Genomic DNA, 144179 nt, shown 5'->3' with positions numbered 1-144179 from the left:
GTGATTGCTGCCAGGTACCCACAGGAATCAAACTGGAGAACCCTTACACTGCATGCACCAATCCTACTTCGAAAGAAATTACCCTCCGCTGCCTAAGGGAGCCTGCTGCCCTTTTGGCAACTTCTTCAGGCTCTAGTGCGATTTCACTCCCCTGAGAGCGGCTGTGGGAACAGACAACTTAGGGCTGAGTTACACTGCTGTGGCTGGTCAGTAAAAAGGACAATCAGTAGCGCCATTCTCCAGGTCCATCAGTAAGGTATAGTTGTGAAACTTCATTTTTCTCATTTTAAAGTGTCACATAAAATGCTTCTTGCTTGCATGTAGCATTTAAACTATAACTTACTGTTGTCTGTTATATATGTTAGCACCCCTTAGGTTCTTGAAATTGAAATATATTTTTCTTTTGAGAATGCACACACTGAGTGTGTGCATTTACACAGAGCCAAGGAAACAAAAAGGGTAGGAACTATTAGCTCATATTTTGGGTCTTCTAGAGCAGTCTACCCATAGTTTTCTCCTCTTTTCTTGGGTACCTGATTCATCTGTAAGTATAAAGCTAATTGTTGTCTTTATATGGACAAATCCCAGATCCATCTCTCTGTTCCAGACTCATCTGCTTGTGTTCAAATGAAATCTCAGTCTGTCTAGCATTTCCTCTTAATGTGTCATCATCAGCTCTAGTTCAAGAAAGCTAAAACTCAGCTGTTCATCTTTCATCACAACTCTTAGCTGTTAATCAGCGTTCTCGCTCTCTTTTGGGGCAGCTCTGCTAGGTTGCCCATTTCTTATATTTTTCCAAACATTATGGGGCTTCTGCTTGTCCTTTGCTTATGCTCTCCACATTTAGAAGATGCTCCTTAAGCATCCAAAAAAGTGACCTCTCATCTTTTATTGAACCCCCCCCCCCCCATTAAAACTCTCATTTGCTGTGAGGCCATCAAAAAACAGTAAAAAATAGCAAACACCTTCTGAATACCTAAAGCATCAAGACTTTTGTATATGTTTTCTTTCCTGAGATGAGGCTTAGATTATTCAGAATTTTTATGAAATTTGCTTGTATTATTATTTGAGCAAGAAGCTGGCAGTTGTAGAAGTGTGTTTTCGAATGGAGAATAGTCTAGTGATTTTTTCTACAAATTCGCTTACTGACAGAATAACAATAGATTAAATTCTTCCACCATCTTATATTTGCTCAAAGGACTCCCATGGCAAGAGTCTACTGGCCACAAAAGTAAAATTTAGAGTGGGCAAAATATGATCTGAAATCAGTCCTTCAGATCCCTGAATACGGCTGTGATTTGGCACCCTTCTCTGGCTGGGCAAGGAAGCTGTGCGGTTGTATTAGATCTCTATCTCATGCCTCTGAATTTGTATGGTTTTCCCTTGTATGGGGCTTTGTGGCTGCAGCTACAATTTGCAAAGATCAGTGTTTTCTAATTCATTAATTTGCTTGTTGCTGTTACCATGGTGCCTTTACTTGGCAGGCACAGAGCTGTCTTAACAAGTGCACTGAAGTCAAGCTGGAATTAATTTCTGCTTTTTCTTTGCTTCTTTTCCTTGCTTCTTGAACAGGGAGGTGTGAAAGGAACCGGTGAGGAGCCTTTCTTGCAGCGTATTCCTTGCTGTCGTCTCTTGCAATCCTGAGTTTCAGCTTAACCCCTTCTGCCTCACGGGACATGAGAGCACAAAAATTGCTCTTTCCAGCCAGGAAGGGCTACTAAGAGCCACAGTGGTAATCAAAGTTGTTAATTAAGAGGGGGGAGGGGTTGATCCCAGGGACATGCCATTCTCTCTACCAGTGTGTATGTGGAGAAAGTTGGGAGGAAATCACTGCTGTGCTGCCCTGGTGGGTTATGAACGTAGCGCTGAGTGTCTGAAGGTGCCAGAAGATGACATTGTTGGTGCCATGCTGTGAGGACAAACCCCACCTTGTTCTGGAAACTAAAAGCTTACACTAGACTTTCTGAGCGCTGGTGAGAGCAGAACCGGTCACATCTCGCTCTCCAGCTCTGTCTCCCTGTCTCTTGCTTCAGGTGAAAGGAATCACCATGAGGGTTTCCCCAGATGTGCAACAGTTGCTGTAAATCAGGAATCACTGCGTCCTCTCTGTCCAAGCGACTTTTCTTCCAGCATGACTGAAAGTCACTGATAGTGGAGAAGGGATGTGCCCGCAGCCCTGCTTTTGTCAGGATAGAGCAGCCACCAGTCCCCAGCCAGCAACTCCTGGGACGAGGAGGAAGACGAACCCCTCGTGCTGGCCTAATCCTGATTATCTGTGATAACGGGAATGGAAAGAGGGAAGCCACAGCAGAGATGACAAGAAACATGCCAATGAAGCAGGGAGGAGAGGGAGGTGTGAGGCTGCTCCTGGAAAGTGGAAGGGTGTCCCAGTGAGTACTGAGGTGGGGTGGGAGGTGTACATGGGCCAGTGCCGCTGGAGTGTGGCTGTGCTGCTGTTTCCTTGCCACTCCTGACACCAGTATATTTAACCTTCTAGGAAGGTCAGTTTTACTAAGTCTGCTATTTTTTTATACTAAGATAATTTATTGCACGTGAATCTGATTTTTTCCAGCCAATTACGAAACTGAGTAAGATGTAATGCTGTCACATTAGAAAAGCTAAAGTAACCACAGGTAAGCATACTGCAATGGGTCTAAATCCTGGACCAGATGCTTGAGTGATGCATACTCTGCCTAGGAGCTGTGACTTTCACGCATTACAACTGCTGCTATTTCTTGGATTTCAGCCTAATTAGAGCTACCAAACAGAAAATATGCATGGATCAGAACTTCAGAGCTGAATCTGCTTGTATGACTAGTGTGTGCAGTTCTAATGCCTAGTCATGGTGGGTCTGTGGTTGCTCTGACTCCCACCAGGAGATGGGAACTTGGGCTGATTTCAACCATGTCAGATTTAAACAGCTTGTATTACCAACAGCGGGGCCTAGGTCCCCAGAAGCCCCACAGCAGCCAGTAGGGCAAGCCTAGAGCCCTTTCCAAATTGCTGAATCAGGCATGGGACAAATTCAGGAGAATTGGAGAATATTTTTACTCTCCGGAGCTGCGTTTATTTCGAGCAGCCCTGCAGAAACTGGAGACCAGGATATTACCAGAGAAGCTTGCCTTTCATCCCGCAAACTGTTACTTAACCTCTTCTCTACAGAATGGGGTAGAAATACACGGTAAATCTTTTCTCGGCGATAGCATCAGAGGCAACGGACACAAACTGAAACACAGGCAGCTCCATCTGAACATGAGGAAAAACTTCTTTACTGTGAGGCTGGCTGAGCACTGAAACAAATTGCCCAGAGAGGCTTTGGAGTCTCCTTCCCTGGAGATATTCAAAACCTGACTGGATACAGTCCTGGACAATGTGCTGTAGGTGACCCTGTTTGAGTGGGAAGGGTGGACTAGATGATCTCCAGAGATCCCTTCCAGCCTCAATCATTCTGTGATTCTGTGGTTCCTCCCTGGGAATGTGTAAGTCAGATGGCTCTGCCCAAAGGTCACTTAGAGATGTGGTTCAGTGCACCAAAAACAGGGCAAGGACCACTTTCTGCTCGCCTTGAGCTTACTGCCTCCCACGAGCACCAATCACCAACTTCTGCTCTCATAGGTTCTCACTGGGGCTGGAGAGGAGTAATTGGGCTAAACAGCTTGTCAGGGCCAAAGCTGTCCCCATGTGGCATCTGCTGTAACTGTGCATTGTGAAAGGTGCTTGGTGTGATGTTTTATTCTGACCAGAGTTTATAACTCCCATGAAGTAACGTTTGCTTTGTTTCCTGACACACCTTTTTTCCCTTCATACACCTTTTGTCCCTCCTTCTAAATCAGTAATTACCATCTAGTTTATTCAGTTAGCCTTTTCAGTTTGCTGCTGTGGCACAATTTCCGTAGACTCCAAGCTTGCAAGACCTCAGATCCTGGCAGATCTGAGACCATACACTTCATCTCTTGGCTTCGTTTTGCTGCCTTCTGTCATTACCCTTTATTCATAGTTGGCTGACCAAGTTTCTATCCAGGTGACCGTGTTCACATCCAAAGCAATTTGAATTAATGTTGACTGTAAGATTTTGTGACATGGTATTAACTGCTTTACAAAATCGTAGCATATCATAGTTGTTCCTTTGCCATAATCCATTCACTTTTTTCTCTGCTTTTGTGTTCCCTTGCCTCCACGCTTCTCAGTGTCTATTTATTTCACTTGATGACTTCCTTCCTTTCTTGCTTCTTCCTTCTTTCCTTCCTTTCATTTTTGAGACCTGCCTTGTGTTTATTGTATGTATGTAGTTCTCTCCCCCATTTCCGCCAAACTTGTTTATTGCAGGACAATGAAATAATAAAAAGTGCTATACACCCAGTCATACTGATTTGGTTAATAGACGTGCTAATAGAAATAAATAAATACACAGATCATGCTAATAAGTCAGCTCCACAGCTTGTAGCACCAACCTTAACTATATGCACAATCAGCACACAAATACTCTTAGTGGATAATAAGCCCAGCGCTACATGGATGAAAGAGGACTTCTTATTAGGCATTCAAAATTGGGCTCAATGTAATGAACGTACATTATGATAATAGCAGCTAGTGAGATAAAAATGGTAGAAGTAGATGGTAGAGAGAAGAAAAAAATACTGAATGTTTATCCAGTCAACTGTTTGAGCCATTTGGAGTCTTAAAAAGGAGCCAGAGACAGATTACATTTTGTGGTAGTCTTAAGAAACGCTTTGCATCCTTCTCTTTGGGTGTCTACTTCAAGTTTTGTTGGCCATTAATCTAAACAGTGGAAATATATCTTCTTTTATTATGGACAATGCCGTATGAATAATTACATATGAAAAGGAGTATGGGCTCCTATTTTTAGTTGGTTATAATCAGCTTTCTATTTCAATTCCACATATTTACTGCAATTACAAAATATCCAAATATACAGGTAACTGAAGTCTTCCACTGAGAAGCTAGCAGTATAACACTTTCTATTGCAGATTTGATTTTACTAATAGGAATCTCAGGTCGGTAGTTCCTTTTCTGGGGGCAGAATTCTCTTGGAAAGTGGAGACGAGCTAGAGAGTGACAACTCTGAAAAGAGTTTTCACTTTAATGTCTCATTGAAAGGCAGATTGTGAAGTTATGTGATCGCCATTTAATTTGCTGAGTTCGCTAGTGTTACTCTGGGAGTAATGTGGCCTGTCATCTAGCCAAGGTAATTAGCTCTGTATGCATGCTGTGAATAAGAAACCTTGAAATGCAAGCTCCTAAGCAGACTGCAGGATCGGTGTGAAAAGGAGCAATGGCGGTATGTTCTTTTGCTTGATTGTGTTACTTCAAACAGCATTGAATAAACTGACTGATGGTGAGAAATTTGAACCTTGAAATGGAGCAGCCTCCCAGTACTCAGAACTCAGACATGGTAGAGCAAGTGTCTCACCTGGTCTTCTTCCACATCTTTATGACCACTCAAATGCTGGATTCTTCAAATCAGATGAAATTCCAGTACACCTTTTAAAATAATTTTTCTCCAGCTCTGTTGCTGGAGGTTTTAAACACCGCATTGCATTGTACTGCAAAGCATAGAAGGTCTACTCTCTTCTGGCTTCTGCCTACCATTTTTGCAGATTAGCTCTTCCCTTTCAGCAATCCAAGTGACTGTACTGTGGTGGAAGACAACTCATAGCCTGAAGAAGAAGCAGCAGCTTCCTTTTCCTATTGGCCTTGCTTTGCCTGAGTCCCTGTAGAGCTTGTTCAAGGCCCAGCAGGTGCCAGACCTACTAAACCAAGGAAATACAAGGCAGTGCCATGCTTTAAGTCTAATAACCACAGGACTTGAGAAGAATCAGTCTGAAAGTTTTACTGGAATTTTTTCTGAGCTGAAGAATATGGAATTGAAATAAGGGCAGTTAATAATTAAAATTATTATAATAACAATTAGAATTACTAGAAACCCCATGCAAAAAAAAAAAAAAAAAGAATTCGTATTAGGCCAGTGATGGCTTTTTAAATCAAACTGGTTTGAACAGCAGGGGCAAAATCTATCATAAAACAAAAGGTGTGAATCATGATCATCGTATAAGTACCATAAATAACTTTCGGTTGCTGGAAGTTGCCGAGATTCTTTAAAATTCAAGAGTTCACAGCTTATTACAGGGAAATAAGGGTTTCTATTTATTTTTCTATCCCTTGCTCTGTAAGGCACATTTCCTTCTTAGTTTTGCAGGTGCAGGTCAGCTGCAGTCAACAGCATTTCATTTAGAAGTGTGTAATATAATATTCATATTAAATACTCTTGATATTAAATGAAATCTTCTGCCATGATCAGTTTATCCCCATTAGCTCACATTCTCTTCTCTCTGGTGAAATCATTTATTGCCTGCACATAGATGTACTGTAAGTATATAATATATTCTGTACTAATTTATAATTTCAATCATCTCCTTTGTTTCCAAGAACACTTTAAGGGAAGAAGGACACAGTTGGACCTACAATTTGATCGTGACTGAATGACTTAAAAAGAACAAGTTTAAAATGACCAAATGTTTGTGCAAGGGGCAAGCAGCCAATCAGCCATAAATTCATCCTTCACTGGGATCGTCCATGTCAAGATTAGTCTTAGAACAAATATTTATATATCCTTCATCATTTTCAACCACTGAGAATGTGCTTTCTCTGAAAGAGAAGAAAACGACAGTGTTGTGCCCCACAATAGGGGACAGAGTTTAGCTCTCTGAAAAGGTCCCAAAACCAGATACTTGAAACATCCAAGGTGAGTTACTGGTTCTGAATTTTTTGAATGCTTTAGTCATTTGAGACATCATTTTAACTTCTTTTCTTTTCTAATTTCCTCAGGTTTCCCTTCCTTGCTCTTATACAAAACAAAGTAAAAGGGTCACAAAGGGCCACAGCTCAGGTTTTCCATGAGGTAGGCCGGATTAATGGGAGAAATGAAGGACCTCTGTGACTTGTTCACCCTCTTCATAAACAGCTGAAAATTAAATCACATATATTCTTTTTTTTTTTTTTCAATAGCCAAACCAGAAAGAATAGATTTCTATCACGCCTAGTTTGTTCATTGATGCGGGGATCACAATGTATGGAGGTCATATTGCAAACAGACTTTTCCTCAGAAGTGATGCATATCAGACACTCACCACCTCTTTACTGCTGAGAGATGGAAAATCAGCCTTTGAAATGAAGAATGTCTTGTATTTCACGTAACCTTACCCCGCAGAGAGAGTCTCTTCTGTGTTTCAACAGGCTAATGGTCTGATTATTATTACTGGAGGCTGCCAAGACACTTAAGTGTTTATGGATGCGCGCCTGCTTGTCAGAATGAAAGAAGAGGGCCATGTTCAGCTTCCAATTTTTTTAGCCCTGTGCTATGGCTTACAGTGACAGGTACGTGAGCATGATACTCGGGAGAACAAAGGACGAGATCATTAGCAACAGGTCACCAGGGACAGGAGACAATGCTGCTGAGAGGAGCCATGCTGCTGAGAGAGCCTAACACCAAATTCAGGAAAATGTTAAGGTTCAATCAATCAGACATGCAAATATTTTCTAAAGCTCCATGTATGACCAGCAGCCTTAACTGAGCACATGAAGAAAAATCATTTTTTATATTTACGATCCTAAATTCAGTGTTTACCTACTACTTGCCAGTATGCAAATTTTTATATGTCGTTTGTATGCAAAGATATGATGGCATACCTGTGAAAACCCATCTGCTCATAGTTTGATTAATGATAGTTCAAGCTCTGTCCTGTGAGTAAAACCAGCTGCGTATAATTTCCGCTTATTTTTTTGTTGTTGCCATATAAAATAGCCTCTAATAGCCTATGGGCTAATTTGTACCAGATCCTACAATGGGCAATGAAATGAGCTTACGGTTAGAAAAGCAGTCGTATCTGATTTCCCTTCCCTGGGATCAGCACAACTTAATAGTTGACAACTGTTAATTCTTTCTTCCCTAGTAGGAATGAAGAATAAAGCACTGTATAATGTATTCTTGATGCTCAAGTCATAGTTTATAATTGCTGTGTTAGCAGACCAGTGGGGCAATATTTTTGCCCTGTTTGAACAAAGCAAGATAAATCTCAACTGCTAAAGAATAGCAAGTTAGTGCTGTATTTTTTGATAACCATAAATATCTTCATGAATATAAGCATCAGTGTGTGTATTACAAACTGAGTTAGCATAATAAGGCAGATGCAAGAAATGATAAGCATGGTATCGCACAAAGATCCTTCTGAGTAGTCTTGCAAAGATTTCTGTCACTGTGAACCTGAAAGGAAACAGCTACCGTTTCAAAGGCTTTGGATGGAGGTCTGGTCATGATGTCAGAAATGTGTGGGTGTTTCAGGGAACCAACACAATTCAAAGGACAGACTTTAAAATATAGCGCTTTTAAGTATGTGGGACCTGCTTCCCCACTCCCATATGTTTCGTAGATCAATATTAGCTCCTCTACAGTCAATAGAGCTCACTGATGTAAAACTGCTGTGTGCCTGTTCTTAATGATTCATAGTTTTGAAGCCTGGCCAGTTCTATAATTCAACCCTCGCAAAGGCAAACAACCTCCTGCCAATCTGCCCTTTATTCTCCCATCCTGTTATTTGTTAGGCGTCTGCAGCCCATTAGCTGGCTTACTATGGTATTAATATGTGGTATAATTATTCATAGCCAGATCTGCTGATAAGGAATCGAATGCTCTGGTAAACAACTGACTGCTTTTTTTCCATGACATCAACAACAAAGTCAAATGGGGTACTGGAAAAAGGATAATTCCCAGGATCATGTTAAAAGATTACAGAGTTATGTAGAGGAGGGGAAAATCTGTTTTCAAAGCAGTGATCGGGAATGTTCTGTGTCATTTCCAGCAGACACACACCAGCATGTCTTCTGCTCTGCTCAGATCAGGATCATATAAACTCATTTAGCTGATAAATACATGCCGGGTCAGGTCTATTAGACCTTAAGAAACTAGTAGGACTTCATAGTGCAAGTCTTTAAAATGATTTTTTTCTATTCCCACCCCGCTACCCCTTCCCCCCTCCCCCTCCCCCCGATGGCAAATTTGCCTCTGGAAGAATTAAGGCCTTAATTCTCCATGCGCGCGTCCTTAAGGTAAAAGATTAAGTCAGTGGTTGCTCCGTTAGCTTAGCTCAGCTTTTTTGTGTGGTCATGTGTAGCTGGGATTGCAAAATATAACTCCGAAGTTAATAAACTGATACTATCCAAATGCTACTCTCTCTCTTGCTTAGATTATTCAGGGACACATAGGAGGAGTGACAGAAACACAGGCATGTATCAGACCCACGATGGCTGTTAGCTCCCTTCTGCCCCGCTGCTGCAGGCCTGCAACTGCCTTGGTCCATGTCTTGGTCTCTAAAACAGCAGCTATGACTCAAGGTGTGGTTGTGGGGCTGGCCACCAAGGGAACCTGCCTAGGTCCGACATCTTTTCCTCCATAAAACCAGTTGCTCAGGGCACATGAGGGCACAAGTAGCTGTTGGAGCAGTTCCTGGTGTTTCACATCCTCACTACTTTTGCAAATGCTTGCTACTGCTCGCCATTTAGCAGCATGGGAGTCCTTTGCATATTGCAGACCTGGCTGAGCAAGTGCTATCTACATGAACTGGGCTGTTTCTCAGTGCTCTTCCCCCATGTCCCAGTCACAATGGCATGTCTACCATCCCTGGAGTCACTCTCTGCCCTCCCATGTGCTTTACATTACTTTGCATGGACACCTAAGGGACATTAAAATCTTCCCTTCCTTCTTCTCTCCCCTTCCCAGTGGCTGGCTGACTAAGAACAGGTTTCAAGGTTGATATTAACTGCAAATAGACAATTGAAATCTCTGACTAATGCTGTAAACATATGGGTAACACTTTTTGAAAAAGTAAATGCTGTTTTTAATGCTTAAAAGCATTTCCACTCCTTGTTCCTAGATAGCACAATTGCTCCTTTTCGTTTCTCTGAAGTACACTCAATAACTTAGTGCAAGGATACTTACAATGAAAGGTCTTTCAAAGACTTTCAGTGGTTCATTCCCACTTATTTTTCAGGTTAATAATGATTTTCAATAATGGTTCAGACAGTTTAAGTTCAGCAGTGACCATTACATCATCTCCCACACTTCCTGGGGTCTTCCTGATTTTGTTGCTTCTGTGTTGAGGTCAGTAGCTTCAGTGTCGGATGAAGATTATTTTGTAAGCCATCTCTTTTTGAGACTGAAACTCTGCCGTTTTTCTTGTTTAACTGGTCGGTTCCCCTTATGCTTCAAAACACGAGCTTTATTTCCAGTTTGAAGTTGTCCTGTTCCTCTCTGAGTCCTTGGTGCTTTTAAAGTCTTTATTGGACTAAAGAACCTGCCACTGGCATTGGCCTTACTCTCTAAAAGTAATAACACTACATGATCAAATTACTCAGCGTGTTTTTGACAATCTTCTGAATCTGGCTGAAAGTAATTTCTGACACATATGTTTTTGATTCCTTTTCCAGTATGATTTCAGATTTTTCAGTACCTAAATTGTAACTAGTTCTGTAGCTGGTGTTCATCTTATCCGTGTTGCCTTCAAGGAAATAGTCTCCCTTACGTTAGGCCACATACTCCTTTTTTAAATTTATCCTAGGATTTTTTTTTTCATCCCTATAGCATCATGCTGAAGCTTCTTCTGTGCTCTTTGAGGAGCCTGTATGGCCTAAATCCTTTTCAGTTAGTTTCAGGGTGCAGCTTTCCTGATCTGAAGGTTTATGGTTTCTTTATCTTATAGATATGTTCATTCTTCTAAGAAAGATCTGGCTTTTGTGGGTGCTAATACACAGCGTATTTGAATGGGTCAGTTTACAAATGACTCATTCTCGCGTGTGACTGCTCTGCCCCCACCGCCAGCCAGCTGCTGCCAAATTCTGTGTCATCCTCCAATATGTGACATGGCAGGTGTCACTTCCCAATAACTGCTGAAAATATTGAATAGTGCTGTGCCAGCCTCACCAGAAACATTTATCAGAGGAAGGATTCTCCCTGATTGTTGATTTTCTTTGATCACCAGTTTACTGTATGTTTTGTCGGAAAAGGACACTGCTGTTTCGTGTTGGGTAGTACCAAGGTAAATACTTGATCGAGCCTACCTGCAACATCTGCACAATTAAGACTTTGAACCAAACTTGCATGCCTTTCAGGAAGTGAAATCGGATTTGCTGTTTGACATCTCTTTTGTTATTGGTGTTTGGAAAGGACTTCATCAGCCTCATGTGAGAAAAGTACATTTTCCTATTTCCTTCCAAAAAGATGAGAGATGTATTTTTCCAGTACTGGACTGAAGCTTCAGCATCATCATTAGCCGTTCTTAATACAATTTCTTTTGTATTGAATACATTCTGAAAACTCCTCACTCCTCCTGGTCCTGACAATCCTGATCCAATTTTCCTAATCTCTTCAGCATAAACTCCAAGTTTTAATAGATAGAATATTAATAAGTGAAACTAAAGACGCTAAGCAAGATTCTGGAGTAATTTTTAAGCATTGTAACTTGGTGTCTATATCAATTTCTGTTGGTTTCCACTGTTGCTTTTAGTAACAGCAGTTACTGCCTTCATTGCTGAAACAGGGCGAGTATTTAGCCAAGGCCTTTGGTTTCACATCATTGCACTAGAGTCCCTTCATAGATAGTGATAGTGATTTTACAAAGCCTTTGGGCTGGAATCTTTTTGCCCATGACTTATTACCTTACACAGAAGTGACCTGCAAACTCATACTCCTTTCCTGGTGTTCTGTACAGCATCACCCTCGTCCTGGCTTAAGATCTGCTGAGATGAGAATATATGCTCTTTGTTGGATCCAGTATGGTTTTTAAGGGATAAGTGTGTAGGCATTCAACTTAAGAAATTATCCTAATTACTACTGATAATGTTTCATTCATGTATCTCTCATTGACTTGAAATGTTAGGTTTTCTCCCAAATACATCAATCTCTCTCCCTTCCTTCTCTCTCTCCTCCACAACATTTTTTATATTGTCTTAATCCATCTTGTTTAAACTGCTCCTTAATTCTTTTCAGCTCTAAAATACAGACAGTGGAAGGTAGGATCCCACTGCCTCCCTCTCAATGGGAGTTTTTCAGCTGACTTCAGTGAAAGCAGGATTAGGACCTACTGAGTGTGACTTCCACCCTGCTGTGAGCTCTTGACAGTTAGACCTTTTTGCTCGTACAAAACCCCACTGGCTCTGCTGGGGTTCTGCTCACTGTGGGATGAAGGTTATCATTTAAAAATGGAGATGGAGTCCAGATAGTTCATTTACTCCTCTGCAAGTAAATTCCACCATATTCTCCAGGAAAACATTACCTATTGTTTTGCTCTCGGTTGTTTCATGGGTATTGCTGGTGATCACAGCTTAAGTGTTATATACAGACTTGTACAAAGAAAGACATGATCTTTGCTGTTGGCTTTTCTGTGGTATTGATTTAACAAAAGATGTCTGTCAAGTGGGAGGGTGTGTGGGTGGGCCGATACGAGATGACTTTCCTGTGCACATATATCCCAGCCTTTCTGAGAAGTATTTCGGTAACTTATCTCTGACTGTGGAAAGCAAGACAGAACAAAAGGGCAGATGGCATGCCCTGCACAAGGATAGTAAACATAAGAATGACAAAGAATGCAGTTGCATGAATTTTTACTTGCAATGTTGTGGCAATTTGGGTGTGAAAGCTTAATGGCACTTATAACAAGATGAGATTATTTTCTACTAGAAGTATGCTTATGTTCTGGAAAGGCCATTATGAAGTTATTGTCTTCTTTTCATTTAATTTGAAACCACTCACCCTTTTATAATATCAGCCTCTGCATCTTACTACTGAGAGATAGTCAATTAGGAAAAAAAAGCCCAGTAATTAAGTTATGTATGTGTGTTTATGTACAGAGCCAGAACAAGAGCAAGAGATTTGGGAGACCTGTTTCTTCTCTTTGCTCTGTGACATCTCTCTCTTTCCTCTTTGGTTTGCTTCCAGCTGCCAGCCTTGCCATCTCTTTTGTTCCCAAGAGAAAGCAGCAGAGGTAGTAAAACATGCTCTGCTCTGCTCAGGCACTGTGTTCTGCACATGCATTTACAGATAGAGAGATGTATGAAATACTGGAAGGAACACATAGTCTTTTCCTTAAGCCAAACTAAAGTTTGCAAAGAGATTGCAAACATACAGAGTTGCAAACATCACTTGAAATTAGCTACCACTATAAAAGACACCACTTGCCAAATATAAAATTCAAAGCAAAAACTTCAAGACAGATTTTCAAAAGTCAGACTAAGTTAAAAAAAAAAAAAGAATTGCTAGGAGGGCAGTACTTACACTTGCACACTTTTCTACTGAAAGATTACAGGGGCAAAGCCAGACTCCAGCTCCTCCCTGCCCATCACCCCACTTTCCCTTCTCTGAGCTTAGCCAAGGAGTAGGATGAGGAGGGCTGCAGGGAGTTTCAGCAAACTGGTTAGTGTGTGCGAGCTGTTGGTTTGGGCTGTGATGGCCAGGGCTGTATGGGAGGAGAGGTGACAGCCCATGGGAAGAAGGGTGGAAAAGGCACTGGGGGCATCTGTGAGGGAAAAGTTTTGGGAAGGCCTAACTGAGCGTTCAGAGGATGATACGGGCTGTGAGGGAGAGGGGGAAGCTCCTCCTAGAAGCAGGGTTCAGTATTTCAAGGGTGAGACAAGCTGGACCCACTCAGGACCTACTTGAATGTGGCTTGGACTGGAGGAGCTTTTTAGGGAGAGAATAAGAGTGTGGAGTATTGCAGTGGAGAGGCACAGGCCGGCGTGCTGGGGGGATGTGCAGGGACTCTAGGTGGGCCAGACTGCCCGGGCATTGAGTGTGAATTTAGGAAAAGTGGGAACTGCATTTTTCTGTCTAACTATCTGTCTAGTTTAGTCTGCATGGACAATGCTTTTATAGTGGTGCTCCTGTAAGAAAGCAGGTGTGAAGAAGTGGGTGTTGCTTTTCGCCTTGATGGCACCAAGAACGCATACACCAGGCCATCATAGCGTAGCTGCTATCTCCTGAAAACAGCGTTGTAATTTTTTTTCTGATTGACCCCTTTGTTCGACCAGGTGAAAGATGCTAAAGTGCAAATGCAACTGAACATGAGGAATAAGCACATCAGGCTGAGTCCTGCACTTGATGGCTGGCAGGTGAGATGGCTGGAGCAAGCCCCAGGCACTCGCAAGGTCTGTGGAACAGGGAGGTGTGGATCTGTGCTCAGACCCACCACATCCTCCGTAGGGCAGAGCTGCAGTAACAAGTAGGGGGTTTGCTGGGTAGGAACGGGGTCGCTGTGTCTAGATCCGATGCTAGTAGGAGTTACCGCAGGCCTTCTTGTAGACTACAGGCGAAAAGAGCCAGCTGGTTGTCCATGGCTGCTCTTCTATGAAGGGGCAAGAGTGAGCTCAGGCAGACGCAGAGGCTACAAATTCTCTCAGCTCATCTGTGGGTAGATACAACTGGAGCATATTTTTCCATACGTTTCTCTTTCTCCTAGGGCATTGCCTTGGTCTACCCAGGAGTTAGCTGTAGCTCATTGTTCAGCTGATGTATAAACACTCTGGGGCTAGGTGGTATATTTCTAACATTTCATCCCAGACTTTTTCTTTGGCAGTCTCCCACAAGAACTCCATACTGAAGTTATGCTACTGAGGTACTTTTGCCTTTCATTATTACTGTAATTATTACTCTCATTATTACTATAGTACCATAGAGAACTAAAAATGATGATGTATTTGAAAACACATGTGCGTCTCTGACCATCAAGTACCGTCAAACCTGGAATTGGTAGTAGAAGACCTAATACTTCACTATTTAAAATTATCTTACACTAGTCTAAGGTTGCTATACAGACAAAGCATGTCCACAGATCATTACAAAGGGCTAGATGACAGTCTAAAATGTATTCTGAGACAGCTCAATGTATGCCCAAGCCCTACCTGTCTATTGTATCATTTATTCCTGTGGCTTTCCCTCTTTAATCTCATTTTGCAGAAGTTCAGTTTTCCTTAGCTATCACTTTTTGTTGAGATGTACCATGAATCCTGCCCCACGTATTGTGCAATAATAGCATATGCAAGGAGTATTATGAGTCAGCATACTTGAAGAAGACATCATCTTTTTGAAGTTGAATCTGCCCTGCTGCAGCACAGCTAGTTTCAAGTTTCCAGTCTTGGGATGCAGTTGCTACCTGCACCTTTATTTTAAAGATTTATTTTGAATACTGTACAATAGACTTGGTAGCTTAAATAACAGCAGAATCATTTTTCTCTGAAGCCAGCAGGACTGTAATTAGTTTAATGTCCACTAAATGACAGCCCAGTGTGTGAACTTTAATCACAGCTGCTCTGGGTGTTATTGGTCTTTCAGGACTTACACTGAGCCAAGTCATGCAGAAATGGTGTTAATCTTGCATTGCAAATATGACTGAGCTTATTATGAACTCCTCCAGTTTCCTCAAGATTGATGCTTTAGATCAACCTGGCTCTGTGTGCTCCATATAGCAGCTGAACAGGATATTTATGCAAAAAATATTATTGCATCAAATATTGAGCTTTGATTAGAAGGCATCAAAGATTTATTAAAAATGGTCTTTTATTCAGTAGGAATGGAGAAAGTCATAACTGAATGCTTCACACATATGGCACAGGGATTAGTTGTCAGTTCCAGGAGGTGAATGTTATTTTATTTTGTAAACTATTACAGTGCAAAGGGTACTCTTTCAAAGCATTTTGTTTTAGATGAAGGTGAAAGGGAGAATGATGACTGAGAAACTGGGAATTTATCTGGAAGCCACTGCCTTAGGAGAAAAGTCTGTTCCCAGGTACAGCTTCTAGAAGGCCCTGATCTGTGACTGTTTGATATCAGAATTCACTGGGAAAATGGACGTTCTGGATATAGAGAAGCTGAACACTTAGTCCTGGTCTCCTCCGCCCTGATTTAAAGACTGTTGTTCAGTAGCAGTCAGGAGAGAAATTTTGACTTCTGAATAGATCTCCATGTCTGAGATGCAATTCCACTCCAGTTTCCTTTTTTCTTCCAGCGAGTAACAATTGGTAGCCAGTTGATATTATCAGTATATTTAATTAGTTATTCCTTCTGGAAATCTTTCCTTCCTCAGATTTTCTCTGAGATCAAAGATTTTTTGGACAGCTGCTGAGGTGATGACCTGGGATTCTGGCTGCTCTCTACTCTTGTGTGATCTTATTGGGTTGCACCAAACCTCGGTCAAAAATCTAAATTGGCTCAACAGTGAAACAGGGCAAACTCAACCAATAGACACCACAATGCCCTGTAGCCCTTCTGCACTGTTACAAGGCTCAACTGTATAAGAAACAGCACTCATTGCCATGTCTGTTGAGCTAAAATTTTTCTACTGCCATTTTTCCTTTAGAAATTGCAATTTGTAGAAACAGAAGCGTCCCATTTGAGATTTTACTGATCTTGATGAAATTCCAGTTCTGAATATGCCATTGTGAAATTTTTGCATGCATATGAGATGCACCCTTTTATAGTAGAGAATGTAGTGAGTTTAATAAAGAGGTAAAAGTAACCGACACGGAAATAGATTATCGTCAAATGATCATTTGATATGTTGGCCAAATCATGTCTCAAAGAGACTTTTATGAATGCAAGGTTTTTACTGCAGAATGTCAGTGGTTCACCCCCCGTTGTTTTGATGGCAGCAATTTTCAAAGGAAAGCCTTCATGAACCTTTTAGGTTTTTTTAGGTTGTGGACACACCGTGTTGTGTTGACTCCTCAGACAGGCATCAGCTTTTGGCACCTCCTTCAGAAACTTCTGCTGAGCTAAAAACAGATGGTGTTTTGGGGATGTTGGCTTCTGCACAGCAACACTGAGAGTCTGCACCAAATTTGAGAGAGATGAGCAGTTGGCAAAGGCTTCATGGGGAATCCTTCACACAAAGGCTCGTGTGAGGAGGAGGAGGATGATGATGGAAATTATGGTGACTATGCCACAAGTCCAGAGTAAATTGCATATGAGTAGTACACTGCCAGAAAAGGAAAGCCTTAACAATAGGACTGTGGAGTCTCTGTTATTCTCAGTTTTGCTAGTCTAAGACAGTACAGCATACCCATAACTCAAGCATGCTTCATAAAAAGGGTCTCCCTAGAAAGATCCAGAATGGGTAACAGCATGTTTATTTATGCCAACAGGGAATTTTCATATCAAGGTCGGGGGGAGGATGAGCAGAAAAAGGAAATACCTGTGTGGGATGCAACAGATTATTTTGGTGTTTGATCGGGAAACAGGGGTGCATAAAAACGGCAAAAGATAGAGTGAGATCTTGTTCAATTCTGTGGCGGTAGCATTCCAGGATATACATTTGTGGTGTCTCCAGAGTTTATCTGGGGTAGAAAACATCACCACAAAGATGCATAATGCAATCACTGTCTGCAGCATTCTTTGTCTGGAGCCTTAAAGGTGGCTGATATTTGGCTCCTACTGCTTTGTCTGTGCGGTACTGACACAGCTAATGCAATTAGGAAGAGACAAAGATTAAGAGGTTTCCAGCTAAGTAATTTAAAAGAATAAGAAAACTGAGATTATCACTATAAACATTTTTTCCCTGTTCATGTATTCTTTTCTTCATTTTATCTTAGAACTCACTGGCTCCTTTTCCTCTTTGTCAACAAAGATTCCTCACTTAATTTTTCTTAATATCAACCCAAATCTGTTACCTATCACCTGCTACTTGGTTTTGAATAAAGAGTCTGCCCCCGTCTTACTCATTTAAATTAATTGCCATGCTTTGATGATCTTCCATAATCCTTGCTAACCCCAAGGCAGCTCTCATCTGCTATCTTGATAGGTGATTAATGACTTTCTGTTCCTGGAGCTAATGTGAAAGACAAAAGAGAAATAAGACAACCCAGAAAAGACTTTCCTTCTAACCTTCCTTTCACCTGGATGATTTCAAGAAGAAATCAGAGACAGGTAATAAGTGTTTCACTCTTCTTTAAGGAACACCAGCTATGTTGGTGCCCAATGTTAATTACCTGGAAAATATTTAAATGAATGAACACAGCTGAAAAAGAAAAGTTCTTTTTGCTTGTCAACCTGGGGGTGTGTGTGGCAAGAATAGATTTCTATTGTGCCTGTTGAGACTGTTGAACATCCTTTTCTTTTACATAATGTCCCACATTGCTCATAACAAGTCAGCCAAGGATAAGAGCAAGACTGACTCATTTCTTAGGGTTGACCTTAGTCGCTTATCTACATATAGCCTTGGAGTTAATCTAACCTGGTCTATAGAGATTTACAGAGCATCATTTAGTGTGAGATGTCCATGTTGATGATAACACTTTGAGCTCCTGTGGTATGCTTGGTACAAGATTCTCAAAACACTTTACAGAGTTCACCGAGCTTGCACCAACTTCAGAGAATTTTATCACTGTTTTCCTTTTGTGCTCCACGCTCTGTAGCATGAATGAACATGGATTCGAGCATCAAATAACATATAACTTTTATTATGACGTTCCACTTGAGCCATATGAGTTTTGATTGATCCACATGGTCTTCCTGCTTCTCTTCATCCTCCGTAGGGCAAAATTAGGTTCCCAAATTCCTCTTATTGCCTACTTGAGTAACGACCTGTCATGCTGGGATTTACTGCTGATGCTTGACTGAGATTTGGCACATCACTGGGCTTTTTACATATCCCAAGTGTCCCTGTACAATTCCCACCATAATGAAAGCTGCCTCTACTCATTAGCACTGCTTAAATCTGATCGAATAAATGTCAGCTAGGACCGCCTTCTACAGTAACCCAAACCCCATGGTTAATTAGGTCATTCCTTAGCCCACAGATCAGTAGGAAATCACCAGTCTTCATCATCTCTGCATAAAGCTGAGTTTCTGCTGATGGTATTCACCACCAGCTGTAGAAGTTTCCCCCCAGTGTCCTGACTTGTGAGTGCTGTGCTCATTTACCCATGTGTGCTGATGAGCTTCTGCTGTAATTGTGCCCAAGACCTGCAATACAGAAAGTGTGAAATCCAACATCTGATCAGGTGAGTATCAGCTCGGCATGGGTGGGGATGTGGCAGGACTACAGGAAAGGTGGGAGGCATAGCCCTGGGGAGGAGGATGATCCTGATTTGGGAGGAGGGGAATAGTAGTAGAAGGATAGGGAGCTGGTGAACTACAGGCCCAGAAACAGACTCTCAGAAAGCAGGAGTGGCATATTTACTTTATTGAAAAGTAATTTATGGTCTCATTTCCAAATCCTGCTGGGACTTCCACTGTTTAAAGGCAGCCTTGAATATGACTTTGGTACTGCTTAGAGCGGTTTGGTTTTAAACATGCCAGTTCTTTTTATATTAGGTTGTACCTGGCATGGCTGGGGGTATCGTCTAAACTGGTTAGCAGGTGTCTCTAATAAGGCAATGAACCTTGAAAGCAACATCTGTCTCATCCTACTCAGGCTCTCAAATGATAATTGTGTCACCTGCTCTGTATCTTATTAGCATTGACAGCTCTTTCTCCCTTTCTTCCCAAGAAGCCAGGGGGTGGGGGGAGGGAAGGGAGAAGAGGAGGCACTTACTTCATCTTTGTTTAAATTTCCAGTAAGCAGATGGTGATTCTTCATCTTTTGTGGAGAGACTCAAAGGCTACAACACTACACTAGATTCTGCTCCATCTATGTGTCAAGTCTTTCCCTAACTGCTCTTAGACCAGAATCACAGTGATGCTGCTTAGAAGAGGGTGACATCTTTGAAAGCTGATTGTGAGAAAGGTAATTCTCCCAGGGGGGCTTGACCCCTTGGACCCTCAGAGTGAGATCTAGCTGGTGTTGGCAGACCTGTTTTTTAGGTGAAAGCACACATAGAGCACTACTTAGTGATGCCTGCTTGGAAAAATGACTTTTTGGGGGCTGAGGCTGACCTGGCTTAGTCTGGAGGCAGAACCACTCTGCAGAAACGAGAGCAAACATTACCTTTCCTATTACCTCCACCACTGATGGCTGTACTGACCTGGCAGGTGGAGGAGCTCACTCATGGAGACTGTATTGCAGACAAGAGGCTTCTGTGATGCCTTTGGTCTGCTGCAGGCTGCTTCATTAATTACTAGCATTAAATGTGATAAGCATGCTAAATCTATGAGAGGGTTAATTGGGGCACTGCAACAAGGGAGCAGAATGTCTTCCTAAAAAATCTCTTAAAACTCAAAATGCTGCAGAGCTCCCTTCTCAATTAGTGAGTATTGTGTAACTGAAGTCTAAGGAGTCAATAAGTACAGCGCTATCTGATGAAGGACCATGTGTCTGCTCCAGCATTTAATCTCATACCTGATGTGTTATGTTATTGTGTATGTGTGTTTGTGTATGGGCATTGTACAGAGAGGCAGGCTGGGTTTTTTGCAACCCTTACATATGTCAGCAGAGCCAAAATAAAGACCACTGGAAATCTGGAGAAACTAAGCTAGAGAATAGCGACTTGGGAGAAAAATGTGCCACACTGCTGTGTGTGTTGCCTCTGCCTAAGTGCTGACCAGAAAACAATGCTTTTCTCAAAGCAAACGTTCCCTCTGTGCACCAGAGGTGCTGCAGAGAAGCTGAGAGCCAGTTTACAACAAAGACTTTATTATATCTGCAGGGAATACCTCGTAGATACCTGGTACACTTCAGGCTTTTTTTAGACAAAATGCATATGAGTGTGCAAGATGCAAAGATTGTCAACACTAAGTTGACAGTGTGCAGGCTTGCACATCCCGTCTCATGCCAGGCCAGGACAGTGTCTTTGCAGTGTCTCTGAGGCATTTAAAGAGCAGAGCCCTGTAAGGATGCAAGCAATATGGATGATGATGGTCTTGGTGTAGCAGCTCTCAAGAAAAAATGTTTCTTCCTATATGGACACGTGGGACCTTTTGCCCTTGTAAGGAAGATTGTAGCAAATGTCTTTTGCTGCCCATCTGCCCAGTAAAGAATTGTGTACAGGGATTAAATTGGTTGTGGGCATGCCATTCGCTCTTCCTTTCATCAAGCACCTGGGAGTTTTGTCAGTAAAGCAGGTATGCCTGCTATTTGTACTAATAATTTATATTACAGTAGCCCCTAGAGGCTACAGGACTGTACACAGCTCTACAGAAAGTCAGTCTACCACAGACAATGTTAAAACTGTATTTATAAGATGATGGATAGCAATAAGGGAATAATTCTGTCTTGGGCTATTTTTGTGTAGGATAACAAGGTGAAGAGCTGCAAACTGGGTATGTACTGCAAGCAACACATTAGTATGCTTTTCTAGACTGTCCTGCCACAGAGTTAACTCTCATTTTAGCCCCATTTTGTGGATGAAATACCGTTAGATGAGAAGTTTGTCCATAGCTGAGCAAGAAACTGAACCCGGGTGGTCTTGGTATTACTTTTATGGGGCACACTTCTCTTTACAGTATAATAATCTGAGCTTGCTTCTTCCCAGTGCTGCTGGTATCTCGCCTGGGCGGGACTGAACCCTAAATGGCTGAATAACCAGTACTTCAGTTTTGTGGACAACTATGCTTAGAAACTACATACTATATGTACTTTCAGGCTAGTCTCCCTTGTGCTGACTAATGTAAGATGACTTACTTTATACCTGTCTGTAACAACAAAGGAGCAGCAAGCAAGTGCACTGCATGGGATTAGGAGCCTGAAGACATTTGTACAATTCAGTCCCACTAGTGAAATAATTCTCCTTCCCGGTACCCATCTGGGGCCCAGTGATTTCTGGTTAATGGTTCTCCTGTGGTTTAAAAAAAAAAAAAATCCTAGATTTAACCCCACACTCCCCTTCAACAGGATTGAATTGCAAACCTCACTGTGCCTTTGCTCATCTTCAGAGCTGACTGTTAGTATAAGTGCTCCTGTGGTGCTGGAGACCAGTCATTTCACTTTCAAATCGCTCCAGGCGCTGCCCAGAAAAAAAAAGTACTGATGAAGGATGGACGTTTTCTCCCTTCCTTCTGCTTGGGCAATGGTGTCCGCTGCATGAACAAGGGCATTTGCAGGGAATTGCTATTTAGCAGGGGATACTATTAACATAGAAAGCTCTAGTCGTGCTATCCTGCAAAGAGGAATTTTTCTTTGTAGCTTAGATAACATCCACAAGAAGCATCGCCTTTGGTGGAAGGAGAAAAGCCAGGGAGGGGAGATCTTTGCAGGGCTAAGCAGAAGGACACAACAAATCAGGATGTGGAGAGAGAGAGACAGGTTCACATTCACTCTATGTTTCCTGAGCCAAAATGTGGAATCAGAGTAGTAAACAATGTTGAATGGGCTGATCACAGAAGATTTTCTCCCATGATCAGTACAACTCTCTTCATACTTGGACCTTAGAGACCTAGATTTTTGCAAAGGGTGAAAATAATGTAACTTCTGCTTTTCCTCTTTCACCCTTGATCAGATAGGAACGGACCCACTCCCCACTCTGGAGAGGTTGCATCTCTCACAGCAGCCCCATGTCCCTGCTAGTCTGAGTTTCCAAGCAGTGTGCAGAAGACGCCCATGTGGGAAGCCTGCTGAGCCGTGGGTCAACATGCAGCTAGCTTTTTTTGGTGGAGCCTACATGGTTTGAGAAAGATAGCATGCATTTGACAGAGCAGATGCCCTGGATAGGCCTGATGGAGTTTTCTTAGCAGGATGGGGTGCGAGATTCAGTGAGTGTGAAACGAGGCCGGCTGGTACATTGGAAAGTGAAGGCACTGCAGCCTGCCTCGCTGGTGAAGGACCCTGAGTGGCAGGGAGGACCTAAGGCAGGGAGCATAAAGACCGACCATTTTCTGTGGTGCAGTTTGCAACACGGGTGTGCAGCAAGGCTGGACTCTAAAGTTTTTGGGGACTGCTGCCATATTTGCTGCTTTATTTGGCTTCTGTATGCTTGGGGATAATTTGGGTCCTTTCTCTTAGCAGACGCAAGGGCGAGCAGTGGTCAGCCAACAACAAAAATTAGCAAGTTCCCTGGAAGGAAAAGAGGCTGGAAAAAGGCATTGCTGGCATGTACTGTACTCATCAGGAAGAGCACCGAGGCCCACTCTGCCATTGCTCTGGCGTACCCAAAGCACAGGCGTTAGGTGAGAGCATAGGGTGGGTGCCACTGCAACCGCTTCCTGGACCAGCATCCCTGTGGAGAAGGGGTCTATGTGGAAAAGCCAAGGCATGTTAAAGGGGTTGTTTCAGAAACAGTATTGGACTTTTATTTTTAGTGGTTTTCTTTTTTAACCTGTGACTACCTCTTATTTTTCCTGTTAATACTGAATGGTAGCAAAGCTGAAATAACTCTTACAGTCTTTCAGTTTTGTGTTGTCAGCCTTTTGACCCTATCTGCCAGAAAAACGTTGGTCATATAGTAATTATACAGACAATGATTTGCTTCATTCTATCAAAGGTAAAGTTTTGGTAATGCCCTTTTCATAGTGTGCATATATGACTGTCTAGCACTTTTTTTAAAATTTTAAATGTATAGGAATGCCCCTGTCTCTTTCTTATGACTTCCTCTCCTCCACACCTCTAATGAGAAATTGTTACTCTCTATTTTCAGTATCTTATTATTGTCAGGCAGCTAGGTCAAAGAGATATGATTTACATGTTGTTCTGACAATGTTTTCGGGCTGCCAATTCGTACGCTGCACGCAATCCTAACTTTGTTTAATGAACAACACGCATTTCAGAGTGGTAAGTATCTCGACTGTGCTCAAGGTACTGCATATTCGCAGTTCAGCTGCCTATAACCCTGTGTTTATGTTATATGCTTTGTCTAATGCAGATAAAGCTTGTTGTCAGGGCTACACTTCCCTGTCTATATATATCTGTCTATCTTGGTGCTTGCAGGGTACCAATTACCATTATATCTCGATGTCAAGCACATTATGATAAGGGAAAAAAAAATCAATCAGGACTAACACTTAAGAGATTGTGCTCTTGCTGTTGGGTTAATATTACTGAGTATGAGAGATGTATATATACACATATATATCTACATATATACATACATACACACACAGACATATAGTGTGTGTATGTACATATAAAAATATGAAATTAATTTAAGCTTATTTGATGGAACAAATCACATCATTAATTTAGGTAGGTGTTGAATGGACTTCCTTAAGCCACTCAGGAAATGTATTTACAACTTGACCTGAAGCAGCCCCACTATAGCTTTTCTGGGCCTCTTTTGTGGAGACCCTGCCAAGTATTCATTCCCCAGGCATATGACAATTTTCTATATAAAGAATGGCTTTAAAAATAACATTTGTGTACCTCTTAGATTCAGCTGCTCTTTTTTGCTGTGGAAAACTTAACGTTGTGATGACATATATCCCCACTGAGGAAAATATTTATTCTCCATGCTTTACAAAATGCAGTGCATACAGTCTGGATGATGATTTGGGACTACATCTATCTGAAATGTCTGAAACATGAAATGAAACACTTCTGTTGGTCTGACCCTGTTTGTGATAGAGCAAAGTACGGAAGGAGTATGTATGGGAATATGATTCACATCCTCCTTCTTTATATTTCAAACAGAACCTGACATGCTTTGTATTCGTTCACTTTCTTTTGTGCGTATTTTCAGGGCTGTACAAACTATTTGATAAGCATATCACCAGTGAATAGAAAACTGTATAGCTGTATTTTGCTTTTTTTTTAATCTATGAAGGAGCACAGGAACACCCACCCTGGTTTGATTGTCCAGGTTGATGCTATTCAGTCTGGTGGTTCACAACATCTCAGAATGTTTCCCAGCAAAAACACTGAAATATTGAAAGAAAATGAACTGCACAAAAATCTACCTCTCAAGACATGTGGTAAGTACGTGCTTTCATTGCTATCAGAACTTATGGACAGTCAGTATTACTGCAAGCAGGGACAGAGCCATGCTAGTACTCTTCATGATCAGTATTTTAAATTAAAATGTCCTTAATAGGATTGATTTGATTTTGTATTACAGTTATATTTGTATTTAATTGCAAAATATTTTATTTAGGGAGCCACCCTTGTCCACCAGACAGTAAAGAAAATTCTATAAAATGAAAACAGGAAAGAAAAATACACCTCTCTCCTTGTCTCTAAGAGTAAACACCATCAGAAAATTCAGAGACACAAACAGACACATGGTAGTCAAATGTACGTGTTACACATTTATCCAGAAAATAAGGCTGGGAATTCCTCTGCCCTGATATAGCAGAGACCTCTGCTGAGGTCTAAATCTGATCCAGTTGTCCAAGGCTCCTGTGATTGGTGATGGATGGAAAAGGCACTAATCGGGCATGATGTAGCTTGTGCTTAAGCAGAAGTCTTTAATAAGTCGGATGAACCACTGCAATGAAGTGCACATTTCTCTCTATTTGCTGGGAAAGGGCAGGGAGGGAAATAAGGTTACTGGCTTCATTCTACACATTTACAGTTAGCTCAGATAAATTACATCATGGATTTTTGGAAGAACATAACATTGAATAGCCTTTTCCAATATTATAGATGAACTCGGTCCCTGTTTCATTCCAGGATTCTTTCTGTGGAGATCACATGAGTCAGGATTGATAATGGTTAGCTGCAATTATCCAGTGGCCTTTAGGGAAAGAAAGATGTAATATGAGTGCTCAATAAATGAGACATCTGCATATATTTAAAGAAAATGAGCTGGGTTCATTTTCTGAAGATACCTGTCTAGCGTCATTTTAGACAATCTACAAGGTCTCCAGCGGCTTCTTCAGAAGGTCACAGGTCTTCCATACCTCCAGCATCATTGCCTGCCAGCCCTGTACTGTGATGCCTCCAGTGTCCTAGGCTGTTTAAAATGGCACTAGGTGTTCTGTTTAGTCATTGAATCTCAACCAATAATTACCAAGAAAAAGGCCTGTAAGTAATGCTGAAGATACATAATGTTTGTAGGAAGAAGTGTCTTCGCTCCGCTGTGGCAATGAGTCCACAGGCTAACTGTGCACTGCAGCATCAGTCCCTGAAGGGAGACACAGAGGCAAAATGACTGGGTGTAGGAAAAGATGTTATGCTTATACACTGAGATACTGTGTTATTTATGGATGGGAATAAATCAGGATTCAGGCAGCTCATCCTCAACTCATGTTGATCAACTCTACTTAACACTTATGAATGTGTTCTATAGCCAGTCTTTTGCTGCAAGGAGATGTTGAAACAACAAATAGAAAGGCTTAGAATACATTCTGATTTGCTGGAAACAAATGTTTAGGATGGCTTCACCACGAAACTCGGCTCCAATTTCACACATGCTACATAACGCTGCAGAAGAACTATTTTAGAAATGTTTCGCTACGGACAGAAAAAGCAAGTGCTGTAGGTTTTAAATGGATGTGTTCAATAACATCTACTGCTGATGGTTCTAGCAAATGCTTTGAAGGTGGCTAACTGAAAATGATACGATGTCCAATGCAAAGAAGTCAAGAAACATACACTTCTATTCTCCTTCCAACCTTTGCTTACTCTTTATTAAGCAGAATATTAAATTAAATGTGAACATCATTTATCTCCTGAAATTCAATTTTTCTGAGCAAACGTCAGACAGAATCCAGTCCGTCTTCTCTCTGGTTTTTATCTGCTTGTTAATGCAATCTCTCTTGTGAATGGCATATGGTAGGAAAAAATGATGGGATATTCATCTGGTTTCAGAGTAAGGCATCCAAAATTGATTGGCAGAAAATGACCATAAGCAAAGTACTTCATCTTTAAGTATACAAATAGCCAATCTATCATATGCTTAAAGTTAATGTCATGTATGTGATTCTTGTTACATTAGGTATAAATTATGTTCCCATATCAAACAACTGCAAAAACCCAGGAAAAAAGACTAAACCAAAAACAGTAGGGAAAAAGTACCACGAAAGCTTTGATTCAGAAGCAATGCTTTCTCAGATGTAACACAATCCACTAGGGTTTGTTTTGTTTTTTCTCAATCACTTTATTATTTATTGCTCAGTATCAAAAGGAATCAAACAGACATTGATTAAAGGCCATTGTGAGTTGTAGGTAATATTCATATCATTCTTTGAATAGTATGATGCACATTGCAGGGATAAATTGAAATCATGAAGACTGAAATAGGAGGGAATCACAGTATGATGCAATCATGTAAACAGTAGCACATATGTATAGAGTAATATAGATTTCCTTTGCCCACAGGAAAGGCCTGACAGGCCTGATCAAAAATAGCAAACGTTTTAGTTCTAACACACACTTGAATTTTTTCTGTGAACTGGTGAATATATATATAAAAAATCTTATAAAGCAGGGTGGGTTAACATGTCTTTGCTGCTTTTCCTCTTGATGATTAAGGCCTATCAGAATCCTCTGTCCTCCCACTGAGTTTACTGACTACTCAGGAAAATGAGCTGAACAAAAGTTTATTGTTTGCATTGGAAAAGAAAAGCCATTTTTAAATTGCTGATATTCCCATAGATGAAGATATGAAATCAGATGCTTTTGATCAGCCAGGAGGACGTTAATGATTGGTACAGATCACATTCGTTATTGAGAACCAACTTTCACCAAGTTTCAGTAGCTGACACCCCTTCAACTTCCTCTTCTGCAATTAAGTGATATATAAGAGCCACAAAGTGTGTCTCTGAGAGCTTGCAAATTGATCTGCTATGTCAGCCTCTGACTGTGTACAGAACTGCACTGGCTTTCTTAAGGCTTTGCACAAGATCAGCTATTCAAATATGGCAACCCATCTATGGGACCTGGGCTGTGCAACACAGATTCAAACTGCCTCAAAATATGATATAAAAATGAAAGCATTTTTTTAGAAATAGTGTATATCTTGCAAAGGCCTCTACTAACTTGGCAGCATCTGAATTTCTTCTTGTAGCATGGGGATTTAGGACATCAATTTGAGGCCATCTCCAGTAGTGTTAAAGACTGGGATTTGGTCTTGAGCTGGTCAAATAAGGCATGAATTCATCAGGGAGTTCTGGGATAGGACTTAAACTCCATGTCATAATACACGATAAGCTGCTTAAGTGTATTTGGTCCAATTACATCCAATCAAATACTTGGCAATTAGGTTCCTTGTCATTAAACACCATAAGGCCCCTGCCCTACAATGGGATTGGCGCTGGTTGACCTTTGTACATTGGTCAAGCTCCACAGATCCCATGGGCTGCTCTCCAGGTACCACAAGGTTTGTGTGCCCAAAATACACTTGAAGGTGGAGGACTGCATAGGACAAACCATCGACAAGACAAACCTCCCTGTGCAGTCTCAATGGGACTGAGGGGAGGCTCGTGGGGATATAAGCCAACGAGGACTGACTCAAATCAGCATATTTACTACTAAAACTGCAAAACTTCTGTTTAGCAAATGAAGAAAAAGACTTTGGTGTGTCAACACAATGCTAAGACACCCAGTGCCTTTCAGTCACAAATTCTGGATTTCGGTAATTACAGACTTCGCTTCTATATATAGTCTGTCCTTTCCTAGCGCTTTTGGTCTTCGGGGTGGGGGTTAGTTAACCATCTGTTTTTTCTATAAATAGGATCAATATATAAAATCTTTTAAGTGCAATAAACACAGAAAAATAGAAAACATTTCAAGCCTGTGGCTCTCACAAGCCATTTCTCCCATTTCCTCTGTCACCAGATAAAGGAACAGGGAACACAACAGGACGCGTCCAGGCAAGGCTTCTGAGTAGGAAGACGGCTGTTTCTGTGAGCAGCCATCACGCCCAACATATGCGGAGACCTTTTGTTCGTATACAGAGAAAACAGAGGACACAGACGGTTGCTGCTCTTCTGTGTGGTAGGATGACACAGAAAGAGAAAGCTGCCGACTGCCAGGGCACAGCGTGCTCCACAGACTGACAGGAACACGGCATCTTCAAACTGCTGTGTGATGAGACTAAACACCAGGATTAAACGCTTCGGCTGATCGACTGATACCGGGGACAAAACTGTAGGACCACAGCAACACTTTACTACAAGCATTGGACTGTAGTACAAAGACAGTTTGAACAGTATTCCCCCCCCCCCCACACACACACACTTCAAACAGGAAAGCAGTCCAACAGTTTTCTAAGACACGAGAACAGGACATGAGTTTAGTCCTTCAGAACAGCTGTCTGTCTCCATCAGGGTCATAATAGTCATCTTGCACCAGAAACCAGACCAGACTTTTTTCCCCCTTACCTTATTCTTATTAGTTTTCAAGGGCCTCTCATTTCCCCAGTGGTTTCTGACTATGTTTTCTTTCAATCAATCCACTTTTCGTATACCTTAGTGTTGCTGTGACAGTCTAAATGTCTTTTTCTTCTTGTAGTTGCAGTTTTCTCGCTCTTCCCTGAACATCTGCAAGACAGCCCATCTGGGTTGACACAGTGTGAGATGAGGCAGACAGGCATTGCCAACAAAGGGCTCCTACTGCAGCGAGCGGGCTGTTGAAATCAGATGTTTTCTAAGACATCTATGGGGACAAAGCCTTTCTTCTTCCCGCTGTACACTTTGATGAAGCCATCGTGTTCCTTTTCAGAAGTCACGCAGATCTGAATGCAAAGAAGGTATGACAATAATAAACTCTCTGTCATGATTGACACATTATTCCAGGCTATTTAGCATGCGGGCCAGTCTTCCTGCTAGTTACTCTCGTAGGCAGACTAATCCTTTTTAGGGTCTCCCCGCTTTGATAAGAAACTCTAGCTCATGTATTTACCGACAAACCTTCCGTCTGCCTCCCTGTAGCGCCACATATACATGGGACGCATTAAAACCAGTAAGAACTTTGTTGTGGATCAAAGATTTTGAAGCTTGAATTATGACTTCGGCCTACTGTACCATGGTTTAAGGTGGACATCATTGTCTTTATGAGAGGGAGAAGTGGGTAATTCAGACCATGAGCTATTAGCACTAACTGAATTGGATCCCTGGGGTAGAATGACTGAGCACTCCAATCAAAAACATAATCTATTGTTTGGGCTAAAGCACATGGAAACAGTGGGAGAGGCATGTAATTTATACCACTTAGTCAAGGCGCTGTTGCAAAAAAGCCAAGCTATTTGTGGAACGAATCCCTAGCGTAACAGCTGCTCCCTCTGCGTCCATGTCACCATTCAAAACAGAGAGATGTGTAAAGCACACGTACACAGAAAGGTGTTACCTGTTGCTAATGCTGTTAGCTAGATGTTGGTCTGTGGCTCTGAGAAAGAGCACAAAACCTTCAGTGATGTGAGAACAAGCCTGCAAAGAAGCACCAGACTAAGCACGATCAAGCACGTCAGAGTGTCCAAGAGTAGGAAAGAGCATCGTGGGTGAAAGACCTTCCTTCTTGGTTCAGCTGTGTGTGGGAAAGGAAGCCTTTGCCACTTCTCTGTAAATGGACTTAGCTTTTCTAAAGGCACACCTGACTCCCTCTCTGTGCTCTCTTCCTAACTAAAGTCTGCAAGACGTCTAATTTTTCGCATGAGCAGGGAAAAAAACCCCAGCATCTCCCGATGGGCTCCTCAGTAGGTCTGCAGCTCTCACTAGCAATGCTGCCTCTTGCGCTTAACCGATTTTCCCCAATGTCTCGTACAGTCAGCAGCATGGTTTGTTGGCAAAATAAAAAGCTGAGCTTCCTGAACACTGCTTTCTTCCTCCTTGGAGTGACAAAATGATGGCGGATTTGGCCTTTTAGAAGTCTTTTTTGGTTCTGCTGCTGGTCTGCTCTTTGAGGTCTCCTTGATATCAGTGGGAATGCTCTGCTACGGTAACAGCCTTAGATCTTCACTGGGTATAAGGGGTACGTATCCTTTCCATAAAAACTTTTCTCATATTACATACCAATATATAAATTGGAATTCTCCCAAATTCCAACTGAAATGCTCTAACACTAATACACTAACTCTTGCATGCACTGACTCCCAGCTGGCAGAGTTTTTCCCACTCCTTCCCAAGGAAGGGGATGTGTCGGAAGGGAATAGAGAGCATGGCCACATATGCCACACTTGCTAATCCTGTGCCAGTCAGAGGTCCTCTGGGGCTGTGGCAGCCGCTGGAGCTTTGCACAGCCCTGGAGATGCTCCAAATTCTGCAGTTTCAGAAATGAGAGAACACAACACAGTCTTTAGCCACTTTTATCCTCATCACCTTTCGTGAGCACTGCCCTGGAGCTCAGTTTAATCCAAGGATTTCCCCTACAAGTTGTAGCCTTGGGATCTGGCTTTTGGCTTACTTAGGTGGGTGTAAAGCAAGGGTAACCCCTGGAGTGTAAATAGTTATATCCAGAGTTTTGGGCTTGGCCTGATGAAGCAGCTGCCACTGTGGTCTAACCCTGATGACAGATGGCAAGCGTGATGGCTGTGAAGGTACAAGGATACTGTAGCTGCCAGCAGGCACTAACAGCTTGCTGCAGCAAATTAGAAGCTGCTTAAAATGGCAGCTACTCAGGCTGGCATGTTTTGGGGGAAGGCTGCCAGCCCGCCAAGGTAAATGAGCAGCAACTCCCCAGTGAATTTGGTAGCAACATAAATGGAGGTAGAATTTTTTTTCTTGGAAAAAAAAAGAAAAAAAAAGGACCCTGTCATAGGAGATTATTAATGGGGTAAGCCATGGATTAAGCAGCTCAATATCAGGCTGTTTCTGAGTCATCAAGTGGCCCTCAGAAATAACTGAAAATGGCATGCAATATTAGAAAGTCACTTCCATACTCTTCCATCTCATTTTGATAGAAATGCCCCCAAACAAAAAACCAACTGTTTGAATCCTGACTGTTTTCTGAACTTATTAAGATCTTCTCTTCTCAGGAGTTCATACCTATCACTCAGCAATGCGGTAGATGGAGGAGATGAGCAATTAGGAAATGATCCTTTAAGCTGCATGCTCATTAATATGCCTGTGTTTCTCTAAGCTCTATGCTTTGAATTTGGGCTCTAATGGAAAATTCTCTTTGTCCAGGAGTAACTTTGAATTCCCACTAGTTTTTTTGCTACTATCTTTTACTAACTCTTCTCTCCCTCATATCTTTTAACCTTCTGTCAGCCGCAGAGTGGTTCTGACCAAACAGGATTTGGGTTATGAGGACAATGCAGTTTCAAGGGGTGTTCTGGAGCCTGCAGACACTGCCAGGCCAAGGGGTCTGTCAGCTCAAGTCTTCTATTTATCTGTAAGAATGACATAGCACAATGGCACTGTGAGTTTCTGTAGCTACTCCTGCCATGGCGTTAAAGTCCTTGCCACAGTGAGCTTTGTGGAGGGAAATGGTAAGCAGTTCTGTTTTCATGTCCATTCAGTCATAGTGCCTGTGATCATGACAGGTTTTATATCAGCTGTTCCATTAGCTTTTGGACTGAGAACACGAGCTTATTTTACATAGGCCCTTAGGGTTTTAAAGATGACCTGCACTAGACTGGGTCAATAATGGGTTGCTCTCAGGTTCTGGGTTCTTCCAAAATTTGTGCGCCAGAGCATCTCTCAATGAATGGGGACAGATATCCCTGTCCACCAAACTGATATCAGTGGAAATCGGAGTCAGCTGGAAAAAAGCCCTTTTCCCCTTAAGCATAGATGTGAGGTGCAGCATTTATTGCAGGGGAGCACACGAGGAACTGCAATATCACTTTCTGAGCTGGATTTGTGGTGTAAGTGATTCAGTTTCGATGTGTAAGGCACTGCGGTGCAGCTGGTTTTCAAAGGCAACTGAGCTGTGCTCTTAGAAGTCCAGCTCCTTTTGGACTATCTCAGGGTGAAAAATGTGGGGGCCTAAAGCCACAAAGCATCCAGACTACTCTGAAGAAGACTCTACCAAGCCTGGTGGAGCCCCTGGGGCTGGTGACCCAGCTGCAACCCTGCCTTGTTGAGCTCAGTGTCCGGAAAGGCTGGGCTTATGTTTAAGCCCATTCCTAGGCTCTCCCAAGGTGGCTGTTTTTTGTAGGTGCGTTTGTGAGTTTCGGCATCAGTGGCGTTCAAGTCCGGCTTTGGGGGAGGATCAGAGCTGTACCTAGCTGCTAACGTACACGTGCTGAAAAGTCTCTCATTTTCAAATTCAGGTGACAGGGTGTTGGGGTAGGAGGGAAATATGTCCTCTAAGCTCCAGCGCTACGGGACAGCAAGGCTTACAACTCTGCTTCGGAGGTTGCGACTATTGCAATAAGAGCGGCCCATTTGCAGTTACTTCAAAAGCCAGTTGGGAGACCCCTTCTGTAGCAGAGCTAGTTTAGAAAATACATCCATTGCAAATTGAATCTGTTGCACAGACCTTTGTGCAAAACTACAGCCCACTTTTGGAAAGAGCAGAGAGCTTCTGATTGCCAGCCTTGTTACAAATGCTGTGGTTTGGGACCGTTTCTATTGCACAAGATCACTTGTGCAATTTAAAATCAGTTTTACACAAAGGGCCCAACCACAAAATGGTTTATATTAAAGTAACTGTAGATGTCAGTGAGGCTGACAGTGAAGGGTGAAGGCTTTTCTTTTCTTTTAAGAGGTTATTTCCTTTAGTTTAACTTTCAAACAATAGATTATTATGACTTGCTTAAAAATGAGCAGCATCAAAAATGTTAAAGGCATTTAAAAAGAGATGCTTTTCCAAGTCCTGATAATGCTTAGATACACCTTTTCAAAATGGTGCCTTTGGTCAAAGGAGTCTGTAGTCATGCAAAGAAGCATTTGTATAATGGATGGTAATGAATTCAAGTAGGCTGGAACAGAAGTTACAGGCTGCAGAAAACTTTATATATCCAAGTGAGGGTACAGTCACAGCTGGAAATTATGCAGCCAGTATTGTCTGTGAGATGGCTTTAAAAAAGTGGAGAACCATCATAAATTGTCTGATTTTGGTTTTCCTCCTAAGACTCTTGCTCTACAGATACCAGGAGCTAAGTTTACCTTCTCTCTCACAGATTCCTGATTAAGCTCTGTAGTAACCAGTTGCCTTCTGAATTAGCTTTGGGACCCACAAATCTGTCAGTGAACCCTAAACTGCAAAATGATGCTGATACCTCTGAAGCAGAACACTTTTCCTGCTCCGGGCTGGGTTTTATATTTAATAAAGAAATTTTCAAGGCGTCTTTTGTGAAGCCTAGCCTGTGCATATTGCATGAGATGCGTGAGTCAATTGCATTATTTTCCTCTCAGTCCTGCTCTCTCTCTGAGTATCAGCTTTGAATGAAGCAGAAACTCAAAATGTTATTCATAGGGCTTGAAACTGCAAAGCAAACCCAGAGAAAGACTCACCCACTGTGCTTCGAACTTTGAAAACGTCTCCGCTTGCCTAAAACAGCTTCTCTTAAGGTGCCTCTGTTGATGTTCATATATTGCTTTGCGTAAAAAATACCCATCCTTTTTTTGCCTTTTGCCTTCAAGTGCAGCCTCCAAACCTGAGAACATTCGTACAAGGCACAAACAGGAGAGAGTCCTGCAGTATAAACCACGGATGGCGTCTAGCAGGGTACTCAAAATTCGCACCACAGTCACTGGTTAAGTTTTCCTGCTGGCATATCTTCCTCCCCTTCCGTTTCAAAAAAGGCTCTGGACTCGTGTTAGACCCTGCAGATTGCAGCCCAGCGAATTAACAATGTAAAATGGGGAGAATCTGCCCCATGACAGTAACAGGAATTTATTAGATCATTTAATGAGTTGATATCTTCCTATTAAACTTTTTTTGCTGAAGTGATGCAGAACTGGTAGCAATGAATAATCTCCCTTTCTTGCTAACCTGGAGGAAGTCAGTGCCTTGCATGTAGTACGTACATTGCACTCACATTACTCTGCACACTGTGCCCAGACACAGCTAAAATGGCTTGTTACATCCCACAGAAATCCCCAAATGGAATGAAAAACAAAAAAACCTACCAAACTTTTCCCAGGAGCCCTATTCAAATGATTGTTTTTTCTTTTTCTGCCCGCCCTGTTTCTCAGGGAAAACGGTGGGGAAATTAAGAATGGAAAATAAGAGGAACGCCCAAAAGAAAGAAGAAAGGAAATTTGATTCTGGAAATGTAAAATAATTTTTTAAAAATCAAAAAGTCCTAGTAACAGTTAAAAAGTCTCTCACAACAAGAGCTGTTGTACCATGGTGAAAGCAAAGGTATTTGGCTAAAAAAACAAAATGGAAGAGCGGTCCGCCTTTCGTGCCGTTCAGGTGGCGAGTGCCATGGTGGGCACGTGGCTAGCAGGCTGGGCTGGCTGTCCTTGTGCTCCTGTCCTTGTGCTGCTGCTGCTGCCTTTCGGTCCCTTGTTGGCTGCCAGCTCCCACCGTGGGCTATCACTGGTGGCTCAAACCCTGCCTGGGGGCATGGGGGAAGCCGATGAGTGGCCACAGCTTCCCTGCAACTGTCCCGCCTAGAAATTACTCCGAGTAGTCTGGAAGTGCCTTGACTGTCGCCTCTTTGCAAAATTTGTGGGAGGGTGGAGCAAGACCTGTTGGCTCCACTCCTTTCCTCTCACCTCTCTGCACTCCTGGGTCTGATCTCAGCACCCTGGTTCATACCAAACATTAATTTCCTTTTCTTCTTCTGCAGTATCTCCCAAGTGGTGCGAGAACCTGGTAGCAGCTGCAGCCTCACACACAGCCTCAGCATTTGCATGAGTCTGAGATCAAGAGGAATAAGTTGGCTTAAAAGTGAGGAACGGGTAAACCGAAGAATGGTTTTGTCCCTTTGTTTACCTCCTGCCCTGAACAGAGTGGGTGAAACGCTCCTGACTGCCAGCTCCGCTGCGAGCCTGCTATGAAAGAAGGACCATAGGACATCCTCGTGTTTCGATATGGCTGCCAGACCTGCCCACTTGGAAACTGTGGTCTTGCAAGAAATGATATGGGAAAATTGGCCCGCACTGCTTGCAGCAGGACCTGACACGCCCGCTGTTACGATGGGACTCGAACTGAGACCGTTCCCTCGTGCTGGCTCGCTGAATTCCCACGCTCCAACTTCCCCAAGCTCTGTCCTTGTGCATAGCTTATACCAGAACACAAAGTGTGCACAACCTCTTGTTCTGCTTTGCTAATGTTTTTCCCTCTGTATGCACATATACAAACAATGAAAAGAGGCACTGGTTAATGGCATAATAGGGCTGTGGTGAAGAGTGTGTCTTGATTTGCTCCAGCAGGTAAAATTTTGAGTGTCTTATCTCATTCGAGCAACTTCAGGGCTGTCCAATGTACTATGGGCACAGTTAAGATATATTCTGGATGCTGTATTGTTATGGCTCCTTTAAAGAGCTGGGTATTCCCAATGACTGTCAGCATGCATACATTTTTCTCTGGCACAAGACAGCGGTAACAGGATGAATTAACAATACCCACTGCCAGAGTGAAGTGCTACACAGGTTCTCTCTTAAAAAAAACTATGGCACTGAATTCAACGCCAATGCAGCCTTCTACCTTATTAAAATCAATGGCCTTCCAAGCACTGCAAGGCAAACACACCCTGGTAATGTGAAAGCAAAGGGAATGCCTTATGGGTAGAAGAAAATTAGACTTCATAAGATTCAGTGGGAAAAAGATGACTTTCTATTTCATCTAAGTGTTAGAGAACTCAGGCTATGCTCAACCCTTAGACAGCCATCATCTGGTTTGTATGAGCATGTGCCACAAGCCAGTCTTTTAATGTAGGTTTTGAGCCACATTCTGCTCTCATTTTATTCCAGTGCAAGGACCATAGAAATCCTTTGACAACACTACCAGACTTGACACTTGAAAGTATTAAAAGTCTGCAACTAGAATTCCTCATAATGGCTTTTCTACGGGGTGTTTCCCTGATTCTGCCTTCACTTTTCCTCTGTTACAGGTTATGCACAATTACGCAAGTTATGCACATTTACGCAATTTATGCACAATTGCTGGAGCTTCCTCTTGGGTTTGACCTGCAAAAAGCTTATAATGGTGTTCAGATCTTTAGGTGAAGCAAGGTCTGGAGAGACAACTACAGTCTTTTATTAGATGAGCTCTAACAGAGAGAAGCAAAACAGGCTATTTTTGTCACATGAGGTCTATCTTTAAAACTATATGTCCTTCAAGCTGTCCCTCTGAAGTCAATAAGAGAATGCATAACACGTCAAGTTACGCATCTTTAGGTATGTCTGTGAGACTAAAAATTTAGGCTACTTGAGGTAGAGAGCATGTGTTTGCACAAGGCCACCGCTGCTCCTAACTGGCTACTAGACACTATCGCCACACAGTTAATAAATCTTGAAGAGGATATAAAATTGCAGTGAATAGGGTCTGCCTGTGCTCATCTTGCACAGCTTTCTTTCCGGTTACATCAGAACGACTCCTGGATGCTTAAGTCCTATGGGGATCCGGCGTAGGAGAGGCGTGCTCACTTACTTGGTTCTCTTTCAGCGTTATCTGTCCTTGCTCCCTGCATCCAATGAATGTCCTGATACACCTGTAAATCTTTTCATCATGTTGCACTCTTTGAACAAAGTTAGCAGGAAAAAATCCAGTTCTGTCTTCAATTTTCCCCTGTGGAGAAAATGCATGGGCAAAAGAATGGTGTTAACATTAGTAGCTTAAACATCAGCACAGTATTGAAAAATAACATTCCTTTTCCTTTGAAAATAAGACAAATATAAAATAAGGAGCACATACCTTCCACCAGTCTTCATTGGAGTCTTCCAGAAGAGTGATCATATCCCCTGGCCTGTAATTAATTGAAGAAAAATGGATTAAGATGACTCTTAATGGTTATGCTACATCACCATCTGCGCTTACATTCTAATAGGAAGGTCATTTTATCTGAGCATTTACTGCAGGTAGACTCAATGAGGCAGCAAGGACTTAAAACATACACAGCAATGTAGAAAGAGACTCTGTGTATATTGGCTGAAAATTAGCCAAGTTTTACTCTCGGTTCTCAGTTACATAGATACAAAAGTTACTGAAGCCAACGTGTTTAACTGCAAGCTTTCTTCCTTTGGCATTAATCAGGTATTGATACTAAGGCCTCTGCTGCTATTCCCCAAAACTTGAATTCTTTTCTTTATCCTGGTGCATTTTTTTTACTAGTTCAACCTAAAATTCAAATTAGGAATAAAATCTGTGATGCTGAACTGATAAACAGTACTTGTGAATTTGTCCGTGGGTGTTTTTGCTGTTGTATCCTATTTTGAGCAGGATGGAAGGCAGTGTACCAACATGTGGCTAGCTCAGAGTACGCACACTCTATGCAGTCGTGCTCTCTAATATTCTGCTATTTATTCCCACTTCATCAAAGCTCTGTCAGTGAAACCTGTTTTCTGATCTTAGATTATAAGCCCAATCTTCCGCTTTCATTTAGGGCTAGATCCTCATTGTAGGTCAACATCTCCTGTGAACTGGATTTTTTGCTTCCTGTTTAATAAGAAACAGTTAAAAATACAATCCCTATTTGTTACAGGCATTATTCTGTTACGTGGAGACACTTCATATTGTTGGGACACATCACTCTATCATCTCTGTTTTCAAGCTGTGATTGCAGAAGGAAGGCAGCAGGAAAATAGTTTTATTTAGCTGACAAAGGCAATTAGTCAGCAGGGACATAACTCTGCCCAGGAATGTCTTTTTGATTTGAATGGGACATATTTACCTTTAAAATGCGTGGTGCAGGGTTGTAATTGCTAAGTATCAGCATCCAGCTGACTAGCTCCAAAGTAGAGGTAGGAGAATAATTTGGCTGGGAATGCTAATAGCTAAATGTGCTGAACTGATTTTGTACGGAGAGGTGAGCAGTTGTGTGACCTCCTTCCCCTCAGTGGTGGCAGTTCATCAAGATTACTATGCAACTGTAATAACCCTGTGCTGCAGAAAGTACGTGACAGTCCATTTTCAAATGGATTCATCTAAGAAAGTTCTCTATACCTGATTCAACATATTTTTGTGGATAAGGGGCATCTCTTTGATTTTATTAAAAATAATGGTTGATATTTATTCTCTTTTTCTTGCATATGATGTGGGACTCAGTTTATAGTTGTGGTGGCAGCACAAGAGCTCTCAAATATAGCTGCACTGTATGACGGACTGCAAAGACCGACCTAGCAGGCCCTGGCAGAGCACGCATAGAAGATATGAACCTGTCCAGGAAGCCGCTGGAGGTGGCAGCAGTGGGGGCCTCTTTGGTTCAATTGCCCAGATGTTGTCATTGCTGCTGAAGAGCGGAGAAATAAGCACTCAGTCTTTCCTCTGGTACTGTGGGATCTGAACCTGACTTTTCCAACTTGTGATGTGTTTTTTAAACATTTTACCTATTGTGCCCTTGTCAAAAAGTTGGTCTTTTTGACCAACTGAGGTCAAAAAGCTTTATATCTATGTGTCTATGAGAAGTTCTTTGCATCTATGATTAGATCCCTCTGTAAAACTGTCTAGAAAAATGACAGAAGGAAAAAAAGCCTATCCACCACAAAACACTCATATACAGCCATATAATTCTTGGTTTGCATAGGTCAAATAATCTAATAAAAATGTTGGCGTTTTACCTCATCTCCAAGTCTTCATTTTCTTGTGGTACAAATTTGTACAAGGCAACATAGGTGTTCATTTGTAACGTGTTTTTATAAAATGTTCCCTTTAAGAAAAAAGATAAAGAGAAAATGTAAATATCTGTCCTGAGCAGTGTTAGGAATGAGATGTAACATATGGTACCATATCTGGAGCTTAGTGGAATGTGGGAAATCCAGGAATTTGGTTCATTTTGTTACAGGCATAGGGACCAGGGCCCGATCTTCCAAGAAACGAGTGAATCTCATTGCTTTCACACCTTGCAAGACTGCAGTCCAGATACACTATGAGTCACTAAGGTAGTAAATGTCTTCATTTAAAAGTATGATTCTCTGAACCTCAAGATCAAACTTCAGTCTTTCAAAGACATACAGAAATCTGCACAAGCTTGGCCTTTTTGGGCGAGATCTTAAAAACGAATCTGCCTTTTGCTCTCTGTTAATGTCTGGATGGGATGAGCCCTATAACATATTCCTGGCATTATATAATATGTCTATTACACAGTCATCATTATGGATGAGATATAGCTATACAGCTGTTTTTGTTCCAAAGAACAGAGAGGGAAAAATGCACTTTCTTAAACTCAAGGCTGTTTGCACTGTCCCTTCTACAGAGAGCCTGGTTACTCTCTCTCCACCCCTTCTCCCTAATAGTCACTCACACAGGGACCACTGGAAAACTGGAGCAGAAAAAGTATCTAAACCAAAACATAGATGATTTTTCAAATTATGTTGGATCTGTTATATTTCTGTTACTGCAGTTCTATTGTAAGGACATGGCTTCCCCGCTGGATCTTTTCAGTTTACAGTATCAGTTTGTAATAAACAGATGAAAGAAAATAAAAGTGATGATAATGGGTCTGGATCAACCAGAGAGCCATCGAATCCTGAATACTGTTTCCAACCACTGCCAGTGGCCCAGAAATTGTATAAGAACATGGTAGTCAGCTATTGATGCTTCCCTGGAAGAGTTTCCCAGGAATCCTACAACAATTTCACAGTTCAACGACCTTCGCTGTGTATAAAAACAAGCCTTTTATATGCCTCCCCATTCCCATTGCATTCTCACTAAGATTTTGCCCATACCGGGGAATGTATACTTTTTGGTTCTTCTCCAAAGTGTTCTGTGCCGTTTTCGGAGTATGTAAACACTGAAATAAAGCAGACACACAACATTTTAGGAGTAGTTTCACCTCAGCAGGATCATCTGCGTTTTGTTAATCTCTTCTTTTTCCCCCCTTACTTTCCATCCCTTGTTGTGCTCTCCTCTGAATCCTATTACACCCAAACAAAAGCAGATATCCCACTAAACTTGGCACATGGCACTAGACAATCCCTGTCCTGAAGAATAAAATACATCATTTTGATCAGATGAAAGTCCATAGGTGAACAGACCAAGGTTGCACAGCACTGGGAGTAGAACCCAGGTCCCCCAGTTGCATTGCTGTTGAAAGCCTAGCAGCCTTTCTTCATACTGCATGCCGTACTTTAATGGTTTAGGATCTGCAGGATTTCTGTTAAAGGCAACTGCAAAACTTGGTGAGCATGTATGAGCAGCACGCATGGAAGTATGTTCCCAAAACCTCTTCTTCCCCTGCCTTGACTCTCTTTCTCTAATTGTTTGATAGCCGCCTTTGCTCTCTCCAGTAACCCCTGCCTTGGATCATCCCAAACTTGCTCCAGCTACCTCACTGGATGCTCTACTGCTACTTCTGATTTTATAGGGGTTACCTGAAGTGTGGCTCACTGAGGACTTCTTTTCAACATGTAGTGCTTTTAAATGGGGATGGGTTATCTGAGATAGAGGCCTGTATGTGTGAAAACCTGGTACTAATTTACTAAATCAGAAGCTCCACTGACTACTAAGTGAATAAGACAACAGCCACAGTGGAGCAGGTTATCAGCATCTAACAGTATCTGCTACCTAACCAGTTACACTCTTGTAATCACTTCATGAGCTGGCTGATGCCTGTCTTCAGTTTCCTCCCAGAAACCCACAGTGGCTTTACTACATTGACTGAATTCCTCTTTCACTTTCTAAGAATTGCCTGGTGTTTCCTGCTTCTGGATAAAGTCTGAGTACAATTTTAATAGCTGGAGTGCTCGAGCAGCTAAAGCTCGATCAGTGTCTTCTCTTACCATTTACCTCTGCAGTTGTTTTGAACAGAAGCTGGATTTTATGGTCTCCAGTAACAATTTGGAAACCTCCAAAGCACTAATAAGAAGCAGATTGATTGTTTGAGTGTATTTTCCTCTTGTTTTTCTATGATATAGTCTCATATACTCAGGGGGAAAAAAAAGGTCAGGGAACCACCAAACTACTGGATTTCCCTCCACCTCTGCTATTTCATTTTCACTTGCTCACCTGTCTTCCACGAACACATATTACTGTGGCTATTTTATATTGTAAACGACAGCCAGGCAAACAGTCTGTGAAGTTTTCCTAGTTAGATAGTAAGGCTCTTTGACAATAGAGAGAATGGTACTTAGACGTTGAAAAATGTGTTGCTCTTGCTGTAAAAGAGGAGAGATTTTGCCTTTTTAGGCAGCCAGAGCATGCACAGGGAAGAGAAAGGTACAGTACGAAGTAACACACATCCATCAGCACATACAAGCACATAGGCTCCGATACAAATGTAAGGGAATTTTGTAGTCATAAAGTTCAAAGACCTCTGAACACAAAGACATCATGTGATCTGATACCTGCAGAATTAAATCAGAAAATGCCCCAGGTTGTGTCTAGGTGATTTGCCTGTGGCTGACCTGGGGCCTCACTGTGTTCTTCACCAGGTCCCATTGTGGGGTGACTTTGGCCCTGCAAACAGCGGTGAGCACTGGAGGCGGAAATCTTAAGAAAAAAGCTGTTTCCAGGACAGGGGTGTATATGTGTCTAGCATCCATATAAAGCGAAGTAAAATGCTGCTGGCCCAATGTGGCAGTGCTCAAGTTTAGCTCAAAGCACCATGCACAGCTTCTTGGGCGTAGGAGAAAAGAAGATAGAGAGGCAAATCCAAAAAGTCCTGGTAAATGATTCGTTGGGTAACCAGGAGCATTTTGGACGCGCAGAAAGTCATTCACCATAAGCAAAAGCAAATGTTTCGCTAGAGCAGCACATATGGGGTAATTTCTGCTTGGTGACAGAAATACAAACCTGTATGCGGAGAACTGCTCACTAAACTGGGCTTTGCCAGGAGGGTTTTTCACATTTGAGTCAGGGTGGCAAATGCTCAAATCCCTGCTGAAAACAGGCTCATGCATGTCATTTAGAGTACATTTTGGCCTGCAGGACTTCTGTTACTGATAGCAATTTGCAGCAGTGAAGAAGTATAACTGGCTTAGAGGAGGCTGAAGGGCTGGAAACTGGGCAAGCCATCTTAGAGTTGTAAACTAAGCAGCTTCGCTACAGTATGTGTGCCAGTGCCTGAATGAGAGCACTTTCCCTTGAGATTGCTGTTATGTATCTATAGGTGTGATTACACTACCACACATGTGCTGAGTCCTTCCACCCTTCTGTATGCCGTATCTTTTTTGCCGTTTCCCTTTAAACAAAGAGATTCAAGTGTGCATATTCCTAAAATCTTATTTGAAGGAGTCAGTTTTATTATGGAAAAGAAAAAGAACTAGAATGGACCTGATTCATCAAGGTATTAGTGATGGCACTGCCTACCAAAACAGCAGTGGAAAACTGAAGAAAAAGGAGTGATGTATCACCCTGTAACAACATTTTGAGTTTGTTAAATTTTTAATCTCTGTTTAGCTCGTGGTCTCTGGATATTATTAGGAGATGCACGAATCTGAAGACCATAGAACTATGTAGTTCATGTCTCCACACAACAGAAAACCAACTGTTTTCAAATTTGTTTGCCCTAGCAGCAGCAGAAAAAAAAAAAGTCGAAATTCTGACAGCCTGAAAGGGGTTTTACCATTTCCATGGCTTGTGCAAATAGTGCGGGCAGTTTATTAAAAATCTACCAAGGGGAAATTTTTGGAGCGACTGATGCATAATTTATACCCTGAGCCTCCGAAGGATGGATTGTAAAAAAGCCAATGCTGATCAAAGGAATTGTTAATGTGCCGCAGAAGTTATTTGGAGATTTGACACATGCTGAGTTTTTAAACTAATCTCTTTGAGTAAGTTCCTTGAATGCCTTTCAGGGCATTCAGTGAATGCAGATCTCATAGAAAAAAAGTTTCTTTGGGGTTCAGAAATGAAATTACTGAACGACAATGAGAAAAAGTTATCTGAAAACTCAGACACGGCCAAATTAATCTCAGGTGGGCAGGATTATACAATGTGAAGCAGACTGAAGTCTATGCCTTTTAACCAGGTCAGGTCAACTCACACTTTCAAAAAGGAAAAGCTAAATACATCATCAGGAGAAGGCAGATAACACAGATGAGATGTTCACAAGATGAAAAGGAGAAAATGACTGAATGCAGTGAGAAGAAGTGATAGGGCCAGGTGAAAAGGGAGGCTATAAGAAGGAGGTGGCATAAAAGGGGAATAGACAACTGCAGTGCACATCCCTCTGAGATCTAGCAAATCAGCTTCCACGTGCTGTTGGAGAAGGCACTGAGATGGTTTGAGCCTGAAGCTCTGCTGAGTGCTCCAGACCTCTTTTGTGCTTATTGCTTCCCTCACCATGACTGAATTTGAGACCAGGGTCATCAGTACCATCCCTCAGTGGTTAAGATTTCATCACTTAGCTCTGGTCTTGAAAGCCCATCAGAACAATGCCATAAAAACATTACTGCAAAGCAGAAAAAGGAATTGGGCTATTAATATTCCTGTGGCACATACTATAGCTGTACTGAGAGGCTGCAATTATGACCAAGATTCATTGTGCTAGATATTTTACAGCCAAATGGTTGTTATATGAATCAGTCCCTGTCCCAAAGGAATTATCGCATATAGAGACGAGCAGACAAGTCAGACATATGGCAAGAGAAAGGAAGTATTATTTTTGTTCCACTTCACCAATATGGAACTGAAGCATGTTAAGTGTTTAGTCTGAAGTCATGCTTGTGAAGCAGAAGAGCTAGAGAGCAGAGCTGAACCCTTGTCCAGTGACAGGCCCGGACACTACAAATTAAGAAAACCAGTGGCTTGGATCTCATCTGAATGGCAAAGTGCATTCCCCAGATCCTTACACCAACTGCTTGCCCCAAACCTCCCTGCCGTCCAAAATAAAAACACTGCTAAAACATGATCATGCCATTAAAAAGTCTAAAAAGATTGTACTCATGCCTAGCATGCAGCCAATACATCTGACTATGCTAGCCTGGCCTGGAGGTGCTCACCACTGTTGCTCCGTTTCCTGCTGATGTCAAGGGTGCCTCCAGAGCTATCAGCTTCTTCAGGAACTTCTGCCAGGTCGGAAGTCTGTAGGGGAAGAAAGCAAAAATAACATGGGATAAGACAGAAAGTGATGAGATGAAATAAAACTACATAAGAACCTTTAGGAGAGTGCAGCAGCTGGGTGCTTTCAGAGCAGAGCAGCGAGCAGTGAAAACCCAGAAATACCTCCAGACCAAGTTCCCAGTCTGGAGTGCAAAAGATTTCAGCAGAGTTAAGCAAAAGTTAAGGAAAAAAGGATTACACTAAGCAACGTGGTCATCTGTACAAAATAGAAGGGGGTTGGGGGAATTTATAGGTGCTGCAGGTGTACTAAATAGCCCTCTAATGAGTTCACTGACCATTAGTTGAAACCATTGACTATTAATTTATTAACCCTGACTAAATTATTCAGTAAAATAACTCTAATATAAGTGTGATTTTAATTCCTTTAACGTGCTGTGAAAAAAGGAGCTAGAGCGTGAAGGAGCTGGTGACTGGGTCTTCAATTTCTTTTTGAATAGTCATCTGTCTGGTATAGTTAAGACAAATGAAACTCAAATAATTCTGTTATGATTACTATTATTTCTTATTTGTATCATATTAATGCCAATCACTACTAGGGACCATTATTCTAGGATTCCTCTGTTGGGTAGTCGGCTTCTCCATGTATAGCCCAACGGGAACCAGGAGCTACTCCAAACAAGTTTGTTTGAATCTGACCTTAATGAGCTTCAGGTTCTGAACTCTTCACCCGTTAATTTTTTTGGTGAAATATCTTTTAGAACCATAAAAAAACTTTTTAAACTTAAGAGCCAGATGATCTTCACAGTCTGAAAAACTCTAAGTCCTTGTGTGCGTCTAAGCTTTATTTATTTCTTGTTAACAAGATTTTAAGACACACTAAAATAACTAAAATAGTTATTCTGTGATGCGCTAGAATTATATTGTACACACAGCTCTACCGATTGCTTTGCAGCTCTTTGCCTGCATTATGGGAAGAAAAGCCAAATCAGGAACATTCACCATCTTTGTTCAGGGAGCACAAAATCTGGATTGCTTCACAATTTGCTATACATTTTTTTCCTTTTAAAAACATTGATTTTTTTTTTTAGAAAGCACTTTGAAAATTACATGTCTTTTCTGACAAACTTAGTTCCCCCATCTAGTACTTTTCTACAATACTGGTGGACTATGACATTGGCAATAGATTTATGTCACAGAAATCTTGTGATTATTGTTTCCCTTGCTATTACCAGAACCTTCTACTTTACTGCTCTGCTATACCTTGTTTTTAGATTAAGGTCACATATTTAAGTGTGACCTTTGGACCAGGTCACAATTCTCTTGCATCTTGCATAGATGGGTCATGCCTGTATAAGGTGGCACTGGAACAGAAATGCTAACAAAGAGGCAGGGTATAGCAGACCTTGGGACTCCTAGCTGGCGGGTGGTGGAAAAAGAAAAGACTAGCTTTGCTGAAATAGTAGGCTACAGCTATTTTTCAGCTATTTGCTGTGGCATTATCCTCAGTCTCCATAAAATAGCTTCATAATTGCTGATTAGCCTTGTACTTTGTTGTGTATTATTGCATATGGAAGTGCAGTGACCATCTCTTCAGCACATGCATGATCCAAAATCACCTGAAGTAACCTCAGTTACCTTTAAGAACTTTTCTATCAGGAGCTATATGACAAATAGTCTAACAGAAATGACAGACTTACAAAACTATCCATTAAACACTAACAAGAACTGGTATCCCATTTACCTCACCTCAAGTGACTTTCTGTATAAATGTGTGCTGCAGAAGCACATTTCAAGGGAAGCGGTAGGTAGTAAATCTGGAGCATATGGCCACATACTTGTATAGCAGATACAGCATCCAGGCTGAAAATCACAGCGGGTGCATCCACATTGCTCAGCCATGTTAAAAATACCTTGCCTGGTTCAGAGCAAGGTGGTATCTCCACACAGTGCACAGACATGAGCTGCAATCCTGTAAGCTGCATGGCTGTAGGCGCAGAGCATGGCTCCTGGGCGATTTGCCTTTGCTTTTAACTAGCCTGGCACCACATGCAGCTACACTGCTCCCACCCAGAGCTAGTTCTTTGATAGCTCATGCACCGCCTGAGAGACGTGGTGGGATCCTAGATGTCACCATGTCACAGGTGTCCCTGGTTCAGTCCCAATGGCAGATCCCAGAAGCACTCTCTAGCTCCCCGGGCTGGGACACCAGCCAAAGAGATGTGGTGCCGCTCTGTGTCAGGTCCCTGCTCCAGCCACAAGTCAATGCCTGCTCCTGTGTCACACATCATGGTTGTGAAGCTCCATGACCTCATCATTTGGATCAGGGCTGTAACTTCCCTTGGTTTTAAATCCTTGTCGCAGCGTACAGGCTTGCACTGGCAGAAGTTATAGTTTCATATAACTGTTTATTCAGTCCTCTAATGTTTTCTATTTTCTACACACTGACAAGTGTTACACTCTCCCTCAGATTGAGTACCCTGGAGAAATTCCCATAATGAAACGGCATTCCTTACTCTATACTCACACCCCACCTAGTTATGATCAGCTCTCTAGGGCAAGCTGACACAGCATTCGTAATTTCTATGCCTAAGTTATCATTCATAATTCAACATAATGCTTTATTGATTTAGAAAGCAATAATTACATTTGTAGAACTTCTGTTTCAAAGTAAATTAAATAATTGAAAGAACGAATTGTAGTCACTATGTGACAGGTGCAAGAGTCACTTAGCATTTTAAAAAAAGAATGAAAATTACCAAGTTCCTTTTAAAGCAAAAAATAAGGTTGGATGAAGGACATGTCCTGTAATAACTCCCTGGCAGATTTCACTTGGTCCTTGTTTGAATTTGTGTCTTCTTTTCCATCTGAGACAAATTAACATCTGTTTAGAAACCACCTGTACCATCTGAGGCTGTAGTTCAGTGACGGGAGAGAACACAGGTGCCAGTGAAACATTGTAGTGAACATAAATAGATTTTAGCCCCAGTTTAAATTAAACATATACGTATTGGCTCCTGGACACGAAGCCTCACAGCATCTCTGTGCCTGGGGTGAATTTCGTTCTGAGATGAGTAGTGGAGCAGGAACTGCCACTGAAAGAGACTGTGAGATAACATGGGTCTGATTTTCAGAAGTGAGAACCAGCCTTAATCTCCAGTGGATTCACTTGTGATTTTATTTGTCTGAAGGTTCTCTTGGAAAAACAAAGAGCCTCAAGCATAGGCTTAGGTGCCTGTTTATGAGAGTGAGAGGGTATGAGATGTTCTTTCAGTCCTGTGAACGAGCTGTTGACAGCATGGCTCCCAATAGGATTGTAATACTGGTTTCCTTCTTACACAAATGGTTAAGCAGCATTGTTGAACTAGGTATGGATTTAGCACAGGCAGGTATAAAGGACACTATCTCTTCCTTTATGCTCCTCCTTCATCTCCTGCCATGGTCCTGAAGAGAGTGACTTTCATGACACGAGACAGTGAATGACAGGGACGGATGAGAAGGTGAGGATGCATCAAGCTGAGCACACAGACCCCCGTGGTGGGGGGTTTCAGATGAGCAGCCCAAATCTACAGTGGGTCCCTCATGAGCCTACGCTGGGCAGGGATGGAGGAACTAGTCCATTGCCCTATTGTGGCAGCAACAGCTTCGTCTTGGCTGGGCGTGTATTGTGGAGCTTGTACTTGTAGATCTAGGCTCTGAGGACTCTAACCCATCCTTAATGCTAGTGTGTAGGGTAAAATGCCCACTGTTAACAGCAGGACGTGTCCACTCCAGCTACACGGCTTTTTATTCAGAATAAAAGGTATAAATGTTGCTTTAGAATTAGATGCTTTACAGCTAAGTATCTGTGTTCCACTTTTGCACAGACACTTAATATCAAGAATATCATTTAATTGTAAAATCCAATAAAAGAAGATTATTCAACTACTTACTGTGAATTTTTCTCTTTTTCTCGACAGATACTTAAAACGTGAGCTTGCAAAAATAAAGTGTTTGCTGGTCCCATTTTGGGAGCTAGGAATGAGGGTTTTTTTTGGTTTAATAGCTTGAAATATAAATTTTGTGAACTTTGATATGAACTCTGGTACATGGAGATGTGTTGCTCCTCCACAGAAAAAAAGGAAGGAAGATATGGCATACTTACAGAGTTTCTGTTGGGAGAATCAGACCCACTTCCAGAGCTGCCCTTCTTGGTTTTCTGAGCTAAGGAAGTCCCAAAGCGGAGAGTTTCATAGACAGGGTCAACCTTATTTCCACAGGCTGCAACAAAAGGAGCAGAACATACATCAATACATCAAAAACGTTCCCTACGCTCCCGTTCCACTTGGAGGAACATGCTTTTAACAACACGTTCGGATGTATGTTGAGAAATATAAGTTGAGAGGTTATCCTGAGAAAAAGTGCTTGATCAACTTAGAGGACATGGCTTTTGCTACTGACTTTTTGCTGCCTCTCTGCTCCCATAAAAGTCATCCTTCCTTCATACCAGCTCTTCAGGTCTCTGCCTTCACCTCATCTCTCCTTACTTGCAATCCTCCTTCTTTAAGTGCTGCTGATGCTGCCTACACTGACTTTAATTCGTATTTACTGCCTGTTCCTGCCACTTATCTCTTGGTTCACTCTCAACACTGGATGCTTGGAGGGAAAAGCCTGCATCGTGCCTGGGCTTTGCTGTAGTGTGGGTGGGCCATCACCTTTATGCCATGTACCCTCTCAGTGCTGTTACGTGGCTAATGCTAGGTAAATGGGATGGCCTGGATCTTCTGAGAAAGGCATCAACATCACTGCTGTTGGGCTATGTGGGATCTGGAGGCAGGTGTGAGAAGATATGTGGGAATGAGCTTCAGATAGCTCAATTGAACCTAAGTTTAGCCAGAATGGCCTCTACCCCCACTGACGTATGACCCTTCATTTCTCCCTCCCAGTCTCCTTCTTAGCTGGCCCTAAAGTCATCTCTCATTGCAGCTAAATGGGCATCTTCGATTGGCATGAGTGGATCTGGTTCAAACCCTCTTATACCTACTGCATTATTAGACCTCAGCTTCCTCTGGGGTACAAGTTAGCAGCCACTTAGAACACAGTAGGTTTGTAGTGTTGTACAAAAAGAGAGAAGTTTTGGCCAAAGTACTGAGGAAATACATTCTGAATCTTGAGCAGAGCAAAACACACTTCATTTTCAGCCAGAGTCTGCTCAAAACATTTTGATTTCTTATGATGAAAAGGACAGATGTTTTTCAGACATAGAATCTTAGATGAATCCCATATAATTGACTTTTTTTTTTTTTCCAATTTAAGAAAATAACTGAGTAAATGATCTCAGACATGTCATTTTAAACTGATTGTTCAGTTTTGGCTTTCATTTTTTGCACTGCCAGGCATGCCGGGTCAGATTGCTCACAGGGAAGGATATTTTCCAAAAGCAACTCAACTTTTCTGTTTCAAAATTTTTCTTTTCAGGGATTTGGTAATCAGTGAGCAAAATCTGGTCTTTTAAATACTTGAACAATGTATAGAAATGCTCAATAAGCAAATAAAAAATGAAATTGAGATGTTTGGGTGGAAAAGTATAGGAAGTCCCTCAAGTGGTCTGGGTAGTCTCCTACTGTTTTAGTATCCCTTTCTCTCATCTGGTTCTTCCAGCTCAGACCTTTACCTCCATATGTCACTGTTTACTCCATTTTTAACTCCTACCTTGAGCTCAGGTCGTTATTATTATAAGCACGGGGATTGCTAACAGGTTATTTGCACGGCACTTTGAATGAGACGCACGATAAACACACCGTCTCCTCTTCCAGCTTTGTATCTTTGAAGTGGTCCTTTTCTGGGCTGGCAGAAGGACATCCAGTCACTGAAAGGAGCTGGAAGGCTGCTGCGGGCAAATGCCACGGCGGGGAGTCTGCCGCTGCTGTAGCATAGCACTGCCAAAGGGAGACTGAACGGAAAAGCAACCAAAACCTACCAATAGGCATCACTTCTTTGATGCAGCCAAACTGTTCATGAATGAGTAGTGGCGAGCTGTAGTACCGTCGAAATCCCTTTGGCTGGAGGGAAAGAAAGCGGAAACATGTGAAGCGCGGTGCTGCCATCACTGAGCCACACAAATAGCCTCAGCTCTTCAGCTCGTGGCAGAAGAGAAGCTATTTCTCACGGTAAGGTGTGGTGAGGCTGGTAATTTATCTCCTGTTGTTGAATCACTGCGGGGTGTGGAGACAGGGATTTACCTGATTTTTCTGCTAGAAGAAAATTTCCTATACTTATCTGGAAGGAGGAGGGGGTGGTTTTCAGGCCCTCTGCTACTTTTGCCTGGCACAAGGGCAGTGAGAAGTGCTGAGTCACTAGAGTTTCTAGAAAGCTCCACGTAATGTAAGAATTCTGTATTATTCTAATGTAAGGATATCTGAAGAGTGAAGGTGCTCTGGCCTGTATTCGTGGAGCACGCACCTATCATTTCCTCGCCCTAACTGCAAATCCCCTTGTTCTCGCAGGTGCATTTGTGAAACCCAAGAAATGAAGAATCTTTCCACAGATTTTTCTAAAGTTTGCTGCCTACCCACTGCAGCTTCCGCTGCTTTTTGGTCTTACAAGGTCAAAAGACTCCCTAGATCATCATCAGATGTACCTTAAATGGCCATTTACAGAGAAATGCGGTGGAACAGCTTAAGCTGCACCGTTAAAGAATAACACAATGTGGCTAATCGAGATGCCTTACACCACTCTAAAAACTGTTCTTAAAGGTTAACTATTTTCTGTAACCTCTTGATTTATTACCTCAGCTAGCAAATGCCTCAGTCAAAGGCTGAGCACCCAAAATGATGATCCTAACACGTAAATCTTCAGAAAGGCCCTTTAAGCTATTAGAGATTCACGAATGGCCCGTCCAATTGCTAATAGTCACCTGCTGCACAGGCTTTGAGAACCACTAGCCACTGGAAAAGCCTCACGAGGATGCGCTTATTTGCAATATGCTACATCCAGTATACATTATAAAATTATATGGAACTAGTTCTATTGCGAGTGATCAGCAGTACGGATTGAGAAGGAATGAGAGGTCTGATAAATTTGATTTTTGGAGGAATAAATCCTAGATTCCCCAGTAACAGCTGATCCCAAAACAAACTGAATTCAGACACAACACGAGCCCATAAAATTCCCCTGACATCGCTTGATCTCTTCCTGCTGTAAATTTAGCCTTTTCTGCTTTTGTAAATTAGTGATCACAGGAGCTGAGGCTAGAATTAAGCAATGTGTGAAACAATTCATGTGTTTTAGTATTTGGCTTGTCCCAGACCTGCAGTGAGGTCATTCAGCTCTTTATAGACCACTTTCCCGTATCAGAATGCCTCACACTAGGACTATGATGAAGGTTTAAATGCATAAAATTTTGCCTCAGGTGTATAACCAACAGTAGCAGTTACTGAATACACTTGGAGAAAAAAGATCTTTCCGGAGGACAGATGGGTTGTCTAGCCCTTTTGAAGTGAATGTCTACTTTTTTCATCATTGAACACAATATGACTATTTCTTTTTAGCTCAGATTTGTCTTCAGTGCCTTTAGTTGGCATGTGCTTGTAACAAAACTGAGAACATCTGAAAAATGAATATATGCATCCAGTTTTCATGTTCCATATGGTCATTTTCCCAAATTTTTCTCCAGAAGGAAACAAAAGAACCATATTCCTATAAAAACAGTCACCAAATTGAGTTAGACCAGTCTCAGATGTAGTGTTCTGCCTTTGCCAACGCGACAATTTGATGCTCAGAAGGCGACACAGGCGCTAAGGGGCTGTCTGTACATACGGGGGCAGGTTTCCTGCTGACCTCTCCTACTGAGAGACTGCTTGAAAACCTGCACTATGACTCTGTGAAATATGCTTTGTTTTCTCTTTAAGCTGAATTATTTAATTCCACTTTAACAGTAGAATAAACACTAAAACATAATTTGAAGGCTTTTTCATTTGTTAAACTCCACTGAAATACGTTGACTAATTTATAGCATTCTCTGTAGGCATTTGCACTACAGAGACTACAACAAGCACAGTTTAAATCACAGGAATTAATTCTGATATTTAGCTAAATTTAGATTATGCAACCATATATTCACATCCATAAAGCAGAACAGATTTACGTTATAGCATGGTGCTCAGGTTCCTAAGTTGTAGCAATCGCCCAAATTTATAATAAGCCACTACCTGGCATTGTTTTTCCAATGCAAGTGACATGACCTGGGTTCATTTTTGTTAATGCACTAGCTAAATATGGGCCAGAAGGTCATGCATAGGAAGCGAGTGGCTCTGGTGCAGGCTAATGCCCCCAGCCACGCTGGCTGCCCTGAGCTGCTCACTTACCAGCTTGCCCATGCAGCGCTGCTGCCCAATACTGTCGGCGCACTTGTGGTGGATGCTCATCTTGCAAGCCTTGCAGCGCAGCCCATGCTTTGCGTTTGTCCCTGCGAAATGCACAGAGATCATTTAATTAGGCAAAATCAATAGTTTCCATGCATTTAACGAATGACCTGAAAGAACCAATTGGGAGGTCAGTTGCAGCAGTGTGAATATTGACAATAGCTTTTATCTTGCCTACTGTTTTTAAATACATGTACATACATGCATACATTTTCTTTTCAGCCTTTCTATTTCAGGCATTTTTTCCCTGGGGCTCTTTCCCAGCCTAATGCCACCTTTGGATTTATGTTGGATTATTCCCTGTTGGGTCACACTCCCACCAGTCATGCCTCTGCCTTTTGAGCATCAGTTCACTGGGCCAAAGCCAGCTACCCATTTCAAGGGGGTTTGAGCTGACCGTGGCACAGGGCCCGCAGGAGGAGCCCCCAGCAATGCAGCTGCTCTGGGCAGGTGGCCCATCCGTGCACCACCAGTTTTGGTGGCGCCAGTGGTGCGTGAGCAAGCTGGCTGGTGGGGCCTGGCTCAGCTCAGATGCTCCCTCGCTTTCTGATGGTGGGGTCCCCCACGGCACGGGGGCAGCAGGAAGGACTGCGTGCCTGGTGAGCACGCAGCATCTCCCGGAGCAGGGCAGCAAGGATGTCCTTGGTTGGCCTAGAGCAAACCTCTCCCACTCAGACAGCAGTAGCTCTGCCGTTACCTTCAGCATAGACCTCCTCTTAAATGACTGAGCGAGCCTCTCCTCCCAGGCAGGAACAGTCACTCCTGTTCATACAGCATGTAAGACTTCCTAAACTACGCAGCAGCATTTAGGCTGCAGTAACTTTTTTTCTCCCCCCACAGTACTGTAAAAGTGGCATGAGTAAACAACACGCCAGTTCATTATCATCTACTGTGAGAATGAGTAAGGAACAAGGTAGGGGAAAAAAAATCTCTTGACATTTTAAACCGGCCCTCATTAGTCAGACATGATAGGAATATTAGTCAGAAGAATCCCGCATCTGAAAATGTTCATGTAGCTGTTGGTTATTTGAGTAGTCAACGCCATGTACACACTGCTGATTTAATTCAATGAACTGCTACTTTTGAAAGAAGCACTTCAGGGAAGGGGGCATCAAGTTGCTGACAAAATATGAGCATTGACAGTGCTGCTTTCGGGGGAAGAGGACCCTGAAGCGGCAACTTCCATGGCGGGCAGAGGCAGGCTGGAGGATCCTGAGGTGGGCCCCATGAGCTGGGGGACAGACGTTTCACTTCTGCACCCCTTGTAAGGTGAGAAATCAGTTTCTTCCACTGCAGCTGATGGGGAGTAAAGGGGCTGGACCAGACGTAAGCCAAGGGAAAGTTCCATTCAACACAAGCAGTCAGTGCCTGGCAAAGAGGCCACGCTCTGCTATTTGACGACTGACTGGAGAAGCTGAAGAGGCAGCTAATCCAGACACATTATGTCTCCTGTGCTGAAGAGCCTCTGTCTTTCAAAGCGCTCCTTTCCCATCTCCCCGCTCTGCGGGATGCTGGACCTCGTTGTGCGCCTTGCTCTTGCAGCTGGTGGTTTGCTCACAAAGCGAGGCCCAGGGCTGCGAGGGCGCCTTGACCAACGCTGCACCCCGCTGCCTTGTCATGGGACCCCCCCACGTCGTGGGGAGCATCCCGGGGACACCCCTGTGGTGGGTCACCTGCCTGCCCCAACCACTGCCTGCGCAGCCTTTGGTGGCTGAGCTGGCGCCCCAAGGCTCGCACATCACCACTCAGGTGCTCACAGGCATCCAGCCCCATACCGGGCATCATTCCGCCTAGTAAACAGGGGATTTACTAGAAAAATATATCCCTGTTTTATTCAGTTGCACGTGGCTTAGTGTGCTGTGAGTGTGAGGATTTTTTTTGGTCCTTTCATTTTTATTGGTCCTTTCTAATAACACATGCTCAAACCAATATTGACTTCTATGGCTTGTGCTTATCTTTCTGAGGATGAAACGCTGAATTAGCCTTTGTGGTGGTCAGTGACCAATACTGAAAGCAATGAGAAAACAGGACGTCATCCACATTATTTTATTATAGTGTAGTGCGGAATGGGAAAGGAAAACGACGTCATTTTGTGCCTATACAACACATATTTTATAGCACTGTTTGTACTAGGTCTGATCCTCCTCTCAATCCCACTAGTCTGTACTGGCAGAAATCTTATTTGCTCTATCAAGTTATTCCTGAGATTCAGCTGGACTGAAGGGCAGTCAGTCCCACAGCTTCCTTTTTGCTGGCAATTCCAGCCATTTTAATGTTGACATTACAAGCTGGATATTGGTCTTTACATGTTATGAGCACATGATCACAGAAGATATGCACTGGCTGATGTAATCGCACATCCAAATGAGGTGCAAAAATGAATGCAAAGTACCTATGCTACTTTCAAAAATCCAAAAACGACTCTTTCAGAATAGATGTCTGTGATCATGTAAAAATGAGCTACAATCAACTCAAGAGAATAATTTACAGAAGAGCAACATTTTGTATTTCTACTGCTGAATACCATTAGTTACCTATGGGTAGATAAGTAGTAGCTTCAAAGAGAGGAAAGGTATTTCAGTCATGCACATGAGTTTACAAGAAGTTTTGTAAATCAAAACAAAATTGCCTTTAACTACCAAAAGCTTCAATCTCTAATTTGTTGCCAGTTCTCACTAGTTGGTTTACTGTGTGACTAGGTAGCCTGGATATAATTTGCACGGATGCCCCTGCCTCCCTTTGTGTAATATCCAAAAGGCTTAAAGGAGGAGAGTTTATTCTGTATTTACACTTAATTACCATACCTTAAGCTCTGAAAACTGGCATTTCTGCAGAACACATTTTCTTTTTCTCCCAGGATAAGTCTTTCTTCTCCAGTTTCTGACCTCCATCACATTAAATCAAACCTGTTCAGGGAATCATGGCTAAGCATTTCAAAACTCTATGGCAGAGGGTAGACAAGTACGCATTGGTAGCATGTCTGCCCAAAATGTTCTTCAAATTCAAAGCTGAGGTACAACCACAGCTCACATTATGAAAAGAACAAGTCCACATTTGTAACAGGCAAAAATAGACCAGGGTTTGATCTATCACACTGGTTTTTGGCCTTACATGTATATAAGCTTGTTGGGTTTGCGGTTGCCTGAATGGGGTTGATTTTTGAAGGCTTCTCTGTAGCATGAAATGGAGAAAAAAAAAACAGAACATGGATTTCATGTTCAGGTTTTGTAAACCGGGAGTAGCTTCATGGCTACATGGGGTTCACATAGCCGTGCTAGTATGACAGAGATATTTCATTACGTCTAAAGAAATTGTACGAAACATAGGAATGTGTTTAAACATTATTGCAAACAAATTCTCCTAGAGAGCATGAGAAAGCTAGGAATATACATTAAATAACAGTAAATAAATGTTATTAATAACTAAAAGTAAAAATGCTAATAATAATGCTGATGCTAATAACAACAACGATAATAATAATAATGACACACTGGGGCAGACTAGTTGAGGGGAATTTGGATAGTTCCACTTATCTCATTTAGAGGGCCAGGGCTTGTTTGAAATTGAAAGCCTCTCTGCTGCGTGCTTATTCCCTCTGGGTTAATCTTGCTGCAGAGCAAAGAATGGGGAAAGGGGAAAAGCAGGGCGAGACCGGAGACGCCTGCTGCACTATCCGGAGGAGGCAGTGCTCCTGCAGGTCCGGGGAAGTCTGGAACGATAAAACGCTCCCTGCGAGGACTCCTGGTGAACACGCTCCTCTGATTGCCTGCAGGTCTGGGCATCGCTCTGTTTGCTTCCTGCCTCCTAAATAGCTGGCAGTTTGATTGCAGGCTACCATGTATTCCCTTTAACAAATATTCCTCTAAGCCAACCTTAAAGCACAGCTGGAAGCAACGAGTATAAAGTACTCACTAAAATGTAGCTACCAGAAACGTGCCAGTCATTTCAATTTCTGGTGCATCAGAAACAGAGGAAGAAAAGGTTTAGCAATGCAGCGAAACTTTGAGCACCCTAACTACTTTTTGCTCTAGTTTTCTTTCGAAGGAGGAGGAGACTAACAGCTTTGGTGGCATCTTTATTATTACCTTAAAAGAGTAAACATTTCCTCCCCTCCTCCCTTTTCTCGAAAGACCCTTGTGAAGGTTACTGAATCAAATTGTTAAATGTTGAGCATGCCAGAATGAAGGTTCTGCTCAGTTCCTTTTTGATTGCAATCGAATGATGTGACTGCTGCTATTTTTATTCTAGGCACTCTACTTCATTCAGCAAACAGGGTGGACAGTGTTCAATGAATGGGCAGCTCTATTCAGTGCTTCTTTTTTAGCTTCATTCAGTGCACGTCCTCATGCATCACCTCCTGAGTATCTTATTAGTCCCATTCCTAATACAAAATGACTAATAGCCTCATGGGCTTTCCTATGGGCCCGTTGTCATGGTCTCTTTATGCCTCGCAACATGAGCACATTTGACAGAACTTGGATGGCATGGCTTCCAGGTGAATGGATAAAACTGTCACACATGTCACTATTAGTGACAATTTGGCCCCAAAGCTGGTGTCTAAACTGTAAAAATTGCAAGCTGCCAAAATTGGGATTTTAGAACGGAAAGTACTAGACACATTTAGCTGACTTGTAATGCCCATTAACATACCCGTCAGTTTAGTCATGAAATTCATGTACGTATAAAACGTACACATGGGCACATATATGCTCTGCATCATATCTGTTAATGTACCTACTGATTATCTCACAACGGGCAAAGTCTGCTATCCTTTTGCAAATGAAAAAGCCAAAACTGCAAAAGAAACAGTCCTATTTCCCGTGAGTGTTTCTCTGTCAACAAATGAGGAAATTTCACATCAGGATACCTGAGCAGCTCTTAAATAAACTTGCAAATGAGATTCTGTCGTAGTCATTTTCTTCAGTTACCAACTAACGCGTTCAGACATCTGGCACTGGAAGGTCACAATGTTTTGAGAAGCAGGTCATGTTTAATAATACCTTGCTAGAAATACTCTATGACTGGGTCAGCTCCCATTTGAATATCCAAACTAGGGCTAGATCTTTCAGAACTGCCACAGAAAATTGAGTTTTAAGATGTTCTGATAATCTGACCCTAAATACTACAAAAGCGCACACTGCATCACTTTTGTAAATCTAAGCCTTTTTTAGATGGAGCCTAAAATGGGAACAGAACACCTAAATATAGGTGAATAGAAGGTTTGCAGGAAGAGAGAGACAAAGGAGACAGAAAGGGCAAAATTTCATTCCAAATCTTAATGTCTGTCTCTCTTATAGAGGTTACTTGGCAACTAGTCCATATTTCAGGAAAATTACATTTATCGTAAAGAATGTAGATGAGAATTAGGTTTGTCACACACTTGCAAAGGGAACCTTTATCATCCTCTTGTCCAGTATAATTATGGCCACGACATTGTAGGCTGGTTCCTTATGCCCGCTGTTTCAAGATCAAAGTGAAATTGATAGCCAATGAAGGCGAACGACTTCTACAGTCTGGAAAAAATTTGAAAGAAAACTGCAAATATTGGTAACAGCATACTTTATGCTGACTGCATGAAGATAACTATATTAAGCACTCATGCTGAAGTGAAAAAGAAGAAAAGGGGTAAAAAATTTGGAGACTGCCATGGGAGATTCAGGTCTATAGCATTGAGCAAGAGAGAGAGAAAGAGGGAGAGAGCGATGGAGATCGACTGCCACCTCTAGCTAATCCAGCTGTGACCCAACCACTATTTTTTCTAGTTCCAGCTGAGAGGAACGTGCCAGTCAGAAATTGTTTTGATTTAAAGCTTTGATAAATAAATACATTTAAAATTACATATTTTCCATAGAACTTCAACTTCTGCTGTGGGAGGTTGATAAAAATAATGAATGCCTTGCTCTTTTCTCCCCAAGCACATTTGGAATTGTCACCGGAAAGCTGTCTCTGTGCCAGAATTTATGGGAAATGGAGAATTTTAAGAAAGCTGGCCAGTACTGTAGCAGCAAGGGGTTTGGGATGTCACCTTAGAAGGAGAAAGAGAAGTCCCTCAAACCTTTTAGCCTTTGTGCAACCTCTCCTCCACAGTCTTCATATTTTTTAATTAATTCTTTTTACTTAAAAGCTCTGACGCTGAACAGATGAAGACTATTTTTAAAAATTCCTCTGTGGCTACTTCCTGTCTGCGGCTGGCTGCTACTGGATAAATGCTCGCCCTCCTTCCCCCAGCTTTGCCTCAGGGTGCGGGAGCTGGGGATAAATCAGAGAATGGTATTTTCTGTGCAGGACATCCACTCCTTTAACATTAAAGAAAACGTGAACCAGATTCCCCAAAATCAGGAGAATAGTAATATATAGTGCCTTTATCCTTAATTATGTCCTTCTTACTATAAGAGCTCCCTTTGAAACGCTTAGCTGATATTACTATACCTGTGATAGCATCAAATACTGCTGTATGGTGCTACTGAAATTGCTTCAAACTCTCCTTTCACCCACTCACCTGCCCCTCAATTTGCTGCTCTTGTCCAAGCCGCTTTGCAGTGTTAATTCTGCCCTCCTGCAGGCTCCTTCTTCCATAGCCCTTTCCCCAGCCCATCTCCTGCAGGCCACCTCTGCAGGGTGAGCTGGGACCCCCTTCTCTCTCCCTTCCTCGACCTTCAGCAACTCCCCTCTCTCCGCCTGGGGAACCTCCCCCTTCATCTGCCCCAAACTTGGCACCCTCTCGCTTCGTTTTCCTAACCGATGCCAGGATCCTGCTGTCTGCCCCAGATGATGACAACGCACACATCTCCAGCTGGCCCTCAGGTGAACTGTAGGGCAGAGCTCATTTCAAGTTTTCCCAGCCAGCCTAACTTACTGACCACTGAAAGTAGTTGCCAACTGAAGCCTGAACGATAATTCAAGTTGATGGACGCACAGCTACTGGATGAGTTGACTGATACACAAATATTCACCTCACAAAAGATTACCAGTACCATTAACTATCCTCCCATTGCATTTTCCACTAATAGACACAGAACTGAATGAGTCATTCAAAAAAGTAATAAAAAGGACATAATCACTTTTTGGTCTGATACGTATTGTTCCAAGCTAGCCCGCACATAACTAGATTATGGCAGCTCTTGGCACTGCTGCTTGGCATAATTCAAAAGGCTCGATTCTCCTTTTTAAAGAATATGAAGTTGCTTTTTACAAATAGCCCCTCTTTTGACCCCACTAGATGGTCTACATTCATTTGAAAATTGTGGCAAAGGCACTCCATGCATGGCTACCAGGCTTGTAGAATAAAAGATTTCAAAACATAAAGCAAAGTAGGCAAAAATCTTATTTAGGTGATTTCTCATGAACAATGGCAGCCTGCGATTAACTTCAAAGTTTTTACTCTTTTAGTTGGCATTTTTTTACAGTTAAATCTGCCGACTGAAAACGTGCGGAGTTGTGGGAAGGTTGAAATACTAAGCTCTTGGGAGGAGGGGCACAGGCGTGTTCAACAACATGTGGAAGCTAGCACCCGAGGAGGTACTGCTACTTTTGGGCCCAAGCCACCAGTCCTGCACACAACGTGTCAGATGGTCGGAGTGAGTGACCTGTTCCTCTGGGTCCATCTTGTGCCAGTCTAAACTGAAGGGGGGGTGGGGAGAAGCTCTGATTTGTACGTTTGTGTTTAGTAGAACAGGACTTGATAACCAACCACTCACTACATCTCTCCTGCTCAGTTAATAAATTTTGGATTATATGTCACTGGTGTGGTTCTGCTCAAGTTGCCACCCTACTCAGTTTCCTCCTGACAGTATCCAATGTTGAAATAGCAAGAAAAGTTGCCTTGTATGTAGGCAGGCTAGAAAACAGTGTATAAAATTAGAACCGACTTCCTAGTGACATAGTTTTCTTTAGAAACAGCATGTTGAGAAGAAACTGAGGCATTAATAGGCAGGTTTTTCTTCAAGGCTTGTTCCAGAAAAGAAAAATATCCCTGTTAAAATAAGTTCCTTTCTAACGTCATGATTTTAAATCATACATACTAACAAGAGAAAATGCCTTTCTTCCTGTTGCAAATCAGCTTTATAACTTCTTTACAAAGAAGTTACAATGCTTCCAATCCTTTTATTCCGTGGTTCGGGAACGGTGAGACTTACTTAAAAGGTAAATATGCCTTTCCTGTCCTTTTACCCCAAAATGATTCTCATTCTTAATGTTTAGTGCTCAGAAGGTGAAATTCATTGCCCCCTACTCACAAAAAGAGCCACAAGGCTTCTTTGGCAATGCATTTTTTAAATATTCAGGCGCTTTGCTATAAATGTCTGTCCCCGAAAGGAAATATACACCTCCATCTTTCTTAAAATATCATCTTGTGTTTTTGATCATCTCTTGTGTTAGTTAAGATGCAGGAACGCCATGCTAAATAAACTAGAAAAAAAATAGCCCTCCAGAAACCAAACACAATAAATCATATCTAATGTTCTTTGCTCTAAACAAGCTGACGTTGATATCTGAATAACAGTTACTATTCTAGACAATTGCTGGCACTACTGAACCTGTGTTTGTGGGTTTTTGTACTGTGCCGTTTTGCCCAAATAGCAAATATGAAGCTTAGAAAAGATAGACATGTATTTGCCTGTGGGGGCTGATGCTGATTTTCTCCAGTGATGAGGAGGGTCCTAGAACTGCATAGACAGGGGAACATGTTAAAATTAAACCTAGCTTAGTGGCCCAAGGAAGGACAAGCAGATATCAGTGGCTCGTCTTGGTCTGAGTAATATTAGCACATATAATGTGTTTAGTAACCCTTCTTGAGACTAAGGTGAGGAAAACCAGATTTCAAACTGGGCCTATACATTTGCAGGCATAAATTATCTGCACCTGTGTTCTTCTATGTGTTCAGATGAAAAGCCATTCAGTTACGGGTTGGCTCTTTATGTTTTGTTTTGTGACACATAAAGACACTGCAAAATGAAGAGCAGGGCTCTGGGCTTGCTGAAATGCAATAAAAGAGTTACAGAACAGAAGAACAGTCTGCTCTCACTTGTTGCAGTGAAGGATTTTATATCCTCTCTGCTCTGCTAATGGCTTTTAACATTGCTTGTTGCTTACGGAACCCCATTATCAATGGGCTTGAAATGAGAGGCTCTCATATGCCAGAGGATTAGGACAATCTGACTATAAAAGGTTGTTTATTTAAAAAAAACCCTGATATGTAAACAGCCAACTGCTCTCTGGCCTCCTGCTGTTTTGAACTTACGGAGGTTTTTGGCTCTTTTCTCATGTGGCATAAGATCTCCCTCCTCAAAGCAACTTCTCGCTTGTGTACCTGGTCTTTGTTAGCGCAGACAGACTGGCAGCACTTGCAGCACTGAAAAATGAAAAGCTGCCGCGTAACTTACCATTGCCACTATTCCCCTCCCTTCATCTTTTGCCCCTTGCACAGCAGCTGGTGGTGATACAGCTGAAAAGTGGAGTGCCAGAGGATAGCCACCCATATCTACGCCTAACACTTAGCACATGGTCACACATACATAGACTTCTGCTCTGAAGCCAGTTCTGCTCTTTGATGCACACGCAGCTGGGAAGGATTTCATCAAAAGCTGCAAGTGACAGTGACAGCAGGATTTGGTCTGAATGGAGACAACAGGTTATCACAGTCGGGAAAACTGGGCAGCCTCTGAAATACCAGGTTGGTGGGATTTGTTTTCAGGGAGGTTATTCCTACAGTTAGTGATAACGTTTTACTTCTGTAAAATCAAGGTGTTTCTTTTCCATAGCAAATCTGAAATAAAAAATTGAAATACTAAATGGGGAAAAAGGCTCAAATGAAAACTTTCAACCCAAGTGCAACAACTGAAGATCCTGGAGATCAGGGAGACGAGTGGAGCCGAAAGCTGGAGGATGCCCAGGGACCTTAGCTGGTGACACCGGAAGCTGGTGACTGGGAGCAGCAGGACAGCACAAGTTGATGCGACTTTCTGCGCAACCTTCCTGGACCAGCAGAAACATGGTTGGACCTAGCGTTTGTAAGGCTTGGGGGAGCGAGTGAACCAGTGTGTGAGATAACCAAGTAGCGTAAAAGCTCTAATCTCACTGGTTCTTAAATAAAACTCAGTATCCAGATCACTGTGGGCTGGCGTTCGCTCTAGCTCAGCTATGACAGGAGCTCAGAATCATTTCTGGATTTTTTGGTTAAGGAACAGCCTGAATTTTCCAGGTGGGGCATTTTAAAAGAGCACCTGTGAGACAGGCACCCAAAGCCCATCAAAGTCCAGAGTGCTGAATTCTCTGCTGCTCCTCAGAAAATCTCTATTTCAGCTAACAAAGAATTTGATGCCCTTGGAGAACACCACTACACATTTCAGTCTGCCAGAGCGTATCATCAGCTTGTTACAGAAAATAACAACTGTTCATCAAAGGTTGTTGCTCATCTGCTGCTCTTCAAGAGGAACCTTCCTATATCTGCTCTGCTCGTGACATTTGAGATGCCTCGTACTCAGTGGTTGTTTGTCCCATCCAGAGCTGAATAATGTAAGATGGACTTCCATGATCAGCTGTGCTGAGAGATCAGGTCATAGCAAAATCTATTACGCATCTTGGTATAACCTCTCTGTTTTTACTAGCTTTTACTAGCTGTGCAGTTACCCTGCACAGCAGACAACATCTTATTATGTACCTGTGAGCATATGAGCAGATGAACCCCGACGATGCCAATATTCTGTGTGTGCGCTTACATGGGAAGGTAAAGCGGTATCACTTACATAAACCCCTGTGCTTAAGAAAAGATGTAGGCCAGCACAGATTCTTGCAAGTGTTGCATGTGTCACAGCTCTTGGGATGTGAGTGCCTGCTATGCTACTGAGAGGTGCGGCTAGAAAAGCAGGAAAAATCTGCAGCGCAACTACAAGTTTCCTCATCAACATGCCCAGTGCTCATCTGGAGGGACCTTCCTATGCATCCAGTCTATAGCCTCTCTTCTGTGATTGCCAAGGAAGCCATTCGGGGGAATATTGGCCATGGCTTCGCAGTTCACACTGACTCAGGGGTTATACCAGCCATACTCCATTTCCTGTCTTGGCTGGGAAGGTGGAGCTGTGGGGAGAAAGACATAGCAACCTTCTTTTTTTTCTTCCATCCCTTCTATTAAGCAGTAAACAATCTAGTGATTGAAACAAAATATTTCAAGGTTTTGATTAGGATTCTGCCTGCATGTTACAGAGGAAACTATAATGTAATCACAACTTCCAACCACACAGCGTGTCTTGAGAACTAGAAAGCAGGTAGGAGATCAGTGAGGGTGGAGCATCCTTCAGCATATAAGGTAAACTTATGTTAAAGAGGAAAAAAGTTATAGATTGTGTATACCTAGCAACCTAAACTTTACCTAGTTTAGCCCTGATAACTGCTAAACTTGTATTTATATTATAAAAGTGGAAAGAGGCCAGCAGAGGTGATAAGTCTCAGCATGCAATCTCTATAAGAGCCACAAGGACACTGCTCTCTAAGACATCCTTCCGCAACAAGCAGACAAGCAACTGTGGACAGTCATTTTACTGTATGTGATGTCAGTGTTCTATTTTCTTGAAAAAGTATTTCTACTAATTGCATCATTTTACAGCTTCTACAACTTGCAGTAAGATGAAACTCCTAATAATTTTCTCACTAGATGACACCTTCATCAACTGTGTGGCAATATAATTGTTCACGTAACAGTGATACTCTAGTATATGTAGAGTTTTCCTGTGTAGAAAAATGTTTTTACTAAAAGGTCAATTTCAAATAAGAATTTGGCTTATCTGGAAGAATTTACTTATCTGGAAACACCTGGTGACCCACCTGAGCTTGAAAAGAGTACGTTGTAGGACATAAAAAAAATACTGCATTCTGCTTCATCCCAGATCAACAACAAAGTTTAAGATTACCATTATGTTCTTCTCTAGGGCTGGTCTTAGGAGCAATTGCCACTACTGGTGGTCATGGGGGCAGCAAAAGAACCTAAGATGAACATTGGTTGAGCAATGGTGGTGTTTTTTCAACGTCATTTTTAGTCAAAAACAACTTATCTAACATGACTTTGAAATATTGATGGCAGATGCACTGCAAAATTTTATTGTTTTCCTTCTAGTTAAGCAAATGTTGGTCAACATCTTTAAAGTCTCTTTTTACTGGAGATTAATTGCAATTTAATATTAATCACAATTTCCCCAAATTTACACTGAGTTTGAGAAAAATTATCTAGTAACAAATGTGAAACATGCTTGATGCTGTTCAAGGACAAATTAGAATTTAAAATATATTTCTACCCTCTTTTCTCGGCTAAGCAGTTCCTGATTATCCAATTTACTGAAAACATTCTCACCTCATCTCAGAGGAGGAAGCCCTCCCAGAGGATAAACAGACTAAATATTTGCTCTTCAATAATTGCTTTAAAATATGTTTAACTCCTTATTACTGAAGAAAAATATTATTTTCTATTTTTATTCTATTTCTATCCGCAGGGATAATTTGCGGCCCTCTTTAGATAATTTACAAATGTGGGACTTCATGAATTGGATATTGTCTGTCACGTAGAGAAAACAGGAGAGGTACCAACAAAACACATCTATATTATACCTAGTGTGTGTATTTCTACCTATCTTTCCATCCAGTCATCCACATTTTATGTATTATGCTGTGCAAACTATCCACTTCCTGGGAAGTTTACAAAGTGTCCAGATGACATTGTCTATACCTGACTAGTGCATAACTAATATCAGGCTTAACTGCATACTGTAGAGTTTGATTAACGTAGCACCTAACTTCGTACTTCAAGGAGGGTCTTGTTTAGCTCCTGTATAGCTCCTGTTACAATGCTACTCCAAATAGTGAGAAGGTCTATGCTTATTAACTCGGTTATATATAAGGGAGTTATTAACTCAAGAAAGAAACCCTAGGAGGAGCCAGGCTCAATTTCAAGTTAATATGTATGCTAAAATTATTATTTTCCATCAATTTTCCACAGATGTATGTTAAAAAAAATATAATGCTTATGTTTCCCCTAAGCTCTCGCACAACAGATCAGAGGAGGCTGAAATAATTCTCACTCACACTTGCTAGAAGACTCAGGTGCCCAGATCTATTCAGTATCAGCTGGAGTGAGAACTTAAATCTCTTCCAGAGGTGCATTTACGTGGGAGAGGGAGGGGAAGAGACAGGGACTTCAGGCTATTTAATAACATACGGGGTGGCACCTGGTAGCAGTCACTGACGAGGCTACGGGACTGTCATTTTCCCTCACAATCAAAATGAAATGAGGCTGAATTCAGCTGTTTGACTGTGACCACACAAGCCCACCCAAGGAGTGGTCACCATCCCTCCTCCACAAGCTGCTCCGTGGGAATCTCCTCCCTGCCGGCAGCTCTTCCTATTCTCTATAGAAGACAACTCCCTTGCTGCTGTGGTGGCAACCCAGGTCTCTTTTCCCTTGGGACTGAGAGGCGTCATAGGGACTGGGAGGAGGAAAGGGCAGGGATGACCATTGATTGAGTAATAGTGCTCATTATTTTTTCCTTTGGCCTGCAAGAAAATCCTGAGCAAACAAAATTGGATTAATTCCTGAAGAGCTCTGAGGGAGACCTCCAAAACTCCATAGCCCTGGGAACAGCTTCAGTTGCAGCTATGCTGTCCAGCAGGACTTCTACCATATGTAGATGTCAGGCAGCAGTGACCAACCTGTGACTGTTTCTCACATCCTTGTCTACCTGGAGACACATAAATGTAGGCTCTGGATCAAAAAAGAATGTTTATTTACTTATGTACTTGAAGTAATGAGGAAGCAAGCTTAAAAAAGTCAGGAATACTCTTTATGAGGGAGCCAACCAGACTGGAGGCAGAATGTACTGATGTCATAGTTTCTGTGAAGTTTGTTATATTTAATAAACAACCACATAAATTACAGTTATATAAACACTCCCTTATGTTATGGAGATTTTCTATTACTTGTTGGTTGCATTCACTGATAGCCTGGGAGAAGAGGTACAGACGTAGCGACAAGCCAAAAAGAGGAACCATAGCTCCAATCCGTATTTTTTTCTTCCTTTCATTCTAGCATTGGAAAAGCTGGGGCAGTTTATCCTCTCTGAGCCTAGCTTTATGGAAAACGCTGCATTACCACTTTGGGGGTGAAAATAGCTGAAAGTTCCAATAGCCACAGCAGTATAATATGGCCAGAAAGTTAAATAAAGATAACATACATGCATATACGTAAAATAAATACAAAGTGTTTTTAAAAGATGTGCTCGGAGAGAAGTATTTGTGGCACTTTGAATTGGTTGGTTAAAACTCCCAAACTACTGCTAAACTGATGAAAATAAAGTGGTAGGAATGAATCAATACTCAAGAGCTAGCATAATTTCACTGCTTAAGTGCTGCTGATTAGTAGATTGGAAGTCAACTGTGCTAGGGGATGATTATTGGTTTTACTTTGTTTGTTTGTTTGCTTTCCACAGGCTTCTCTGGCTGGAGCCTAGCTAGGTCTCTGGGAGAGGGTACTGGGTTATTTACCTCTGGGGCTGCAAATGTCTGGAGACTCTATATCCCATCCTAAAACTGAATTGCCCTGAGACCAACTATAAAAGCATGTACCTCAGGTACCTAAGCCACAAGGATAGTCTGACTTGTCCAGTTCATGCTTTAAATTAAATTCAACATCTACATTGCCTGCTGACCATGGAAAACCATGACAACATGCAATTTTTGAAAGGTAAACAAACATCTATCCAAGGATAGATTACTTACGTGCAATGTTTTAATGAAAAATATGCGCATTCTGTCCCTGCATTTATTTGTAGTCTTGCTGCTGGTGATAGTCTAAATATTACAAAACATTCAAAGATAGCACAGTGACGGAATGATCCAAAAGGACCTGTTTTGGACTATTACTGGTCATTGCAGACCACAATTCTGCTTGGTCTTTCTGAAAGTTTTTTGTATTAGAGCGTGCTTTTCCAGGCAAAGACACCCCAAGGTATATCTCAATAAAAGAGGTGCATGTCAAAATTCCATAGCAGAGTTTAGGTTAAGCATGGGATGAAACTTTTAAATATACCTTGCACATATATATACATATGTAATAGGTATACACAGACACAGACGCAGACACACACACACAGAAACATACAGTGATGTTGTTATAAATGAGTGGCTATTTCTTTAAAACACTCTGAAGGATTGACTTTCAAACCAGTTATTTTTAAAATCAAAGTGGTTTACTTTTTGCTACACTACTTACATTTGACTTAGACAGGAATACATTAATTGCATGTAATATGCTTGGAATGTGTGGAAAATAAAATTTTTTCCACATGAGTCAGCACAGGAAATGAACTGCAAATGAGTAAAATGTTGAGAAGAAGTCTACAGATGGAGATTTTTTTTAAAATACACAATGTTTTTTCAAGAGTGGAGTGCTGACATCATGTTTTCTTCAAGAGTAAAGCACCACAGAGATGACTGATGACACACCAGAGACTAAAGAAGAGCAAGAAGCAGCTTCTGATCGGCATACTTTAAGCTTCTAATCTGATGCAACATGAACTTAGCAGTTTCTGTCTTTGCTGGTGCCAGACAGTTTTGTCTCCCCTTATCGGACATTGCCAAAGCTTTGACTGCATTCTTGCAAAAACACACAGAATTATAGCTAATGCCAAGTCAGAACACCTCTGAGCTTCATTTTCTTTTCACAGTGATATAAAGCAAAACAATTCAGCTTCTTCTAAATGAATGATTTTGTGGCAAATTCCACTAGATACTTTTATTGTCAAATTTTCCCTTGCACTGGTTAGATATTAAAAGAATAATAAAGAATAACAGAAATAACAGCAAGTCAACTGGTTTCTAAGATTTATATTGTAAGAGGATATTCTTGGGTGGACTATATGGAGCTGCCCTTGTATTTAGGAAAACATATAACAAATTTTGGAGCTGAATCCTCAGTCCCAAACTGATCAACCCTTGAGGCTCATGATTGCAGAAGAGAATATACTTCTTGAGCCCCTTGAATCTAAAATATTCTCCCTTATTTCATCAGGCAGAAAATTTCTGCTTCTACGGCAAATTGTCCTTTGGTTTAGTCCTTTTGTTTAGAGGTGGAACTTTTTGCCCCAGTCTAGTACAGTTAATAAGAACACTTGGAGTCATGTCTTTAATATGAGGCTTAAAATACACCATTAATTTTTTTTTCAAAGCAAACCAATATGTAGAGTTTCTTCTGAATATACTTCAATGCACTCTGAGACACATGAAAAACATTTGAAAGAGTAAGTTTGCATTTTACTGATCCTAGCAAACATCCTCCTCTGAACACAGAGACCAATTACACGTATTTGACCTTTATCTTATGACTGTGCTTCTGTTAAATGAACAAACAGGCGCACGTGCTGCATCCCAAAGGCAAAATTTGGCTCATAGTGCCTAATGATCAAGGAGAGATGATGCACATATTTTTTGTAGGAAGATAATGTTTCATGCTCCTTTGCTTTAATTTTGCTGTCAGTGAAAAGAGCAGCACAGGCAGCCTGCTGCCTGTGCTCCAAGTGCCCTGTTCGCTCTGAAGCTACAAAAACACTCTGACATACGAGCAAGACCAAAGCTCAAACTGCATGTTTGTATTATGCACTGTTCATCATGCTGCACTGCACCAAGCAGAGCTGCTTGGTTCATAGATCAAAGAGCCATTTAAGGTAAACCTAGAATCCTCCCTGGTGGCAAAACTGAAGCCATCTAAAGTCAAGCTGGGATTTTCCTGGACTCTTTTCCCCAGTCTTCAAAACATGTAACCAGCCTTCACCTTAACTCTCATCAATAAAGAATTTAAAGTCGTAGACTCATTACTCTTAAATGTCGCTGTCAGTGAAACATACAAATGGAGGGAGCAAACGGTGCTCCGTGTTGCAGGGATAAATTCAGAATCACTGGATAGAAGTGAATGTTCTCAGTCTGCCTTTGGGAGCAGGACTGACACAATTTCCTGAAAAGCTGCCTGTTTTGCTTCAACATCCCCATGACCAGCAGTTGCACTACTTAACACGGATTAATTGAGCTGCAAACAGTAACATCCACATCTCCCATGCTGTTTAAAATACAATATAGTGAAACCAGGCATGACTGTGGTAAGGATCAAAGAGAGAGGATTATTGGAATAGGGCAGACTTGTCTATGAGAATCAGGGCCTCTAGACTCAAAGGCATTTTAAGGTAAAACTCTTAACATCTTTTCTGTGATATCTCCAAGAGAAGCTGTGCCAGAGGAGGTGAGAGCAATTCACCTGACTAAGCCTGCTGCCTGACAAAATAGGTTGCATTATCTTCTACTCAGCAAACATGAAAGGCTTCTCTAACAAAAGGGCTAAAATGCAGAACAGAAAAGGGAAATCCTCAGAGGAGAAAAGAGGAGAAAGTCCAGAAGGCAGGTGGTGTTGCAGCTGATGTTTTGAAGCTTACAGCTATGCTTCAGGACTTTGGTATCCCAGGCAGGGCATAGAGAGCCTAGCAAAGGCAGCAGTGCACGTGTGTTTATGAAGCGGTGTTGCTCTGTGCAAAGTTTGCTGCCAGTACTAATCTGTCTTGAGCAGCAGTGTTTTGGAACAGTATTGCTGAGTCGTGCGGATTTGTGTTCATACTAATCTCCATACAACTGCAAAGAAAAGCTGCCCAGAAATATGAAGCATTTATATTTGCAGTATATATGTGAAACTAAGCTTTGATAGTACATCCATCCACACGAGAGAAGGAGACAGTTCTGGACCTGCTTCCATACAAGAAGTTATTTCAACTAACCACCTGTCTTCCAGACTTCCTCTCGATCTCTGGGCTACAAGCTTCCCTGATATTAATGCTTTATTCCTTCCACCTTTGACTTTTTCTACCCCTTCAAGCAGAAGGAATCTTAAAAGACTGGAGAAAAATCTGGAGTCAAAACTTACCTATTTCCCTGAATTCAGTAGAACAGCAATGCTGTGAGGAAGAAATCAGGCCTCATGTTTTTAATACTTCAATTCATGGATGCATTTCTGATGTCTTACATCCGATACAACATTCTGCAGATGGCTACCTTTTTCAAACAATACGATTTCCATTACGGGGGGTGTGGGGGGGAGCACTGAATCATCCCATGCGGAAAAGGGTACCATTCTTTGAGAAAGGCTAAGCAATCACGTCAATGTCTTTCAGGAACTTACCATACTGTTATCTGAAAGGCAGTAACTTCCATGCCAAGGGACAATAGCTTCTTACAATAAGCTAACAAAATTACAGGCAATAGTTTGTACTCAAAGACTTGTATTCCTACTTCTACATGAAGCTGCACTAATGTTTCACTCCACTGACTGCCTAAAAGCATGGAAATTCTATCACTTGCACACTTTTACATTGGTATAGTGAATTTATTCTGTGATTTACTCTTATTCCTTAACTACTTTGCTGTGACAACTGGATGATAAGCAGCAAGAAGATCAAATCATGTGCGTAACAAGCCAGTTGCAATGATGTGAATTTTTAGGATCAGACTTCTGAATAACAACTCCTGCATGGCCACTTCTGTCAGAGGCTGTATATTCTACATCTCCAGCCATCTACTGCCACTTCTTTCTTGACCTCTTACTGTACAGCCCCACAGATAGCCTGGTGGACTTTTGTAGGTCTTCCACACTGTGGTGAAAATTACCTTGCAAGCAGGGCAAGTAGTATGACAACAGGAGACTCTCATTCCACACTGCTCACTACAGAGACTGGAATGTTAATAAGTTATTAGCTCTGTCATCTATGTCTGTCTGTCTGTCAGTCCATGCACAGCAGTAACTTACATATCCATGGACAATTTCAGAGAGAAGAGAAGATCTTTCAAAGATATAAAGCTTGTATGAGGTTTTGTGAGTGACAGGGACCTGGTAGAAGACAGAGACCTAAATTACCCATCCTAAGAAAGTCTGCAGTGTGAACTCAGCCATTATATGTCCTGTTGACCTGGCCTGCCAAAATATGCATCTCAGACAGCCCCCAAGCACATGCGTATTTTGAAGCCCACCAGGCAGCAGATGGTTCTCCTTGCCCACTTGTTACTCAGAGGGCACATGAGGAAGCTGAGGGAGGAGGGCATAGTGCCCGTAATGAACAGGAGCTGAAGGCATGAGAGGGTCAGGAGGGCAGTCATGACGAACATGAGAGTTAGAATTACTGCAGTGGGAAAGGATAAGGACATCAGACCCAAATTCACAAGAATGATTTCTGCTATTTCTAGCCTAACACGCAACAACGCTCAGAGTCACTTGAATGAGAGCAGAATTTGACTTTAGCTGAAGTCCTCACTTGTGTTTTATGATACATCTACAAGGGAAGGAATCTATGAGCAAATGTGGAACTTACTTATACTGTCTGCAACATGAGAAAGCGGTATCAAGAAGGTAGGCAGATGTGACACAAGTTCAGACTCCTTTTACACTAGGACTCTCAAGAACACATCTGAGATCATGTAAGCTATGGCAAGGGCATTCTTCGTGTTCAAACACGGACACACATAGAGAGCTGAAAAAATCATCTCTTACCAACAATCATGTGGTTGCAGACATCACAGAAGGTGGGTTTTTTGAAGATGTGCTCCTGGAAGATGTGAGCCTTGTTGTTTTCCGGCAGCTGTTGGGCTTTCGTAGGGGAGGACGCCTGGCTCTCGGAGCTGGGGAGCTGGCCAGTGCTCGTGCTCACCTCTGGCATCAAGTCCACTTGCAGTTTCACATCGCTATTAGTCCTCTGGAAGAAATTGTCTGCGCTTTTGCTCCGCAAGCTTTTGGTCTTGAAGGAGAGGGATCGTTTCAATTTCTGCAGCTGCAACAAACGAACCAGTTACAATTATTTCCTTTCCTTCTTAAACAGCAAGGCAAGGTTCCCATTTTTGGGGTGCGCTGCTGATGCATGAACCCAGATGACGTTATCAGCACACTGGGAGAAGAGTGCCCACTGGCAGAGCTGACACCCACTGAACAATAACATTGATTTTAGAGTTTAACTGGCAATTTCAGAGCAAAGAGAATAGGACACTATTAGAAAATAAACTAATTTACCTGGATTTTCTAACAGAAAATAAATCAGCCCTAATGAACACTTCTCTTGCTCTTTTCTTTCAGGTATGATAGCGAAAGGATACTGCAGGGTTTACACACAGACACAGCAGAGAGTTGTGCACGCTGCAGAGAGTTGTGCACAAAGTTGTATGCATAGCAGAATGTATCCCTTGTATTCAAGCATGAGAGAAATCTAAGTATTATCCACCCTTGCTGGTCCTTAAGCAGCCTATAAAGCCATTTCAAAAACAGCTGTTAAACAGCATTTCAAGCAGCACTAATACATCAGCTAGATTTGATATAGTGAACTGTCCTGAACTTGGCAGAAATGAAGACCATGCGGAGCTTTGACTGAGAAATTCTTGGGTTTTTTTTAAAGGAAAAGAGGCTCCAGAACAGTAGCTTTTGTATAATTAGTTAACTAGTAGTTAACACAGTAACTAATAACTAGTTAACACGCACATTCACGTATATTCTTGCATATTGTGTTGTCAGAATATTTAGCACAATATTGCGTCATTAACTCAAATTTCTACTACATCTCTTTACCTGTAAACTGTGCCTTGTACCTTATTAGAGCTCCTCTCCTCCTTCCTCCTGAATATTTTTTATAAGGCTGAGTGGGGTGCTAGGTAAGGCATAGAAGCTATCAGGATGTTGACTACACAAATTTGCAGGCTACCGACGCTGAAGGCTCGGGAGTGCAGTCAGGGTGAAAGGAAAGCATTCTGGGAAAGCCAGTTTTGCCTCTACTTCACGTTTGCTCTCTCTGAAGTATAGTATCTCTGTCTCCCCTTTCACGCAGTATTATTTCAACCATCACAAAATGATTTCAACCCCTGCTGTAATTCTCTGGGCAAATGTGATGCAACAACTGAAATTTTCCATGCCATGCAGTCTGTCAGTCGCAACCAGCAGGGATGGTTTATATTACAAACTATTTACGTTAGAAACAATGATGATTGGGAATCATAATTCACACTCATATAAAAGGAAGGGGTTCACATACTTTCCTAAAAAAGTATGGCACGGGCCTGAAACGCTGACACAGTGGCCTCAGAGCACTGCTCTCCCTCCTTTCTATTTCTGATCGGTCCGTTTTCTTTACGATGAAGCCTAACGTGCTCTATGAGACAGGGGCATCGTGCCCTCCTGGGAGGGAGCCTCTTCCCCCTTCCAATGCCTGCGGCTCACCGAGCGGGAAGGAAAACCTCTTTGCCTGCGTTTTATACCAGCAAACTCCCTGAGGTCGATAACCAGGCAGAGGACTGCCCTTGCCCGGGCTTAACGATATTTATACGTTATGCTATACTGTGGATTTCCCGGCTCTCTGCTGCTGAAATCTCCCGTTCCCTGTGCTGGTCCTCGGCGGTGACCTGGGGAGTAAGGACAGGTGCAAGTGAGGAGTCTCACCCACACGTGCTATCCCGGCTTGTGGGAAGAGCTGGCAAATCAAATAGAGGAAATGCTCACCTGCTTGCCCAAAATGTCAGTCTTGGGGTGGATGTGTAAATAACAGAAATTACATAGTTATATGCCAAGTGTGAGGCAAGAGCAGCTTCTGAGGATCTTTCAGCCGAAGCCTAACTCTTGGACTCACTAATACTCACCATATGACAAAAAAATGTGGGACTCTCCCTCTCCCACTTGGATGTTAGGTCACTGGCACCCAAAATTACTGAGTGTACTCAGAACTGAGATTACTTCATTTCCCCAGTGACAGCCAGGAGCTCAGCAACAATTTGCCCCTTGCTCCTGCATTGGTTCTCATAGAAGTCAGGCCTAATTAGTGTAGTGAAACACAGAGAATTACAGCAGCACAAGGTGACGGAAATGACATTCATTATTGATTTGCCATCCATTTCTACAGTGCCACATGAAGTTAATTAAATTTAAAAACACTGCTTCTGCCAGAGGAGGAAGACTAAGCAGTACAATACAGTATTCGTTTTACCATGAAACAACTGTCTTTCTAGGTTGGCAATGCATACAGAGTGTTTTAGGGAGCTCTGCATTTAATATTCTTAACCCATTCTCCTTTGCAGTGAAGGGATGTACCCATTCTCCTTTTCTCCCCTATGCAGAAAAGTCTGCAGTTTTCCAAAAAGGAGCAGTACGGCATCCGGGCTGTGCATGCCCAAATGTATGCACACGCACTAAGGTGAACATACAATTTGTGTATATAATCTATGTATTGGCACCATCGATGTGGACAGCAGGATACAGATATACAAGAACACGTCCATGGACTCGGCAGGCACCTCTGCACAAGCTAGAAATCTCCTCCGGGACTCCTGGGCACTGCTAATGTGGCTAAACCATCCCCAGACTAGGTGAGCACCCTTGTTGTTACACACAGGTAGACGTCGTACTTGTTGGAATTCAGGCTGGAAGACACCTGCACAATTGGTTTGCATTGTGTACTTAATGCACCAGCAGAAGTGTGTGGTCATTGTATCCCAAGTGGGTTATACATGTACAGAAGTGAGTATGCAAAAAGTGCAAGCTATAGGCAATGCTTAATATTTTGCTCAGCTAATTACAAACTTCTGTTCAGTACTTGCAAAAAGCCTGTAAAAAAGTATCTCAGCATCTCTCAGATCTGAGTGTTTTATACTCTTACCTTGCATAAATGCATATGAGAGGACAGAGCAATAGAAATTTGGCATCATATTTTAAAATTTGATCCAACTTTTCTTCCTCATATTAGGCGGGCAGGAAAAACTGGCCCAGAAGAGAATTTGAAATACGGTACCAGTATGGGATTGTTTATGCAGGAAAAGATGGCCCAAACAAGGGCAAGGACAGCTTATTGTACAAATAATTTAACTGTAAAAACACAGAAGCTTAAGCTATCATTATGCTGCAGTCAAGTCAGCATGATTTCTCTTCCTTAAAATATCATGATTTCTTTATTGTGAAGCTTGCTATGGCTTGGCCCCATTCTTTTATTGGAAAATTGTAAACATGTAGTTAGACACCGGCCTATAACATTTGCCTGATTTTGATTTTCCTTAAACTAATTTAATGCTTTTGTGATGCCTTTGGCTCCAAATGGAGCTGCTGTAGGATTCACCTGAGACGGAAATCAGCTCCCTCTGTCTCTAAAGAGGCAAGCAGGCAAATTTTAGAATTCTTAATTTCTTTTTATAAAGTTAATAAGTTCACAGTTAATCACAGTTAATCCAGAAATACTACCAAACTACAGAAAAAGATGAGGCTAGGGTTGTTCTTCGTTTGGGGGTGCTTCATCACTTCAGTTCTGAAGGACTCCATGCACTACAAAATCGTGTATTGGGTCTGAACCCCCCCCCAGAAAACAAGGCTTTAAGCCACACACTTGAGATACTTTTCCTAGGCCTTTCACATTTTATTCTCTGCAAGGAAAGCTGCAAATTAGCTTTAGTTTAAATAATAAAAAATAAAGTGAGATTCCACAAAAACAAGAGTTTTTCTAGACTTATGATAAAAAACACAAGACTTCACAACACTTGACTTCAAATCCAGGATGTTCTTATGGTTTGAAATTAGAGCTGGGGAAAAAGTTTGCCCATCCCTAGTTAAAAGCATTTTATCAGTCACACGGACTCTCAGCGACTGCACATACTTGCCCTGCAGGCAGGGTAGAGATAAGTGCAATAGCTAAACCTCAGAGCTTGATTAACCTTTTTTTTTTCAGTATCATCTAGCACAATCTCCTTCTTCCTCACAGAGTTATTGAATGTTCATGCTTCAAGGGATCAGGAAGCTCTGAGGAACCACAGCTTATCGGTGCCTCCTTTGTTCCTAATTCCCTTACACTGCAACTCTTTAGCTGCTGTAATCAGAACACAGGAGGCAGTAGGACAGCTAGTGAAATTCATTCCTACTGTTTGCAGCTACTGCTGCTTTTGATTTGAATGGGAATTGCACCTACCTTCACTATGGCTTTGTTTTACTTAAAAACTGGAAGCATATGACCTTCTTCTACATTTTGGTTTAAGCAACACACGGAAGCTGGGAAGATGTCAGTGATTTGAGCTATTTTCTAATTCCTGGTTTTGCAATTACAAAATTAAGGAAAGGAAAGGAAAGGAAAGGAAAGGAAAGGAAAGGAAAGGAAAGGAAAGGAAAGGAAAGGAAAGGAAAAAGAAAAACTAAAAATAAAGAAAAGAAAAAAGAAAAAAGCAAAATAAAGAAAAGAAAAGAAAAAAGAAAAAGAAGAGAAGAGAAGAGAAAAGAAAAGAGAAAATGAGGGAAGGGAAAGGAAAGGAAAGGAAAGGAAAGGAAAGGAAAGGAAAGGAAAGGAAAGGAAAGGAAAGGAAAGGAAAGGAAAGGAAAGGAAAGGAAAGGAAAGGAAAGGAAAGGAAAGGAAAGGAAAAAATCTAATTTCCAGTTGTCCCCACTTCAAGGAAAAGTTCATTCAGACTCTTAACTGCTCCCCTGGTTTCTAGGACCTCTAGCTCCCTGGCCTTTCTGTCTCTATCTATGATAGCAGATAGCATAGCTCAGTAGAAGTGGATCTGGAGAACGACACAGCTGGTGATGAGGACCTAACATACATGTCGTATGCATTTCAAGGCATAGAGTACCTTGAGCTTGCAGTGGACCAAATGCCCATTATCCCTGTAACGCACGAGGTGCCCAGCTAGAGCACAGCCAAGCCCCCGAGTAGTGCAGCCTGTGCTCTCTGAGGCTGCTCCACAGCAAGCACCAAGGTGCAGTGAGCAGGTTGACTGGGAGATCCACCTCAAAGCCACGCTCCAGAATCAAACTAAAATGCCAATGTAGGCACCTCCACTACTATCACAATTTCTCTAGTGTAACTTCTCCATCACATCTTCTCACCATTCAAAGCTCAGGGCAAAGCCTCACTCCCTCCAAGTCCTACACACAAATGCCTCATTCTCCTTTCTGGTGCACCATGGCCTTGCTTGTTAGTGGTCTCAGGGTGAATGGTGCCTAGCAGGAAGACAAACTGCTGTATTATATTAGGTTCGTGTAGACCATGAGCTTTAGTGTTCAGAGCAAACCTTATGGAGAGTGCCCAAATCAGCTTATTGGCCAGCACACTTGGTCTTGTTCCCTCTCAGCCACATCTGATCACCCCTGGTGGCAGCAGAAGATGGCTCGGGGTCCCCTGTGTGGCGCGAGGCCAATGAGGAGACTGTTCTCATATGTTTCCACTCTTAATTGTCTTCCACAAGAGAACAGCAAATGGACCAGGTTCATCAGCCATCCCTTACTGACAGACCACGTACCTAAGCCCTCAGTTTCAGATATCAACTGTGCGACTGTGCTACTACACTAGCAAAAAAAAAGGAAAAAAAGAAAGAAAAAAAATATTGCTTGCTCTTCTCTATCCCTTTCTTTACACTAACGTTAGCAATATCATTACACGGATTACAAGTAATGCAGGGTGGCATTGGAATGAGCTGTCATCAAACCCAGTTTGATTCCTGCAGTTCTTATAAAAAGTACTTATTTTGTTTAGCTACACAGGCTAAAAATGCAGCACCAACAGATTTCACTCATTGTTGATATAAATATCTACCTTCTATGAGAAACCATTTCTTCTTCCTTCCTGCTTCTTACAGGAGGTTTCCAAATTATTTGACTTTCACTTTGCACTTTCAGTGCAAAGGGCCCAGACAGTGCTGTATAGATTCACTAGAGAGTGTGTCGTGTACACGGTACATTACCGGAAGGGATGCAGACCAAAAGCCTTTCAAATAAGGGAAAGAATAAAACTGTTGACAAATAGAAGCTGTCCTGCTGAGTACAATCTGTTTTGTGGGTCAAAGAGCATTCGATTTGCATTCGCATCCCCTGGAACGTATCTCACATGTTAACTATGTTTGTTGAGGAGCTGGGTGCCACCAGGGTGTAAGCTGGCCTAGCTGCAGTGCTGGCCTACAGCTAGCTATGCTGATTGAGAGCAAAGGAGGAACCAGCTCAAAAAGAAATGCTTACTTTTTGTGAGCCTAGAGGCTGATGATTTTCATCTTAAATTTGATACAAAAGTAAGTGATTTCTGAGCACAGACAAGTTAGTTTTTTTCTGAATTTGATTTAAAAATGCACTGCCTTGGCATTTTAATGAGCAAAAATAAGATTACGATACCCCAAAGCCAGCATGAAATTTCATAAATAATAAGGTGTTTGGCTGCTGACGGGAGAAGTACCATGTCTTATAGCATTAACAGATAAAAGGATATTGTAAATACTTAAGGGGCTTGTATTGTTTATCGGCAAAGAATCTTTAAAATTTGTAAGCAAAGCAGATCCCTTTTCTACCTTCTCCTTTCCAAATAACGAACAGCACAAATATTCAGTACAAACTGAATTAGCTAAACTGACTTCAACTGCTGCTGATTTATAAAGTCTGAGAATCTGCTCCTATCGTGAATTTGTGTCTGCTCTGTCCAGCTTTCTTGGAAGGTGTATTTTTCTAATCCATTACAGGCAAAGAGGAAGTGTTCATTCTTGCAGAATCTGCTATGTATTATATTTGTGTATTTTCCCAAACAGATTGCAGAGCTGGCATTAGAACAAATATGTTTGTTATTGCTGTAAAAAAAAAAAAAATCAAACTGTCTGCTTGAATACTGTACTAGACTACCTAAGGGGGAGACCTTTTCCATAATAGCTGATGATTATGTTGTTAGTGATTTGTTGGGTACCTCCAGCTATTGTGGCCAGCTTTTGCTCCTCTGACTGGCATCATCTTGTTCACCTCCCTGTCCCACATTGGTTTTGAAGCCCACCCACTGATCCTCAAACCTATTTAGATTATAAACTTTTCCAAGCAGGGCTCTTGGTTTGATTTGGTTTCACATGTACAGTCCTAACTACAATAATACAACTCTGATTGGTGTGTCGGGACCAAAGAGCAAAAATCCCTGGAAGAGCCTAAGGGTTTCAAAGCACGAAATCCTAGGAGATGCTCAGTTGTCGCTGCTCCTAAAAATGTCACTGTGAATTACAGGTTCTCAGCCCTCTCCTGATGTACTACAGCTTTGGCAGCTGTGCATTTGCATATGTAATTGGCAGACCTCTAAATTATCTAGAGATTCGGTCTGCACTTGTAGCCAAACAGTGTGCTTGCTTATCAAACTTGCTCATACTGTACAGTTCTTTGCATGCTTTGGTTTAAACTAAGCTGAAAAATTTATCTAGTTCTCAGTAGGTCTTCCTGCAGTTGCTTAGGAAGTACTCCACAGATTTGGGTGCTTCTTCTTCTGATATTGAAACTGAATAGCCAAATACGTGAGACAAATGTGAAATAGAGTGGCAAAAGGTTTAAGGCCCAAAAACTTAATTTTAGTGAATATTATGAAGAAGTCTGCCCTGTACTCCAAATATGTTTATACATCCTGAAAATTCAGCATAAGATTTGACAGGATGAGATTATGCCACCTAGGGAATGGTAGATTTGAAGAAATACAAAGAGTTTATCAACTGTTTATGTTTATGAACAGTTTATGAACAATTTTCATCAAATCTCAGATAAATATTTTTTTGTTCTCCATTGTATTCCGAATTGTATACTTAGTCTTAAGGCATAAAGAAAGTAAACTCTACATTAGCTATTCTGCAGCTGCGGCTTACCCTGAGCTTATATGAGTTTCCCTGCCAAATATATTTTAGTATTAGCTTTGAAAGGCTCGCTGTCATTTAAACATTCTAAAACAGCTTATAAAAAGGAGGAAACATATGCAAAATAAATATAACAATATTTGTATGTATGTCAAATCCAGAAATTTTAGGGCTTTTTTATCAAAAACCAAACAAAATCTTTTTTTTCCCTGAAAACAGATACATGTAATACATTAAGGACATGTAATACTATCTAGCTAAAAATCTCAAACTCTCTATCTAAATATACTTTTTGCTGTTGTGTTTTTGAACAGCCCTATTATTTTGGTGTATTCTTCTATTTTTTCTTTTAACTAAGCCAAATTAAAACCAGTAATCGAGAAACAAAAGACCACATATTGCATTTCTATTCCTGAGAGACCTAGCCTCCATCAGAAAAGGTGCAACTGATTGTAGCTCTTCAAACTTCGTAACAGGTTTGACTCAAGTTTAGTTTGGGGAAAATGCTTGTGGGAGAGTGGTCATGTTTTATCATTGTATATATATCGCTCATCCAAGGTTTGTGTTAAGCCTGCTTCTAGCAGAGAGAAAAAAAGAAACGTTGAATCTTTCTCCAGTTTGCAGCATTTCAAGCTAACCACTCACAAGAACATCCCTCAGAGAAGCTTTACTGTAGTTTTCCCAATTTGATCATCCAAATCATGAAAAAGCAGATCCCAAAGTAACGTCTGCTGAGTTCACTGTGTTGGGCTCAGTGATCGCCAGTTCTTGCTCCTTTGTAAACACGTACATCAGTCAAAACACATTACAGATCAAACTCAGAAACATTTCAGCCATGACCAAAGTTGTTGCTTGTTTTATAACTGGGCAGGAAAACATTTGGTCCCTTTGGTCTCTTCTCCTGCTTCACCTAATGAAAAAGGAGCCGCTGCTTTCAGGAGCAGAGGAAAAGACTGTAAATCCCATATGCTGCCCAATGGCTGTCCTAACACGGGTGGCACCAGCTGCGGGAGATGTTTTATAATTTAGGCTACAGAAGGTGCCTGGTGGAATAAGCAGCTGCAAACCTGTTATAACCCACTGTAACTTTGGGTTTTGAAATGGGTATGCGCTTACAACTTCTGGTTTGGTTCTTCAGGTTTCACCTCAAGAATCTTGTTGCTGAGCAGCTGGTCATCTCATGCTTTGTCCCCACTAAGGTGATGTACACAATGTGGATGTCTCTCGCTTCTTGATGCACAAGGAATTTGGACTGTTATCTCTGAGGTCTCTTCTGCGAATCCCGTGTTTTGCTGTCCCATTTGGATAGCTCTTTTCCATTTTGGCTTCTAAATGGAATAGTGATTTCCCTTTGGTAACTCTTGACTTAGTCATTTACTGAGCTTTGCTGCAGTGGAACTGGTATGACAAATTTTGGAGATTAAAAGGCTGGATTTCAGAGTAATGTAAATCCAGGCAACCCCGCTAGGGTGAATGAAGCTCTGCTGGTATACACCTGCTGACAATCTTAAAAAAAAAAATAATAGGGCTTAAGTTTAATTCCTTTTCCCTCTCATGAATAATTTGCAGTGAATGTGATTTGCAAATGTAAGATTAGTCATCCCTGATTGTATCTCATGTCTGTCCATCTATGACGCGTGCATCATTACTTTCCACTGCTATTCTTATGAGAAATTACAGCTCAATATGGCCCACTAGGATCTTCGGAAAAAGACACCCTTCTGCTAAAAAGCTCTGGTTTACCTATGGCAATAATTTCTACTAATTTCTTTAACTTATGTGTTTTTCCGCTTTTTTTTTTTTTTAAAGAGCTGTTTTATAATACTTTAAATGGTAGTATGTCTCTTGACACAAATATGGAAATACATCTGGCAAGGAGGCTGATACTAACCAAGGACAAATTAACAGCAGCACCGGATCCCACATACTCTATAATCACATTTATATTGTCTTAAAACAAAAAGGAAGCCGGAGATCTAGTGGGAGTTGTTACAGTTAATATTCTGTCAGTGCTTCCACTCCTTTTTATGGGGTTCCAAGCTTAGCCTGTTGAAATTGCTTCACACTGAAGACACAGAAGTGCTCAGCTCTACAACAAAGTTATTGTCACTGGGCCAAACCCTCAGGTCTTTGCTCACTGCTAACTCCTGCTGACTTCAGTGAGAATAATTCCTGAGTAAAGGCTTGGGGTTTGACTGGATTGCTTGGATTGCTATTTTGTTTATTTTGAAATGAAAATTTTTTTGTTTACTGTTTAACATTGTGCATTAAAAACAGAGGCTTTCTGCAGCGTGAAGAGCCACCTGGCCACATTCTGCATGGTGTTATTTGGCTGGCTTTATTCATCCCTGCCCAATATCCCCCTCTTTTTTTAAAACTGTGTCTGTCAGTCTCTTCTTCTCCGCAACCAAATATAGATAGATCCAAGGGATACCTATTCCTCTAGCTTCTTCTGTCTCTCCCTAGTCACTTGTTTTTAAATTATACTTGTTGTCACTTAATTCTGCCCAAACTTCTTGCCTAGCCTCTGTGCCTTAGCTCTGAGATTATTTTACCTCATTTTTTGACTAAAGAAAGAAGAGAACCACAGTATCAGGACTTGGGTGTCATAGGGGCTGTTGGCTTAAAAAAAACTTCTGAACGTGGATATTTTGCCTTATCTGATCCCACAGATTCCTGCAAACTCTGCTGCCCATCTGAAAACAGAGATCCAGAACTAAATTATAGAACTCGTTCCTATTTCAGACTTCTCTGTGAGAAGATGGTGGTAAGCATTTACACCTTCAAGAGTATTAACAGTGTTCATCAGGTCACTTCCCATTTTCCTTACTCACAGCCCCCTTACCCTTCCTTCTTGTGCACAGTTTTGCAACCTGGTGACAAATTTTCTGCCCCCCATCTTCTTTTTATCCAGCCTAAAGACTGACCCTGTTCCACCCTGTAAACGCAGCTTCTGAAGGGGCCGGGGGCAAGCGGCCAGCACTGGCCATGTCTGCTCTGACATGACCAGCCTAGTGGGACCCAGGCGTCCTGGCATGGAGCCACCTCGCTGCCCTGCTAGTAGGCTTCTCCCTGCTGCAGCTGGGAAGCTGCTGAGCTTCCTTCAACTCCTATTTCCAGTTCTGAAGTCCTACAGCAGTTTACATGACAAATGGTGTGTCAGTTAAAAACTTTCCCAGCCTCAGCAACATCTTCCTTGTGATTCATTCTGTATCCAGTTATAGTACTGGCCACTGTGGCAGCGATCTATTTATTTCCAGATCTGGCATGTTTTTCTGGTCAAAGCTCTTTTCAAAGTGCAGGTGATGGCATATATTTATCCTTTTCAATAAATCAGCTCAAGTCACTTTCTAATTTTCAAAAAGTACTTCCAGATAATTTGGAGGAAAATTACTCCTGTAGTACCAGTTTCCCAGGAACCTATTACTAGTGCAGAAAGTTTCCATCTCGGTCTGTCTTTTGTCTTATGGCTATTACAACTCAGTGATGCCTATCAAAAACTATGTTTAGTGTCCTATACAAAGAATAAACCAGCTGTTCACATGAAGAGTCTATTTACCTTGATAATATTATCATGTATACGGCATACGGTTACTGGACACTTTGTAGAAACGTTTAAAGGCATGACCACTGCATCAAGAAGCTGACAATGTAAATACATACATTTGGAGACACTAACTGGCAAGAGCTATTATGTATGAGACTTGTCATGCATTTTTGACCCCTTCTACCTCGTGCTAATCCATTCCCTTTGTCTTTATTCTAAACCTCCAAGCTGCAAAACATCTTTAGCCAGCTATTGTTTCAAGATCAATTCTGCCAGACAAAAACATTTTATTTTTATCCTCAGCAGCTGCATAACTTTTCTCCTCAAATTACCTCTGTCAAAGGTTCAAAATTAAAATGACTGACTGCACTGCAAAAATGTGTTTTTATACTGAGATAACTAGCTCGCTCTAAAAAGATAAAATGTTGTATACAGACTACCACCAACAGAAAGATAGAGAATTTAAGGCTATAACTCTTCCCGAAGTACCATAAATTCCTCTTTTTCATATTAAAAGAGATTTTTCCAGTCCCTCAGAATCCTCTATATTTAAACTGTTGTTAATGAGAGCCTGCACAAAAAGAGCTAAACCTCCCTTTTGTGTAGATAATTAAAACAAAAAAAGGCCTATAAGGTTTTCATAGGGTTGTACTCACCTAACAAATGTGGCATATCCAGAATTCATATTTTTCATGTAGAGAGAGCAAAGAACTGTTTGTATTGACATACAGTACCAGTAGATACTTGTAGAAATTGTTTTTATGATGGGAAATGGAGGGATCTTGAACCAGTAAAACTCTGTGAAGCCTAGTCTGACAAAAATAATAGTAGTGACTGCAACAGGACCAGCATATTGCCGCAGGGTGCGTGGAAGGAGTCAGCAGGCAGGAGAGCAGGGGAACAGACGATGAAAGTGGAGAGGAAAGTCAGATCAGGACAGAGCATGTTGCAAGGATTATGAATATGACTCCTACGCAAAAACAGTATTTCTATGAAGCACCTCAGTCGAGTCTACTGTCAGCATAGGTGCTGTTTTTGGTATCAGCGGTGTGGCACTGACTTACAGGAAGTGTGTGAGATTACAGCAGAAATCACAGCCTGACCACTGCTGGACTGAACAGCAAGTGCCCTGTTAACTGCTGAGGTTTGTATCAGTTTTCTCCTGTCAGCTGATTTTTTTATATGCAGTAGTGGCTACATGTGCAGCTATGCTGGAGGGATGATATCCTGCGGAAAGGAGATTTTTTTGCTGACTCAGGAGCTGGTGGTAAAAAACAAATGATGTGACCTCAATTACTACTTCTAGAATATTGTATTTATTGCAGTGTATCCCCCACAGTGCCAGAAAAAAATAGGTTATTTTTCTCATCATGTTTAAAGAAGGTCTGACTTTTTTGTCCTGACAGAGTAGCTACTTCTTTTGGACAGCATCTAGTCACAGCTGAGTTCTTCCTCAGATGCAGACCAGGTGATTAAAATTTTTGGTTTAAGTCTGGCTGTCTTTTTTTGAATCTTTGTGAAGCGCTTTTAATTTATCTACGCTTGAGTGAGGTTCAAGTAAGTCTATTACACCTGCTTGCATTCATTTTAGTTTTGATAATCTGTGAAGAATCATTTGTCCACAGCATTTGTCTCGGATGCCAGGTAGAAACTGCTAAAAAAGCCAGAGCTGCCAAAATACAGACTTGCAGCCCACTGCATGACAGGGTGAGGCCAAGCTGCTGGAGGGGCAGGAGTTCAAAAAGCCTCAGCTGGCAGTGCTGTCACAGAGGGATCCCCTGAGTCACCTTACTCTTCAACCACCTGCCCAAACCCACATACAAAGAAGACTAAGAAGGGGAATTCACTTATTTTGCGTAATGAATGTTTTCTATTTCCTCATTGCCTAGGTTCTATAAAGAAAATACATTTGGTAACACCAAGAGAAAAATGAATAGGCATCCACATGCAAGGTGCGGACCATATAATATCGGACAACCCAGGCAAACTAAAATGCAACTTAAAGCATTTCTTTGTGAAGAAAGTAACCAGGGCTTGGGTACAGATAAAAGGGAAAGTGCAAACTTTGGAGTTTGCTTTCTTTCAAGAGTACTTACGGCAGGAGCACCAGCATCCACACAGTGTTCAGAACCGATCCCTCTCCCAACAGAGGGACCACCATCCATTTTCTTAGTAGGCACCTTCAAACTTGGCTGAGCTTTCCCCTGGAAGTTTTGCATGTAAAGACAAGGCAAAGTTTGGCTCATTGTATCAGAGAGCTTGGTCCTGAATTACAGCGTTTGGGTGAGAACGGGAACAGAGAGAAGAGATCAACATTGGGAGGCAGAATGCGAGTCAGTGAGCTAGCAAAAAAGTTAACTGTTCACGTGGATCGTTTGGACGCCTACGAGAACGAAGTACATTTGTCATTAGGACTAGCTACAGGAGATGGATCTAACTACTGTGAACCTGCCAAAGGGTCCTCTGTGCCCATACTTCATGGAGCTGGTGCATGATTCATCTTGTAGCTACGATTTAATAGCAGCACTTCACATTTTGCAGCCTGGATAGGCTCACATTTTTCTCTCTTTTTGTCATAGGTGCATAACTTTCCATTATAGGGCTGGCTGGAAAACAGCAATTCCACCGAATGAAAATTTTCAAAGTTTGAAGGATTTTGTTCTGCATTGACATAAAGAAACAACTGCAGCCTTTTAAAATGTCTTTGAGGGGGCTGGTGGGCAGAAAAGGGGAAAGTCAGACAAACTAACCTGCCAGGGGAACAAATGACCGGCTTGAGAAAGACACAGGTTCAAGACCTTGCTCTGACAGATCCACAGTGGTGTTCACCCTACTTAAATTCAGGCTCTTAACTTAGCCGGAGCTGCCTACTGTAGTCAATGGAAAAAAACTGCCTCTCAGAGAGGCTAATTCAGAGCACATAAGGCAGGCTTTTGCTCTAAACCACCTTTGATAAAACAGTCTCAATCTCTGTCCATTTATGACACAGGGAGACTGAACTGCTAACTGAACTGCCTGAAGTAGGTCTCTAATTGCAGGCCAGGCCATGTGATTTAACTTATGATGTATTTTTCTCCTCATTTGACTGGAAATTTAATCCAGAACCAGAGAAAGCTGCCTGACAAAAGTTTACACAATCAAGAAAACTGAACGCTTCAACAAAAACACACGTTTTTGCAAATGAAAATAAAAAAAAAAACCGAGCACTTGGCAAGCACACATTTCATTGAAATGTTTGTGACCAAATATCTTTGGCAAACCATTACAAGTCACCTTCCATTTGTTTATGAATATTTCCTTAATTAGATAATTTGAATTAAAAGAGTGTGTGTGAACATAAGTGAGAAATGAGCTGCCTGCACGTATAAATAAGATATGCTAAATAGACTAAAAGGTGTTCTTATAATAAAAAAAAGTCTACGCTAGACCCTTGGGTTGATTTATACCCGCTGAGAACTTAACAGAGGGTGCATTTTAAAAATCAGCATGGACCTGAAAGTCTTAACAACTGTATCCCTGATTTAACTGGATGGAAGTCAGTGGCAGTCTGCCAAGTTTACCTTGTTGAATTTTGCCTAATATATTTTGTTGACTTGTGAGGACAGAGGTGCCCAGTCCAAGGCCACTTTTTATCCTGCGTAAAGACAAGTGAGGCTGGAGCATGGTTTTCAGTGTCTCAGTTCAATCCTTGGATGCTCTGGTTCTGAGGATCATTATTACCTCAGCATTTAAACTGGCCAGGTAAACATTGTCAAATAGTTAGTTAATGAATAAGTACATCTATATACGGGACATTTGAATAGGTGACTTACGCGCACCGCATCAGAAGTCTGATTCTGGCAACAAAAGCTGGTGCCCCCCCACTGAGCATGAGTACATTTTGTAGCAGCTGAACGGAGTTAACTGTTGGAGTAATGGAGATGCAAGTCTGGCTCTAAGAGTCTATTCAACAGCATTTGCTATAATAACCTGTCAGGCTGATTTTGCTCTCTTACGTGAGCTGCGCCTATATAGCTTACCTTTCTTTGTCTTCGTCTGAAGAATGAGCTAAGAAAAAAATGCCCTAAATGCTGAATTTAGTAGCTTTGTGAATACTGGTTTATAGTATTTTGGTTCTTTCTGAATTAAACCTAATCATCAGTTACAGTAGGTCAGCTGCATTTGCTTTTCTATTCAGAACTGCAGATTGCTAAAATGATCTTTATTAATGAAGGAACGCATGTGTGGCATTTTAATAAAGCTTTTAAATGGCACTGAGAAATGGAGCATATTATGTTTCAAGAAAAGAAAACCATTCAAGCTGTCACTGTTACTCACCTAAAGGACTCTGTCTGCAATTCCGTATAGGACTTGCAGCCTCCTGCAGCTGGGAAACACGTCTCTCTCTTGCAATTATTAGTGCTATGGCATTTTAAACAGTTTGACCAATTCAGCCCCTGATTTGTGACACTTCCATTGGACAGTGCTTACCGTACTACTGTCATCAGTTAAAAAAAGATCAGCTAAGAAATGCCCTCATGAACAGGAAGACTTCTGTGAGTGCCTAGCCCATTTCTGCAAGAATACAGACATAAGAGCCTCTTTTTTAAATAAGAAGATCTGCAAGTTATTTGTCATATTTAACTGCTGATGTCAAAGACACGAGAAGTCTTTCTTACGTTCATTGCATGTATGTTTTAGAAGGTTTCTGAGTTGAATTCCCTGTCAAGGAGCATATACCGTATCAGTCAATTTCCTGAATTAAGGAGAGTTTCCTTGAGAAGATGTATATACCACAGGAAAATCACAGTCAACTTATTTTGGTCATTCACACAATGATTTGTGTTTTTCATTTTCACAGTTGGTGATCTTTGCCAATAAACATGCAAAGTTTGCTTATACTTTGGTTAGAATATAGACATTCACAGGCCTGGAAAAGATAGTGCTCATTTAATGTCGAATGGCCGTTTGCCTCTGCAACTGGAAGTTGTGCAGCACTGAATACAGAATTCAAGAATATTCAGCTCACACATCCACATCTGAAAGATTAGTCCTCTCTCTGACAGACATGAAGACATACTCACCAAATACAAGTTCATGGAACCTTCTACCTTTCATGAGCATACAGCAAGGGCTTGGGTAGGCAAAAAGAGAAATGCTGGTCTGAAAAGGGCAGATCACGGGGAGCAGTCTCGGATCAGGTGATTATGAGTTACTTCCATTTAAATCAAATTAATTATATGAAAGAAAATGTACCTCTAACCAAAGTTTTGGATTTTAAGAGAATAGCCTTTGATGTGCTAAATTCACTTGAAGAAATTCTAAGCTGTCAGCGCTCTCAGTTCCCTGGATATATATTTTAAGCCACATCACACTTTGGAGTGTGACACAGAGATGCTTGAGCTGGTGCCTGACTGAACTAACATGTGCACCAAGAGCAGCATGAAGATATCAGCTCTGGTTTAGAAAGCAGCATAGCTGCGTAAGCAGGTTACTGCATCTCAGCTAACGAGCGCTTGCTCTCAGCAAGTATCGAGTGCTGATCAACCTGCACAGCTGCCAGTTCTGGACCAGGCTTGGCCTTTGCTACCCTTGAACTCTCAGATCAGAGACATGCTTCACTGATGAAGACAACTGAATAGAAACTGGTAGCTACTTGGATGCGCTGAGATGTGTAGGAGGCATACAATTTCTCCAAAGCAAGTATGTTAAAACTACCTGGAAAGTGAAATAAAAATAAAGAAAAAGATTTTGTTTAGATGTGTGTTCCTGGCAAGCTTCATGAATAGTTACCTAAAAAAAGGATATTGGGAATAAGTAAAGAGTCCACAAAGAGTAGTGGAGAGGGGAGGGGATGGAGAGAAAGAAAAAGAGAAAAAAACCCCCCTAAAACTGGTATGCAAAGAAAACTGGACCTTTCAGGCTGCTTAGGTCTAACTATGCTCATTGCCAAGAAAAGCTGAGTGAGACCATGCAAAAGTACTTCAGCAAATATTAACAGATTGATGCAGGTTAGGAATAGGAAAAGAGGATATAGGCTGCTGTACACTAGGGATGCAGTAATAGCTGATTCAGAACCTAACAAACACCTTGTCTCAATTTCCTCAAAAAGCAGTGGTCTCGGGGACAAAATAATAGGAAAAATAGGAAAGAGGTTGCAGAAATGGAAGGTATGCTTAAAATCTGATGCTGCTTAAAAAGCAGCAGTATACCTGTCTAGGTGAAAGGGAGAAAAGAAACCAGATAATCTTCATTGAAAAATCTTACTTTCAAAGGGAGAAAAGAAACCAGATAATCGCTATTGCAAAATCTTACTTTGCAAGTCTAGGACCAAGTCTTCTCCATAAGCTTTATCGAGTCAGAAATGGTACACAGGAAACAAAGCATCTATGTTTCAAGGGGGAAAAGTGATCCTGCCAAGTAAGGTTGTAGCTCTGACCTCAGTAGTGCTTGAAGGAAAGGGCAATTAATAAAACAGTGGCAAAAAGAAAATGGGATACGATGTAAGCAGAGTTTACTAAAGGTAGATAATCTAAGAGGAAAAGAGGACCAATTTTCCAGACAAAGACAATGTTTTAGGTCAAAGGTAGATCCTGTCTATTTGGATTTCATTAAAACTACTGGATATTTTCACAAATGGGAATGCATTATCTAAGATTAAGACTGGGACTGGCGGAGAATTTACAAAATGGGATAGCCAGTGAGTTCAATGGAAGATGGTTCCTGATGAAGGAAGAAGTAGTAGATTGAAGGAAGGTTGTTAGTGGATTTCTTCTAGTGGCCCAGCCTTAGGGCCAATCTTGTTTTCTGTATTTTTATTACCAAATTTGGTGCAAAGATTAGGAGCATCAGAAGGCCATTTCCTTGTGACATAAGGGTAGAGGCACTGCCAAAATCGCCGAGGACCTGGGCTTGAGGGTTGGAATCACAGAAGTGTGACGTGGCTCAGCAGTACAAACAGAAGCTATTGTACCTGAGACCTGATTCAGCTTGCTCTGGAGTGGAGCAGTCTAATCTATCCCATTTCCTGAAAATGGCAGAGGAAAAATAGCATGGTGATGCCTGGTAGACCAAAGGGTGACTAGGAGACACAAATGGGATGTAGTAAGGACCTTAAGAAGCATCAGGAGCAGGATTTCTGGGAAAGACACTGATGTATTAGTGCTATTGTACAAGACCTCATGTATAATACAGTATGCAATTTTGGTCACCCATTTTCAAGAAAGATTATCCAAAATTGAAGCAGGTGCACAGATTGGTTGTTAGAATGAAATGAAGAATGAAGAGTTTATCTTATGTCAGCCCAGCTTGTTTAGTCTTGGAAATAAAAGGCTGGGAAGAGATAAAATGACTGCTCCTACATGATAGAGATAGGCACCAAAAGCAGAAAAGAACTTTTCAAGCTAAAGTAACATTATCAAAAGTACAATGTCACATAAACTAGCCAGAAATAAGGTGAGACTTGAATTAGAGGCAGTGGGGTGGGGGTTGGTGCCCCTTACCCATTAAAGCATTCAGATGCTGGGAGAGCTTTTCAAAAGAAGTAGTGGTGAAAAACTTTATGCTTTTTTTAAGGCTCAACAGGATTACCTTATGAAAAAGAGTACGGGATAACAGATTGTGATGGTAGGACTAGACTGCCTTCCAGTTTTGAAACAATTTGTTTTGTTTCAGTGAAAATTTGCATTTTTTAGTAAGTCCGTTTTTTCCACACAAGACTTGAGTCAAGTCATCTTTACTTGTTGGAAGATAATAGGCATTTTCTTCATTTTTGATGGCAGGGTAGAAAATGAGGTTAGAAGAGAATGAACTGATCACATTTCTGTTTTGCCTGTGATAGCTTGATGTGCCTGAGATCTGATTTGATATATCTACATCACAGAGAAAACAATATCAGAATATTTTAATCAGGATATGAGTAGGTAAGAGAGAAAAGTCAAAATAAACCTAAATACAAGAAACAAATATGCTTAAGAAATTATTCATAGAGATACAATATTACTTTCTTGCCTTTGATGAAATCTTCCTTTACATAATTTGTTCTCACACTTCACCAAAAAGTAGTGTATAAAAATACTTCTTCCCTTAGTCTTGCCTTCACAACGTGTACTCACCATTTTATGCAGCGGCATGTAGCTAACCTTAAGAAAGAGAGCTGGTCTTTTCTTCCCCTTTCATATGATTTGTTAAAGCTGTTTTGCTGTTTTGATATTCTCTTGAAGACAACTGCAGTACTAGTTTGCATTCTGGATATTTATCAGTAGCGTGGAGGGTGAAACATTAACTGTATACTCCCTGCCTTTTTTAAATATTCATTGACCAGTAATCATCTATGGAGCCTCATAAAGTATTAACTCTTTAAGCAGGGAAGATTTCTGCTTAACTCCATAGCACAAATCCTCCATGATTTAAATCCCACGAAATCCTATTAAAATCCAAACAGTTTCAAGTGGTTTATGTTAGTTTAGTACCTAATATTAACATCTGGTTCTGAAACCTCACATCACCTTGGACCAACGGGACAGGAGAAAGTAAGTTCAGTTTTCTCAGCTGATTTGGGGGCATACATAAACAAAGTCTACATCTTGAAATTAAGTGCTGAATCCTTTTTCTTGGCTTACTACTTTTCAGCAACTTCCACTTCATATACTGCATACCAGGTCAAGCTAGTGCTTGAACAATTGCGCTACATTTCCTGAATTGCCACAACTGAGTTTGAAAATAATTGTCTGCATTTACATGCATACTTGCCACTAGCTAGTCAGTATACAGAAGTGTCAGATTAAGATAGACTCATTTATTTTGTGACAGTCCAAGTGACATACTTACTTAGAGGTCTAGTTTCTCATTTTCTAGCTATTCAGCACACCCAACTGACCTGACTGTAAGCAATTTGTTGAGCCAACGAATCTGTGGTTCAGAGGAAAACTTTAAAGTTATCACACCCACATATACATGACTGATATACATGATAATTATAACTGGACTTTATAGAAAGTAGATGGAAATGGGCGATGCGATGGAAGAACGGTTGGCCTTCGCAGGTGTCCACTGGCATCTACAAATAAGTAACTAACTTGTATGTGACAGATTGCCTGCATGGACTTGATACTCCAGCAGCTCTTCTGCGCTGTATGAGAGACAACCTCATATATATATACTTGAAATGAAACAGTGATAGCTAGAAGATCAGCAGTGCTGACCAACCCTACTGATATTTACTGAAATTTAACAGAGGCTCAGCCCCCTCTAAAACTTAAAAATGGGAATGGTATTTTCTAAGGTGTTCTCCTCTAGTGCCCTCAGCCATTATTCAAAGTATAGTAGTACTGACTTGACTCACTACTAGTGAAATCAGCAGATGGGCTCTTTCCTCTTCATACAGAAATGTCAGTTGAGTATAGGAAGTATAAAGCTAACAGGGTTACATCCCAACTGTGCCGAATCATAAAGAAATATTGCTGGGTGTGGGAATCTTTTCTTTAGATTCAACCGTATGCCCCCCAAATTTTATTTTTTTATTAAATTGCAAGGTAACTTTACATAAGGGGCATCAGAAATAAGATCTGATTGCTGCTAGTAGATTTCTGCTTTATTGTTTAAGTTAGTGATTGTACAAGTGTGCAATATGCCTTTAATTGCTATCATCAGGAAGAAATCTCCCTTTAGGATTCATTAACTAATGACTTCCTCCCTTGCTAAGAAGAAAATCTACAAAATTCTCCCACAAACTGGCCATCTGCCTTGTTAGAAGACAGACATGAAGGACCCATACCTATGGGAGCCATAATCACAAACATGTGCACATATTAGAATTAGCAATGACATATATTTATATGGTACCCTTATAAAGTTCTTCTCCTAATATACCTTAAGGATCCACTCAAGTAGTAGATCGGTGTTAAGTTAATGTTTTAGGGAGCCAATAAATTAATTAAAAAAAATTAGTTATTAGTTTTGCATCATTCCTAAATTCATGCTGTGGGGTTTTTAACACAGCAGCAGTATACATACTGTTAGAGGAAGGCCCAGTTACAGTGCCTGACGCACTTAAGACACCTATTTTAAATCATATTAGTGAAATAATACACCAGAGGTGTTACACATAAAGTGCCTCAGGACACACAATCCAAAAGACACATTCACATTATATCACACTATATATACTACACCATAAGCAGCATGCAGGCAGGTTCTACACATGCATTTGTGGCTTCCTGCTAGGGGCCATGCAATGTGGCATATTAAAAGTCCATTTGAATTTGTTCCTTCTCAGCAGTTGCACTGAATTCCTGGCACTGAGGTGCTCATAAGGGAAAATACGTGCATGAGGACCTGGTCATTCAACTTTCAGCACCTGAGTTTGCTCACCTGTAAGCATGTTCCTGATCCGTAGGTAGAGGTGGTATAAGGCTTTGGTGTTTATTATGAGTGAGAGGCATTACTGTGGAAAGGGTGTGTGACTAAAGCATGAGAGTTATGCTTTACAGTCTTCCAAATTTCAGCTACTTCTTAACACCCTGGAGTTCTGCCTCTCAAACTCAAGCTAGTCAGGAACTGCAGTATGTCCTCCACGTCATCTCCTGAGTGCATTCTGGAGTGTGCTTGCTTGGACACATTTTCTGGACTTTGGTACTGCAAGGGATTATATGCCACAGCTGTCCATGATTGTACAGGACTGGAAGTAAGAGATCTATGCTACATTAGTTCTACATTAGTTCTTCAAAGTTTTCTTTCTACTGAAATGCTTCCAGCACATTTTGAAGGTTGCTACTATCCATATTCCTATATTTGGAGTTATAATAGTGTTTTGCCACAGAAACAAGTTATAGTAACTAGATACTGCTGAAACTGCTCTGCAGTAGCTGCAGCGGACACGGACTTGTTCCCCTATGCAACAGAGAGGTACCTGAAGAAAGCTGAGTCCTCTATGAATGACAGGATAGCTCCCTCAGCAGGGGCACTGGGAGATAAAAGCTTGCACGCAGGCCCTTGGCACACACTGACTTATGTATGTGTCAAAGCCTCTGGCTTGTGAAGTACATCAGTTCCCTTGGAAAAAAACAGCACAAACAACATCTTTGCAAAATCACTGAGAATTCTTCCATCCTCCTGTTTGCAAGAAACAAAAAACCAAACGTAATCTCATTACCCTAGTGATCAGAAGCCTCTTTTGAGTCCATCTATGGAAATGACAATACAGCATGCTTTCTGATCATATTTGCAGTCCTAAAATGTAAATACACAGATTATATATTTACTGAAAATGTCTGTATGCAAGCAATAGTATCAACTAATCTGCACAGACAGTCATAGACTTTTGCCTGTTCCCCTGCATCACTTCAAACGCTCACAAGACTGGCCAAACCGAGGATAATAAAATTTGATTATAAACCAGTGAGTAATCTCTTTCTTTACTGCCAGATGTGCCTAATTCCTATTGTCATCTTTGTGAGTGCCTTGGTTGTGCAAGCAGCCAAAAGGAATCTTGCATGCTGCACTTTGCTTTCTCTTATTTTAGGAGTTCTGTTTTGGTCAATGTATGCTGGGCACAGAGCTTGGTGACCTGGTGGGAAAGTCCCTCAAGCACACTGTCGCAGTCTCACAATGAGCACGGTACCTCCAGCACCATGACCACGTACCAGGACGGGAGCAAGGGTCGCAGCAAAGGGAGCGTGCAGCCTGCACAGCCCTGGGCACAGCTCAGCACATTTGAGAAAGTGGCGTTGGCCATATAGTGGAGGCTCCACTCACTTCTGGGACCTCAGCACAGGGATGGTCTTCCTGCTGGGCAAATAGCAATTCTGCAACTCCAGGGAAGTGCTCCTTGTGGGGGAGGTAGGGTACTGACCTATTGGATCCTTTGGGGATCTGAGGTTAAACAAATAACCCTTTTAGTTGTCATTTCCCATTATCAAGGAAGAGCGTAGCAATATCCCGGTAGTGCTGAATGTGTATGGTGAATAGTGGATGCTATTGATGCTGTGAGACTTCTTTTCTTTTAAAGAGCCTGTTTTACACAGGGAATACCTTAGCTCTCTTCCTTGGAGTATAGCATCTAAAAAAAGATCCCGAACCCCACGTCAGAACTCTACCCACACAGACAGATTATTGCAACGCACTCTACAGAAACCTCGTTATAACTCAGAATAACGTAGATTCTTCCTACGTTAGACTTTAAACGACGGGCAACACGAACCACCTCTGTGAAGCAGCTGTTTAGTTCACACAGTAGTTCCCAAGGCACTGCCCAGCTGTAAGCTCTTAGTGACAAGGACCTCCCCATTTTTACATGTTTGCACAGCACATAGCATCACTAGGAATATGGTCCATGGGATGGGCTGTCAGATGCTAGCATGATACTGATAAGAAAAGTACGTTATCCAGGTAAGCTGCAAAGAGCATTCATTCTGAAAGGTTAATTTTCTTCGGTTACCTTTCTCTTTTTTCCAAGTAACATACCGGCTGGCAGAAAAACTTTTCATATGCAAGTCAATTAAAAATTTAGAAGCCACACCATTTGAGCTGGATGTTGGCTTTCAGCAAGGAGAATTGAACCACATTTAATAATTAATGAGTAAATAAGAGGCTAGGAAAAAAAAAATCCTTTTTGAGTGGCGTACATACAGATTCTTCTGCCAAAATTATCACTCATATCCCGTTTCAACTGCTGGCTTGCTAAACAGCAAAAGTTCACTGACGGGTCTGCTGGAGGGGGTGAGGCAGGTGAAACACCCCAGCCCTCCAGACAAAATTCTCTTCTCTGAGCCTGTGAGAAAACCAGTCTTTCCAACTATGAACAGATGCTTCTAAGGGATGCATGCCTAGTGTGAAAATAGCTAAAAATATCAACCGAAAGCAATCCCCTCCCTGACTCTCCCTCCCCCCCCATAATACTGAGGGGAAAACACAAACAAAAATCCCCAAACCCCAACAACTCAAAAGCCAGGTCTTTTCCCCGTTCAGAGCCCCGAGCCGCCCAGGTGACCTGCAAGCGTTCAGAAGTATGACTGTCGGATTGGAGATGGCTTATAGCAGGCTATTTCACACCCTGCCACAGGGCTCCAAATAGCAATCAAAGCAACACATCTCTTTATAAAGCAAAGAAAGGAGGAGGGGGGGAAGGAAAAAAAAAAAGAAAAAAATCTTGTTCTCTCAATACCTTTGATTCCTGGCTGGTGGTCGATGCCGGAGAGGGGGGCTGCTCTGTGCTCTCCACTTCGTGCTCCTTCTCCACCGTGTCCACGCTGACTTCAGTCGCGCTGCTCGGGGGAATCATTTTACCTCTGAAACACTGCTCCTACCGGGAAAGGAGCCACAGACCTTTCTCCCTCTTCTCGGTTTAACGTCCTCTCTCCTCTCTGCTCTTCTAGAGCGAATGAACCCCGATCATGCTGTTTCACTATATTTGCCAGCCTGGAATTCTCTGGATTTTCTTTTTTTTTTCCCTTCTCCTCCTCCTCCTCCCCCTCTCCTCTTCCTCTCCCTCCTCCCTCTCCCCTCCTCCCCGATGTAATTCTGCTGCAAGGGGAGCAAGTCGCCGCTGGCGCCGTAGGTCAGTCCTGTGCCTGCCTCTGCGTTTTCCCGGTCCTCCTTTCCTCCGCGCGAAGCCCGCAGGCCCCGAGCGGAGTCGTGCCGGGCAGCCCCGCGGTCAGGCGGGAGTGAGCCGAGGCAGCACGCCCGAGCCGCTCGCCCGCACGGGGCACCGGAGGGAGGAGTTGTGTTGCTAAAGCCTTGACTAGCTTTGCAGGAGCGTGTGCTGTCATAGTAGTGTAAGAAAGTGCTGCGCGCGTGCACACACACACACACACACACACACGCGTGCAGGCGCAGAGGCACGCAGCGTGCATGAGGTTTGCAAGCGTTTTTACCTTTCACTCAGGCGGAGGGCATCAGAGTTTGAAGTGCAGCTTTATATTCTCACAAGTCTGATGTGTTCCCAAAAGAGCTCTACAAACAGAGGAGGAATAGGAGCGTTCCCTCACTTTCTCCCACAAAGAGTTTATTAAAAACCATAGCCACCCCATGTTTCTAAAGGCCAAACACCTCCCCCCCGCCACCAAAACCCTGGCAAAGTGTGACGCCGCTTCACGTGCTCGTCCTTCCCCAAAGCACACTGAAGTGCGGGCAGGGGAGTGCTGCTCGGAGTGGGGCGCGCACACCCGACCAGGGTCCCCCCCGGAGCTGCACTAATCCCTATACCTGCAGCTTGCCATAGCGATGGCGCTCCATCAGGATCGCCCTCCGTCAGGATCGCCCTCCGTCAGGCAGCGCTGGAGCCGAGGTGGCCGGGGAGGAGGGCCTGCTGGCTCCCCCGAGGGCCGTGGCTGGCCAGGATGTGGCACCCGGCAGTCACGCTTGGGGCCACGGGCTGACTGGTGGAAGGTCACCACAACTTTGCATGTTGGCTTGGCTCCTGCCCGAGTTTTCCACTGATTTAAATCCACGGCAAAGGCGCACGTCACCTCTCTTCCCTACCTGACTTTAGGTGCGGTGTGCAAATGGTTAAGTGGACGCGCTCCTCACCAGATGCATGCTCTGCAGAGCAGGAGCTGCTCCATGCAGCTGGAGGAGATGCCTCCTGGCCTTTCGTTTAAAGGAAAAATAAAAAAGCGACCCAAACACGGGTTTCCAATAAGTTGCACTTCTGTTCTCAAAGGTGCACAGAAAAAAAATTCTTGCTTTGTACATCTAGACTGCTGTATATTTGGAGGTGATTTGCTGAGGTTTGAGCCAGAGAGATTTGGTAGCTCTGGGTACCAGGCTCTCTTCTTGCCCCATCCCTTAGAAACACGGTTGCTGCCTGTGGCTGCCTCGCAGGCCCCCTCTGCCCCAAACAACCCACGGGTGAAAGGAAAGGTAGGATTTCAAGACAGTATGGGTTATACGGATGAAAGTCAGAGCAGAAATTGTCCTGCAGCCTCTATACTCTTTGTAGCTATGCAGAGGCCTGGAAAACACAGCTTTTCTTTGAATCCCCAGTGAATTTCCAGGAGTAGCAGTTAAATGGGGAAAAAAAGCTTTTTTTCTCCAAGACAGAGCATATAAGATACTGAAGTCTTTACCAGACGATAAACACGAAATGCCGTGATGCTATTTGTACAGCCACTTCAGAGCAAGAGTGCATCTTAGGTGTCTGCCAGCACAACCCTTTTTTTGGCCTGCAGTCACTAGCACCATCACGGGGATCAGAACGAGAACACCAGTCGCTCGTTGAGGCAGCTTCAATGACAACTGAGATTGAAGCAAGGAAATACAGAGCTGAGAATGGTGGATTTAGCAGGAGAGTGAATCAATTGATTTCCAAGGGTGTGATTTTTAAAATAGAGCAAAATCTTAGAGAGTTCCCTTCTGAGCCGGAGGAATTCCCAGCTGCAGATCTCACTTCTTCCACCTAGCAAGAGAGATTTAGGTGCTGCCATAAAACTAGCCTGTTAGCAATGAGCAGGGACTGCTCAGACTCACAGTTTGGGGGAATTAAGGCAACTGTGAGCCGCAGAGGTCTTGGCAGGGCCATAGTGCTTGAATGCTCCAGCTGGGGCGATGGTGTCCTTCCTGATGGTCCTGCCTAGCGCACTGTGGTTGAGGGACAGGGCACCGGGCCTGCCTGCTGCAAGAACTACTCTGTGAGCCCAGCAGTGTGAGAAATTTGTTTTTTTTTCCAGTTCCCCAAGAGAGTTTTGAACCAGTCTTTCATGGTAAGAGGTTCAAACACATCTTCTAACAGTGAACTTGTAGGTCACTTCTGAAATGGAGCTGAAGTGGCTGGTTAACAGTTAACGTTCTAAGTGTTGTAAAATCCGGCACACATTTTTTATGAAAAGCTCGCAACGTCATGACTGTGTAAATGACTATCATACCACTCTCTACTCTTTTTTTTTTTTGTTTTACCAAATTAGTTCTGACACCTGCTGCACCCCCTCTCTTCTCCAAATTACTCACTTGTCAACCATGACTGATTTGTCAGTTACTTGACAATCAGCCTGGGAAATATGAGTCAAACCTAAAATCTTACCAAAAAAGAAAAGAAAAAAAAAAGGAAAGAAGCTGGATTTCTCATATTTTTATTTCCTTGCACAAGAGCTGGTTACTGAAAATCAAGTAGTCAATATAACAAAACAGACTGATGAAGTTAGATGAACCTACGTTTCCCTCTCTCTCCCACGTGTCACTCTTGAGAAGTTGGACTTGTGATTAGTGCCGATCAGCCTCTAAGTGAAAGTACTTGGCGGAAACGCGAGCGCTGCAGCACAGCGCTAAACGAGAGGAAATTGAACAGATTCGCTAGCAAAGAGATGAGTGTAGATTTCTGGAGTGGGGAAAGGGAATTTGGATGAATAAAACATGAGACCAGATTCTCAGCCTCCGGCTGAAGCTGTTTAACCATATTAAAGCGCTTTGTCGCTGCCTGGAGTTGCAGCCAAGAATTGCCCTGCAGGGTGATGCAGAGCTGCCTGCATGGGTGCTCTGCTACGCGCTCTCTCCCTCCGCACGTGCCAAGGTGGTGAGTGGCAGCACAGAGCATCTCTCCGAGCTGGGGCTTGAGAAGTTGTTCCTCAGTGGCTGCTGCAGATTGAGTCAAGGGTGCCTCACTGCTCCAGGAGGATGTCAGTAAGCCCCCTCCTCAGCTGCACTGAGGCTTAAATGGCTACAGCCAGAAGACTTGGCCCAGTGGTCCTCGGGATGGAGGGAGCTGTGGCACAGATAGGGCAGAAACTGCTCCGATCAGGAGCAGAGGCAGATGCCACCTTAGACAGTGCTGGGGGGAGGGACATGATAAGGTGATGCTGCCTTAGGTAGTGCTAGGAAGGGGGGGCGTGATAAGGCACCGCTAATTCTCCCCTGCTTCCCTGCCCCGACTCTGTTTTTATGCAGCAGAATGAAAGTAGGGTTGTAAAACACCCCCACTAACTTCATCTAGTCTACATGGAGCACCACCATCCAGCAAAGATGGGGCAACAGGGGCTTCTGCAAAGAGCCATTGTCCAAGAGCTCGTGACACCATGTGTGTATGCTCTGATTATTAATGCACATTAAATCCATATTGCCAAGTCCTACTTGCTGTAGAGCTCCACAGTCACAGGATGATGCTGGCGTCGGTGTTTTGGCCAATGCCACATTCCTTCATGTTCATTTTCTGGTACTGACATTCCTTTTGTGATATCTGAACACCTTTCTGCAAAAGAGGTACATGAGCACAATTAGATTCCCCTAAGAGGAAAGAGATGAAACTGGCACTTATGCAAAAGGTGTTATTCCTGTTTAGACCCTCATGCGTTTACTAGAGGAGAATAATAAGTAAGCATAAAGGAGAGAGGTGTCATTTTTACTGCCTGGTGCAGGAACCATCTCATACCCCTGAGCAAAAACAGGATAAGGGAGTACATAAGATGATGTTACTCACAAACAGCAGTGCTTTAAACCACTATGTACATCTCTTTAGAAAGGAACAAAGCAGTAAGGAATCAGGCCAGCTGTCACCAAAGCAAAGCCCTCGGAGGAAAGAGGAATAAAGTCCACCGAAAGTCCAACTTCCACGAAGATGCAGATTGACTGCCACAGAAAGCCATCAGATACAGAAAAAAGGTTAGAGTTCTGGCACCTGTAGTGTAACTTTATCAGCTTCTCTCCAAGTCCCTCAGTCCCATTCTGTCAGTGTTGCAGGTGAGACACAGTAGTTTGATTTCTTAGTCAATTCGATTTTGTCTCTTGTGAAAACTGGCAGCAGGATTCCCCTCTGGTGACATTTGTGATGGGAATTTTATTTTCAGCAAGGTGCATTTGGCCAGACATACTGGTGGACCCTTTCACCAGGCTGTGCTCTCAAATATTAGCTAGTGTCCACAGTTGGCTACTAGCCTGAAAAGATCAGACTTTACTTTAGTGGAGTGTCTGCCTGTGTTTCCAAGTAACAGGCTTGTAGGTGCTTCTCAGCCAGCAAACATTGTACCTACAGAGAAAACAATATTTAAATAGCATCAGGTATCTTTTTTTCTTTTTTTTAATAGTTACCCACTCCTTCTTTGCTTTTAGTGCTGTCTTGGCAGTGCATCGAGCAGCTAACAGAGCTACAACCCTCCCCTGGATTTTGCTTATCAAAATGCCGTCTAAGGACTACAATCGCCAGCTCATCAGGCTGGAAGCAGACGCCAGTCAATGCTCTGAAAGAGTTCCCAGTGCTATTGGGATAACAGTGCTTTGCATTTTGACTAAAATCATCTCAAAGTACTTTGCAGAGTTAAAGTAATAAGCCTCCCACTGCTCCAGGGAGTGATTATACTGTATCAAAGGAGTAACAGTGGATGAAGCCAAAATAACATATTTGTATTTGTACTTAAGCAGGGAGAAAAATGGAACCTCTGCCTGAGTATTAATTTCAAAACCATCTTTCTCTCCTTCTGCAGCAATGCTACAGGGAGCGATGCAGAGATCACGCTGCATCATGGGCAACTTCAAGCTATCTTGCAAAGACATCACCACGAGATCGAAACACTCCTGTCCAGGCATCTAGTTCAGGAAAATGTTCAGGAGAACGCTGCATCCTCTTGTGACAGCAAAAAATGTCTGAGAAGGGGAGAAGAGGATGTAATTATAAAAAATGGAATTTAGCCAAGATTCAGCAAGTAATATGTTCAGTCTTATAGAAAGTGTAGCAATACCTTTAAATAACCAGAGACAGTCCCGACCTGATTTTACATCTCTGCTAGCAATGCGATTCCTTCTCACTTTTTATAGGAATGTAATATAGAAAGAAGAAGCCTGTGGAATCACTAGTACCATTTCCTACAACTCACAGATGCTCCTAAAAATTCCTGTAGCCATTCACTGGTTTTGTCCAATACGAGTGTAGTAGAAATGCCCTGACCCAGTTGCTGTGGTGGTGATCTAGCCAGGCAAGCACAACGTACTATATCCTTTCAGGGTATCCTTTCCCCAGGTGTTTAAGGCAATGTCAAAATTATGATGATTAATATAGTCTCCTCCACTTTTTTTGGACTCCTCTTAACCTCATTCCTGCTCCCTCAGAGAAGTGAGCCATTAAGACTTTTTCTGATAGCTCTTTGTACAGCTCATAAGTCTCAGATACTCATTCAGTCTTGACTGGCTCTATCCATCTCTTTTCCTCAGCCTTTTCCAGAGGGAAGGAAAAAAAGAGTCTCACACAGGGTCACTGCCCTGCGTCCTGGACTTTTTTTTTCCCCCCTCCCCAACGGCTTTCCATAGGAGGGAGCTTCTTCCCATAAATTTCTTTGCCCACTTGTTAGCCTTCCCAGGCATGTGAGCTAGGTGTTAGAGCTTGCAGGGCTTTACTGGATTTGTCTCAAGTTCTTGCTTTCTCCGTTCTGTCTGGTATTGAGCACTGTATAATAATGAGCTAATGTCAGTGAAAATGCATTGAGAGCAGTGTTTTGCTTAGACTGTAAATAGAATCCAAAATAAGATTTGGCAAACATTCCTAGCATAGCTGGTGATGAACACAGGGATATATATATATATATATATATATATGCATGTTTTTCCTACAGATATCTTATGGCTATGCACCAAGTTTTAAAAGGCTGTGCATGCACAGCATTACCTGTCTCGGGTAGTTATAGCATGCCTGTCACTGTAGTATTTAGGCACAAACATGCATGCTGAATGCAAAATGAATCTCACTGCCTACTGCAAGCCTGCAACAGTTGTGCTATCATATTCTGCTTTGAAAGTGCGCTAATGACCTTTGTCAGGAAAGAGGAAGTATTCTGCTCTGGGTGGTAGGATTCAGGTACTCATGACATATCTTTTAAGTACCTTCGGATCATACAGGATGAAAGGCATTGTAGAAATATCAGAAATTATCATTATCATGATTAACATTCCACTCTATCAGATTAGTGCATGTGTCAAATGGAATAGGAGTGTGTCTGATGAAGGTTGCCCACCATAATATAAGTTATTATAATGATCTATTATAGCTCTCAAACAAGAATAAAGAAAATAAATGTTCAGCCTCTTATAAATCTGATGGGAGGGTCTTACAACCCAAATATTTGTTCCTTGAGTCTTGGTAAGATGTAAAATTTGAAAGAATACTGATGAAAGATGGGTGGTTATCTGTCTATGTCGTCACCAGTTCAAAACTAAAATTGGAAATAAAACATCAGTGGAGTAAAAGAAAAGGTAAACCTTATAAACACAGCAGGAGGTTATCTGTAATGATGTATGGTATTTTATTTTAAAGCAATAAGAAGTCTTAAAATCCAGTGCAAAATGATCATGGAAAGATAGGTTTGTCTTCTTGGTAAAGATAAGACCATCAAATACAATCAATACCTTTTTACACTGACTCAGAGAGGGCAATTTACATAGAAAAAATCATGTCTCACTATTAAGTCTAGAAGTAGTGATAAAATCTCTAAGCATTCTGGTTGAGAATCTTTCCAACCAGATTTCTCCATAGAAATATCATCAATTTTTTGAAGTGCTCTAGTGTATACACAGTTGTTATATTTTGTTGCTTGAAGCAACAGGAGATAATGTGATTGCTTGTTTCCATTTGAAATCGTAACACAGCGCATTTTGGAGTCACTGCTTTTTTTGATGAGTACGTATCAGTGCCACCAATTAATCGAAGGAGTCAAGCTCAGCTGCAAGAATAAACTATTTCACGGGTAGACAGTCAAGATTTTTGAAGTGCAAATGTCAGAAAAGAATAGAAATAAAAGAAAAAAGAGGGGAAAGTTGTCCAAAGTATAAATGCCTTTACCTTCCACATTCCTAACTATATGTATTCTTTAGTGGATTAACAAAAAAATCAATTAAGTTTTCCTTATGGCTATTAGTCATACCACCTGCAGTAACACCACTCCATAATTGTAATTCTGACATCTTGGAGTGTTTGAAGTGTTCAAACAGAGAAGGACGGCACACAGCACCCAGTGAAGAGCTGAACCTCTCCTGCTGTCCTGCTGTTTCCATGGAGCGGGTTATCTCAGATTCAAATGCCTAATAGCTTAGCTCAATGGTTTCAAACTTTATGTTTCAAAGTATGCCGGGTACTGAAGTCTGTTATAGTCATATGATTGCTCAAATTGATTTCAATAAGATTATTCAGACACCTGAAGTTAAACGTGTGATGATTTAGCTAATACATCTCTGTATGATTTTTAATTTCTCATTTCATTTTTCTAGTCCACGTTACTTCTGTATCTTATTGCTTTACTAGACCATCTAGAAAGAGAAGGCTATTGAGCAATGAACATCGATCAGGATGGCTGAAATCTGGAGAAAAAGCGAATTATTCCAAATTCCAGGGAAGGGCTAGCGTTTGGGGGCGGTAACTTAGCCAAAAGCAGAACTAACAGAACAAAGCATTGGTGGTTGGACTTGTGTAAATTCAAGGGACCTGCAATAAAAGAAAGCAGCAGTTTATGGCAGAAGGGACGGCTGTGATCTCATGATGGAAGGGACTGTTTCCAAGTGGGGCATCCCTCGAGGATCCCAGGTACATGGAGATCCAGCTGACTTGGTAGGCTACATGATGAAATTATCCAAGAGGTGAAGATATTAAGAAGGTATAATTTTAGTCACAAAAATTTTTTGATTCGTGAGAAAATATCAAAGGAAAATATTAGTTAAAATTTTGCAAGCTGCAGTACAATAGAGGTGATTCTTTTTCCAAGGAGCTGTGACCAGCCCTCAGATTTGCACTGCTGTAGACACAGCAGGTTTAAATCTAAGTTGTGAGCTCTTCAGGCTAGGTATTGTCCTTCTATTTTGTGACTGTACAGCTAGCTTTGTTTTCTGAGTGGTCTTTCACAGGCATGAGAGTAAAACAAATGAATAAACTTTTAAAAAAGGTGGATGTGTCTCTAATCCATCCCACCAGCACTATAAGCCTAACTTGTGCAAAGCCGTGTTCAAATATTTTGTCATCAAAATTTTCCCTTTGCTTCCCTCCCCCTGCCAATTCTGTTATGATAAACAAAGTTCTCCTTTTCTGCACTGTTTATTAGAAGCTGGAGGAAGAAGTACAAAGACATTTTTTAAAATGACAAATAAACACACCATGGTATTTTTAAGACTGAAATCTTAAACAAAGATGTCAAAGTAAAGGAGTAGAAACTAAACGGTAATTTTTATATACATGTTCATATGGTGCATAAAGGACTTGGCACAGTAATGGCTTCATATGTTGTAACTGTGCTGAGTGATAGACAATAATAGGCAGTAATGCTCAAGAAAGGTGGGGAAAAGATCGCTGCAGTAGGAACTCCATACATCAAAAGAAATACTGTAGAGAATAATCTGATTTAGAAAAAACTGGCCACTGTGTATTTCTGTGACCCCCTAATGAGAGCTTTGTATAGCAAATCTATTTTTATCTTCCACATAGAAAAGCAAAGAATGAGCACAACTGTGAATGATACGTTTTAACTGCAGATAGTTGGCAAAAGTTTCGATTTTTTGGGTATTTTTTTTTTAATCCCATTGCAGGCAGTGGATTTATAACACTTACAATGCATCTTGAAAGCCGTTCCTCTATACACTGAAATATAGCATTCTCAAATCATCATGGGCGGGATTTTCAAAACTGGTTCATGAGGCTTTCTCTTCCACAGCTGAGAAAGCTGCCTTGCTTTGACCTGGACAGAACAGTTGGACTGTAACCAAGCACTTGGTCTAAAGATTTCTAGGTCTATTTTCTTTCTTTCTTTCTTTCTTTCTTTCTTTCTTTCTTTCTTTTTTTTTAAGCATTAGACGCCTACAAATTACTCCTAGATCCCATATTCAGGAAGAAAAATAGAAGTAATCTGGTGCTGGAGCTGGCTTCACTCACCTTCACATCTGTATTTTTGCTCTTCAGAAAGTCATGACTGAAAGCTTTATTCTCCCTGAGCCAGACCTTATTCTTATCTAAATGTAAGAAAGAAGTTGTAAGTAGCATAAAATACACAGTAACATGCAGCTGTGAACATTTTTTTCAGACCTTTATTGTTAAGTGTTTGCTTAATAGCTGGCAAATAGGCTATTAAAAAAGACATGGGCCCCATTTTCCAAACGACGTGAATGGTACCAGGGCCCTGGGTGTTGGTTAACCAAAGACAGACAAGGCTAGTTTTTGGTCTGAGGAGTGCACATCTCCCTCCCACCCAGGGAAGAACCTTTTGAAAGTCACAGTAAAAGCTTCTCCGCCAGCTCTAAACACACAGATGTGCCTACGGATAGGAATACAATGTGAAGAAAAACATCTTCCCTGAACAATACAGCTTTGCACACAAAGTCTCAGCCCTATTCTTCTCTTGACAAAGGGAACTCATTCACATTCAGATACCAAAGGACTAAATATTTTGAAAGAGGACTATCTTGAAGGAAAATCTTGAGGGCACATGCAAAATCCTGGCCTTCTGAAACCTGTAAAAGGTCCCAGGATTTCATCTCCACAATGAGATAAAGGGGATACCAATTAGGGAAGGGTGGTGATGTCTGTGGGAATAAAATACTTCTGAGAACGAGGCCATAACAGTTATCTGGCAGACAGATCAGACAGTGCTATTATAGTCAGCATGCAAACCATTTTCCCTGTTAATTACATACATCTAATGTCAGAGAGCTAATTATCCAAGAAAAAATTAAAAATCCCTAAAAGAGCATAGAATTAAAAAAATGGAATACTGCCAAACTTCCCTTTAGGTTTCACTCATGATAACGTTAGCCTGACAGATCAGCTCCACTTTTGACTATGTTCAAACTTCTTTTTTCCAGTGGCATGAACAAAAGGAAAAAAGAGATCAGGGGTATATTACTTTCAAATTTTTATCTCCTCCAGCACTTCTTGCACCATGTGACTGTACTGAATTACCCCAGTTATCTCTTTCTTTCAGTCACTGTAAGAAAAGGATCCCTGGACGCATATAAAATTACTTTGTATAGTTTTGCCCCACTATTCATTTCACCTCTGAGGAGACCACTCACAAATTGCAAGAGTCATTAATAATACCCATAACTACTCTGTTAACTATTTAATCTCCTTAGTTGCTGTAGATACATACAGGAGTTAGGTGAAATTTCTTCCTGAGAACATAATAGTTTTCTCTGCATACACATAGAGCTTGTTTCATCTAGTTCAAGAAATAAAATTACTGAATTAGGAGATCATCTGATGACCAGTATTAGTAAATTCCTTTCAATCTACCTCCTAGAGAGCCCCTGGAGTGAGGGCCAACTTATTTCTCCCAGCATCTCAGGAAGTATTACCCAAGTCAGGAGTGGCTTTGCGTTTGACAACATTGTCCAAATGCTTCCCACTGAAGAATCCATCATTCACACGGGTTAAATCAAGATGCCTTGGGTCTATGCTCTTCACAAATTTAGCACTTCAGAAAAGAAGGAAAGTAGAGACAAAGGTGAATGGAAGAGGAGAGAAAATTCTGTGAAAAGTCCAGGTATTGGTTGCAGCAAAGACAGAGGTTTTCAGACGGGTTAAACAGACGGAGCTCAACTGATGTTAGGGGGCTGTGTTAAATTACACAGATAGATTTAGAATCATGAAGCAGTATTAGAAAGCAGGGAAACTGGACACAGAAAATTCTTCTGAGTACACTCACCTAATTTTTTTAGATCAAGCCTAAAGCCTCTGTTCTCAGCTTTCAACTCCTCTACTGCTAAAAGGTATAATATGAGCTGAGGGCAAACTTACGGAAGAATGCGCCAACAGGAGGAGTAAGTATTAACTTGGCATTACAGAAACCACATTAACTATGTCACCTGGGACCACGGAGGAGACATAAATTAATGGAATCATTGCTCTCATTTTATAAGAGTCTACCCACGAGGCAGCAACTTGACAAAAATATCAGTTACTATTTTAAATGACAGAGCTGAACCAATTTGTCTTAGCTGTCAGATATCCCTACTCAGAAGGGAGAGTTCCTGTTTCTGGCACACACTTTCCTGTTTTCTGTATTTTTCTTTGCAGTTTGGCTCACAAAGATGTGTAACTATTCCAATGCATTGCAGCATGGTTTAAATGCCATGCCCCTATTGCAGCCTCAGGGGTTCCTATTAACACCCTTCAAATGTTACATGTTAGTTCAGGAGACAAGGATTTTCTGCTTTAATTAGCCACCTTAGTTATCACCTCACACTCCGCTATCACTCCTGGACACGTCAGTGATTTATATATTCCCCACGGGGTTGGCTTTAATATTTGGAGCCTAATCTAACAAACAGTTTGTCAGAGCTCTCCAACAAATTTAACCAACTATTTTTTACTCTAAGAATGCCACTAGACCCAAATTTGCATTAGGATGTATTGGCAGATGTAGATAAACAGTGGCTGCCTGGATAAGCAGTGTTGTTACCAATTGGACAGGTTTTCCCAGTATGGAGAATAGGAGTTGTTCTGAGAGCACTGCTGGTGTCTCAACCTTTATTAAAGACTCATTGCAGACCTGGTAGGGGGCCATCAACAGTAAGGCTTCTTGAGGGACAAGTCTTAATGGATCAGAGCATGCTCTTTCAAGCTGTGGCCAAAGGATCTTCTTTTCTTCCCCAGGCGAAAGGAGTTATAGAGCGGGTTGCCTACATAAAACCTGTGTGCCTGTGTTCTTGCTGTGTGGATTCAGAAACGGGCTGCAGGCAAGCTTCAGGAAACATTTGGGGAGAAAGCTAGGGTTTGGTCACCAATTTGCTGTCTCCTTGAGTGGATTTTTCTACTGAGGTGAGCAGAGTAACTGCTCCCTATTTATTAGAAATGAACATCTGCCCTCTGTAGACTCACATCCTCTGGCTTGTTGCCAGCATGAAGGTTGGCCATTAAAACCAAAGAGGAATAACTTTTTTTTTTTATTCCTTGAAATTCTAAATCAACCAAAAAAAGTATCCTACCAATGACTGCTAAGCCTTTCCTCAGCCGAGCTCTTCAGTTGTAATGCCTTAGTCATATCTACATTAAGACATTAGGCAATATAGTCTGAAGGCTAAAACCTACACCTACTCATTGAACAATCAAACATATCTCATAAATCCCTCATTCCCAGACCAGTGTCAGTTTCTCTCTTCTACCCACTTTCTACCCTGGCCTTTCACTGGAATCGTCATGCATAATTTCTCTGGTGTCTTCAGACAAACCTCTCCAGTGGTTATTATAAATAATTCATTATTTATAATATGGCAAAAACCTTTCAAACTTGAGAGTCATTAGACCTTGATCAAGCAGTATGAGCTCATGAAAAGAGAACACAAAGCAACATGCTTGTGGAAATGCTTTGGTTTTTTATCTGTTGTGCGCCTCGAGTAAGCCTTTTTTTCAAGGCAACTACTCATGAGCAATGGTCTTTCTATAAAAGGAGGGAACTTGCTGGGTATATAGTGTTCAAATGCACTTTTCCTTCTGAATGCAAAGTTTTTCTTGCGTGTCAGCTGTACATACCAAGGCTCATTTGAAATGGAAAATGGATCAAATGTTGCACAGTGCTGGGGCTGTATTAGCTCAATGTCTTCTGAAATGGTATCATTACACTGTGATTTTTCTTTCATCCCTCAACATTCTCATGTTCTACCCTTATTTATGCCTAAAAACTCGAATCTTGATAAGGAATGTAACCTTTGGGTTTAGTTTTGCTGGGTCAGATACACTGATGGTGGAATTCAGAGCACTGCTTTGGAAGCTAATGGCAGCACTCTACATTGGCGCACCAAAATATGTGATTATCAAATGCTTTCACATGAAATCAGGGTTGCAAGAGGCTTGCAGTTTCTCTGAGCTGTGATGCACGTGGCCTTAACCATGAGTACATAACAAAAATGGAGCATGTTAGAGAAGCCAGCAGTTTTAGGTTTTCAGACACTTAGAATCAATTTCCTTAGCAGGGTCAACAAAGACAGAACATTTTCCCATACCACATTCAATGTTAAGACAGCACTCCTGTGATTGCCTAAGTTAAAATCAATGGATTATTTAAAAACTGCAATGTAAGAGCTACACTATCTTTAGGAGTAGAATGCCCCCAAATTTAGGAAAATGTTCAAAATCCAAATATATATGAATGCTGTGAATGCTTTTCTGAGCCTGGTTCACTGCATTAACTGTTTTGATTATAAGAGTTACAGCCAAGAGAGAATTCGCTCCTGGATCACTGCTATGGAATGAGTAAATCTCACCAATCCAAACATATCAAAGTTTGGGATTTAACAGACAAATCTACCTCTGAATTCTGCTTCACACCATATGCAACCTCTTCCTTTCTCCTACTTACCTCCTGATTTTGCAGTCCATTCGTCAGAAAGCTCATCCTAGTCAGAGCCCCATCCCATCCCTGGCTCTAGCCCTGTTTAACTTACCAAGTGTAGCCTGCTCACTAGTTTTCACGTTGCTGCTACAAAATCTGTGTCTTATGCCACACTGGAAGTTGCATTTCTAAAGCCAACGGTCCTGAACAAATCTCTGAAATGTCTCAGTCTCTGGAAGGAAACTGAATGGGATCGCTGATGTATGAAAGGGCTGCAAGAACCAGGGCCCAAAACAGCATCTGCTGTAGCATCATTCAGTCCCTCAAACAAGCACAGTCTTCTGAGGGATTTTGTTTATACTTTTACAACGCAGATTCAAAGCAATTTGGGGTGGTGAAACTGGCTTTGAATGAGAAGCCAGGTTAATCACCCTGCGCTAATCATCATGTGCAGATCACTGCCCTGTGAGAGCCTTTCTGAGTCCTTAAACTGCAACCCCACAGCCACTGTTTTCTCTCGTTACAGCCACAATTTAAAACCAACACCTCAGTGTATTCGTGGCCTAGCTTTCCCATAGCACGTAAACAGGATTATTATTATTATTATTTTACTTTTTCTGCATTACATGTGCAACACATGCCCTCTTCTACCTGGAAGAGCAGCTGATGAGGGGCCGCAACGAAGGTTCATTTAATGCAGCGCAGCGGCAGCAGTTGAATTCAAGATGCGGAGCAAAGCGCATCTCTCAATCAGCACGCCTTGTGTTGGCTGAGTGGTGAGCCTAATCAACCTAATTAGGCAGACGTGATTAGGAGCTACTGTCCTTGCTAGAAGCACCCAACTGTGCATGAAGCTGGCAACAGGGACCAGCCATTTATCAGAGAAGACTCTGCAAGAAGCAAAGCATCAGCATCGCGATTGCCACTGAATGATACCCAGGTGCAGAGCCTCGTGCACTTGTGTGTGTGGCAGTGGGGAATTTTCAGGCTGTTATGAAACTGTGCTCCAGTAGCTAGGCTTTCCAAGAAAGAAGGGGAGAATGAAGGATGGAAATAAATTCGTGAAGAATTAATTGAAAAATGTCACCGCTGTGAAGTGTTGAAGAAACCCCCCCCAAAAGGCAACTATATTTGCTGCGACGTTTCTGCTTTAATGCATAAAGTCAGAATTGAACACAACTTCATGTTTTAAAAAGTTGAAATAAAAGGCAGAATTTATTTTCGTGCTGTTGTATCTTCATGCTTTTTTGAATAATTACAGTTTCTAGCCCTTATAATTATAACTGTAATTTAGAAAACATCAAATTGGAACACTATGCAAGGTAGAAGCATCTGTAGTCGCTGTCTGAAACAATAGCTTGAATGGGTATGAATTGCTTCATCCACCTTAGCATATATTAACTTTGAAGACTAATAACAACAACATAGTTACCATTTCCCTGCTATTCATTCTACTTGAAATATCTAGATAATGTGCATATCTCAAAAACTTACAGTATCTCCCAAGTGACAAAAAGCCATGACTATCTTTTTGTAATAAACTATGATCAGGTAACTGTTGGTCTTTTTTACTGGACTGCAATAAAACCAAACTTTTTTTTAAAGGCTAAAACTAGCAAATTCTTAATTTGGAGAAGCAATTCCTTTCATACTTGGGTTTGTAAATTTTTTGACTGCATGTCCCTTGTGTTAGGATGCTACGCCCCCCTATATACCTTGCCTGGAACTCCAAGGACACAGAAAACTGAAGGTCATCTCTCTGCAAAACAGGTATATAACCCTAAGTAACATTTAAGTAGAGCCTTAAACAGTCTTTAAGCTGCCTCAGGATCTGGTCAATCTCATTACAAGTCGTATATTAGACAAAATCCAGAAATTCACTTTTGTGTTTGTGTGTGTATGTGTGTGTATATATATATGTGTGGTTTTTTTTATCCCAGCGAAAGGGGGAACCACAGTGAAAGACTTTCTTTTCTCCCCTCTCTAGTTCTCTTTACATCTCAGCAACGGTGTTGAGATTTTTTTTCCTCCTTTACACATGCTTTCAGATGCAGCTCTAGAAAGTAGTCCCCCGTTTCTAAATGTGTGTCACAGGCACAATAAGCCTGTAGGAGATAAAGGCAATGGGATTCCAAAGACCCCCTACCGACTCCAATTAAAATGAGGGCCAGAAAGCAATTACTCCATGAAAGTATATATATCTACAACCACCCGGGAGGGGTGGCATTAATAAGGAGTTTTAATGCTGTTGCCTAATTAGAAGGAGGAGAGTTAAGGTTAGCTTTTTTGCTTGTCACAGTGATTCAAAGCATGGCAAAGAGGACTGAGAAACAGTATTTTTTAAGGTAAGGGAAGTTTTACTTTCAAGCTCCTGGCAACTATGATTTCACCTGATGTCTGCACGAGTGATGGAAAGAAAAGGAAACAGCCTAAAAAGGAGCACCACAGATTCTGGGAAGATGAATCCTCTTCAAGAAAAATGAAATTGATCACTTTACATATTTCTTTTGAACCCCGCTGCCACCCCATTACACATATCCCCCTCCTCATACCCCGCATCTGGGCAAATGTCAGCTCAAAATGTGTGTGTCTGGCTCTGGATGCTCCACAAGTTTGTTAAGGTTTTTGTTCCTTCTGTTACGAAGTTCAGGTTCTGCAATGCCTCTGTTAATGCTGCCCGCATCGTGCTGAGCAGATTCAAAAGGGCCCGTGACCCTCCTCCTGATGATCAGGTTTCCTCCCTTGCACTCGCAGAGTGAACGGGTCTGGTGGCCCATCAGTGAGGGCCAACTTCAAGTCTTCAGCTCTTCCTCCTTGGACACCAGCACCTCTACAAAAAGCCACAACCTGATCCCATCTCCAAGAGGTTGGAGCAGGGCTGGGGATGAGCTGCAGGGCAGCATCCACCGCTACTACAGGGTGTGTTGGGGCATTTCCACTAAGGACACTGTGCTCATCATCCTCAGCTGAATTAAACTGCCCTTCCCCACATGGCATGAATAGACCTGCTCCAATTTACTTAGGCAGTTGTATTGCGTCAAATTCAATTTGACCGGAAGGAAAGCTTGAGGCTGGCATAACACAATTATCCTCACTAGAATAGATAGGAAACTCCACTTTCATGGCAAGAGATATGAGACTATGTATGCCCGTTGGTCATCAGGACCTTTGTGTTAAATATTATTAACCTGGCAGCGTGTCCAGAGGTAGAGCAACCCCTATAGCTACTCCGGATCATTGGATTAGTGGTGACTTTAAGGAAGAAGCATGGCCAGTGAATCACCTCTTCCTACATCAACCAGGGTTTCCAATTACTCATAACCCTTACTTACCCTCTTTGGATTATTAGAATTTATGAGGCCACGGCCCTGTGGAGTATATATGCTGTCTAGATAGAGAGATGCAATAAGTTTATATTGGACTAACTGGCACTGTATGCCATTTATTAACAAAATAACCTCTTCCCATGTGCGAATTATTTACTTTGCTACTGGAAAATGTGCCATGGTAATATCAACATAGAGCAGCCAGCACATAACATTTCACTAAACTATGAGTCGTTTCAAGTACTGTTGTAACAGTTAAGAATGGGAATCTTAGAGACGACTACATTCTCATTCATTTAGAGTATGACCGGAATAAGTTCAATTGTTCTCAAATGTTTGAGTCTACTTGCATATGGTCAGCGTTAAAGACAGTAAAAGTAAGTGTTTATACATATGCAAGCCATACATCTTCCTCCTTCACTGCACAATTAAAAGAGGCAATTGTTTTCATCTGCCAGAAAGAAAGAATGTCCTTATTGCAGTGGAATGATATAAGTCTCTCTCCCTAGGGCTAAATGGCGATGATATTGTAAAGACAGTCCAGAAAAATATATGTTTAAGTACTGTTGTGCCTCTGCACTGCAGAGGAGAAATACAACCTCAGCTGCCCTTCTGACATCTCAGAGCTGCAGATGTTTCCTCCCTGCAAGCAGCCCATTCAAGGGGACAGCTAACAAGAGCAATCCCTGTATTTTGTGTTATGCAGAAACTGTTCCTTAAGTCTTGCTTTCATGTGGGGCAGTAGGATACTTGAAGAGGTCTGGACAGGTGACAGGGCTGTCTTCCCTTTCCACCATCCACACAGCAAGCCCAAGATGCAGGAGCAAGAGAGCACTTCTAATGGAGAGAACAACATTGCACTCCCACGGTGTGCCAGGAGCTAAGCACAAGGGCTCTGGCTTAAAAGCCACCATCGAGCTCAGTGTGTCACACACCCCTAAGTGGAGCTGCAGAGGCATGCCAGGATCTCCACTGTTACTGAAAGCTCTCATATTAACTTCAGCCGAAGCTCAGCATGTTCCCCTTGCGCTGCCCTGCTGGAGACACTGGCCAAAATTCCTATAGCAATCGTTTTAGTTAAAAGTAAGTATGGGAGAAAATTAAGACAATAGCATTAGAAAAAGAAAGAAAAAAAAGGCGGATCCTTCTGAAGTAAAAAAGATGCATGAACGTACAGAAGATGGGTATATTACATGATGAACCTATTTCTCCCAGAACAAAGTCACCATGGGTCTATGTTTTCTTGACATAGCCCTCAGACATTTTGTTCAGGAAGAGATAAGGATTTAACTACTCCTCTGGGATTTCCAGACATGCAGATTGCCTGTTGCAGCAGTAAGTCCAGCTGGACTATCCAACACCCAGAGGTCTGGACAAACAGCTCTTCTACAGGTATAAGGCACAGATGCAGCACACGCAGACAGAGCCTGGACGTTGTGAATGGGAGGCACTTGCCACTAAGCAGACGTGTACTGCCTAAACGTATATCTAATGGACTAAAGTAAAGTCTCAGATCGAAATACAGGTTCATTCACTGCAGAATCAGCCTCCATATGAATAGTATGCATGATATATCCAGTATGTATTCACTCTGCATGAATTTATATGTGTATATATCTGGATAATACCCTGGAGCACTAAGCCAGGATGTGGTGCTCATCCACTATAAAAAAGTAAAGAATGGTAGTGCTGAGCAGCTGATGCCTTTCTACATTAGATAATGAGATGTGGAGAATTTTATGATAAAATGGCAATGCTGCATCTTTTCCGCATGTGTCGGCACCCTGAGATTGCTTTATTTCTAGCCTACCTGGCTTATTTTAGCTTGAGGCAAATGTTTCACTACAGTTCTGACTCCTTTTGGAAATGCTTGCCTGCTGCGCTGTTCTCACTGCTTAATAATTCTCTCTCGAGTACCTGACTTCTTAGAGAGTTTCTGCGAGGTTGTCCCTACAGAAAGTTTCCTGAAATAATGGTTCTTAATCCCAGCTACAAGAACTGAGGGCAGGATTCCTGTGTGCCGGCGCCTACTATGAAACCGAAAAATCTAATTTGTCTAATTTGGCATGTGAGAAGAACTGATCTGTGGTAGAGGGAGAACTAGGAAGACAAAAAAAAAGTTAAAAAGTGGGAAGTTTCAAATTTCTCTCTTCATATTATGAAAAAGGGACTGAAATGGTACTCAGTTCCAGTCTTGCAGTCTCCTGATGCAATTTTCGGCATCATCTGTTTCCTCTTCCTCCAGTTCTCACTCCTTCCCACCTGCATGCAAGACATTTTAGTGGCTTGATGGAGACTCTTTTTTTAATGCCATCACTTTGTAGGAACAATACATTTCCTCAATACAAAACCGTAACTTTTCCCAGCTGTAAGTAAAGAGTTGAGGTGCCCCTGTGTTCACTTCCATTTCAGGGTTGGCATCATGCCCATGCACTGGTGCACGAGCAGTGGAAGAATTGAGTCCATCAAGAAAATCTGTGATCAAGCCGATTCTCTCAGTAGATGCTCCACAATTACTGTGGACAGTGGTGCACCGTGCTGGGAAAGAAGCGGGCCATCATTTCCAGCCAACATCAGCACTTGCACAGTTCTTTCCCCATCCTATAGCCTGGTGCCAGCTCCCCTCTGGCATGTGACCCAAGTCACACTCCTGCCTATTGGATAGCTATGCCCAGGCCTTGCCCTCCTGGTGAAAAGTGAGAGATCTGTGCTACCGTGTACGCCAACATCACTATTTTTGTGCTCCCTGAGCACCAGCTACAATTCAGCCCCAGCAGAATGTTCAGAGAGAAAAGGGGACTTTGAAGACAAAATAAAAAGACTAGAGGAAGAAGAGGGTGACTTTGCTACAAGACAGTTTTAATTGTTGCCCATCAGTATCAACAGGCACTGACTTCTCTATGAACATGGTAGCTTTATACTAGCATAACAAAGCCCGAAAAATAGCATATATGCCAACTGTGCTTTGAAGTATCTACTAGTAAAACCTATGTTATCACAAACCACTGTAGCCTCAAGGAAATCAAAAACCCAGTCAAACAAAGCCAGCCAGATATACAACTCTCCTGTGAAACTAAAAGTGAAAATGCACTGACCTAAACATTTTTGGACTGCAAAACAAGTTTGATTTAAATTCTATAAAATAAAATACAGAAAACCTTGGCAACAAAAGTATATAAAAATCTCATGCTACCAGAATACATAAGATTCTTGAAATTCTCTGTTAGTGATAGTAAGAACTGTTTTCATTGAGTACATTGGACAAGCAGTCCAAGAGAATTTGCAGTCCCGTTTCCAGGCACCTGCACATATGGGATGTTTTTTCAGATGATCCTTCTCCTACTGAGATAAATAACATATTTTTTGTTTGTGTGTTTGTTTTCAGACCCAGCTGGCATTTAACACCTTCCTGTGGCATTTCTGGGGAAATTTTAAGAAGTACCTACACAAGCCGACACCGTGAACTCTTTTGAAAATTGAGCCTCCTAGCTTGGTGCCTAAGTGCTTATTGCAAGTCAAGTCAGTTTGGAAAATCAGGCCCAGAACATGATGACCACCTAACTTTGCTCAGATCAGATTCCCAAAGACAAAATGCCTAAGAAGCACTGACTAAAATGGTCAATAGATATAAGTACTTTTAAAACTGATCGATATTTAATTGAACGAAAAAAACAACAACAAAAGTTGTGATAGAAACTAGGCTTCTAACAACTGGCTGTTTCCCTGCCCCGTGACAGCACCTATAGCCATGACACAATCTTTTGAGCTCAGCCCTTAATTTCAACCCCAGCCAGGCAGATGGAGCTTCTCCTTAAACCATGTTTATGAGGAAGGCGACCAAGCTGTAAGTTTGCCAGCTGACTGGCAGGGTCCATTTGGACAAAGAGGGAACGGTGTGTGTGAATGAATACCGTAGCTGTTCAACTTTTCTGTGGCTACTTTCCAAAAGCAGGGTAAGACTGTCTGGATTCGAGTTTGCTTATTAGCATGAGAGGGAAGGAAGGCAAGGCTGAGGTGGCAGCAGACACTGCTGTGGGTAGAGGCCATGTAAAGAGGGTGAACAGCCCCAAGATGATATAAAGCACACAGATGTCTCCATGCAAAAAGGCACACTGGGATGCCCAGTGCCATCCTGGGATCACACACGGATATCTGCTGGACAGGTCTGGATCGCTGAGCAATCGCCTGGGGGGAGATGCAAACTGTTCATACCAGCTCCCACAGGCAGCACAAGAAGGACAACGGGCACTTAAAATACCCTCCGTGGACTCCCAGCATACCTGGTGATGTGCTTCCATGGCAGCCCCCAGGATGTCACAGTGGGCAGACACTTGGGGCATTCAGGCTTGAACTTGCTGCTGGGGATGTTTTTACAGGACTATGTAGACACAGTCACTGCCATGAAACGTCAAAAAGCTTTTCACTTCTACAGCTTCACAGCCAGAAGGATAAACAGCAAGTTCTCACATAAGCTCTTCTAGTTTTTATATCATTGTGTACTAGCATGAATGTATGTTTGTTTTTGTTTTTTAAGCTGACAGTTAATTTCTAACTAGATTGACAAAGAAATTGTACGATGAATTCCTGTTATCGCAGGGTTTTTTTCCCCCTCTTTCTTAAGGTAGCCAAAACAGTGCATTTAGTAGGACAAAAACATGAGAAGAAGAAGGAAACAGACTTGCTGTTATAGTGAATTTTATACCACTTCAGAATCAACATGGTTTGAACAATTTTCCAGAACAGCATTTCTTTTCACTGGGAATGAGATAAAACACATGAAAGAAATAATTTGAAGTCCTAGCAAAACAAACAGATGCTAACACTTTATTTTCTTCTCTACAGGTAGGTTTTTTGCTTAAATAAAACAATTTCTTAGAGGGTTGGAAGATTATCAAAAGGTTGGAAGCTCAGGAATCAGTTATAGCTGGATGAAGTAGTCTGAATATTTCTCTGAACTCCTATGTCTCAATGTCTTGCAATTTTTTCCAGCAAACTTTGACAAGATTTTTTTATGCCTAGTAAAACAGGTCATCTCATGAGTGTCTCAGATTCATCCTCCAAGACATCGAAGCAAACAAGTCTGCTTTCCCTCTGCTATTTTACACTTCTGTGTGAAGGCCAAAGTCCAAAACTGCAGGAATAATTAATGGAAGTTTCAAAACCTTTAAGTCATTTTTCAGTGTGGGACAGGGAAAGATGAAATGGCACAAATAATCGACTGATTGGGGTTAGTGACCAAAATGATAAACCAAAGAGCAACAAACAAAACCTAACTTAGATAAGGTGTTCTGAATTGTATTTTCTCCCTCAACTTCTCACTAGAATTAAAAAAAAAATTGAAAATATTATTTGGGATTTAAAATAGTGCTTTTGTGTTGGTATTGCGGGTTTTTTTTCCAGATTTTATTTTTGATTATCAGAATCTAAAATGAGGATTTGAAAAGTGAAAGCCAAAAGGTTTCACACTCTGAAAATGCAGCATGGAATATAAAAAACAGTGTTATGATAAGATCCTCAATTTTCCGAAAGCAAATTTTCTTCTGAACTTACTTCGCACTGGGAGTTTGTTTAGGTTAACCCAGAAATTGATTTTTCAGCTAATAAACTATGCAGCTGAAAACTTTTGCCTAAGTCTGTTCTTACATCCGATTTTGTCAAATCAATTCACCTATCCTTAACCTCACTTCATAGGTGGCTTTCCAGATTTCTTAAAATTTATTCAAAAACTACCATCAGATATGCCATTCAATCAGGCAGTAATTTCACATTCTACTAAATCATATGTATTTCAGTAACCCCACACTTACATAAACTGTATTAAAAGCTTCAGTCTTCTTAACTGATTTCATATTCTCGAGTTTAGTAGTACATACTAACAGGTATTAGCACACTGGGTCCTCAGGTCCCCTAAATGGAATGTCATACAATATATGAAAAGCATGCAATCACTGAAAAAAACACTTTTCCATGCACAGTAATGTATTTATAAAGTGTGCTTACAGACAAATACCCCTACTTAACATTCTGTGCACTTGGGAAATTGTGGAGGTTCCATTTCAGGGCACATCTGACATGGATTTTGAGAAGGCGTACAGAACACCAGAACAGAAAAAATCCACCCCTACAGAATTATGATGCTGGAAATGACCCAAAGACTCTCTGTTTGCACCAGCGCACAAAGAAGGTAGTTGGTTATTAAAAGAGTTAGGAACAAAGTAGACAGTCACACTAAGGCTGGGAGGAGATGAAAAAGCATTAGGAAAATAAAACGAATAATTAATGTGTAAGCATGCTTTTTTGGTGATCTATGAAATGGGATAAGAAGCCCAAAGATGATTATATATCCTGGCTCTGTGCTCTATAGTCAGTGCACCATAATGTATTCCTCCTGAGAAAAACATACACACATATAAACTGAAAATTAGTAAGGATGACATTTCCCTGCCTTTACCTGCAATTGGCTGATGAAGCTGAAGAACAGTAGTGTGTAGTAGAAATTCAAAAGGTCTGCCATGGCCTTAGGGCCTATTGAGCTTCTGTGGGATAAATCATAGCAGTTTCTGTAGCCAAGAGAGCTATTTTATCATATTTTGCCCATTTGCAAATGTCAACAATCTCATTAAAACTGACATATTGGGTTGTGGCTGATTTTACCAACTCACGGAGCTAGCACAAGAGAACCTTCCTTTGGAGATGTGATTTCACGTTTGCCTTAATTAGGGCAAATCACATTCTGCAACCATGCCAGGCACTGCCACCATGTTAAACAGTGGCTGAAACATACATCCAGCTCACAGCTGGCAGTGCCATTACCGGTTGGATTTACCAGGAATTAAAGAGGGCTGGAAGATCTGAACGCTTCCTGGGACATGTGAGTGTCCCCTCTTTGCTCTGCTACACAGCGGGCTGGGGAGGAGGCTCCAGATCTGTGTCGCTAAGAGCAGGACAGGGCAGCTTTGCTGTTCAGTGCCCTGAACCACAGACAACAGCTTATGCAACTTGACAAGGAGCCATTCAAAGGCAGCTGTTGTCCTCACCCTCCACATTTGGTTTGGAGTTTTCACGGTATTATAATCCCATTTCTACATGCTGTGGGTTTATAGCTTTCTAGTCATAAATTTAATTGTAGCTGATTGGGGCTATTGTTTTCCCCTGGTAGCAAGTCTCAGTGATTCAGAGGTCTGAAATGATGCATTTAAAAACTCATGGATGTTCACAAGTCCTTATTTTTGGAAAGGGCCAAAAACCCAACCATTTCAACAGCGTCCTGAGGAGTCACTTGTATGAAGGCGCAGGAGGTGACTAGATGAGTGATTGTGAGCACCCGAACCTACAGCTCAGCACAAGCCAGTGAGAGGAAATGTTCCTGTGTGAGTGTCCATAATGTCTATGCTAATAAGAAACGTGGAGAAGACAGTAAGCAGAAGAGCGCTGTGACTCATGAGGGCCATGAAATTATTTTCTTCACCATCTCAACATTTCCCCTTTAGCTCTTCATCATTATTTTTGCATTTTATGGCCAAAACAATAATAATGAAGCAAAACAGGTAGAGAATAGACACAGCTTTTTTGTTTGGAAGGATTTTTAAGTGAGCTTCCCTCTAGGTAAATAATTCTCTTTAACTGTTCCTTAACTAGCAAATCACATCAAACCCACTAGCAATCCATGCTGTTGACTTTGGAAAAAACCCTAGCAGTAGAGAGGGAATGAAATTTTTATTTCAAAGGCGTATGATTTGACAGCCCTCCCTGACTGCAACGGCTCGGTGCAGTGGGGTATGTTCAATGCACCATCGCCCCACTCAGCCACAGGCAGAAAAATTCTGAATTTAATGGGAAGAACAAGAGCTTGTTGCCTGATTCCCTCCGGTATGAACAAATGAATGGGGACAGCAGGAAGGGTTGGAGCAGTCCTGGTTTCTCTGTCTTGTCAATGAGGAAAAATAGCTGTTGGCAGCATGCAAGGCAGGACCACGACAGAGTGTGAAGTAACCGCCCTCCCCACAGACTAACAGGAAAATTCTTACACTCATCATTTCCGATTTTATGGCCATCCATGCAGCTTTCCCTGAGTAAGAAATGGTGTAAAGTCACAGTACCTTTGCCTTCTACACTGGCAGCTATGCAAACTTTGCAATCACAAGGCCAAGGCCAGGGCCTCCCCATAAAACTCGATCAAGCAACCTACCTAAAGTTTGCTATAACATTCAGTGTGACACCAAAAACATCCACAGAGTTGAGGGAGGCAACAGAAAGGAAGAAAACTTTGCGCAGACTGATTCTAGCCCTAAGTAAGAAGAGGAGGAGAATAAGAGCTATTTGCTGCTTGCATCCTGGTATGAGCAAATGAATGGGAAGAAAAGTCAGAGAAAAAGCCTAAAATGCTCTGGAACATAGTCTGGCTTTCTGTATTAAATACAGTTTCTGAGTGGACAGGTGTTTCTTTGCATTCAGTTTCTGACGCTAATCCTTTGAATGCTGAGCCTCAGGAAACGCAGCATAATCTCACCATCTCGTTTTCTAGATATACCTTTTATTTAGGAAATCTAGTCTAGAAAGTCAGGGCATATCCTTCTGCCTATGTTAAGTCAGTGAATAACAAGACCTTCAGAAAAGGCTGGTTCCTTTCTTTCTTTACGGCAAGGGTCAGGACTCTTTTGATATTACATAAACACCGATTTTGCACTCACAGGAATCACTATTCTCTCACACTGAGTTCAGGAGTTTCCAACTGTTGTGCAGTCTGTCCACCCTCTATATTTAGATTTATAAAACTGACATCCTTTGCTCAGAAAATATCATGCGCTTTCACTCTTAGATCTATCCTTTTGTCCTCCAAGGATTTCACAACTCTGCAATGGTACAAACAAGAAAGGCAGACTTCATTTTCCCCTATATTTAGTTTCATGGGGCAACGCTGGAGTGTGAGCTCTGTTTTTTCCCCTAAGAATCGCCATAGACAACTCAGCTGGTTTGCCCCCGATCCCACTGGAAACTTTGCTGCTGACTTCAGTACATGAAGAGCAGTTTAAGTTCTTACATCTAAGTCTGATTTGATAGGAATTGCCATTAGGATACCACAACAACGTTCCCTCTACACCATTATCTTGTTTCCACCACCATCCAGCAGTGTGTGTAAAGGCAGGCAAAAGATACGTCTTATGGACTAGCCTGCCCTTTGTAAAATGCCTTTCTGAGGCATTAGACTTCAGACCTTTCACGACATTCAAATTTTATCTAATGTAACTGAGTGTTCTTTTATCAGCACAGGTGGAAAAGTGATGCTATTTTCAATACTATTTTGCAGTAATGAGGTTATATTTTCATGGTGGAAAAGAATGCAGTATCTCTCCCTATTTTTTGTTTCTCAGGGTGCATACATGCTTGATGGAAGAGAAATCAGACCAAAATCTAAGAGAATATCAGACAGACTTAAAAGATAGTACAGATAATTAGCTGCAACATTGATTTTCCCGTTTTTAAGTACCAGTTTGGTGACTGTATGTTTTTCACCAGGCTGGCTGCTTAGCGTATGACAAAGCACCGAATATGTTTTCTGTACCAAGGAAACATAGGAAATAGAAGCCAGACACTCTCAGTTACAACCAACCTGCAGGTAGCTACACGCTGGGCCTAGGAGAGAAAACTTATTTCATAAAAAAGATAAAACACAGAGCAAGACAAGGAAAGAAAAGAGATATTTAACCCAAGAGACATCCAGTAAAATTAGGTAGAGGATAATATCCAAGCCACGGATTACAAAAGATATATGCAAAAGAGAGAGATGCACTTGTTGTATGAAGGATCTTTCTTAATTAAATAAAAAGGCTCTTTATGGATGACTTTTATGCATAATTTAAGTACACAACCTATTTTTACACATACACACAGCTGGAAAAGTACCTGAAGAGAAATAAGCATGTGATTTCTGTTCATCGTGTACTTTACAGGAAAACCCTTTCACATGGCTCTTGAAGCTCCAATATATAATGGAAAATGAATCTGTTAGCCACTCAGGACTGCATCTGACTGGTGAGTTCTCTGTGATTTGGAAGAGGCATGCTAGAGCTCAGTGAATATTCACACATAGCAAATTTAGATGCCCAGGCCATAAGATGCTCTGATTTCCCATATATGGTTTCATAAACTAATTCTACTGTTTTAAACGGATGAGAGCTCACAGGAGAACATGCAATGCTGGACAGTGGAGGTGAGGTACTGAAGGACTGTATGTCATATGTAGAGGAAAAAGTTTCTGGGAGAACTAAAAGTAGCGGTGTAGTAGTTTTGTAAAAAGTTACAAAATTACAACTTTATCAAATCCAAACACAAGTTTTGATCTGTTCCCATTGGTTCCTCTGCCCAGTTCTGACCTTTTAAATACTCTCCAAAAGAGCAGTAACCTTTCCGTATATCTGGAAGGTGATAATACCCAGAGGGACATATCCAGATGGTTTTATCCTTGAAGGTGGGAAAAGCTGCATTTCTATTATTTGGTGCATGTGCCAAGAACATTCTGATTTACTGTTATTCTATTTTTAAAAATCCCAGCACCTGTAGTAATTGAAAAGTCACAAAATATGTGGTATGGAGCAATACTTTATGCATTGAATGTGCCTTAGTAATTAGCAATGAAGAATGATCACAAAACAAAAATGTACATTTATGTTGATAATTCTGGCCCTATGAACAGCAGTAGGGAAAAAAGAATTGCTACACAAGACCACTCTAAATAAAATGAGCTGCATCTTTTGGGTATTTTTCATGGTACTTGATCTGAAATACACACAAACAAAAAAGAGTTATAATAAAAGTAACAAAATACAAACGGGTAATTGCTTTGTTAACACCTAAACTGACAAGATCTGATTTCCTGCAGATCTGCAGCTGGGGTGCAAGACCCTGTGTCAAAGTGACTAATACGGAGCAAAGTCACGGCCTCAGCCCGGAGGAACCCAGGTTTTGTCTCCCTTGCACACCCAGCTTATTCTTACAAAAAGTTGCATGCTTCTGATAAATCTGGTCAAGATTTGCTATTGATATCAAAGTTGTCGGGTATAAGGGAAGGGGAGGAGATCAATAGCCAGACAGTGGGATCATAAAAGCTTTGTTGCCCTAGGAAATGTTGGAAAATTATTCTCCACTGCCATTCAATGAGAGGGAGCATTAACTTTAGCATTATTGAGGACATATTCGTCCTCCGGACCAGACCCACAGGAGAGAAGAGTCTGTTACAGCTCCAAATAAGGATGAAATAGTAGTACTGCAGGCCACTAGAAATCTTGGTTCAATTCCTGCTGGCTGAGCCAAGATGGCAGTTGTCACACTATCATAAATTATGCAAAAGGATATCTTAGGAGCAGTTCTGGCACCTTCCTCTACTACCTCATTCTTAACTCTCTATTCAGTAAGTGACAATAATCTGTCAAGTGAGGATTAGTTGAGAAAATAGGGCAGAAACTGCAGGACTAGGCAAATGGAAAAGAAAAGAGTGTGGTTTTGTCTTCCTAGAAGAATTAGGGAGAGGGTATCTCAGAAAAATAGCAACACAGATAAATGACTTGTGAGTATGTGTAGACTTCGCTATCAACTCTAACGGAAGTGCTTCTTCAAAACAGCCTAACATAAGAAGAGAAAACTTGTTTTTCTAGAATCCCACAAATAAGAATGAGAAAAAACCCCAAACATTTTAAACTGCCTCTCTCTCTGTCCATTTATAGGTGTTAAAATAACAAATCCCCAAGTTCCTTACCATGCAGAAGCATTGTCTGAGTATTCCCGGCTCCTTGCAAAATTATTTACAATCTCAATTAAAATGCAAATAATTAAACTGTAATTATATAAATATCTTTCCATATTTTGCCTTGTGCTTTCATGCAGGAAGGTGTAAACAAATATTTATAAAACATAATGTCTCTGTAATTAAATAGATCCCAGTGTTAGTAGAGAGAAGACTGAATGGGTTTACATCAAAGTTTTCCTCTCAGAGCCTCTACCAAGCTAAAAGGCTGAGCTTATCACCATTTTTTCCTAGTTCTCAAGCAGCTCTGAAAGTGCTAGAAAATAAGAGAAAGGCTCCTTTTTCCCCCTAAGCCCAATGGCGTAAACACCAAAGATTTGATTTGTTCTGATACCTATCAAGACTTCCAGTCAAAGCTTTAAACTAAACCCAATCCCCAGCCCTTTGTGTGCTTTATCTTCAGTATGGAGCTTGGTTTTATTTGTTTTGGCACTGTCAGAACCTTGGAAACTTATTTTGTTGCTTAAGGGATTGAAAGCTAACCCAAGAGGTGCCCTCTGAACCATCACCTCCCCCCAGTAGCTGCCGTGCAGCATTGCTGCGCACTGGTAGAGAGTTTCTAAACTGAAGTTTAGTCTTAGTGAAAGAGAGAAAATTCCTGCAATCCAAAATAATCACCTCCTTTTCACGGTACCAAAGGCAGAAAGGATCAACTGGATCCCTGCTGCAATGGAGCTGTCCCAAACCAACATTTTTCCTACAAAATGAAGGTTAAAAGTGTAGCAGTGCTTTAGGCTCACAGGAGGTTTCTTGCATGTCGTGCAATAATCTTTAAACGCAATCAGATCCTGTTCAATGACTGCATTACTACTTGAAGGCAACAGATTAGATTAATCCTCTTTTTGGTTTCCCAGACTAATCATACCATCCCAGTCTTTATTGCCTTTGAAACATATCAGAGAAAATATTGCTTAACAAGAAAGTCACTGAATGAGAAATACTTGAATGAACATCACCCATGATAAAAACACCCACTTAAAATATCCATGTGGACAGAGTACACTGCCTTCTGTAATTATATTGCATGCAACAAAGATGAGGTTGACTGCTTCAAAATACTAAGTACACATTTGCATATAGCATTGTGAGGGTGCAAAGGAAGACATTTGGCTCTAGTCTTAGGAAGGAGACAAGCTAAGGCTAGAAACTTGCAGATGAAATGTGGGATCCACTTCCTAGAGCTGAGAGCCCAACTTGGATGAATTTTAACTCTATATTAAAGGAAGACTATGCCATTTTCTGTCTTCTGGTGTGGTTTGCATGGAGAGGAAAGCCAGATACATGGGTCACAGCTGGCTGGATTGCCCTGAACTGCAGACCACACCGCCGAGGGCATCAGCCCCTTGCTAGCCGTTTACTCACATCACTCGCTAACTGTTCAGTCTTCCTTTTCATTAACATGTTCACCATAAAACCCTGCCTCAATATAGCTGAGTTATAGTTGGAGAAATATGCTGTGCGAATGAAATGACAAATTGCTTCAATATTCCCTTTACATGGGCTCTCTTAAATGCTGAAGTCTTATTTTATCAGTTTCAGAAAACTTGCCACTTTGCCCTTTGTTTCTGAGGCACAGTGTTAGAACACGTCCACGAGTGAGAGCTAAGAAGAGAGCACGACAACTATTTTTTTCTTCTTTGCTCTCTTGTTTTCCTTGAGATGACAAAAAAAAAAAGTTTGACTGACATACTTGTGGTTTGTTCTTCTCTGTCAGCCACAAAAAACGTGGTAATGAGTTCATTTTAGTTCATTCCCATTTTAGGGGTATTATGAGTTGTAGAACTATCTCTGCCCTTGAGATGGAACACGCTTTCTGGATCTGGCAAAGCCTCCACAAACAATAAAAAGCTTCTTTCTTTTAATGTGTTCGTTATGTTTTATATTTAGATTGCTTAATTAGAACCAGCGGGGAATTTTCTAATGGAATAACTTCTTGTTGGAAAGTGTAGTTTTTGAAAAAAAATCAGAAGTTTATCAATAAAAAAGTCATTTTATATGGAGAAAATGAAATACTCCACGTTCATTCAACTCAGAATATTTCAGTTTATTCATTTCATCCGAAAGCATTAACTACATACCAGTTTGATAAAGCATTGTACCGAAATGTCCTATCACCGCATAGAATAGAGAAAAATGAGTTCAGAGCCTCATTTTCCCCCATGCATTGGGCTCCCCAGAAGTGTAATTCTCACGGGGCGAAGTTACACAATACTCTTCCTTCTATAGCAAAGATGGCACATGAGGTTCCAGCCACCTGCCTGTTCCTGTCTTCTGCTTCCTGTGCTGTCAGCTGGGAGACCATGCTCTAACCTAGAACACTGAACTTAGCCACCATATCACCAGTTTGGGAATATCAGTTTTCATACTGATATAAAGCAATTTAAAAATCCCCAAACTCCATGTCTCATCAAAGAAAGTTGCTATTTTTCAATATTTTATTCACAGTGAAATATAGTTAGACATATAAGGTAGTATCAGATCAGTTTGGAATATTTCACTGAAAGAAGCTTAAAAAAATGTTAACTCCCTCCACCCCTCCTTTTTTTCTTTTAATCAATGCACTAAAATAAATATGAATTTGAAAAAAAAAATTGGTCTAGTTAAAGCCACAATTTGAGGTGTAAAAAGGGTCTTCAGAAAGAAATGTTGTCCTTCTCTACTCCAGCCACTATTTAATAAACAGTGCACACAGCTGACACATCCACTCCTGAGCACACATGTTGATGATCTACCAGAAGAAGTGAAAGATGGAGATGGAAAACACTTACCAAGCTAGTAAGGGGGTTAAATTCCTACCTTTCACAGCATTGCAAGAAGTTAGCCTTATAGAGGAAGAAGTTGAGTTTCATGCTGGGAAGGACAGAAAATTATGGTTCCAGCCCCTCTTTTTTCAGTACTTTGGTATAAAGGATTGAGCTTGATAAATAAGCTTTTGCATTCATAAGCTTAAAACACTCATCAGGTTATGACACGATGTGTCCCTAGGCATGAAAAGAAAATTTTAGAGAGGTCTAACTATATCGCATTAGCAGAACTAATTACCAAAAGTACAATCTAATTAAGACAGGGCATTTAGGACATAGGATCCAAAAGCTAGAATTGCTAGGGGACTGTAAGTAAAACCCTGAACAATGAGTTTCTAGTGTGTGGTATCATATCTCCTCTATAACCCACATTAAGGCAATGCTGTTCTCCAACAACGCTCTTGAGCAATCATTTCCCTGCATGTGGTCTTATACATTATGTAATTTCATTATATAACATAATACTTCTAAAATATATGTATTAAGCATAATATATGGGTTTTGATTTCTATATCCTGAGGACTTGTGTCCTTCTATTAAAGGTAATATAAATCAGACATTAGCATGGATATAATATAGTCTCTACAAAGCCCGCTTAAGGATTTAAATAAAGATACTTTGCAATTACTCTTTAATAGCCTCCATATAACTACCTCAAGGTATCTTGGAAAAGATTTCAGAAATGAGCAGTTTTACATGCCTAATCTGCAACACTTCAGAAAGAGCTCGATCATTCAGCTTTTTCTAAACCAACTCCCCTCAACAGTCTCCAGCTGGGCACCCAAATCAGCAGAAATCCTGCCCTTTATAAAGACGCATGAATCAAGATTGCTCTATAGATGAATGAAACAAGCAGGCATTGAAACCCCCCACTACTTTTTTTTTTCCTTAGTGGAGACAAGAAGGCAAGAAGACAACAAATGACCTGCCCAAAATCTCAAAAAGAGTTTCTGAAAAAATGAGTTTGTATCTGATCTCTAGATTATGACATTAGCCATGGGACTGTCCCTTCTGATAGCCGCAATACAGAAAAGAACAGCGTGCAGTGCTTATAACCAATTTCTGGTCTCTCAATAAATAAGTGACTTACTTAAACCAAGCAGAAACTGATATATTTAACAAGAAAAGAATGAAGGTCATGGATTGCAGCATTTGCAGGGAGACATACTTTAACTAATAATATTTAATAAATAATTAAGAAATGTAATTTATTTCTCTTAATAGCTCAACCAAGTCATGATCCAAACATAGCCATTGGGGCTAGTCATTTATAACCTATTTCAGAGTTTAGGCTGATGAAAGAAATGCAGCCAGAATTGTGAAAATAGTTATCTAAACTATTCATAAAGCAGGTGCTGAATAAAGCAATAGAAGAGGCATACTGGTACTCCCAGGGTTATCTAGTTGATTTTATTGGTCCTCAGGGACAGATTACTGTAAGGATTTCGGATCATTTGGACTAGAACATGTTGAGCACAAGCAGAGGTGGGGGGTGAAAAAAATGGATCCCTCCCCCCCCCCCCCCAAACATCTTTAATACAAATTTTCAGCAAAGAGTTCTAGGGAAGATTTGAAGTTGGCCTGTTCTGTGGCAGGGTCAGTCTCCAGTCAAGTAGAGAATCACCGAGCTGTCAACAATTCTCCTATTGCCTTCACATCTATTGACAGAGGAGATGTGGGTCATTCCAGAGCATCTAGCTCAAATGATTAAAAAAAACCCCATAGATATAGAAACTAAAGGAAAAAAAAATCCGTGGAGATCTGTTTTAATATTTAAACATGCCTATAGTTAGATATAAACAACAATTATACATCAGATACTTAAGTGGTCACACTGAAATACAAGTCAGACTGCAGAGATTACTTAAATAATGGTGCAAACTAATAGAAAAAACAAAATTATCTCAGGCTCATTCCATCAACCTAGAGTGAGCCATAGCAGTCAGTGAGAACATTCAAAATAGTTTTTTTCAGGTAATTGCCCTAATGTAACTGATATATTCCCCAGCCTGGTCCTGACATACTTGTGCTCTCTAGGGTCACGCACAGTGCTTCATGCAAATACTTTGTCTTTCAAACTCTTCCTGCCTGCGGTAAATGCCACTCTTCAAAACTGCAGTTCACTCTTGCATGTAAACACATTATATGCGCTGGAGACATTACACTGAGTGAGCTCTGACTCTGTGTATCTGTATACTGGAACTCATTACGCTTTCTGTGGAAATGTGGAATATGAATGACTTTTTGCATGATAATGAGAATTTGCTGAAGTGCTTAGTCTACTGAGACACGGGACTTATTATCAAGATGACCTAGCAGAAATCTAGCTTCCTTGCCACTTTTTTAAAGCAGGCTGAACTGAAAATTGTGTGTGTAGGCAACACAGCCTGTTTTTTAAAAGTGAACAAATTAAGCCGAAAACAAAGTTTTATTACAGGATATACCAATGTATTATGCTTCCAATTAAGCATGCCTGGAGTAACTGATTGATAGGAAATGAAACTCCTGCTGCAGGAACAAAGCCAAAGACATCACGATTAGCGAGGTCTACAATTGGAAAAGCCTTATCCCTTGCCCTGGGAAATGCAGTCTTACCGCGTTCCTAGTCAGAGTACCAACAGAAAGATGGATTTTCCTAGCCTGCTTATTTTAGCATGCCACTTTCCCTACCCTTCTGACACCCCAAACTTTTTGGTTTCTTCTAGCAACAACCAGGAAGCTTCTTCCCCTTCTTTTCAGCCGGCTCCCAGCCCTTCATCTCCAAATCCACCCTGAGTGAGGAGGGACATCACTGCTCAGCCCACATTGCTGGCTTCCGCTGCTCCCCTGGCAAATATGGAAATAACCACTCCGTGCTTTCCCCTATTCTGTGTCTGAAGGTTGGAAACAGCAACCTATTAATAACTGCAGTATTACATCCTTATTAACTTCCACACTCCTCCCTAAAACTCTCACTCTGGTGATTATAAAAAGACCAAACTAATGGCCATTCCTCTCCTGCCTCCCATACAATCACAACTAAAAATGAATATTGGGTCTCAGATGTGCTAAATGCATTTACTATCATATAGGCACCTCCTTGCACCTCATCTCTGTCTTCATCTATCTTGCATTTATATCCTAAGTTCTGGAAAAAAGTTATTTTTAAATGTTTCTATAGCATATAGTCTAAGGTGAACTTACTTCATGCCATAAGTATGGTGCTAGCCATAAGTAGTAGCCCTTAAACATGAAATTTCTTACTGCCGGTAAAATACCACCAACAACCATAGACAACTTTCTACTCAGCGCTTAAAAAAATTGAAATCAAAGACATTCCATGTATTTCACAGGCACTCAGCAGCATCACATATGAGGAAAAAAAAAAAAAGGAAAAAGTGAAAAGGTATGCCTGTCATAGAAACAGTTACAGAGCAATGTGAGATTATACCAATAAGCAGTGTGGTAACTTCCTGTTAACTGTTTTAGCTAACTCTTGTGCTAATTTGACGACAACTCTTGGAGATGCTGATATGTGAACAGAAAGACAGCCAGGCACCTTCTCTCAGTTAAAGATTTTCTGGTTTCATTTCGATACGGAAGTGAAACACATGTGATTTGATTAATTGTTTATCACACTTTGCAAAATTGACCATCCAAGTCTAAAATACTTTAGCAGACATAATTGGGGATGAATTTCTTCAAGGGTTTAGCATGCATTTAATTGCCAGAAAAAGTGGCAAGCTTTTCAGAAGAGGTCATCATGGTAAACACTGAATGAATTTGGAAATACAGTCATTATTTATAGAGCTAAATAAATGCTTTATTCTTTTACAGACCTTGCTCTGCACAATTAAAAAAAAAAAGGAAGACGCTTGATAACAGGTAGATCACCCTTCAGCTAATGCTGTACATCTGGTTCTTTGTTCTCTGCTGAAACTCAACAATTTTTGTGTAAAGCAGGCCCAAATGGCAAGTTCTCTAAACCGAAAGACTTGGTATAGTGCTACTTCAGCTCATCCAGCGTCTGCTTCTCTGGATATAAACTGAGGATACTACTAGTAAAAAAATCACCAAACACACAGTCAAGGCATAAAAATTATCCTTCCTAAACGGTTGTTGCTATCCACAAAGACACCACAACCTTGTTACAACATTGTTAAAAGGATGAAGCAGAAAGTAAAGTGAACTAGAGAAGAACAACGTTTTCGTTAAAACAAATGCTCCCAATAATTAGCTCAAGTGGCTAGGAAAATAAGTAAGAAGTACAAAGTAACCATAAAAATGATAAACCTCTATTTCTATGAGCTGGCAAGTCTCCTTAAAGCTGTTATAAGACTGCAGAGAAATGACGAAGCCACTGATAGGAACTTTTAAAAAAAACTATTTCTGTGGAGAGCCAATTTAGAAGCGAGACTATCTTAATCTTTTACTTTTTAATTGTATTACTCCTGTAAGTTAAGGGGAACATAGGAGCAATTAAAGGGCTAGATATTTAATTACAATCATCTTCACAGATGAATATAGCAGCAGTGAGAGACCTAATGCTTTCCCTTCAGCTACAAGAAGATTTTTCCCATGAAGGTCGCTGGAGCCGCGGTGCTGTGAAGGAAGGAAACCAGCATGCAGAAGGGCCAGAAGAGATGTGAGGTAAGAGAAAGACGTGAGACCTGGAATAGCATAGAGGGAAGGTGATTTCAGAAAAATCTCAGCCCAGGGAAATACCCAAGGAAACGCATGACTCTGAAAGTTTCCTGGAAGCTGGTCTTGCACTCCTTAGGAGTACCTCTACACAAGAACTAGCTTATTATATTATAATCAGCTGTGGCTCTTCTACTGTATTGATACTTGATAATAAACTTTGCTGCTACAGCTTATAGCACAACTATAGGCTGCAGAATGTTCAAGCTACATATATGGTAAAAAAATTGAACAAGTTTCCTTGAAAATTCTCACTTCCAACTTGAAAATACCAACATTTCCCCATCTAAACATAGCAGTGTGGTGACCATCAAAACATACTAGCAATTAACTCAGTGTGTAACCAAAAGGTCCAAAAGGCATTGAACATGGCCAGTCGTTTGTATATATTGGGCGCCAGCAGGAAATGAAACGATTTAAAGAAAGGATGTGATTTGAATTGGCAGACAGTGAATGAATGCTAGCAGACATAAGCACTTTGTTTGTCAGGTATGTGCCATGTCATTCATTATCCTAATTAATGTCATCCAAACCACCTACATCATCCACAGGGGATAGTCCAGCCTCTTTCTGGTAAATTGCTTTTTACCCAGTGCTAGTTATCAGTCGTGCTAAAAATCTTGGATTTATGAAAGCAAATAGATCAGGATAAAGAATGACAGCAAATCACCAGTTTTGTGGGGGATTTTCTGCTTACTTCTTGTTGCACTCACTGGAAAAAAAGCTGCAAGTTGAAGCTGAAGAAAACTGCAAGTTCTTCAAGGAACTTAGATGATAACTCCCCTCAACACATATACACACACGCGTGCACGCTTTCCTGCTAACATTTCACACCTCAACACTAGAAAGAGGTTGCGTACCTACCAGGATAATTAAGGACAGCGTCACCCTGTTAGGAAGTATCCATTTCCATTTTGAAAACTTCAAGTATGAAATTGCCTGTGTGGCTTACTTTGTGTTTTAGCAACAAACACATGAAACACCAGCTCTCTTGATCAAATGGAATAAGGAGGAAACTATATACGCTTTCTTGAAATCATTTCAAAATGAACAACTTTAATCCATTTATATGCTCTTAATCCTTTCTCCGAGTGAAGGAAGATGGACAAATATTCAAACTCTTGACTGACAGTTGTTCAATGTGTAGGTTTAAAGAATCAAATTTTCATCCTTCACAAAAATCTTTGTACTATACTATCTGTTGCCTTATGCATTTACTCTTTAAAACCAAATTTTTAAGAGCATTTGAGTGACAGGATAAAAAGTCCACAAAAATTCAATAGCATGAGAAACAGACATGTCCCAATGTTAATTTTAAGGCTACCTTTTTCATTAAAGCGGTTCAAAAGCCTCACAGTGGACAGTTAAATTCTAATCTAAATCTCATAGGAATCACTAGAAAGATGGCCATTGCCTTTAATTGGTTTTGGATCAGAGCAGTCTATGGAAACTACAAGAACCTTCAACCCCTGACCTTATTTTCCTCCTTGCTTTGCAGGGATTATTCCACCTCACATAGCGCAGCAAATGCAATATCTTCCTGCACCTAGCATGAAAAGGCACATGTTTTGCAGTGGCTGCTACCAAAACAAAAGTGGTAGTTCTTCACCACTCTGAACTAGATTTGATTTGATTTATTTTCACAAGCAGGCAAGCTGAGGAAAGGATTTAGTGAGCCAGCAGCAGAGATCGAGATGTTCCAGTCCTCGACTGCAACTACTACCCCAAAACAGCCTAAACCCGTTGTGAAATTACCACAAGCGCAGACCTGCTCTGGGTTACAATGACGAAGGAAGCCTTGGGTGAGTGTCAGCGATTTGCTGAGTTCAGGAACCTTCTGCCCTGGTGTTAAAGTCCATGCTCACCACTTTATGCCACCAGTTTAAGGAGAGGGTTTAAAAAGGCATATTGTATGTTTATCTAATGCTTTTCATCATAAAGGATGTCAAAACGCTGTGAAAAGGATACCTGGAGCAGTTTAGATAAAAGTGTCACAAAAGCCATTTCTGAATCAAAACTCCTGGTAGGGCAAAACAGCTTCTTTCAGTTATAAGTGCGATCATCTTAGTCCTGCCAAAGAGGTTTAAAACTCTGGTGAAAGCCACAGTCACACAATTCCTCATATTCAGCATGGGTTTTGGTAGCTCAATGCTACCGATGTGCCGCTGGATGTAGGTGAGCCTTTATCTTGCAGCATGGCTGTGTATGTTCCTCTCGAGTTATTTTCCATCTGCAACAGAGATGAAGCTTTTACATTTTATTAATTGTAAAGCAGCAAGAATCCTTAATGAGATAAAGGCAGTGTTTCTCAGAGGGCAGAGCAGTTTAATCTTCAGAAGACGACTCTAATTGCACAGCAGTCCTTTATTAGGGCTGAGTTTTGTCACTGCGAATCAGGAAACGGATCACTGGCGTGTCTAGCATAAGAATGGATGCTGTGGCTTTCTCATTTGTATCGTTAAAAAAATAGGTCCGTTGTGTATTTACTACCATTTCTCTCCCCATTAATCGATCAGCTGGCCACAGAACAGTCAGGAAACCGAAAATAATAACTCTTAGCAAAACCTAAATAAACAAAGTTCATAACAGTAAAACATTAGTTGAGGCAATAGGCTTTTCTCAAAGAGTGTCTCCATTAAAGCCAGTGCAAATAGCTCAGCTTCTGTAAACAAGCCCCTAGAGATTGGAGATCGAGAACAACTATCCAAAACTTCTCTCTCCTACCCCTCTCCCCTCAAGACAGGGAAGGAGCAGCGCTAATATCACACAACCTCTTCTTATAGATGCTGCTCATAATCTATCAGTATCAAGATATTAAAGAAGGAATGCTGCAAAGAGGAACGGATATAAGGCCTCCCAAATTGCAAGCCTGCAGAATAAAAAGAAACCACCGCACTGCATGTGTGCAGAACTCAGAGCTTTCTATATCTGACTAGGGAGAGGCAAATAAAGTAAGAGAATGAGGTCTAAAGTTAAAGACATTGCAACCCTGACCTGCAACAGAGCCCTCTTTTCTAATTTTTTTCTTTGTCCTTCATCTAAAACTAGCACAAGAAACCAGCAGTAAAATTATTAAGGGATTATTTCTGATTTTCAGACATCAGAGGATTTTTTTCTTAATAAATACCATGGAGGCTGGGAAAGAGTAATGAGAAGAGATTTTAACAATTAACAGAAATGTTAGCAAGCACACACTATTTTCAGATCTCTGCTGATATCACTCTGGATGCTGGTGCACAAACGAGATGTTTTGTCAAATAAGGTGCTATGTATTGCAGACTAAAGTTACAAAATAAAAATAGCAAAGAATTTCAGCTCCATCCACAGCACTGGGAGCTGGGGAGGGGTGGATAGTGGAGGTGGAAAGGAATATTTGTGGAGTGGAAAAATTCAGAACTATTTGGGGGTGGGAAAAGAGGAGGAGAGATTTATATAAAAGGTTCACAGAAACTGCTGAAAAGAAGAAAAAGCAGTGAATCTGGCCTGGTCTGTGTGCAGCTTCTATGATGTCTGCCAGTCCATACGTATAATGCTGTGTATGCTGCGTACCATATTCCATCAGTAGTTGCAGGAGTACAACCCTAGTGTGATCACGCTCACATTGCAACAAATGTACCATAGGGCTTTGCGCATATACCCTATTTGATCAAAGTCAGCCTGGTTAGGCCAAACAACGTAATTAGTAGGTCTTTGATAACCCATATGACTTGGATGGGAAAGAGCCTAGGAAGCAAATGAAGAGCTCAGCTAGCAGGTCTGAGGTGCGTAACTAGCAGCTATGGATTCAGCCAGCAAAAAGGATGCAAACAAGCAGCATGATCTTTGATCAGGGAAAAAATCTTAGCCACTAGGATTCATCTATGTTGGGATAATCAGGAAAGTTCATGTGAAATTTTTTTTAATGTGGATTGGCCAGGTGGTCTTGAAACTCACAAGTGAACTCTTGCTGAGAATAAGAGTAGCCTGCGTTCAGCCTCCCTTAGGAAAGAAATAAAATCAAACAATCTTAACTTCAGCCAATTGATTCACCAAGGAAGAGTCCACAAAAAGATATAATACAATTCAGCTAGACTAGAGCTGTATGCTATCTGAATTCTCAGTGACAGAAATAGGCAAGCCTTTAAAAGCCGATCCTGAAACTGTTTTTGAGTGTTTACCCTCTGGTTCCTGAGGAAATTTCACTAAAGTTTGTTTAAAAGAAAAGAAAAAAAACCCAAAGAGCAGATCTACTATATTGTGCAGGTTTACCTGCACCCCACTCTACTTCATACGGAGGGGTTTAGTAACATTTTGCATTCACTTCCCACAGGTTCAAAGAATCTCATGAGCTGAAAGACATACTGAAAACACCGTATAGGGTCCTCTGAAAGGACACAAAAAATATTATAGTGCCATTGCTATTGATGTCCACTGAACAAAAAAAAAATACCCCAACACGTCTACTTTTGTCTACTTGAAAACAACCAAACCCCAAAACTCCAACCAAAAATCCCTGCAAGAAAAGATGCTTTCTCAGACAGGTATCTATACGTACAGGCTCTTCATCCTAACAGTTTAAGAACAATTTCCCCTTTTCAAATCCAAGTCTAGGACAAAATAACATTGTATGCTGAATTATTAAAATTCTAAGCAGAGATTTTTCTACACTTCATACTCATAAATTCAGTGAGGTAAATCTTTGCATCAAACAATCTGTGTTTTCAGCAGTACTGTGCTCAAGGCAGCCAAATATGCCAATATGTGGGGTTTAAAATGTCTAGATTATAAACAACATATACACATTGCACGGACTTCTAGCCACTATCAAAAGATCTCTGACCTGTCTTGCCCCAGTAACGCACTATTCAGGATGTTACTCAAGAACTCAGAATTGTACTTAGCAGTTTGTGTCCATGACCATCCCAGTGGCGGGTCTGATTCAGCGTGCAATTTCTTCAGTGATCTAGAGCTTCTGGCCAGCTAAGGCTGTATGAACTCCGCAGTCAATGCACCAAGCAAGTGAGGACTTAGCTGGGACCAAAAGAGTGGGGGATAGTCGGTGACTGAAAAGCCTATGACTTTTCTGTCCCCCTTGACATCCCAACAGCATTACTTCAGCCCACAGTATCTCCTCATTTTGTCAATTTGAAGAACTGAAAATATCACCTGCTTGTCTGCTGTAGTCACACGTACACCTGCACCCTCACACTGTGCCCTTGCTACACCTCTGGCATATACCTACAGGTACCTCTGGGTCCTTTTCATATACATATACCTGATCTCTTCCTTCTCAGTCACCTTCAGTCTTAGGTCTTCTCTGAAAGCCTCTGACACACAACTGAGTTCCCATGAGGCTGAAGCTAATGCTTTTGGCATCCTGTTTGCTAGACGATAAGACTGTGATCCTGAGCAACTGCTATGCCCAAGCACTGGCTGCCTGGGGGCAAGACTGACTCCCCTAAAGACAAAAGCGCAGGAAGTAATCCTGCTTCCCTTTACCTTCTTCCCAGATCTTTGTGAAATGTAATTGCGTCCACAGCACCATTCATACCCAGTAGCACTGACTAAAAGGAAAGATGGGTGATGCCAAAAAAAGGTTGGTGCAAAAGTAATGATTTCAGAGCAAAGCAATTTTAAGCAGAGCATCAGGCAACAGCCTTTTGTATGTATTTCCTTTTCGGATTTTGTTCTGTGGTTACTCAGCAAAATCAGCTTGCTATAGTAACCAGGCTGAATAACACCTCTCTTTTATCTGTTACTTCTCTTTGGCTTCCTGAGCAAAACCCTCCAAGACGGCTGCCTGGTCACGCTATAGAGGCTTTCTGTAGAGCGCACCACAACACTTTGTTCAAGGACGGTGTAACATTACTCTGCCTGTTTTAAGGCTGCATGAGCACAGCTGTCACTGGCTGTATTAACTGAACCAGTGACTCATACTACATCCCTGATATTGAAAAAAGTGTGGGTAGTATTTTATAGCTCTCAAAAAGCTATGATTTCGCATTATGTTTAAATAAAGAAGGGCAATGACTTTAGAACGTATAAACTCCAGATGATAGATGATGTACCACGTATTAAAAATCTTTGGCAATATTTTACACAGCTGTGTCATCATCAGTCAGCATGGGGATCACAAGCAGAAGTCTGGATGAACTTTTAGAAGAAAAAGTATATGTTACAGGAAAAGAAAGTAAGGAACAGGAAACATAAAGCAGTGTACTATTTACTCCATGGGTCAGATTTTCTGTGGTAGGGTAGGAACCCTCCCCCCTCTCCCTCCCACCACCATCCAAAGGACTCAGTTTATATTTGTCTTCATGTCACACAATCATTCACATTGGTACAAAGTACTACCATTCTTGCATAGTGGCATCCTCATGTTTGCCCTCTAAAATGAGAACACAAGGTCCTAGCAATGGAGAGCTGTAGGCAAGTAATTTCAGGGAGCAAACTGGCATTTAAATTCTGCTTTTCTCCACCCCACTCTCTTCTTTCTTCTGCTGCTTGCCCCAGATATGCGTACTTTTGAAAGCACTCTAGAATTATTTCCTCTTTATATACTTACAGATAAAACAGATCTCAAAGCAAAAAGGTAAGCACCAGAAACATGTGCTGCTTATGTAGCACAGCTCATAGTTGGAAATATCTTACTCTCAATGATCCTATAAGCTTTTTGCAGTTATGTCTTTCAAGATGCATGATTCCTTCCTGTAGGTATTAGATACAAAAGAACGTGATGTGGAGGTTTTGAAACCAGCACCTCAGCAAAAGAAAAATTTTGATCATGGCACATTTTGGTGCCAGAAACATTTTGCTCCTTATCTATCTTCTACAGAGAACAAAATTAAGAAACACAAAGCACCCTCCCTAGAAAAAACGTTAAAATGTATGTGCTAGGGTATGTACTGACCACTTTTCCTATTTGGAAAGAAGCCAAAGACATCCCTTCAGCACCAGACAGTGAATGCCCTATAGTCTATTTAGTAGCAAAGACAGCCACTGGAAAGCTTGATGAACACTTTTTTTTCAGATGCTTCAAATTGCAATCTGGTCAAGAATAATCTTAATTTTTAACACTGTTCCTTTGTTTTTGCTGTTGATTCCGAATCAGTATTACTCATTTCAGACAAGATGCCAAAGTAGAGGCAGGCTGAGGTAATCTGGGAAGCGTTAGCCAGTTGATACCCTGGGGGTGTTTGGAGGACTGGATTCCAACACTTCTCAGCATGATTTTGAACACCCATAAAGTCCTACTTCTTCCTAGTAGCCAAGAAAAGAGTGAGTCAACCAAGAGAGTTTTATTTTATTACATGTACTTTGCACGCGCCTTTCTGATTAACTTGCACAATATTCTCTGTGATTTGCTGTCTTTCTGCTTCAGTCCCCACCTCTTTGCTTTGTTGTTTCTTTAAGTATGAACATAGATAGTTTTTAAGATCTCTAGGGTGCTATAATGTACCAAATAAATAAAAAGCTTTTCCCAATATTCTCTCCCTATTTCGTTTTTCTTCATCACGTCCTGTTATACCTAATTATATCCACTGGAACAACCTCCCCCCCTCCCCCAACTACTCTCCATCTGTCATATCAACTAATAGTACACTCTAGAGAAATGTGCTCAAAAGTCTGCTCATGATTCAGGTCCCACAAACTCAAGAACGATGTTATTACAAGCTTACTTCTTTCTCCAGCACTCACATCTGCTCACAAAATGGGTCAGAGAGAAGAAGACATAGCAAATTTACAATCCAAGATGCCCGTTTGCTGACCTGACACTTTTCACAGTATGGGAATCTCATAAGGAGCTAGAATCAACTGCTATCATACATTTCTAGGCACAAACAAGGAGGTTCCTGCAGAGCATTGAGGATAACTTTTTGACTCAGGTGATGGAGAAGCCAATGAGGAGAGGTGTACTGCTGGACCCTGTACTAACAAACCAAGAAGGTCTGGTTGGAGATGTGAAGGTTGGGGGCAGCCTTGGCTGCAGTGACCATGAGATGGTGGAGTTCATCACCTAGGAGGAGGAAGCAGGGCGATAAATAAGATCACAACCCTCGACTTCAGGAGAGCTAACTTTGGCCTCTTCGGGGGCCTACTTCGAGGAATCTTATAGGGTAGGGCCCTAGAAGGAAGAGGGGTGCAGGAGAGCTGGTTAATATTCAAGTATCACCTCCTCCAGGCTCAAGATCAGTGCATCCCTCTGAGTAAGAAGTCCAGCAAAGCGGGCAGGAGACCTGCATGGAGGAGCAAGGAACTCCTGGCAAAACTCCAACAGAAGAAGGAAGCCTACAGAATGTGGAAAAGGGCACAGGCCACTTGGGAGGAATATAGGGACGTTGTCAGAGTGTGCAGGGATGCTACAAGGAAGGCTAAGGCCCAGCTGGAATTAAATCTGGCAAGGGATGTCAAGGACAACAAGAAGGGCTACTTCAAATACATCAATAGCAAAAGGAAGACTAGGGAAAATGTGGGCCCACTGCTGAACGGGCTGGGTGCCCTGGTGATAAAGGATACAGAGAAGGCAGAGTTATTGAATGCCTTCTTTGCTTCTGTCTTCACTGCTAAGGCCAGTCCTGAGGAATTCCAGACCTTGGAGAAAAGAGAGGAAGGCTGGAGAAAGGAAGACTCTCCCTTGGTGGAGGAGGATCAGGTTAGAGATCTTTTGTCCAAACTTGACATCCACAAATCCATGGGCCCCGATGGGATGCACCCACGAGTGCTGAGGGAGCTGGCAGATGTTATCGCTAGGCCACTCTCCATCATCTTGGAAAGGTCCTGGAGATCAGGAGAGGTGCCTGAGGACTGGAAGAAAGCCAGTGTCACTCCAGTCTTCCAAAAGGGCAAGAAGGAGGAGCCAGGAAACTACAGGCCTGTTAGCCTCACCTCCATCCCTGGAAAGGTGATGGAACAGCTCCTCCTGGAGGTCATCACTAAGCATCTGGAGGACAAGAAGGTGATCAGGAGTAGTCAGCGTGGATTCACCAAAGGGAAATCATGCTTGACCAATCTGATGGAATGACTGGCTGGGTAGATGAGGGGAGAGCAGTGGATGTTGTCTCCCTGGACTTCAGCAAGGCTTTTGACACTGTCTCCCATCACCTCCTCAGAGGCAAGCTCAGGAAGTGTGGGTTAGATGAGTGGACGGTGAGGTGGATTGAGAACTGGCTGGATGGCAGAACTCAGAGGGTTGTGGTCAGTGATGCGGATCTAGTTGGAGGCCTGTAGCTAGTGGTGTCCCCCAGGGGTCAGTACCGGGTCCAGTCTTGTTCAATGTATTCATCAATGACCTGGAGGAAGGGACAGAGTGCACCCTCAGCAAGTTTGCTGATGATACTAAACTGGGGGGAGTGGCTGACACACCAGAAGACTGTGCTGCCATTCAGAGGGACCTGGACAGGCTGGAGGGCTGGGCGGACAGGAACCTCATGAAATTCAACAAAGGCAAGTGCAGGGTCCTGCACGTAGGGAGGAATAACCCCCTGCACCAGTACAGGCTGGGGGTTGACCTGCTGGAAAGCAGCTCTGCCGAGAAGGACCTGGGAGTGCTGGTGGACAACAAGTTAACCATGAGGCAGCAGTGTGCCCTGGTGGCCAAGAAGGCCAATGGTATCCTGGGGTGCATTAGGCAGAGTGTTGCCAGCAGGTCGAGGGAGGTGATCCTCCCCCTCTACTCAGCCCTGGTGAGGCCTCACCTGGAGTACTGTGTCCAGTTCCCAGTACAAGAGAGACATGGCACTCCTGGAGAGAGTCCAGCGGAGGGCTACCAAGATGATGAGGGGACTGGGGCATCTCTCCTATGAAGAAAGGCCGAGAGAGCTGGGCCTGTTGAGCCTGGAGAAGAGAAGACTGAGAGGTGAGCTCATCAATGTGTACAAGTATCTGAAGGGAGGGTGTCAAGAGGATGAGGCCAGTCTCTTCTCCGTGGTGCCCAGTGACAGGACAAGAGGCAACGGGCACAAACTGAAACATAGGAAGGTCCGTCTGAACCTGAGGAAAAA

General features: G+C 41.7%; 1 protein-coding gene across 1 annotated transcript; it reads right to left on the bottom strand.

Moving 5' to 3' along the window:
- Positions 1–26465: 26465 nt before the first annotated feature.
- Positions 26466–98158, bottom strand: STAC (SH3 and cysteine rich domain). Its single transcript, XM_009679738.2, has 11 exons — positions 97537–98158; positions 72759–73035; positions 53144–53244; positions 50758–50839; positions 48943–49058; positions 44741–44822; positions 40526–40590; positions 39419–39507; positions 37557–37608; positions 37293–37430; positions 26466–29538 (listed from the first exon to the last, which is right to left on the bottom strand). The coding sequence occupies exons 1-11, from the start codon at positions 97651–97653 to the stop codon at positions 29440–29442; spliced, it is 1218 nt and encodes a 405-aa protein (XP_009678033.1). The 5' UTR covers positions 97654–98158; the 3' UTR covers positions 26466–29439.
- Between the last annotated feature and the right edge of the window lie 46021 nt (positions 98159–144179).

This window comes from Struthio camelus, chromosome 2 (assembly GCF_040807025.1).
Source record: "Struthio camelus isolate bStrCam1 chromosome 2, bStrCam1.hap1, whole genome shotgun sequence".
NCBI lineage: Eukaryota > Metazoa > Chordata > Aves > Struthioniformes > Struthionidae > Struthio > Struthio camelus.
The sequence above is the reverse complement of the archived record's forward strand: the minus strand, read 5'-3'. Positions and strand labels throughout refer to the sequence as shown.

What these genes read in the sequence shown, in the direction of transcription:
- STAC (XM_009679738.2), bottom strand. Translation starts at nt 97,653, where the DNA reads ATGATTCCCCCGAGCAGCGCGACTGAAGTCAGCGTGGACACGGTGGAG. An exon ending in CAAAGAAGTGATGCCTATTG is followed by an intron (nt 49,059 to 50,757) that starts GTAGGTTTTGGT and finishes CTTTTGTTGCAG; the next exon opens with CCTGTGGAAATAAGGTTGAC. An exon ending in CCAATGAAGACTGGTGGAAG is followed by an intron (nt 37,431 to 37,556) that starts GTATGTGCTCCT and finishes TTTTCTCCACAG; the next exon opens with GGGAAAATTGAAGACAGAAC.